At 40.3% G+C, this 121896-nt stretch overlaps 8 protein-coding genes across 15 annotated transcripts in view; 7 read left to right on the top strand and 1 right to left on the bottom strand.

The window, feature by feature from the left end:
• LOC102794391 (plasma membrane calcium-transporting ATPase 1-like) overlaps positions 1-15523 on the top strand; it is a 127446-nt gene extending 111923 nt beyond the window's left edge. For 2 of the 3 annotated variants that reach the window (XM_006782957.3, XM_006782959.3), the window contains 5 exons: positions 241-454; positions 592-803; positions 1566-1673; positions 2828-3010; positions 11608-15523. In XM_006782957.3, coding sequence (XP_006783020.1) covers positions 241-454; positions 592-803; positions 1566-1673; positions 2828-3010; positions 11608-11847 — 957 coding nt within the window. In that variant the 3' untranslated portion in view covers positions 11848-15523. Of the gene's footprint in view, positions 1-240; positions 455-591; positions 804-1565; positions 1674-2827; positions 3011-7302; positions 7514-11607 lie in introns of all 3 variants that reach the window. The other variant, XM_006782958.3, reaches the window with a different exon arrangement.
• Positions 15524-34562: 19039 nt separating this feature from the next.
• Positions 34563-37843, top strand: pth4 (parathyroid hormone 4). 2 transcript variants are annotated; one of them, XM_006782956.2, is made up of 3 exons: positions 34563-34597; positions 37089-37177; positions 37477-37843. In XM_006782956.2, the coding sequence occupies exons 2-3, from the start codon at positions 37092-37094 to the stop codon at positions 37736-37738; spliced, it is 348 nt and encodes a 115-aa protein (XP_006783019.2). In that variant the 5' UTR covers positions 34563-34597; positions 37089-37091; the 3' UTR covers positions 37739-37843. The 2 variants fall into 2 exon arrangements, with proteins under 2 accessions (XP_006783019.2, XP_087697469.1); XM_087841343.1 differs by lacking the exon at positions 34563-34597 and having other exon boundaries at positions 37056-37177.
• Positions 37844-43111: 5268 nt separating this feature from the next.
• Positions 43112-62256, top strand: cept1b (choline/ethanolamine phosphotransferase 1b). The gene is made up of 10 exons (XM_006782955.3): positions 43112-43316; positions 46948-47240; positions 49658-49832; positions 51456-51603; positions 51683-51824; positions 55319-55403; positions 55719-55850; positions 56451-56609; positions 58217-58342; positions 59879-62256. The coding sequence occupies exons 2-10, from the start codon at positions 47050-47052 to the stop codon at positions 59999-60001; spliced, it is 1281 nt and encodes a 426-aa protein (XP_006783018.1). The 5' UTR covers positions 43112-43316; positions 46948-47049; the 3' UTR covers positions 60002-62256.
• A 4613-nt stretch (positions 62257-66869) lies between these two features.
• Positions 66870-74260, top strand: dram2b (DNA-damage regulated autophagy modulator 2b). The gene is made up of 8 exons (XM_006782954.3): positions 66870-67056; positions 69684-69858; positions 69981-70048; positions 70159-70301; positions 70397-70574; positions 71256-71338; positions 71589-71681; positions 71989-74260. Exons 2-8 carry the CDS (start codon positions 69728-69730, stop codon positions 72121-72123), a joined length of 831 nt encoding a protein of 276 aa, XP_006783017.1. The 5' UTR covers positions 66870-67056; positions 69684-69727; the 3' UTR covers positions 72124-74260.
• A 3073-nt stretch (positions 74261-77333) lies between these two features.
• c5h6orf89 (chromosome 5 C6orf89 homolog) lies at positions 77334-84708 on the bottom strand. Its single transcript, XM_006782953.3, has 8 exons — positions 84536-84708; positions 82364-82630; positions 81914-82079; positions 81240-81388; positions 80596-80747; positions 79983-80118; positions 79580-79703; positions 77334-79306 (listed from the first exon to the last, which is right to left on the bottom strand). Exons 2-8 carry the CDS (start codon positions 82550-82552, stop codon positions 79224-79226), a joined length of 999 nt encoding a protein of 332 aa, XP_006783016.1. The 5' UTR covers positions 82553-82630; positions 84536-84708; the 3' UTR covers positions 77334-79223.
• Positions 84709-85687: 979 nt separating this feature from the next.
• nfs1 (NFS1 cysteine desulfurase) lies at positions 85688-95230 on the top strand. The gene is made up of 13 exons (XM_006782952.2): positions 85688-86049; positions 87645-87715; positions 87830-87946; positions 89315-89398; positions 90103-90255; positions 90438-90531; positions 90700-90834; positions 91266-91423; positions 91509-91614; positions 91935-92016; positions 92467-92550; positions 92789-92878; positions 93001-95230. Exons 1-13 carry the CDS (start codon positions 85944-85946, stop codon positions 93062-93064), a joined length of 1344 nt encoding a protein of 447 aa, XP_006783015.2. The 5' UTR covers positions 85688-85943; the 3' UTR covers positions 93065-95230.
• A 960-nt stretch (positions 95231-96190) lies between these two features.
• Positions 96191-105952, top strand: rbm12 (RNA binding motif protein 12). 3 transcript variants are annotated; one of them, XM_006782946.3, is made up of 3 exons: positions 96205-96302; positions 99827-99893; positions 102175-105952. In XM_006782946.3, the coding sequence occupies exon 3, from the start codon at positions 102203-102205 to the stop codon at positions 104903-104905; it is 2703 nt and encodes a 900-aa protein (XP_006783009.2). In that variant the 5' UTR covers positions 96205-96302; positions 99827-99893; positions 102175-102202; the 3' UTR covers positions 104906-105952. The 3 variants fall into 3 exon arrangements, with proteins under 3 accessions (XP_006783008.2, XP_006783009.2, XP_006783011.2); XM_006782945.3 differs by lacking the exon at positions 99827-99893 and having other exon boundaries at positions 96191-96302; XM_006782948.3 differs by lacking the exons at positions 96205-96302; positions 99827-99893 and adding an exon at positions 101275-102054.
• Positions 96202-120795, top strand: cpne1 (copine I). Of its 3 annotated transcripts, none has more exons than XM_006782949.3 (16): positions 96202-96302; positions 114263-114391; positions 114483-114662; positions 115801-115875; positions 115961-116032; positions 116421-116504; positions 116730-116819; positions 116904-117002; positions 117085-117171; positions 117631-117690; positions 117904-118037; positions 118216-118270; positions 118449-118503; positions 118940-119073; positions 119161-119397; positions 120065-120795. In XM_006782949.3, exons 2-16 carry the CDS (start codon positions 114263-114265, stop codon positions 120179-120181), a joined length of 1608 nt encoding a protein of 535 aa, XP_006783012.2. In that variant the 5' UTR covers positions 96202-96302; the 3' UTR covers positions 120182-120795. The 3 variants fall into 3 exon arrangements, with proteins under 3 accessions (XP_006783012.2, XP_006783014.2, XP_006783013.2); XM_006782951.3 differs by lacking the exon at positions 96202-96302 and adding an exon at positions 112777-112905; XM_006782950.3 differs by lacking the exon at positions 96202-96302 and adding an exon at positions 112815-113082.
• The last annotated feature ends 1101 nt before the right edge of the window (positions 120796-121896 follow it).

Raw genomic sequence — 121896 nt, forward strand, 5'->3', positions numbered from 1 at the left:
AACGTGGGAATTTCAAAGCTGTAGTTTGCTGGTCTGCAAGACGTCCACAAACAGACCCAACCAGGAGCACAAACTGGAAGTAGACATGGTGCAATTGCAGAAAAACATTTTAAAGATCATAAAGATTTTTTTTTTGTATGTTTCCCTGTTGTTTGGTTGCTGAATCATATTTGTGTTCCGTTATATCCCTGATGTTATATTCTCTTCTCGTAAATTAAACTCCTACTCCTTCTCCAAAAGGACTCTCCCCTGAAAGCTGTCCAGATGCTCTGGGTCAACCTCATCATGGACACTCTGGCATCTCTCGCTCTTGCCACGGAGCCGCCCACTGAGTCTCTGCTGCTACGTAAACCCTACGGTCGGGACAAGCCCCTCATCTCCAGGACCATGATGAAGAACATACTTGGCCATGCTGTGTACCAGCTCGTCATCATCTTTACCCTGCTCTTCGCTGGTGAGTCTGACTCCATCCAAGTTGGGTGTAAACCTGGTTCTGCAGTAATGCATTGATACTAAGACGCTGATGTTTGTTAATCATTGTCGAAACAGTTGAGATACATTTTTGGGGTATTTTCCTTCATCTTTTATCAGGTGAGAACTTTTTCGACATCGACAGTGGGCGAAACACTCCCTTGCACTCCCCACCGTCAGAGCACTACACCATCGTGTTCAACGTGTTCGTCATGATGCAGCTCTTCAACGAAATCAATGCCAGGAAGATCCACGGAGAGAGGAACGTGTTCGAAGGTGTCTACAGGAACCCTATCTTCTGCAGCGTTGTACTGGGGACCTTCGCTCTGCAGGTAACACCTTCAACATCCTTTAGTGCTACCAAGGTTTTCCTGTTATGTTACTGCTGAGTCTGGATGGATTCATGGTCTCAGTAGCTGCAGCTGCATTTTTGCTGCATATAGTTTGGTTAAAAGAGTTTAGCTGAAAACCTGATGGGTTTTTTTCACTGAATTAGAAATGGTAAGAAGACATCAGCACATCAGGTTAAGACCTTAACAGTAGGACTGGTGGTACGATGAATCACACACATCCAAAATGTTGACCAAAAACAGGTGGAAGATCACGAGATGAGCAGTTGCCTGTGCTGTGTGGGGGACAAAGTGTCAAAAGGTTGACAATAGAAAGGTGGTGGTCATGTTGATTCTGTAGTTAGCTGGCTAATGATTACGGTAAATGACAGAGAAGGTATTGGCAACTTATTTAACACTGCACCTCGGTATTATTTAAAAAGTAGTGCCCAAATGGCGAAAAACCTTAGTAGTTAATAATAAGTTGTGTTGTTTCTGTCTCTTTTGGGTGCCAGTGGTCAGTGCAGGTGTCACTGATTCTCCCACCTGTAACACTGGAACTTGGAGTTTCCCCAGTTATCCTGTCATCTCATTTATTTGCCTTAACATTAGCATTGGACTAATGTATGAGTAAAAGTATTACCAATCTCACACTATAGAATAGTCTAACATAACTTTGTTAAACCACCAGATCTGCCGACTAAAAGTTTACTATTATTGCTCCGTTCACACGGCTGACATGCCGCTTGCTTGTTTCCTTCCCAGATCGTCATTGTTCAGTTCGGAGGAAAGCCGTTCTCCTGCACAGCTCTGACCATCGACCAGTGGCTGTGGTGCGTTTTCATCGGCGTGGGAGAGCTGCTGTGGGGACAGGTGAGACAAAAACCTCAAGTGCACAAACAGCTGAGCAGAACAAACACCAGCCCGAGCTGTGAGAATAAGCAGCGTGTACCCAGGAGCTGATGAAGAGGTGGATATGTGAGGTTTATGGCAGAAAACCGTTGCCTGTCACACTCGCGCTGCTGCGGTGTTGCCATCACGACCATCGCCATGGTAATGAGCTCAGCACATGAAAGCTATGCGACTCCTGTTTACGAGGGCCGAGGGAAAACAAACCCGGCGTGTCAGCGCCTCTGTGGACGCGCACGAACACGCCATCACACGCATGATCCTGTTAGCATGCAAACACACAGAAAAACTGTTCAGTCATAGCTAGTCTGCTGGGTTCAGGTGGAGGGCAGAGAGACAGACATATGCTGACAGAAACAGACTCATCTGAAGTCTGTGATTTATTTAAGAGGTAAAAACACCTTTTGTTTCTAACGGAGAGAGAGAGGAGGGTGACGGAGATGTAAAAAGCTGATGTGCAGCTCCAGCAGGATGCTGGGTGTCTCTCCACTCTCTTTTAACAACCATGAACAGATAGTTCACCAGCAATAGGAAAATAATGATTGCATAACCAAGTTACAAGATAATGGTGCTTCATTAGTTTTTGTATATTATGTTTTAAAATTGAGGTCAAATCAAGCTTCAGTGCTAACATTTTGCTTGTTAGTAAAAAAAAAAAAAAATGAAAGCGCTGATAAGTAATGAGTTCATTTGTTAGCTTTTTATCTTTTAAAATAAATTTGCCAAACTTTACCCAAAATACTTCCTACAACGTCTTAGTAACACCTTAGTCCTGTTGTCTCACATGTCTTGGTCCCAGATTGGGAAAGCACCCTGCACACCCTGCTTTTTGTCTATTTTCGAGTCATTATACACTACACATATTAACACGTGAATTATTAACTTGTGAGGACTTTAATCAGTCACACTCCAAAGGATCCTACATTTCCCATAATGCAGTTCTCATACATCTTTTAAACTCGTCCCGTAGCACAGGCTGTCTTTATATATTCATAAAACTTTTTATTAGTTTGACCATCGATGTGTTATCGGATATTGTCAGCTGTTTTCATCTGCTGATTTGCCGTAAACACCACCAGATCTGATCTGCTGACGATGGGTTTTTCTCTCAACCTCAGCTGATCTCGGCCATCCCCACACACCACTTGAAGTTCCTGAAGGAGGCCGGTCACGGTATCACAAAGGAGGAGATTCCCGAGGAGGAGCTGAACGAAGGCACGGATGAGATCGACCACGCCGAGATGGAGCTGAGGAGAGGCCAGATTCTCTGGTTCAGAGGTCTGAACCGCATCCAGACACAGGTATGCTCGCCTCGGCTCCTCGACATGTCTAACTTTATCACCTCCTGCAGTTTACTTCTGTTATCAGTTTCCCCCTTTGATGGCAACGGCTGAGGGCTTGTTTTGTTTTTGGTCTATTGTCTTATCTGAATTGTTGTTTGAGAGGCATTCTCTCATCAAGATGACAAAGAGAGACTTTAATAAAAAATATTTTTTCCAGCAGACACCTGAATGCATCACAATCGATGGAATCCAACAGCTGGGTCTGATTTACAATCAACAAATTCCTTACCAAAGTTTTTATTTCAGATCTCTCGAACATCATTTGTGTTTTTCAAGCAGAACATCACCTCAAGCATCGGCTTATCACCACTGATGACCAGCCAGACTCTGTTGCAAAACGACAAGTTCACTTTCATTCAACATAAAATGCTCTACACATTTTCTGCGCTCTCACAGTACAATACATCCTTTTTCTTATTGCCGTTCTCTTCTCGTTGCAAGAAAAGAAAAAATGACCTTTTTTAAGATACATGGAAATCTCCTTACCATCTCTTAGTGACATAGACAGTAAGTGGTAAACTGCATCAAACTGCTTTACGGTGAAATTAACAGCTGGAGGGTGTAAAAAAAATCTTTGAAGTCAAGCTGACCGCCGCTTAGGAGAAAAAATATATACAGAAAGCACAGTATCTACATTTAACGAGTGCGTGGAGCTGTGCTGCAAAGCCTGATTGGCTCTGCAAACTTTCCATGTGGAGCCTCTAAACTCTGTCAGCATCCATCTCAGATCAGACGCCAAATGAAGCCTGTAGAGTCTTTCTCATATGTATACTGTACAACATAGTGCAGTCAACCAGAACTCTCGATAAAAGTTTACTGTAGCTGTATCTCCGACTGCAGCTTCATGTCGGCACCTCTGTGACACACACTGTTAGATAAAACTGTGTGTCTGTGTGTGTGTGTGTGTGGAATTGAACTGAAGATTAAACACACACACTCAACTGCATGTTGTCCTGTCAATTTCACACTCTGCTGCAGAGCTTCGGCACAGAACCACTTTATTAAAAAACAGAAATTAAAGACGGCTACAGCGGCAGAAACCTTCCTGAGTACTTTAATTAGTCAGTAAATTAATCAGTCATGTCAGCAAGCGTGTCTCCATCCACCTGTTTCCATCCGGACTTTCAATTCCTGTGTAACCTGAGGGAAACCGCAAGAAATTAAAAAGTCACGCTTTTTGAAAAAGTTACTGATTAAATAATAACAAAACCAGATTTAGTGAGCAAATCTTTAGGAACAGTTCTGAAAGACCGCAAGGTTGACCCAAATACAGAATCACGGAGACAGACAGGCAGAAAGGGTAAAGAGAAAGTTAGTTAGAAAACCTGCAGCACAATTAGGCTGGTTAGCCCAAAAAAAAGCACTGAATCTAAAACATGGGGTGAATCTAAGGAAGACTGAGGAACAAGAGGAAGTTGAAAATGCAATAGCCTGGCAAAGACTGATTGAAATTCAGACAGCAAGGAAGAGAGAGGGGTTAAAAAGAAAGCAATAAGACGCAATCAAACCAATAACATGGGTCAGGGGGAAAAAAAGTCACAAAATAAACCACAAAGTAAACAAAAAGAGCGACCGAGAGCAAAAAAAGCACGAAGGACAAAGAAAAAACAAGAGTTAACACTCCTCTAATCAGAGGAAGAGATAAACCGGATTTTAAAACACGAATGCTATCATCTTTTTCTTCCATCAGAATTGGAGAGTAAGTGTTATTAGTGAATTATTATGTCAGTAAACTAACTTCATGCTACATTGCATTTGGATAGAAATCTAGCTGGTGTTCTTACTAGTGGCTGTTCTCGTACGCTGGAACTTGTCTGTGTTATCCTCCTCCTACAGGACAGCTCACTGAGCTTTAGCATGTCCACGGGCAGTTCCATTCAGTCTCTGTGGGCTTCATTAGCCTCCATGCTAACGCCCACTTACAGTAACAGCAGCCATCGCTCTGCTCCCACGCGCGCACACATGGAGTCAGCGAGGTCAGGTGTTTTCCTCTTACCAGTGGGCTTGCTTGTACTTACTGAGGCCAGAGGGTAACCAGGTCTGAAATAATAATAGCGAATTTTTTCTGGTTTGTCGTCTTGAGTTTCTCAGTTTGACCTCTGCAGAAACACTGACTCTCTGCTTCTTCACTCAATTCTGTAACTGACAGAAAATAAGACATTTTAAACCAGATCTCTTCCAAATAAAACACCAAAACAAATAAGTGTAGCTTCTTAATCCAGAGCTCTGGTGCTTCTCCATCATTTGTCCTTTTTATTATTGTGTTATACATTATACCTTGATTAAAACAGCAGGTGATGGCCAAAGTGTTCAACAGCTGTTCAGAAAAAAACTGGAAAGTAGACTATTAAACATCCAAAATACACTATCTATCACACAAACAGACTAAAACTGTAAGAATACAAATGAATTATTTAGTAAGTCGGTGGTTTCATATAGGAACTGTAGGAAAATCTGGTAATATCAAATTTAATAAATGATACTTCATTTAAAACGTGCCTGTTTTGCATGAAGCGAAAACAAAACCCTAACCATCGATGTGTTACCGGTGAGCTGGTAAATGTCTAGAGGTTAAAATGCTCATTCATCACATAATCTGATTGAAAGCTTCAGAGCGGGTACAAATGAACAGGCGAGGGCAAGTGTGATTTCAGGTGGAGCGGAAAACCCTGATCCACGTGTGCGGTTTACGATAATCTTCACCCGGTCCATGTAAATCGTGTCGTGAAAGGCGGATGTTTCTCCTCCACTTCTCTCTGTCTGCCATCGGATCTGCTGTACAGAACTCAGGATGCTCTCCTTTTTCCCTTTGTGGCTGTGTATCTGTAATATCAGTGTGTTGTCCTCTCGGGATGGGAGGATGGGAGGAAGCGGGGATGGAGAGGGAGGCGACGAAAGGCTGCAAGCTAATTAGGTTCTTATCTCTCCACGCTCCTCTTCCTGTCCTCTTCCTCTCTAATCCTGGTGGGCAGTGTTGTGCCGCTCAACGCCTCAACAGTCAGACACAGAGGGGGAATAATTGCTACATGCAGCACCTCGCTGCAGAAACTTTATCAGTCATTCCAAATGACACTTTTCTCTTTCTCCTGTCTCAGCTCTCTCTCTCTCTCAGAGTGCCGTAAGCCTGATTCAAAAGCTCTTTATTCACTGTTCCGTTTCTTTCTTCATCCCTTCGTTCTGTCAGAGGATTTTCACATTTTGACACTAACTAAATGACAGCTCTCAAACTTCTCCTTGCTGTTACAACTTCTCCTCTGTCCTGATCTCTTTCTCATCTTTGTTTCTCCTTCATATTCTACTGTGTCTACCTGCTAAAAGTGTCAGTAGCTCAGTTTTTCTGTATTGCAGCAGCACAGATAAGGACTGCAGAGGTTATCCAACTGGAAGATTTGATATTTTATTTTGCTTTTTCTTTAACAAATGTACTAAATATGCAAGAAATACCTCAATGGAAAATCAGAAAGTTTCTTACTGCCATAATGTCCATTTGTTTTCTTTCAGTAAAACTAACTGTTGAATTGAAATGCTGGATACAGTCTATTCAGCGTGGGGACAGTATGATACCCAGCTTCTGGCAGAGAAGCGTTCCATGATTCACAATTCAAAATCATCCATTATTTGAAACTTTGCAAAGTTTAAAATGATCATCCAGCATCGGTGTATACATACATGACAGAAAATAAAGAAAGGATCCACTTAATAAAATCCGTCTATTTCATCGGCACTGATCTTGATGAATGAAATGAAATATTAGTTGGTTTTGATCACATGATTTTTTACAGTTTTGATCTCTGTGGTTGGATGATTAATTCAAGTCAGTATGAGAGGGAAAGGCTCAGAATCTGTGCCAACTTTCATTGAAAACATAGCGTCACCCTTTTGTCAGGACAATTTTAAATCTTACCACTGAATGTGTGACATATTCAGACTGATACAGTCCCAGTCACGCTGTTAGCAGCAAAGCATGACATAGATGAGTCTCATCGTAGATTGATGCACAACATTTTATCAGCTAATGCCATTGCACTGTTTCCTGCCAGCTAACACTAAATGTAAACTACCCTGAAATTGAGTAATTTAATCAGATGTGCTTGTCTTCATCGCTGTACTTGCGCTACCTCTTCTTTACGTCCGAATGAATTAAAAGGTCAGACTGCACTGTCTCTAACCTCTGCAGAAGTCTGTTCCTCTGTGCTGTCTTCTTGCTCTCTCTGCTCTCTAACAGTGTGTTGTGACTGTCCTTCCTTCAGATGGATGTGGTCTATACCTTCCAGACGAGCCAGGCGGCGGTGCCCGGTGCCCTGCGCCGCCAGCCGTCCGTCGTCAGCCAGCACAATGACGCCACTGCTGCCAAAACTCTCTCTAGCCCCACCCACATAGGGCTTAGCTCCTCCTCCTCTCTCACCAACTCGGGTGGGGCTCTGCCCCCCGCTGCTGCTGCTTCCTCCTCCACTGCAGGCAGTGAGTCGGTGACTGGAGGCCAGCTAACAGCACGCTCCACCAGGCTGGACTCTGTCTTTTTTTTCCTCTGTTTGAACGTTGCATGACTTACCGACACTGAAGCCATTGCACTGCTGCTGTCGTAACCGGGTGTCTGCACGCCCTGAACTAATCTGGAATTTTTCATGTGAAGAGGGTGTCTAGGCTATTTATTAACTGGAAGTGGTGGATTTTGGAATAGCCCACTGCAGGGTAGCAGTAAAGATAATGCAATTATTGAACCTGTGCTCACTAAATAGAAACTTTTCTTTCTTTTCTACTTTCCTTCCTTCACAAGGAGCATAGCTTAGAAAGCTCTTCTAATCGCACTCGTGGCTAAGTTGTATTGTCTACCGCAGCTTTACAATAAAAGCCCCCCAAAGGTTTGGTGGAGAGCTTTAAATGTAAACCAGCAGCGAGGTGAAAAAGCTCCGTTTGCAATCGCTGCAATTAAAACCACAAATAAAGCTGTGATGCTGCTGCTGAAATCTATAAGTAAACAAGTTTGAAGATGTGAGTATAGTAAGAGCTGAACATCACAAGATATTAAAAAGCAGATTTGGAGAAAAAGTGAACATCTTTAAAGCTTGCTAATTGGCTTCATGTTAACCTGCTTCATTCGAACAGTGGTGCGAGTGAGAAACAAAGGTTTAAGATTCTTTTAGATGATTTGTTGCAGCATTCAGATGTTTCTTTCATTCAGTTCAGCATTTCTAGAACATTCAAACATTTTCAGCTCTATTGTACAGAAAAAATTACACTGAATGTGTTTTATTAAATCCTTTTAAAGTGTTCAGTACGTACATTACGGCTTTGAATAGACACCAGTGTGAACTGCAGTTTGACTGTAAAAGCCAGAGAAAAAAGTACTGAGAGAGCCTGCAGACAACCTGATCTGTTTCCATCTCTCTGCTTCCATGTGCTGTCCACTTCACCTTTCTGTGCTTTTATATTCATCTTTTTTTCTTGTTATTACTTACATCACTTCCATCCTGCATGAAGAATTAAACTCTCTCCATGCATCTATTAACCCATGATGAGACTTGGTGCCTGACAAGTCACTAAAGGCACGTGTGACCTACTAGAAGAGAAAGAGACGATGAATCGCTCTCATTTCCCCGTCCCATTTTCTTTGTTGCTTTTTCCCCTCTATTTCTCTGAGGCAACATCCTGGTCATCGAGATAATTTTATGGGTTAATCCTGTGTAGGGTTAAATCTGTCAGGCTGAGCAAGTCTCCCTCGTGGTTTAACAGCCAAGAGCTTTTTAACTTGTGAGCTTTGTGTATGCACGAGTGTTTGTGGTTGTTGCATGCATGCTCTAAGCTGCAGAGCTCAGCCTGCAGCTCTCTTGTGGTTCAGTAATAGAGAGCTTTGAACTGCAGGGTTATTAATTATAATGAAGAGTGTCTACTGGTGCGTATAAATCAGTGTGATCAGCTGCAGCCTCTGCGGATTCATCACACAGAAAACGACTTTAGGCCGAGAGAGGAGAGCAGGCCGAGGACAAAACGATTCTCACTCGGAACGTGATTAGAAATGCTTAACAGTGAGATTGTGTTTGTTATGTGTGTGGTGTTTACTGGGGTCGGGGATCGGCTGAAATATTTTGGTATTCCCGCTGACGCCATCATAGCTGAGTTGGTAAAACGTGCCCTCCAACCAGCAGTGACCCCAGAAAGTCAGTTTGCTGCAGGACAGTTAGTTTATGGTATTTATATCTTATTTGCATAGACGAGATCATGCATTGAGATTAAATCTTAGCCAGATTCAGATTAGACCTCCCAGTCACAAGCCTCCAGATTTCACTTTCCCAGGTAAGCGCTGAGAACTACAGATGGTGCAGCTTCTAACAATCAGGCCAAGAACTGGAGTGGCTACAAACTGCAGTCGGAGCCCGTTTTTTGACTCAAAGTAACCCTTTCATCCACTGGGGAAAACTTTTAACACGCAGGAACCGACTCGGGAGGATAAAATGTAATATTAATTGTTGGTTTTAGTGGCAAAAATGGGTTTATTACATTTTGTGGAATGCGAACACTGCTTTCACAGTTTAAAATGTGTACAAATCTTTACATCAAAAGAAAAATCATCCAATGAATCTCTTAGAAGAAAATGTTTGGGGTTTTTTAGGCCACTGTTGCTGTCACTGTTACATTGTGGGACATTCCTGTTAATTAAACCTTCTTTGTAGACAAAGAAGTTGAATCTGATCCTGGTTTTTCCACTTTGGGACTATAATCATGTGAGGCGATGTTGTATTGCCTGAACCTGAACCCCCCCCCCCCCCCCCCCCCCCCCCATTGTCTTTACTGGACATATTTATTAATTAGCCATTGATTGGAAACATATTTTTGGTTTGTGATTTCAGGCAGCCCAGTGCAGGGAAGCGCTGTGATTGGTTCATGCCGGCATGTTGTCAGGCAACATGTTCTGTTGGCTGAGCACATAATTTCAGTGTCACCGAGATTGCGAATGAAGAAAATTCAAATAATTCAATTAGTTTTGTAAACTAAGGTTTACAAAATACCCATTGGCTTTAAAAATAATACAAATTTACTGAAACGGAAATTTTAATCAGCTATTTAAGCACCATACAAATAAAGACGCTTCTGTGTTCATGATTATGCCTTTTTTCCCCTGCAGTATAATTTTTATTTAACAAAACTTGTCATCTAAAACTGGGCAGCAGAATAAGAATTTTGTTTAAACAAATAGCTCCACAGATGCATTTCATACTGTGCTTTTTTAAGGTTCAGTTTAGGAATTCATTCTCAGAGACTGATCTCTTACAAATCTAACGAAAGACTTGTCCTTACGAGCATGTGTTTTTAAGTCATTTTGGGTGATCTCTCATCAGGTATGAGATCACGAAGGCTGGGTGAATCAAAACCATTCACACCCTTTACTGTATTATGTAGTATGAGTGCGTTTGTCCTGGTGTTAGCCCCTGCTTTCCAGAGAGAGAAAATCTGAAAACAAATATGTTTGTAGTCTGTATTACGTTTCAGGTAATCCTATTACTCTTTCAGTGTGACACAATGTGACGATTCCCCAATGTACAAAAAGAATTATTAGTAAATATTTTCTAGTTTGGTAAAAAAAAAAAAAAGAAAGAAAAGAAAGGGGGACAAAAACAGAGCTCAGCCCCAATCCATCCACTCTGGAAAGAACTACAACATCCACTGTGTGTCAGGCCTCATCACCCAGCGCCAGCATCCGTCCTCATTAATACTGCAGTGGCTGAATGGGAGCGCATACAGCTTCGACATCTGGAGCTAGACGAGTGGGGGAGCGGGTTGATAACATGCAGCGTCTTCTGTCAGGAAGTTTTGATGACTGAGTGCCAGCTCAGGGATAAACGAACACATCAGATAATTTTAGTTAACATTGCTAACTGTGAGATCTGCGCTGGTTTAAATGGGGTTTTCGAACGTTAGTGAAGTGACGGTTACAGTGGCGGTTTTGTTAAGGTTAAGTCGGCCGTGATGGCTAAAAGTTAGCTAGGCATGAGTTCGTGTGTAGAAAGATAAAACATGTGATGATGCATTCTTTCGTCGATGTGCTCATACATTAAGAACCCAGTTTAACCGTAACTAAGGTGTCCACAGACTTTTGGACACATCTTATCAATGTTTAACTGTCAGATATTAAAAAGCAGAATTATAGGAAGCATCAATCGAACTCTCCCTGCAGACGTGTGTGTTTGTGTGCACGTGTGCGTACTGTGGTGATTGTGATTCAGTGCTTCTCCACATGTGACTCCCTGATGATGCTTTTGTTTTTGTTGTGTTTTTTTTTGATGCACTTCCTGCTATGAGCTGCCTCCAGCATTGACCTTTTTTGACCTTTTTGCGTTGATGTTTTGTGGATATTTTCAGCTTTCCAACCGTGTTCTCATTCAGCTGTTCCACTCGTTGTGGGTTTTTGTTTTTTTTTTCATTTCCATGCCCAGATTCAGACGCACGACCGCCACGTGTCCCATCAGCCCCTGCTGCCAGTTTTGTTTTTGTTTGTGTAGAAATGGCTGCCCACCTACGAGACCTCCTCTGACGTTCGTTTCCTCTCTTTGTTTCAGATTAAGGTGGTGAATGCGTTCCGTAGCTCCCTGTACGCGGGGCTGGAGAGCCCAGAGTCCCGTAGCTCCATCCACAGCTTCATGGCCCATCCTGAGTTTGTGCCCCTGTCCGAGGAGGAGGAGGCTCGCATCCCCACCATTAAGGAGACTGGAGACGAAATCGACCCCCTCCCCACCTCCTCATCATTGATCCGGGGAGGAGAAGACTTGCCCACCACCTTCCCCCTCAACCTCGATTAATCCATCTGAGTTCCTCCTCTCTCCTCTTCATCAGCATCATCTGTCACCCCACCAACCGAACTGTCACACCGAGGAAGGGAGTCATGACTCATTCTGCACACACACATGCTTCACATCGTCTCCACCCCCCCTCGGTCATTCCTGCCACATTGTGTTTTTCATACTGACTGTGGCGTCGTTCTGCCTGTAAGTCTGATAGAGTCTCCACAGTGGAAGGCCTCTTCTAGTCCATTCAATTTTTTTTTTTTCTTCCTTTTTTTTTTTTTAACTTGACATTCTTTTTGAAAAGCTTTTAAACTTTATTGGATTCGATCCTTGCAGGACTCGCAGCAGCAGCATGTTGTGTTCTGTACTCGCTTCATTCCTGCGTTCTCAAACGGCACCGAACTTTTCAAAGAGTGCAGTGAATCAGATGTACATACGCTTCCGCTCTTCTACACAGCTATAAGCCGGGTTTGTTGATCAGAAGATTTTTAGGCAAATGCAAAAATGTAACCTTATTATTATTATTGTTGTTTTTTGTTTTGTTTAGTTTTTTTTTTTTTTTTTTTTTTTTAGACCTTGATCTTGATTTCTTTTTGAAACCTTCTAACGAATGTCAATCGATGGTTGATTCAGACTCCTGAGAATGTCTTGTGAGTGTGACACTACACCTTTCAAGGTTAAAATAATGTTTTTCCCTTTATCGTGTCTGTATGTGTTGCTTTTTTTTTTTTTTTTAGCTGCTGTGTTGCATGTGGAAGGACAGAATGTTTACTACCCAAAAATACTGAAGACGGCAGCGTCTGGAGGGGGCTCGCTTTCTGCTCAGTGGGGGTTCTGACCTCATCTCATCCAGTCAGGGTTCTGGTTCTCTCTGCCCCTCCCCCAGTTTGTCCCCTGTGAGGATAGGAAACGGGAGTGTGGTTCATGTTTTCCGTCTCTAGTAGGATGCATGTTTTTGTTTAGTTCGTGTTGAGTCGCATGATAACGTACAGTAGGAATGAATATTCGGGATTCTGTTTCAACTTTGTGCGTCTGCAGCAGCGTCTGTTCAGAGCTCCATGAGCTTCCTGTCTGTAGGACTGAACCTCCTGTTACCACGGCAGCCTCATCGATATTCTGGCAGGGGAAACCATCAGGGTGTTTAACACAATCGATACCCTGGCGTCCGCGTGTGTTTCACAGTAGGCGAGTGCAATAAAACTTTCGGTATCGAGGTAATGCGAAGTCACAAAGCCCTGAAATCCAATGTCTGTCTCGGTGTTGTCACAACACAGGTATCGCTGGTAAGATGAGGTCGCTACACACACGGAAAGCCCCGAGGGCCAACGACAACAAACAAAAGCTGCAGCCTGTTTTTTCCACTGCTCGACCCCCACCGTGTCGCTCGCTCGCCACGTGGCTGCGACCGGCCCACTCCAATCTCATGTCGGCAGCTGTGCACAGAGATGCTTTCAGCTAGGAGAGGTTGAATACAATCAAAATAGTAATACTTGGATAGAGACAGACTAAAACACATGCATTCTCATCTCTGGTCTTGTAATACTCGCCCCTGGACACCAAGCTTAAGTCGGTGCTCTTCCTCTGAGAGGAATCACGGTTGTCCTCTCGATACACCGGGCACAGGGACGTGACCCTTTCCTGACCAAATTTATGTCACTCCCAAGCAGATGTTTGCACACCGATAGGTGTGAAAACTGTAACACTCGTTTGTGTCTCCTCACTCTACACTCCGACAGGCTCGTATTAGACAAAACCCGCCCACCCTGGGTTCATCAGCAAGTTAAAATTGATCACAACTAACTTCCCTGCTGTGCAGATGTATAATTTGGGCTTCTTAGGGTATTTGCTTAAAGAGTAAACATTTCCTTCAGAGGATGAAGGAATATTAACCTTTTAGTTTGTGCAAGGAAAAGTTTAGGTAAAGCATTTCAGATCTTATTTAGTCTTCTACCCATTTCTTAAAGATCGTCTCTGTCAGAGGTCAGGTTGTACTCTTAGTGCTTCATGTCTGGATCCATGAATGTCAATCAATCAATCAATCAAGGCTTTATTCGCCACGTGCAGGTTGCCCTGCAGTGAAATGGGACTCTCCCCCCCCCCCCTCCGACCTTACACACACAACACAGACATCACATGGGGATACAGGTCGATACAGAATGTAGGCTTGCCACAAAGTTTAGTTTTGCTATCAGTGAATCTGAAGCATTTTAAGCCTACGGGCAGCTCACATCTGTTGGTGTCACTCACATTTTTGCAGTCTGACTGTGGCGCTGGTAAAAGAAGTGAGTTTAAACGCGTGTTAAACAGAAAACGACTGCACCGCTGACAAGTCTGTTTTTGGGGCAAAGACAGGAAGTAAATGGAGCTTTAAACAGCGTCTGGACCGTCTGCCTGTGTTTAAGACAAATCTTAGCTCCTTTCTCAGACTTTATAACTTTATAACATAAACTTAAATCAGCTGTCAGTGACATCACACAGCCAGGAGCGGAGAAGATGTTTGATCTTCACCATCAACATCATTGCTCTCTTCTCTGCTGTGTCTGATTGGCAGGCATCAGTGTGGCGGCCATGCTGAGGTTTACGGGAGACTGATGATGTCACCAGTCAGCCCATAGATTTAAATCCACTGTGTTCCCGCTGCCGCTTAGTACTTCCTGCTCGTCTGCAGATTACTGTCTTAAAAGAAGAAAGACTCATCCTCCAATCAGAAGCAGCGGTGCGTCTAATCCCCTCTTAGTCTGACTAGCAGCCATCAACCTATCTCTGAACTAGGACACGTTATTGAAGTAATGTGCTACTACTGCCATATTTCCAACTTTTGTCATGACTAGGTTTCCCCACTGATGAGCTTTTTCTATGTAACTCAGAGCCATATTTTATAGGTTGTCTGTATTGATTTTTTTTTTTTTTTAAATCTCATTGTTATCGAGGTTTGCTTTGGACTTTCTCACCCCTCACCCTTTCTAACCCCGTCCCAGCACACACCCTCTCTCCTCCCCTGGCCCTTTTACTTCAAACACGACCAAAAAAGAAACAAAAGAAGAAAAAAAAACAAGGAGAAAAATCTTCAGTCGTCACTGCCGAACCAAGTTAAAAGGACCTCTACAATGTTTACATGAAAAGCGAGTCGGTGGCAGTTCGTCTGCGCTTCTCTCATCCGACCACTTCCCTTTCACTCCCTTGTTTTCCTGAATCTTAGAGTTACTATTTAACTAAATGGGGAATCTTTCTTGCATGGTTTTCATATAAAATTCAATGTTTTGCTCATTTTTTACAATTCTTCTGTATTTTTATATTAAGTACTTTTTAATATTTTGGAGATATATGAATATATATGTATAGGCTGAAGAGTTTGGTGACAGTACCGTACATGAATGAGATGAACCTACCGTGGACTCTGTCTTTTTACAGCTCTCTAAATATTTCTGCCACGTGTGTCGTCTTGGTCACCTGACGTTAGGGCTCAGAAACCTGCAGTGACTTGTTTACTTCCTGTCGCCCAATCAATTGGAATCTGAACAGTCTAGTCCCATCAGCCCCCTTTTACATGAGTATAATCACTTTACCTGAGATGTTGTGACACACTACACGTCAAGTGATTTTTCGCAATTATCCAACTCCATTAGAGTTCAGAAAATGCATCAGCTAACTGTATCAAACATTAAATGGGAGTGTATAATTATTTATCCAACCTCTGGGTTTGTTTGTTTCTCTGCTTTGAAGCTACAGCGACTGATTTCTTTGAATGAGTGGATTGATGCTGTTTTCCAGCTTGCAGGTGTCGGAGCTGACGACTTTAAAGAGGATCAAAGCTGTGTCCCACGTCATGCTCCGCCTCCGTTTTGAAGGGGCAGTGGTCCGTGAAGGCACGCCCACCTTTGTCCAAATTGACTTCCCAACCCCTCTGCGAGAAAAACCTCCGAAAGTAAGCTCCATGTAGTCAGTACAGAGACGGACCAAAAGCAAGCTCTGACCTCCCAGACTCAAGGTCAAAGACTTTAAGCTTAATTTGAAGTCCTGCATTGAATCGCCACAAACCCCAGAGCGGCCATCTTTGCTTTTACTAGCTGAGCTGCTCACGTTGGACTCTGAACAACAGTTACTTTTACTTTAAAGCAGGAAGAAGGGAACTGAGCTGTAAAAATGAGAAAACGCCATGTACACTGGCAGAATACCAGCCATTGCATTAGCATTGTGATCGCACTAGATACAATCACAGCCTATTACATTTGGTTCAACAGAGGCATTAACAGAGTGCTAATCAATGGGTTTTACAGTGTATGCACAGCAAACACAGGCGACAGAGAAAGAATCGTGGGACAAGTCTAACTTCTTTATTGAAAATCTTATTCTGGGGCAAAGTTGAAAAATGACTTTTTACACTGTTTTTTTCAAAATAAATGCCCATGTAAGGGCTTGCAGGATAACGAGTTCTGTGAGTTGCTTCAAGAAAGACTTTGGTACCACCGAGTAGACCAATCCTGTGTCGTGCACAGGATGGAGTGTGGATTCAGTGCTGTACTCTAAGTCAAGCTTTAGGTAATCTTAGTGTTGCTGTAAGTCTTTGAGCCCTCGTCCAAAATTGTCACAAGGCGTGGTCTGGTTAGCTCTAAAATTTAGCGCTCTGCCCAAACCTGGTTAGACTGAATGTATTTGAGCCCACAGCGACTTGGCTTTGTGTTCAGGATTCGGTCACTGGTTAAACTGATAAAGGTGAGGCTTCACTTTGTAGAGTTAATATTTATTACAGCATCCAGGAACAGCAGGAGCTTTATGAATTTACTTGAGGCGTTAATGTGCATGGTTGCATATTGGGGGTAAAGGGGGACTTGTCTGTAAGAACCCTAAGAAGTTTCAATCCGGCCCTGGACCACAGTTTTTGTTTTTGTGGTCATGAAATTCAGATCTTGGAGGAGGCGGAGCCTGTGGAGGGACACAGCTGCAGCTGTGGAGGTCATCACCGTTTTATATGCGACTAACAGCTTTCAGAAACTGTTTCCGGGAAGAGAGAAGGAACTTAAGAGCGCTGGTGACATCACTTCCTCTTCCCGCCACGTGTCCGTTGGCTGTAAACGAGACACGCCCTCCAAACGATGACGTGTTTCCTCTTTGTTTTGTCTAACTGCTCAACACCTGCACTCCTCCTTAGAGTCAGTACAGTGTAAATATTGTCAAATAAGTGAATGAAGTGTACCTGCTGTCTGTGTCGGTGACAGGAAATGGGAGAGGGGGCAATCAGCCAATCATCACCCAGCAAAGCTTTAAGAATGTTCTGCCAAAGTCGTCTTTTTCTTCTGCACAACTTTGTCACCGCCTCCCCTTGCCTCGCTTCTCCTCCCTCCTGTCTGGATAAGAGTGCCCCCCACCCCCCACCCCACCCCGTGCTCTCGCCATCGCCTCACTGTGGCCGCGGTGGTCATGTGTTGGACTGCTTGGACTGGTTGCCCCTCACGTCTCATGCCAGCTGCACAAGCAGAGCCATGCAATCAGAGACTCTGCGGCGGCCTGTTTGTGCTACTGGTTTCAGCCACGTCGCAAACAAAAAAAACAGTCCGGACGAGACTCAGCAGACTGAAAATCCTCACCTGGATTTAGTTTTTCGAAAGTTCATTTCTGGACTAGATAAGATCTCATTTTGCCACAGATCTTCTTCTTTTTTTTCTTCCCTCATTAGGACTTCTGTATGGAGAAGGAACTCGCGTCTTATCCGGTCACTGTTGCATTTGGACTGCGTTGCTTCTTCTTCTTCAGAGCACTGCCTTTTTTCACAACAGGAAATCTTTAAAGAACCTTCACAACCACATCAAACGTTAACAAAGAAAAAAAAGGGGTTCAGTCGAACTGGAATATCACAGCTGGAAAAGTCATAACCATTTAACATATATATCTATATATTTATATAGTATATCTATGTATTTATATCTAATATATATTTGTATGTATATATGTATTAGATATAAATACAGAGATGTATAAGGTTTCTCAGTTGAACTTCATTGCAAAAAAGACTGAAAGTTTTTTTCTGTAATTACTATGATACACAGTAATAGGCGTTGGTGTTATTTTTGTATAAACATAATATCATCTATGTGGCATGCATGACATATATACAAAATTTGGTGGTTTAAAGCAATATGTCCAACCTGGTGCGATTGGTTTCCGTCGTGTTCTGTGTATCCTAAAATCACTCTGTACGGGGAAAAAAGATAAAAAAACAAAAAAACCAAACAAAAAAAAGAGAAACTGCATTTGGATAAAACTAACTGTTCAGTATATGTGTTCAATGTTCTGTGTTCTGCATGTTTTAGTATGGAATGAAACATCCCAAATGTTGACTTGTTTTCCAAATGAATCTCAGTTACGCGCCTCCCAACACATGCAGCATTACACACACACACGGGTATGTGCACTGTGAGGTGAAACACTGAGGAAATTAAAACTGTGCGAGTTCTGGTGGATGGATTGATGAAAGATGAAGGTTCTTTTTTTTTTTTCATCATCTCATTTAACACATCAGTCCACTCATCACGTCTCCTTATTCTCTTTCATATCACACAAACACTCACTTTTACAGACTCTCCTGAACTCATCACCCTCTTGTGTGCAGTAAGAGGAGGAGGAGGGAGGAAGGTGATGGCAATTAAACAGGCCTGAAACATTCAGCATGATGTGGTTCAGGTGGGCGTCCATTCATCCCACCGATCACATTCATCGATCCATTATCCTCCTGAATCTCTCTACAGGCTACGCTGGACAGAAAAATGAGGATAATGGAGTCATCATGTGATATGATTTAGGGATTTGAACTGGGTTTTTTTAGCTGTGAAATGTGGGCTCTACCTTGTTTCCCCATTTCCATTTAACCTCCATGTAATACAAAGAAAAACAGCCACGTTTCATATTTTAGTGTTAAACTCTCAAGCAGCACCTAATTGTGCCGAGCGGCGTGCAAAATGCCATAACGTTTCCTGTTTGAAGACACAAAATAAATCCTTTAGTCCTTCAGTTTCCACAAAAGAGAACGACATTTTACTTCAAGCCTACATTAATAAACAGCTGCAGCTTAGATACAAACAATTATGGACTCGATGTTTATTTATTTTGTTTTTATCAGGCTGTAGAATTTAGCATCACAGTGGAAAGGACTGCGTTAAAGTGCATGAAGCATGAAATCTGACAGCAGGCTCGCTGACAGGATTAAAGCAACACTGAGGTCATGAACACAATTCAGCCCCAGCGCAAGCAAAGATAAAACGTTTGTCTCTAATTATTTTGATCCTTATTAAGTCTGCAACTCTGTTATCAGCGTTCTGTTTCTCAACATCATCGAGTAAACTTGAAACTTGAAATTAATGCCTAAAAGTAGTGAAAAGTTCCAAACTGCATTTCTTCCTTTCTTGTAAAGCACTGTTTATGTGTCCAAGTTGTAATACTTTAGTTGAATTAATATGAATCAAAACAATGTTAAAAAGTGCTTTACAAAAAACATGTGATGCGACGAGATTAAACAAAGATAAAAATCCCAAAATTCAACCATGCTCTATCATCACAGCTGACCAGTGTTGGTTATCTGGTCGGCTGCTTTGGTCCAGACTAGAATATCGGAGTAACCGTTGGACGCTATGTCAGAACTGAAATCTCTGCACAAATATTCGTGACTCTCGGACAGGGAATCTTCTCCCTCTGGGATAAAGGAACACCGTGATAGATGAGGGAGCCTGGCTGGCTTCAAAAATCCTTCACACTGACTTTCCCTTCAGTGCTAACACGAGGGTGACATTTTAGTGAAATATCTGGACACTTTATTGGACGGACAGACATGGAGTTTTGCACAAAACATTTGGTGTCCCCCTTTGAATGAGGTGTAACAGCTTTGGTGGTCCTTTAGCTTTCCATCGGCTGAAACGCAGAGGTCGTGACCTCTGTGTCTTCGGTCCTGTCTGCTAGACTCTGAGCCGCAGCGGTGGTTTGTTGTTTGAGCCAAAATAAAACGTCCTGTGCTTCCCTGAGTGAGTGTGTTCGTGTGGATGTATTGGCTCGACAAAGGTGTGTTTCCTCAGTGCGTGTGTGTGTCACCTTCCCTGTTGTTCACTCCCATCCTGTCCGTTCCTGTCAGACACCCTCCTCCTGTTTGCTTCAATCTATGCAACAGAATCCTTCAGTTCGCCTCCAGTGGTTCATCCGGTTTCTCTCCCTCGCGCTCTCACTCTGTCCGCTTGTCTCCGTCTTTATCTGCTTTTTGTGTTCCAGTTCTTTGTACAGACAGAACCACGACACCACCTGTACACTGATATATGTCTGTGTGTGTGTGTGTGTGTGTGTGCGCGCGCATGTGTGTGTTTGTGTACAGCAGCTGTGTGCACACAGATGCACATACACACGCGCACACGTTTTCTTTACTCTTTTGTAAAATATGAACATGTGGAATGCCTTGGTCTTAGTGTCATGTCGTTTGAACTTAAGCTGAACAAAAGATGATAATCAAGCAACTGAGTACAAGTTGTTACATAAAGATATATATATATAATATATAAATATATATATATATAAATATATACAAATCTATACACATAAAATAAAGCCATTGAAATTTGAAATAAAGCTGTGTCAACTTGTGATTTGATTTGATTTTTTTTTTTGTCAGATTTTGAATGTCAGGTTTTTTAAAAATAAAACTAGACCTGAACCTGCTGGGGGGATGAAAACCAGACTGTTTTGTAAGAGCTGTTATTTACAGATGTCCCCTTAATGCATCACACGAAGGCGATCATAAAAAGCACCGCAGGGGTCATAAAACCTGAGTGAGTTTGCATCTTTCCACATCTGGTTGCCTTCTCTTAACCTCAGTGGCTTTTAGATAAACTACTACTCACTACTGTATACAGTGTTTATCATTTCACATCGCTGCCTGCATGAAAGTATCTAGAAATTAGAGGTTTACATGAGGTCATCGTTGAAGCAAAAGCATTTGTGCATTTATCTCTGAGTGCGCATGTGTGTGTATTTCAGTGTGTGCGCAGATTTATGTGCTTTTGCGACCATAACAGTCTCAAAGGTTTAGACCATCAGAGTTGCGTTTGTAAAAGCTGGAACTGTTTGGCTGGCCTGCCCATTCAAAGGCCTATTTGAAGGCAACACTTGGTTTTAGAGATAACGGTTGGGCTAGGTTGGAGTAATGGTGCATTCACAGACTCGGGGGTATTTGTCAATCCTGGGAGAAGATAGAAAAAGGAATCTCAATATATAAAACAAAAATGAATAAAAGCAGTCAAAGTGATGTGTTAAATTAGAATTAAATATTAGAAATACTACATGGATAGTACAGAAAAGTAAAATTAGTCCAGGTATCACAAGAAGGAGTTATAAAGTTTGATGGCCGCAGGTAGGAATGACTTCCTGTGGCCTTGAATTCATCTTTTGCTGAACAAAGTCTACGGAAATCGACCTGACTTCATTCATGTTTAAACCTTGGAGAAAAATTTGGGTCACAAAACTCTTTTAGCAGAGACTCTCCCAAAGACTGGATTCACCTGATGCCACAGACAGTGACTGACTCTTTATGTCCAAAATAATCCAAGGTCCACAGAGAAGCGTTGTTGCCAAGATTAAGCAGTATTAATTTTTTGCAATAAGTGCAAACATTACCAAACTAAAATAAAAATAAGGATTTCAAAGACTAACTAAGGATTGTGTGAGGTAAGGAGCAGTGTCTGTAGAGGTCTTGATCTTGTGAGGTCAAAGACTGTGTCTTCCTGCTCCAGCAAATAGTGATGGGATTTCTGGCTCTTTTTAGAGAACCGGCTCTTCGGCTCGACTCACTAAAAAGAGCCGAGTCTTTTGGCTCCAATCCGGCTCTTTGGGTTGTTTTGTTGCTTTAATTAATTTATTATTAACAATAATATAAAATTATACACAAAAGGAATTACTAATGTAAAAAAAAGTGGTTTTATTTATATATGTTTATATATAAATATTTAGAGTGGCCCTAGAGCCAAGGCACGTACAAACTCCAAAACACATTTCTAACGTTAACTGAACTTCCAAAACAGAGCTACCTAGATCACTTAAATTACACAACTGAAAACATATGTGTATTGTTTGTGTATTTATAAACAAGCACTCATATATATTCAAATAATTAAAAAAAAAAAAAAAGTTCATTTACCTGTAACTACCACACACCAAATCCGGTCGTTGGTACTTGCTGGCTTGTGTAGCCTCTAGGTAACAAAAGCTCAACACTGCGCCCTAGCATGCTGGAGCACTTCTGTTGTGTTTTGTACGTGTTTTGAAGTTTGTACGTGCTTTGTCTCTAGGGGCCACCATAAATATGCTTTTATTTATTCACTCCACAGTGGAGTACACAGTCTGGGGCGCTACACATATAATACAAAAACCAACTAGTCACAGTTCAACTTTTAACTTTTTAAATTTTCATCTTTTTCCTTTTAAATAAATTTAAAGTGAAACAACACAAAACACTGCAAACCACAACACAATTAAATAGAAATTAAAATATGAAAACAAAAAGAAGATGCATATTCTCTGTCATATGGGCCCGCATGAATAAACTTTCTGAATCCTTTATCATCTGCAACTGAAAATAGTGGTGGATGATTACTATACCTTTCTAATGTGACGTTGTTGTCCCTGGCTCTTTCTCTGTCTCTCCCTCCTGCTCTGTTCCTGTGCTACTGCGAGTGTAACTACCGCCCCTCCCCCCTCTGCCCAGCGCAAAGCACAAGGCTCGCATGCTAAGTGAAGCGGGAAAAAAGTGCGAGGGAGAGAAAAGAAAAACAAAGCCCCACGGCTCGCGATAAGGAGCCGGCTCGCGTCGTTCACTTCAAAGACCCGGCTCTAAGAGCCATTTCGTTTGCGACCGACACATCACTACCAGCCACAGCCTCCAGGTAGCATCACTTAACTTTATCTCCTTTTCCAGCCACTAGGTGGGGCACATGTAATCATTTTTGGCACCTACTGTGTGATTAATCTTTTATGTAGACAAAGAAAGAAAATAAAAGCTGGGAGAAGAGTGAGGAAAAACAAGTCAGGGTGGACTCTTCCACCAGTTTGGAGTTAGGGGCAAATGTTCACAGATTTTCAGTGAAGCTTCACTTCACTTCGGTCTGAATGCATAATAATAGTTTGACAGTTAGGTGTTGGTCAAACCCAGGCTAGGAATGGATTATTGATTCTCAAAGATGGCTAAATCAACATGTGTATATTTGCTCCTGGCCAGTAACACAGAGTGGAGCAGGGAGCAGTCACTGCAGGGGAAACACCAAGCTTATCCTAGCTGCCACAGGGCGAGTGGCGGGGTACAGCCTGGACAGGTCACCCATCTGTTGCCGGGCTCCTTTTCTTTTTTTTCTTTTTTTTTTTTCTTTTCTTTTTTTTTTTTTTCCTTTCCTTTTTGCCTGTCCCGTTTGGCTCTTTTGCCATCAGAATTATTGTCTAAAGGCGAAGAAAGATGCCCAACGGATTTTCTTTACCAAATTGACCATCCCAGCTTTGCCGTAATGGTCCATTTGATTCACCTTTTATTCTTTATTTTATTTTCACTTGCTGAATACGGGACAGACTTGACTGGGGGAAAGAAAAGGGAGAAAGAAAGAGGGAAAGAAAAATAGTTGAGAAGAGGGACGGGGGAGAAGGGCAAAAAACAAAAACCAACAGAATAAGCAGAAAAAAAAAAATACATATATCGATCACCTGGATCACCTGTTGAGAAAGAAAAAAGAAAACAAGCAGAAGAAAACGAGAGTAATACAATAAACAACATCACAATGATATATGGGAATATGACAGTAAATACTAAATATTAAACATTATTGTGCAGCACGTAAGATCGACAGCACAGTGTGCATTGAGGTAGGAGCCAAAAAGGGTGTAGTTTTTGTGTGTGATCACCCGTGTGTACACCTGTGAGCATGGACGCGCTTGTTTTCTTAAAAGGTTCCTTCATGTAATGATCTGCTAGAGGGTGTGGGGGGCCACTGCCCCGTCCTCCAGGGCATGAAGCAGGTATGGAGGAGATCAAAACTCCAGACATCCAGAGGCCCCCAGAACACAAGAGACCAAGGAAGACCAACAGAGGGGCAGCCGTGCCACTGTCCCAGATAGAGCTGAGGAGAGTCCCAGATGAGGGGTCACCCAGCAGCCACGGAGCAGATGCCAGGGGGGGTTGCAGCGACGTGCCCGTGAGCTCCGCCGGCAGCCAGCTGTGCCTGAGTGACCGAGCCCCAGGCCGAGAGGCCGGGGGCACCCCACCTCCGAAGTGGCCCAAGCGAGCCCCAGGCTCCAGGCCCCGATAAGCAGCCGCCAAGGAGCTGCCGGGCTCCTTTTCAATAAAATTATCAAACAGCTGATTGGCACTTGATAGTGCCTTGCACATAGACATTTATAGATGCAGCTTCCTAACCAAATCAGCTGATGATTTTGAGGCTTAGAAAAACAAACAAACAAAAAAAACCAATAGTAACGTCATGGTAACAGTGCGATTTGTCTTTAAGAGAATTCATAGTTGTTGACCAATGCAGGTACATTAGACTCTGTTATACACCGTGTATTAGCTGCTCGTGCTTTTCATAAACGTTAAAAAGGTGTTGCATTTAAAGTGTTTTGATGTAGTGCTTTTCATTATGCAGGTGTATATCCTTGCTTCTTCCATTTGGCTCTGTTCTTTGAGACCTGAGTGATTCAAGGACCGAGAGACAAAAATGCCAAGAGAAAGATCTTGTGCACATTGCCCGAGGCCGTGCCAGTTGCATGTGACACTTGAATGTTATTGGCAGGACTTCCACTTACAGTTAGATTACTCTGTAGATTTTAAATCAAGCAATCAAGATGTGATTGAGGTGCAGACCATCAGCTTTAATTTGAGGGTTTTAATAAAAGTATTGCATAGACTGTTTTTTGTTTTTTTTATAAACAAAACAGTATAAACTGTATAAACCTGTTTATACGGCTGGGGAAACCTGCAGTCAGCTGAGACTGAAGAAGTCACTTGGATGAGTGACGAAACGTTTCTCCCACTGAAAACTCTACGTCCAGATGAACAGAATCAACCTTTTGGGATTTACTTACCTGAATGATTGAGCATGCATCAAGACAGTAAGAAGGACAGAATCAAGATGTTTGCTCATGTTGTGACTGTAATGAACGCTGCCGCCTCTATGGGGCGTTACTGAGCAGTCCTAATGTATTTTACTGTATGTTACTCAGCAGATGAATTTAGTGTTGCAGTGTCTTAAACCTGCTGTTTGGTGGTTCATGAGCAACACTCAGCTGCTCAGTACAACACTGCCCCCATGTGGATACAGGTTGCTTTACAGTTGAGGATATCATCCCAAACGATGGGGCACAGCCACTGCATGTTGAAATTTTGGTTGTTATGTTTTTTTGGTTTGTTTTTTAGGGAGAAATAAATAAACAGTTTACTGTTGCTATCAGCACCAATCATTATTTAACTAAAAATTACATCTTTTTTTATTATTAATAATTTTTCTGAGGTGGTGTGTTGCAAAAAGTTTGAGAAAAGCTGGTGTGGGTGTGTTATGGCCCACGGTAATTCTCCATCTTTCTTCCATGTGGCCCATAATTGATCCATTTATATTTCCTGGTGCCTTTTCCTGAACAACTACACCAAGGATCTCCTCTGCTGCTTAAAGAGCCTGCAGGCTGTGAGTGAAGGTAGCTGTGATTTGATGGGACGAGCTCACTGCTGTGTGCGTCTGAGCCAGAAACACTTAAAAATGACCCTTTTAAGGTCCTTTGCTTGGGCGTATTGTTTTTTCCTTCTGTCTGTTCTAGAAGTGAAAACTTATCTTCACCGTCAGGATGCGATTGACATGCAGACTTTTAGCTTTAACTGACGGCTTTAACAAAAGTATTGCATTAACGTTTTAGGAGTTACACTCTTGTTTATACATATAGTCTCACATTTTCAGACAAATATACAATTTTACAACCCCGCTTCCAAAAACGCTGGGACGCTCTGTAAACTGTAAAAACAAAATGCAACCCCTTTTTTATTTACAACTGAACAAAGAAAACACATCACATTTTTAAAATGAGAAAGTGTACAGTAAAGCTAAACCCCACTATGCAGATTAGCATTATCTTGTCAAAACATGCAAGAACTTCCCTGGAAACGCTGTCGTCTGGGAACTGTGTATAAACACAGTTCCTTTATCAGGTATCTGTAGTAGCTTAAACATTCAGCCCAGACTGAAATACAGCACAACTAAAACTAAAGAGGACAGGAGATTTATAGAAGCACCTCGAGGCGAGGAGTGCTCTACTGAAGGAAATCTGGTTTGCTGAGTCAGACACTTCCTTTAAGTTGTCTTAAAACTTTCACAGGAAAGTGTTCCTGATTTTACTCATGCTTGAACTTCTCTGTCTCTATTTCTTTTAAGAATCTGTAACTTTTATTGTGCTTCACTGGTATTTATAGACATTGTGGTTCACGACAGAATTTTACACATTTCTGTAGATTCCTCTTTTATTTTGAAAGGATAACTTTCTGTGTTTGTTTGTTTTTACTTTGTCTTTTACTGTTTTTTTTTACTCTCATCGGTTTCTCCTGTTCTCACTCTGCTACCTGTTCTTTTTTTCTGCCTTGGTGGATTCATTGTTTTTGGGTTTGTTTGTTATTTTTCCTGTTTAATATTTTTCTGCAGCCTTGACTCATCTTAGTAATTAAATTAAAACTGCTGCAAACCTTTGATTCATGCGAGAATCAAAGACAGATAATTTGGTAAACCACTGTTAGTGCGTAACAGCCAAGCAACTGGTATGATCCCCAGGTCATGGTTTTTGTTGTATGAGCTCTATCTCATATATCCATCATAGCGACTGTGAGACCAGCAGATATCAGAATACTTTATTTATCCCAAAAGAATTTATGTAATCAGTTATCTGTACAACTGATTACCAGAAAATTACCAATTTCAGTAATGTGTTGGAGAGTGAGACATCTTAAAAGTGGCTCATTGGTACAAAACAGACACAGGAACTGTTATGTATGAACCAAGAGTATTGTGTGCTATGCAAGCCATCGCCAGTAGGGGGGCACCACGCCCAGTTATGGTGTGTGTTACTTCTGTGTTTTCCAATAAAGAAGAAGTCAACTTGTAAGCAACGATTGTGTGTACAGTGTGACTATATGAGCTCCAATAGTGTACTGACACTACAGTGGGAATATAACATAAATTGGCGACGAGGATGGGATGTCTGGAAGACTTGGCCGTCTACTGAGCGTGAACTGACTGCGTGGCTGAGTCTGGACGAAAAACGGACGATCGCGTGGTGAATTAGCATCGGAGCTAGCTGCTAGCTGCTTTTTCTCCGACGAGTCAGAAACGACAGCGTTGACTGTGGACAGCGGATACATCATGGCTGGAATGATTGGGCAGATGGACCCCTTTGATGATGCTGGTGAGCAATGGGCGACGTATATTGAACGTTTTGAGCATTACATCCTTGCTAATGACATTCAGCCTGAGAAACGGGTCCCGGTGCTGCTGAGTGTGATGGGTCCCAAAACGTACGGTCTGCTGCGTAATCTAGTGGCTCCAAGCAAGCCTGGGACAATGCAGTATGACAATATTGTGGGTGTTTTGCAAGCTCATTTTGCTCCCAAACCGCTGGTAATAGCTGAAAGGTTCCGGTTCCACAAGAGGAATCAGGGGGAAGAAGAAACGGTCGCACAGTATGTGGCGGTGCTGAAAAGACTATCAGAACATTGCGAGTTTGGTGCGTATCTGGAAGATGCTCTACGCGACAGATTTGTGTGTGGATTAAAGTGTGAAACGGTGCAGAAGCGTCTTTTGACTGAAAAGGATCTCACGTTTCGCAAAGCAGTTGATTATGCTGTGTCGGCAGAGACAGCAACACGGGAAGTGCAGCAGTTGAGTGGTTCCCTTAAAGTGAATGCGGTGCTGTCACAAAAAGGTGATAAATGCCGCCGCTGCGGAAAAATTAATCATACTGATGATGACTGCTGGTACAAAGACCGTGACTGTCACCAGTGTGGAAGGAAGGGCCACACGAAACACATGTGTAAAGGTAGAGCCAGAAGCAGCCAACATTGGAACAGGAAAGAGAAAGAGGGGAAACCTGAGCCGAAAGGCAATGTAGTTAAAAACAGAGCAAAGGACAAAAAGAGGAGAATTCATCATGTTGCTGCAGAGGAGAACGAAAGTGAAGGAACCAGACTCGACACTGATAGTGAGTTGGAGCTGTATTCTTTGTCTCAAAAAGAGAAATATTCACGTATCTCCCTAATGCCTGTAGTTAACGGGAAGAAAATGGAGATGGAGCTGGATACAGGGGCTGCTGTGTCTTTGATCCCATGGGAACAGTACAAAAGTATGCTGAGTCAGTTGCCGCTGCAACCCACTGACATCATGTTGAAAACATACACTGGGGAGCCACTGGCACCAGAAGGGGTCATCAAGGTGCAAGTTGAACTGAATAAGCAGCGTGCAATTCTACCCTTGTATGTGGTAAAGGTGGATGCTCCACCACTGTTTGGTAGGGAGTGGCTGAGAGTGATCAAACTGAACTGGAAAGACTTAAAGATGGTCCATGCCAGAGAGCAAAGCGGAAATGACAATCTGGAGGCTGTGTTAAAGAAACACTCAGCCGTTTTCTCTAAGGAGCTGGGCACAATGAAAGGAATTAAAGCCAGATTGACTCTTAGGTCTGATAGTGTCCCCAAATTCTGTCCACCACGTAACATGCCTTATGCTCTCCGCCCTCGGGTGGAGGCAGAACTGAAACGCCTGACTGAGCTTGGGGTGATCACACCAGTGGAGCATAGTGATTGGGCTACGCCCGTGGTCCCTGTCAACAAGAAGGATGGCTCAGTGAGACTCTGTGGTGATTTCAAGGTCACTCTTAATTCGCAGCTCTGTGTGGATAAGTACCCACTTCCACGCATTGAGGACCTGTTTGCTTCTCTAGCAGGAGGTCAGCATTTCAGTAAGCTAGACTTAGCAAATGCCTACCTACAGATGGAGGTAGATGAGGAGTCTAAGAAGCTGCTGACTATTTCAACACAAAAAGGGCTGTTTCGTTTCAATCGCTTGCCTTTTGGAGTGGCGTCTTCACCTGCATTGTTTCAGAAGGCCATGGATCAAGTGCTTCTCGGCCTACCATACACCCATTGTTATCTGGATGACATCCTCGTCAGTGGTCCAGATAAACAGACACACCTGAGAACCCTTAAGGCAGTTATGGGCAGGCTGGAGGACTATGGCCTGCGTCTCAAACAGGAGAAGTGCCAGTTTTTCCAAGAATCAGTGGAATACCTGGGCCACATAATTGATGCGGCAGGGTTACACAAATCACCAGAAAAGGTGCGTGCCGTTATGGAAGCTCCAGCACCAGCTGATGTCAGCCAGTTACGTTCTTTTCTGGGAATGCTCAACTATTATGGACGTTTCATACCTGATTTAGCTACGGTCCTGAAGCCGCTGAATGAACTACTCAGTAAAGAGAAGAAATGGCAGTGGACATCAGCCTGTGAGTCAGCTTTCCAAAAAGCTAAAGAACGTCTGGCCTCACCAAAAATACTCACCCACTACAATCCTGAACTGCCTCTCCGTTTGGCATGTGACGCTTCACCATATGGCGTTGGAGCCGTGCTCTCACATGTCATGCCTGAGGGCCAAGAACGGCCAATTGCTTATGCTTCACGAACCCTCAGCAAAGCAGAACGAAACTATGCTCAGATCGAGAGGGAGGCTTTGGCAATTGTTTTTGGAGTGCGCAAGTTTCACCAGTATCTCCATGGCAACAAGTTCACCTTGCTCACTGATCATCGCCCACTGACCTCTATTCTGAGTCCAGTAAAAGGTACACCATCTATGGCAGCTGCGCGAATGCAGCGTTGGGCGCTCCTTCTGTCAGCACATAATTACACCTTACTGTATCGGAAGGGGGCACATCACGCCAATGCTGACGGTCTGTCACGTTTACCTCTGCCCCTCGCACAGAAAGAGAAACAGGGAGCGGTTGAAGTATTCTACGCATCTCAACTGGACACATTACCAGTCAGTGTCGCCGAGATCAGACGTGACACTTTGTCTGATGTCACTTTGTCTCGAGTCCTAGAAATGGTAACAACTGGACGTTTTCCAGCAACAAAGGACACAGACCAAGAGCTGTCACCCTATCTGAGGCGCAGACATGAACTCACGATACAGCAGGGATGCCTCATGTGGGGCGTGAGGGTGGTTGTGCCACCTAAGCTGCGCTCTCATGTCCTGAAAGAGCTCCACACTGCACATCCAGGGATGGTGAGGATGAAGAGCTTAGCTCGCAGCTATGTTTGGTGGCCTGGCATTGATTCTCAAATTGAGCTTCAAGCTAAAGCCTGCCACTCTTGTCAGCGTGTGCAAAAAGAGCCTGAGTTAGCACCTTTGCACCCCTGGCTGTGGCCTTCCTGTCCGTGGGAACGGATCCATGTGGATTTTGCGGGTCCATTTGAAAGTCACATGTACCTGGTGGTGGTAGATGCACATTCCAAGTGGCCTGAAGTGCATATTATGGATAGCACCACAGCTGGTAAAACCATACAAGTGTTGCGGGGTCTCTTTAGTCGCCATGGCATTCCCCATGTCCTGGTGAGTGATAACGGACCACAGTTCTGTTCGGAGGAATTCAGGGTGTTCCTGAAAGCTAATGGAGTTAAACACATCCGCTCCGCGCCGTACCATCCTGCCACTAATGGTTTGGCTGAGCGTTTTGTGCAGACATTCAAGCATGCACTGAAAGCGTCCAGGGGTACAGCACCTGTGCAACAACGCCTTGACACGTTCCTCTTGACATATCGCAACACTCCCCATGCAACAACTAGAGAAACGCCAGCTATATTGTTCATTGGACGCAAGCTACGCTCTCGACTGGATTTTTTGAAGCCCAGTGTGGCTGGAGCAGTGCGTCGGTCGCAAGATGCGCAACAACGATGCCGACAGCAACACTCCAGGGACAGACAGTTCACTGTTGGCGAGCCTGTCCTGGTGCGTGATTATAGGAAGGGAGAGGACAAGTGGAGGCACGGTGTCGTACTGGAGAAGACTGGGCCAGTGTCATACAAGGTGAATGTGGGAGACCAAGGAGTGTGGAAACGTCATGTGGATCAAATGCTGACACGGCCGGAGTCAGTATCTCAGCAGGTCACAGTGGATCCTCCGACAAGTTCTCAGATGTCACCAGCCCAGAGTGATATTGACGCCATGCGTCACCCTTGTACATCCCTGCAGGAAGAGACTGTTGAACAAGTTCTGGGCACCACTTTACCTCCAGAAACACCCCAATCCCTTAAACCACCACCGTCTGACTGTACACAGGCTACAGAGTCTGTAAAACGTTACCCAGTGCGAGTCACTAAGCCACCCGCTCGTTATCGTGATGGGTGAGCGTACTAATTAGTTCTGTGAGAATGTTGGGTTCAGCGACATTATTCTCAACTAAAAAGAAATTCATACAGAAAGCAACATTAGTTCCAGTTTTCATGAATGTTGTAATTAAAGAAAAAAAAAAGGGGGTACTACTTTGGTTATGGGAAATGTTTCTGCGGGTGGTGCCACGGTCGCATAGCTTAGTGGGGAGGAGATGTTATGTATGAACCAAGAGTATTGTGTGCTATGCAAGCCATCGCCAGTAGGGGGGCACCACGCCCAGTTATGGTGTGTGTTACTTCTGTGTTTTCCAATAAAGAAGAAGTCAACTTGTAAGCAACGATTGTGTGTACAGTGTGACTATATGAGCTCCAATAGTGTACTGACACTACAGTGGGAATATAACAGGAACGGCAGAGCAGACCTTGTGCAAATTAAACACACCCAATAGACACTACAAAACTGTAGTGTCTTAATTCCAGGTTAATACTTCAGGGCAGTAGATGCAGTGGGAGTAGGAATGGGAATTGATAAGAATTCCAAATCCAATACTGACATCAGTTATGATTGCGATTCTCTTAGATTCTCATTAGCTGCACTTTGAGTTACCCCCATCTCTTAGCAGCCAGTGTTGGTAAGGTTACTTTTAAAATGTATTCCATTACAGAATACATGCCCCAAAATGTATTCTGTAACGTATTCCGTTACGTTACTCAATGAGAGTAACGTATTCCGAATACTTTGGATTACTTAATATATTATCATGCTGTTTACAACTACATGAATGTACTATTGCTGTGATTTATTACTGTTACTGAAGGTCCGCGGCTCCGAACCGTAGTAAAGGGACCTCTGGCTAATACGGTGAGTTCTGTGTCTGCTCGTAGCCGAAAACTAGCTTTACTTTGTTGTCTGGGTCAACTTTGCTAGCGAGAGACAGAGAGAGGCGTTGAAAGGCTGCTCCAACAGAACTTATTGTTTTTGGAGGAACACACGAACACGGTGTAGAGTCGAGTCTTAATATCTTACTTACAACTGGGCTCGTCAGGCACTCTTCTTGGCTGCAGTGGTTATTATTATATTTACATGCTTCCAGCTCCCGTTTTTGCTCGATAACAGCTCGTACTTTTCCTTTTTCTCCCTCCCTCGCTCACAGACACATAACGGATGGCAGTCCATTCTCCCTGCAGCACGGACTACACTGCCTATGATGCTACATTCTTTAGAGCTATACCTGTAGCATTCTGCCTATTAGCTTAGCACAACAACAACAAAAGGCCTCTCTCACCCAGGAAACACGCAGAGAGAGAGCGTCACCCTGTAACCATGGCAACCGTAACGCTGCCACCTGGAACAACAGAACGTAGCTGTCAAACAATATGAAACAGGGAAGTACCGCCGTGTAATCCATTTATTTCAACAAAGTAACTGTATTCTAAATACCACCTTTTTAAACGGTAACTGTAACGGAATACAGTTACTCATATTTTGTATTTTAAATACGTACATGTATTCCGTTACTCCCCAACACTGTTAGCAGCACATCAAAGACATTCATGTAAATTAATTACAAGCTTTGTGTTCAAATGTTTGTGCAAGTTGGAGGTAGTTCCCTTCATTGTTGTGATCAGTGTTGGGGGTCGTTATAACACATGTTACACAGAATGCCTGAAATGCCCTTTCATATAATTAGCATTTAACAATATTAACCTATGGGCAACTGTCCCACACACCAACACAAGTCTCTGTGAGGACACACCACATGATCTTTGTCTTAGTATTTTAGGTATCAACACAAGGCAAAGATGAAAACCAGCACAGTGACTTAAAAACATTAACTGCAGTGATTCTCCTGTAGAAACATGAACAGGTAGAAACAGAGGCTGCACCCTGACTGCTAATCTCTGCTGTTGTTACTGTTGAAGTTCAGGGTCTGGCTGCTGCGACGGGGTCAACATTCACAGCATCACTCCGGGTTTCTGGCTAGCTTAGCATTAGCATGCTGTCTCTGCAGGTGCTAATGAAGAGTTGTGTTAGCAGTATAATGCAGCTGTTTCTGTTCTAGATGCAGTTTTTACTTTACCAATGTGCTCTCGTCCTTATCTGTTGTACAAACATCTATTTACTGGATGCTATGTAGAATAGATACACTGCATATATCCTGGAAAGATCACTATCACATAGCCACTGGCTTAAATTCAAAATCACCAATTAACCTGCGTGCATGCCTTTTTAAGGAAGCCCAAGTACCCAAAGAGAACCTGCACAGACACGCCACACAGGCCTCGGCTGGCCAGTGGATTCAAACCCAGGCAACAGTGCTAATCCACTGTGGCGCACAAAAGGGAAAGTTTAACAATGAGTCTTCTATATAAAACAGAATTTGAGTATTGGGTTTGGACGTGAGTCGTGTAAACACTCACGTCCTGCTGTGAGAAATTAACCTCCATTGGGCTGATTCGTTTCTTGTCTCTTGGTTTCTTTCACCCTCACGACTCCTCCCTTGCTGTCCGTCTCTGAGTTTCTTCACACTGCCATCAATTACTCCTTAATGACCTAAATCACTTCTTCTCGCTCCCATCTCTCCACCCACGAGCCTCCGATGGCAGCCCACATTTCTCGCTGAGGGAAACTCGCCCTGCGAGATGTTGTCACGACGACTGCATTTCTAATGGTGACTGCGGCGCCACCACAGCAACCAGTGACTCCAGGTTGTTTGGGTTCATTAGTGACGGTGGTCATAATGTGGAGAAGAGCTCCAGGCGACAAACATCTTAACTGCAGACAGATCATTTAGCAAAGTTTAGAGCTGAACTGGCAGACGGTTTGCTGACGCTCGCGTCATTCACGCTGGCTCATTCCTCTCCGTGTCTTCACCCTCAACATCAATACAACCATTCAGCCCCATTTCTTCCCCCCTTTGTTAGTCAGCATGAGTCTGCAAGAGGAACCAGAGGGGATTAGACCAGAAAATAGAAAAATGATAATCCCTCAATTGAATTTCATCCTCCTTTTGAAAACACCTGCTTATGTAAAGAGCATGTATAAGTGTGTAAACCTCCTCCACTGTCACACTGGGGATCAAATTATTAACATGAATAAGCCCCAAAAAATGCTTCATGTTTTGCTCACTCTTCAGACACAAAGATCACATGTCAGAGATGATGGTGTTGACGTTTGTTTCAGGAGCAAATCAAACCATTTTTAATTAAGAGAGTGGGAGGTCTGAGTAAAGTGTGTGTCCGTGTGTGTGTGTGACAGAGAGGGCTTTATAAAAGGTCTCGAGGTTGAATCTGAAGTCAGTTTAGTGTCTAATTGTCCGAAGTACTGCAGTCGCAAACACGGGAAATGTAAGTACCTCTTTAAGAGTCGGATTACTTTAAAGAAGCTTTTAGTTTATTTTTTTTTCATATGATAGTTTTGTAGTTTTTAATTTGATTCATTTTTTTGTACATAAATGTTGCTATTATTTATTTTTTCTGTGTCAGTCAAGCAGTTAAAAGTAAATTGAACTTTATAAAATTGAAATTGATATGAAATCCAGATTCATTTAAAGAAAACTGAAGCATTTTCTTGTTGTGGACAGACCGACCCAACGGGGACAAAACAGACAATATCAGAAACGTTTGCATGCTCGTTTTACGTGTTTTTTCTTTTTTGTGTGTTGAGGCCCAGATGGAGTAGGATCCATCAGCTTGATTTGTCTTTGACTTTGGGAGATCATTAGCTCATCAAGACTTACCCATCACACCTTTCTCTGCATACAAAAGTTTGTAGTTTGCTTCGAGGCAGAAAACAGCAGCTGTGTTTATTCTGGATTCTGATGCTGGGGGAAAAAAACGAATGGCTGCAGAGGAATCAGATGTGTGGAGAACTCTTTGTTGTTTGTAGGTTTACAGAATTATCTCTTTGTGAGGTAGTGGAAGATAATTTGGTTGCATCCACTAATGAAACCAAAAATATCCTCCAACACTTAGAATCAGATTCATCCAGATTGTCCACATCATCAAACATTAAAACACAATCAAAACCTTCATAAATGATGCTTTGTGTTCATATTCTACAAGCACATTTATTTCTGGTATTTTTCAGGCTGATTACTGTGCTTTTATATTTACAGAAATGAAAGAAAAGCAGATGTAAATAGCATATTCTGTAAATATAAGTTGTTCTTCTTAGCAGACACCTAAAGTAGTATCTTATATTTTCTGTATTGTTATATTTCAGTGACTTGCATAACTCAGTGGTTGCAGCCCGTTCTCACTGCCGAGGCGTAACATGCCGACGTTTTGTCACGTCCCGGGGAGTTCCTGAGGAACGCGAAAGGAGACCTTCGGCGTTCTTATGGTACGCGGCGGGTTATGGCCGAAATCCAGTGCAATGATGCTCCCGCGGTAATAGACGTTCCAGCCCTAAACCTAACCTTATCCCTATCCCTAACCATAACCTTTTTCGTGAGCTTAACCAGGACTTTAATGATGTTAATTAGCCGGTTTCTAAGTGATTTGAAGAAAAAGAGCAAACATGTGTAGATTGAGTCCATACGGTTCTCATTTTTCCTCATTTTTCCGAGGTCGTCATTTAGGAACGTGGTGGGTAGCCGAAAACGTAATATGTTGACGATTTGTCACCTAGCGTAAAATGTTACGCTTTGGGAGTGAGAACGTGTTGTTGCAATGGGTTAAAGGTCTGTTGGCAGCTATCTAAATAGGCCAAGGTGTGCGTTACAGGTTATTATTTAGCAGTTTATTTGAAGACAAGTTTTTAAACTCTAATCAGAAAATATGATAAGCTTAAATGGGAGGTTTATTCTTATGCAAAAGTCTTTGCATGTTCCCATGTTCTCTTTTCATTCAGAAGAACTTGTTAACTTTAATTTTAGCTGCATTTCTGCCTGCTGATTATCTTTGAGTTTCAGTAGGGATGCATCCACAGATCAGCACGTCTCTTATTGAGTGCCACTTTTCTCATGAGACTCATAGGCTCCTGATTTGAGAGCCAATCAAAAGCTTGGACATTGTCTCAGTATGTGGATCGTGGGGATTGGGGATAAAATTGTGGCGCAGTCGCTGAATAGACTCGGGCACCTAATCATAGCCACAAGAAAAACGCACTCACTCGCTCACACGTACACCGCTGAACTAAACATTTCCACAGCTTACCTGACACACAAGCATGAGAACACAAATGTCAGATGCAGTCTGACATTTATGTGATGTCATAATGCATCACTCCATATAGTGCAGCTAACCGCTGCGAGTGGGCATTGTGCTCCTGCGCGCTCTGTGCAGGCCTAAAACACACAGAGTATTTCCAGCAGCGCTAAAGTGTCTGAGGTGCTCTGTTTCCTGCTGTGTGCTGCATGTCAGAGGAGACCACTGTGGAAAATGCCCCTAAACGATTCTCCTGCAGTTCATGTGTGAAAACGACTCATCTCTGCTGAAGAAAATTTCATTTTCCTCAGTTTGTTGAGCTTGTGCTCCTTTTTCCTGGGAACTGGTGGATGATTTTAATCCATAAAAAAGAAAAATGTTTCCAATAAATAAAGTAAAGTAAATGGGCTGGTTCTTATAGCACTTTTCAACTCTACCTAAGCTCTCAAAGTGCTTTATGTAGCATGTCTCATTCACCCATCCACACACACATATATACAAGCAGTGTTTTCTATGTCTGGATGGGTTTTTTTAATCTAACGTTCCCATAGATGAACCCATCAAAAGCAACTCAGGGTTCAGTATCACCAACCTTCAGCAATAGCTGATGTGCATTCAGAACGTTTGTTTTTTACCTTTTGTATGAGAGGTTTTAATGTGTTTTGTCTTTGCTGCTGTTTTCATGCAGAAGATGCAGACGTCCCACAGGCCTGTGCAGTGGCTCGCTTTCATGCTTCTTGTCATTGTTACAACAGTCCAGAGCCAACAAAGCGACAGGTGGGCTCACTGTTCCCACTTTATTTCAGAGTTTATGAATAATAACTATTACTTATTTATTACGCATTTTCTGTTTTTGGTGTCACTTTGAATCTAAAACAGTTTTCACTCATTTAAAATGTATTCATGTGCTGAGAAATGAATGGACCCTGTTTGCTGTGCTGCGTTTGCGGCTCTGATTTTGTTTCCATAAATGAATCCGTGTGTTGGATAGAACATGTCATTGATGGTTGCTGCATGAACTTTGAGACTGTGCGCTGACTAGCAGCTGCTTCCTGCTGTCTGTTTTCTTTCTGCAGTCGCCGAGCTGTGACCGAACACCAGCTGATGCACGACCGCGGCCGAACCATCCAGAGTCTCAAGAGACTCTACTGGCTGTCCAGTGCAATTGAGGGTCTCCACACAGCACAGACCCACTCTGCTACTTTCAGCCCCACAAAGGTCTTAAACCTGGCTCTGAATCCAGAGCTGATCCCTGATGATGGAAACCCCCAGAATGCCAAAGTCAGGAGCCTCCTGAGAGACTTCCTTAATCTGTACCTGTCAAACGGAGACGACTAACAATGCACAGAAGCAAAACATGAAGCTGAACATATATAAAAAAATTATTGTATCAATTGTTTGAATAATAAAATGCACAAAAAGCACAACTACAAAATCATCCCGAGTGCCTAAAGCACCCACAGCTGCAGATGTGTCTTAAGTGTTTAAAAGCAGCTGTAAGTTTAAGTTTAGTTAATAGAGCTGCATGAAAGTGTATCAGTGGGTATAGTGGTAAGGTTTCAATGTATGACTGCATACGTCTATATGACTGCATAGGCTTTAAAAAATATTTATTGGGGGTTTTTGATGTTGTTGTTTTTTAATCATGACTGAATATCACACGTTAAGGCAAACACACCAAATTATCTAGAAAACAAATATAAAACTTGTGGGTTATTGCAGACTTTTTTCAATATCCAGCTTTAGTTTTAGGACCAGCATATTCATGTGTTTGAAAGCCACCATTTAGACAATTTCATAACTGCAGATGATGCCTGGAAAACCCAAAGTCACAACAGACCTAACTGTGACAGATAAAAGATACATGATTTAGTCTGTTATATATTTATTCATGGAAAAATAAGCTTTTTTTGTTCAGATATTTTTTAAAAAGTCATACTTATACTAAAATGGACAGTTTAATTTGTGACATTCTTTTTTTGACCATTTTCCTACAGCTGGTTACCTGGTTAAGTTGAATAGGCTTACTTTTTGTAAACGAAATGCTGTAAACTTTAGTTTTCAAATTTGGGAAAAAATGATCACCTGGTAACAGCAAGCATAAATATTTAAAAGACTGTATGCAGATTTTTCCTGTATAAATTCTTTGAATTATAAACACATCACCCCCGATATATAAAAGCTATAATACGTCACCCAGCTCTGCTACATATTTTAGCTCTCATTCTTGTCCATCAAATGCAAATATCCAAATTTTTGATTTGCCAGAAAGATGGCGAAAGTACGAAGCCCAGAAAAAGGTGTAGGACGGAGACACTTTGAGAACCCGCACAAAAGCATGTAGCAGTTTTAAAGAACCTGATCTGGATGAGAACCAAAATTTATTGGGTTCTTTTAAATAGTTTTTATGTGATTTTGCTGGCAGAGAAGCAGCATGGGATTTTTCCCAAATACATTTGGGAGAAAACAACGCTCCTACTTAAATAGAGTAAATTGGTTAATTTGTTTTTCTAAAATACCCTCTTCAATGTCCACTTTATAACATAAAAATAGCATTTTAATTATGTTATCTTCTTTTAATGTTAAAAAGTCCTTGAAGCATTAGACTGAACATATTTGCATACCTGCAGCTATGCCTTTCCCACACCTCAGTAGTGCTTTTTTTTTTTTTTATCATTAACTGAAATGTTTTCAGGTTGGTCTCTTTTGTCCTTTATTGTGCTGCTTTTAGCAAATTTGCCTGATGCACAACAGCGTTGTTGATATTTTGGAGGTGTCCGTTGCTCTGCATCCTTCAGCTGCCCATAGCATCCCTCTCTGCACAGTTTTTGCAGGGAGTCTAACCTGAACTTAACACGCATCGTAGCACTGTCTGCTATGATATGTTCTGAAAAGAGAACCCGAGAAAGTAAATGCAGAGGTAACAGCAAGCTTTAAGTCGAACAGAGTAACAGAAAAATTAAAAAAACTAAGCTGAACACATATTGAGACAGCAGCATCGCACAGGAACGCAGCCAGTCTGACAAACGCAAAGGCAAAACTATTGAAAACCACACAGAGGGACGCAGACTACAAGGAGACCACAGAGATTTAAGAGGTGCCCCTGAATGTAAGCATCTCCATCCAACGATTACAAAAAGTCCTATTGCCCAATGAGTATTATACAGTAACCAAGACCCAGACAAAGATGTGTTGCCTAACAAAACAACCATGTTATATGTACAGTAGAAAAGGCAATACAGAGTTGTGTTCAATTACAGCAGCATGGTCTGATTTAACTCCTATACTGAAAGCTGACTGAGGATTTTGACTTTCAGCCTTTTCAGTGAATTCATGTTACAAAGTGAATGATTACAGACACAAAAAAGCCTGCAATACAGGAAGGAATGAGGGGCTTTAAGCTGCAGTTGCTACATTCAAGAAGACTGATGCAACTGTGTAAGAGGGAGAGGAAAGGAGGGAAATGATGACACCTTTAGATCTTATTGCAAATATTTGGAATCATTTGCATTTGGCTTTGTGCAACTTTTATGCAGCTGTCAGCATGTTGGAAAATGCGGATGGTCATTGTGCTTTTCTTGGCTGTGTTAGACCAGTGCTTTGTGTAAAATTAAACCAGTGCGTTGTTGGTTCAGTAGTGAAAATGCAAAACTGTGTTAAGTTTAACATGTCATATAGTGCAGCTTGAATTTACCCAGAGTCTCAGTAACATTGATCAGTGTATAAAGAAATGTGCAAGTATGTATGCAACACTAATCTGAATGCCTGCAATTTTACCTTGTGAATATTTCTATTAAACTAAGTGGTGCACAGTTGTACACATGGTGTCAGCTTACTGCTTAAAGTTGACTCATTTTGCTTTGTCTCATCAATCAGTGTCGCAGACTTTACCTGAATCTGAGCAGAGAGCACAGAGTCCATCCTGTTCATCCTGCTAACCTGGTTCAGGTTTTTCCTGGTACCAGGAGACCAGGGACTGTGCATTGTTTCAGGGCTGTGCAGTTAGTGTTAGATGTTATCTGGTCAAGTCTAATCTGTCTTTCTTGTTCCTGAGTATAACCTGTTGTTTGCACCTTGTCACAAACCCTCTGTATTTCTGTCTCTAATCTCATGATTAGAGACTTTTACAATGATAAAGGAACCTCCTCACGAGTGTTCTTGACTCGGTTACAGGTGTGAAGGGTTTTTCTTAACCCAGGAAAGAGTTTTGGAATCATCCACTTTAGGTGTCTTCTGTGGTCTCTGAGGCCTTTTGCATCCAACGCCTCTTTGTGCCTCATATTGACAGCTCAATTAACTCCAGATATCTGTTAAATTTGTCATGGAATAATAAGGGGATGTGTAATTTGCCTCTGAGAACGGGGGCGTATGTTTCAAAATTTGGTTTGCCTCTATTACCCCAGTCCTTGCTGACCTGCATTTGCTCCCTGTCAAATACCAAATTGAGTTAAAAATTCTGTTGCTTACCTTTAAAATCATAAACAATACTGCACCGTGCTACCTCATTGAACTCCTTAGTGCCTATATCCCTAGGAGAGCCCTAAGATCATCGGGACAATTCCTCTTAGTGCAGCCTAGATCCTGGCTAAAGACCAGAGGGGACTGTGCTTTTGCCCTAGCAGCCCCGAGCCTCTGGAACAATCTTCCTGCTGCAATTCGCGCCTCTGATTCCATCTATTCATTTAAATCTCAGGTAAAAACTTACCTGTTTGACCGAGCGTTTTCAGTTAGTTAGAGCACATCTCCCGTATTTTACCCTGATGTTATTTATCTTCTACTAATGTTCCCCTGTATAAATACCCCCACCTTATATTTATGAATACCCAGTAATTTTATCTCCTAAACTATGCTCTAATGTTTTATTTCTTATTTTGTCTGTACTTTTGCACTCTGTTATAGCCTTTTATCTTATATCTTATGTTTTAATCTTGTTGTGAAGCACTTTGGTGTACCTTCGGTTTTAAGTGTGCTATATAAATAAAGTTGTATTGTATTGTATTGTAATTCTTTCTAACATCTTTATGGTTAGATTTAAAATCCACTGTTATTGTGTACAGAAGCAAAATTAAGAAAATTGTGTCACATGTTCCATCCATTCTAATCAAATCTAATCAGCTGCAGTTTTGTTCCAATAACCATTGAAATTAAGATAAATTTACATAATTCTTCAAAATACCTACTATAAATACCCAAGGGCATTTCAAGATGGCTGTTGAGTAGCAGCACTTGCGCTGGGACGTTGGGTCAGTGAAGCCTGTGTAATCTCTGTGAGACAAAGGTTCATGTGATAAACTGTGCTGATGTTCCAGATGTGGTCAGCGCTGGCTTTCAGCACAGACACTCCAGTTACCTGTTGCTCAGATCTGTTCTTTACGAGGGAGAGACACTCATTTGCTATAAAGAGAGAGACAGGTGTGCAGCTTGTTGAGCTGAGCCTTGATGCAGCTCCAACAAGTGCTTTAGCACAGGCGTATAAGAGAAGTATAAGTAGGATTTCTTTGAATAGTGAATCATGTAAAGCTACTCTGGAGTCGAAAAATGAAATGAGCTGAAATAAACTTTTGATAAGCCTGGACTTTTATTGCTACAGAACTGAGGAGAAAAGTTTGAGTCTGGATTTGAAAATCTGCACTTAGCCACCCTGGCGACCTTGGACTGGAGGTTGAGAAGAAATGAGAAGAGCTCTGTGGCCAAATGCTGTATCCTCAAAGGAGTTTAGTTACTGAATCCAGGGACAGTTAAGAGCCCAGCGTGAAGGGTGTGCTGGTGTATGTTGAGTAATAGGGCTGGAAATGTCAGGGGAAAGATAATCCGATTAGGACCTTGAAGGTCAGGAGGAAGATTCTGAAATCAGGTCTGGCTTATATTGCAAAGACACCCGGACAGAAGAATTATGATCGAACTTTTTGGATAACAACTGCTGCACTTTGAACTTCCTGAAGACCACTTGTTGCTGTCAATCAGTTCTGGGTGTAATAAAGTCAGGTGCAAGGTTTGCAGCATCTGAAGTGGATGAGAGAAACTAAATCTGGGCTGTGTTATCTAAACAAAGAAGAAATGACAGATAGATAATATTATTTTTGAGGTAAAATCTCAAAACTTCTCTTGAGGCAAAATACAAAAGGTTTTCTGTGTTTTTAAATGCAATTTTTTTGGTTGTGAGGATAAAAAAAACTGTTTTGTTTCTTTTTCATTATCAGATAATGATTGATTTATTGCAACTTGGGTATGAGAAGCCTTTAAATCCATGTTAAAAAAGCTTCTAACCTTAAACTGTCAATACTTAGCTACTAAAAGACATTCTTTGTAGCACTGACCCAAAGTCCTTGTCAAAGCAAGTCTCACCACTGTCAGTAAGTCCATTTAAAAAAAAATAAATCTTCAAATTTCAAATTACTTGAAAGCCAACTCAAGTCAAAACTTTGCGATATTCAAAATTTAGAGATGACAATTCAATTTTTACTCGTATCTGCCTGGCAGAAACAATCTTCTTTATAAGGAAATAGGAGCCTTTGGTGGAGTGTTTTTATGCAGTGGTTTTGTTAGTCTGACCACCTTGACATCAGATCTGGGCTGTATGTAGCCAACGAACTAAACGAACTTGAAACCCCTACACTAGAGGGCGTTTGAGCGGGCTGTGTGCCTGTGAGATGTATTCAGGGCAAAATTTACCCACTACGAAAGGAAACTTCGCGAGATTTCTGTGATGGCTAACGATAACTAGCCTGCTGTGTCAAACCACAGTGACACCGGTCGTGGTGATCCACCTTACAGATGCAGACGCTTGTTTTGATACTCCAAGTCATAGAGGGGAAATCACAAAGCTAACCGAGGACAGAAAGGTGCTGTCTGTCGACTTGAAGCACTCCCACCTGGCCCTTCGACTGTCCGCGACTCTCGTCCTTTAATCGCTCAGGTCAGTCGGCATTACGTTCAGCATCCTGCCAGCAGTCTGGGTTAGCTAGCTAGGCTAGCCGCAGTCACCACGGGAGGTCCATGAGTTTCCGTCTGATCTGGGCAATATGCTGAGTATGCACCGGTGCCTTTAGCAAAATAAGTATGAAAAAGAGTCAATAAACTTGCTGCAAGTGTGTAAATTTATATTGCCACCCTGACATGAGTGTTCCGTAACCGTTCGCTGCGCTAACGTTGCAGATAGTCCAGCTAATGCACACGCTAACTGATGGGGACTGGGCTAACAGCAAGTGTGCTAGGTTTCAAGAAGCAGGTTGTTTGGTGCCCTCCGAGCTTTGTCAGCAGCTCAAGTGACAGTCACAAGAAGTAGTTTAGAAACGTAGACGAGCTTAATGACCGGCAGCGTCAACCGCTGGCGAATTAACCCCTGTCAGTGTCAGTAATGTCTCAATAAATATTGCGTTATTGATTTAATCTTTCTTCATTTTTGCTCTGGATCCTGTCATCAGCAATACATGGGCCTTCTGTTACTACAGAAATTTAGATGTGCCCTGTTGTCCCAGTTACGAGTCTTAACTTGCCTTTAATCTCAGAATATTATGGGGAGCGTAATTAAGCTGATTACTCACATCCACCTATGATTGTAACTGGGTGGCTCTTTGCAGGAGTGTCTTTTCAAACTCAATACAGAGAGTCATGTTCCGGATGACGTCGTCATGTGGATGTCTTGTCAGTGTGCATTTTCTATATATATCTGTATAAGACCCCAAGATACTTAAACTGCTTCACTGGGGGCAGCAGTTCATCCCTGACCTGGAGTGGGAACTCCACTCTTTCCTGGTGGGTGAGAACAAGCTCCAGCTGAAAGAATGATACAAGTGATACAAGTGGTGGGAATGAGATTTCTCCAAAGGGTGGCTGGGTGAGAAGTTCGGTCATTTGGGAGGGACTCAAAGAAGAGCCATTACTCTTACACATCGAAATGAGGAAGCTAAGGTGTTCTGGGCATGTCCTACTGGGATAACACCTTGGTGTTCAGGCCCAGTAAAGCCTAGCAATGTCTTGTTGTGTGAGACTGAGGTCTAGGTTTCTTTGCTTAGGCTGCAGCCTCTATGACCTAACTCCTAACAAGTGGTGATGGATGGATGGGCTTATACATTAGAGTAGGGGAGGAACAACTCTCCAAATCCATGCTTTAGGTCGTTCCTAGGGTTTTTAAAAAAAAAAAAAAAAAACTCAGACAGATTATCGTAGTTATGGGCTCATCTATCTGCTCCTGCAAAAACACAAGGAAACTTACAACTAGAGCAGGGCGATATGACCAAAAATATTTATCACGATATACATTTGAAAATTTGTGATAACAATATAACTGACGATATAATTGACACTAGACAAAATACTTTACAACTCCACAACTTTATTAGTGCAAAAAATCCCATCAATGTGTTTTCACTTAAACAAGCAGCTGTTTTTTGTGTGCATTAAAGTTATATATAAATGTAACAGTGCAAATTCCTTGCTGACAGTTTAACCAAAAGGCATTTCCAGTGGAAATTGGCCGACATATCCTCAGCATAACCATGTATAATATCCACAAAACTTAAAAGGAGGTTATACACACACAATACGGTAATATTATGTTGAAGCACAGTACGTATCACTCCGCGAGGCGCCTGCCTAATGCCGTAATGCTGCGACAATCCATCAAGCGGTGCGGGTTCGTAGCTTAGCACAGTCGTACTAAAACATTTGACAGATTTTCGAGCGCCGTGTACGACATAAAATCGTTTTGAGGTCAGTAAACACAACCAGAATTCATACATAAGGCACACGGGATTATAAGGGGCACTGTCGATTTTCAGAAAAATCAAAGGATTGATTTTAAGTGTGTTGTATTTTCCAAACAACACGGTAATAACGACGGCTCGCTAGCATGTTCTACCAAAAATAGTGCTTTGTTGTGTATCTGACGGACGAAAGCTAAACCAGTTTCACACCACTGAAGTTGCAGCATTTTTACAAACCAATTCTGGTTCATCCGTTTCATTTAACCAACCACTTTTGCTCTTCTCATTCTGCGTCGCTGCCATGTGCGTATGTAAACTTAAGCACTGCGTGTGCGCGTTTAACCCATATTCTATGCAATATTTCATTTTCCTATCGCTGCCCAAAATTACGCCGGTATTACTGTGAACGGTATGATATAGCCCAGCCCTACTTACAACTATGGCATCTATTACATATAAGCTTATATAAGTTTTTTTTTTTTCATGTAAAAGCACTGCTTGTACTGTACAGCAAAAAATATAAATCTTAAGGAGTCTAAACAAAGCCACATTTAAAAGTGTGTTTTTTCGCTAAACCAACAACTCGCAGGCAGTTTTAAATTCAATGGGCGCAGAGATGCCTGACATGCTGTTGAGGCATGTCTGCTGTTCTTAGTTAATTTTTATAATATCCTGAATATTTGCAAAAAGGAAAATTTTCTTTGTCTAGCACTGACAGAAGTGTTAAATAGTCTGTATGTACTTGGAAAATGTTGAATCCATAATTGTGCACCTTTTTCCTTCACATGTGATGTAACAGCGTGCAGTTAACTTCCCTGTAAGTCCAGTCTGGTTATGTTAGTGCTGCTGCTGCTGCTCCACCACATCAGTTGCCTAAAACCTGCAGTCTTGCTGTGAACTTGTGCTATCAGCATTAGCATTCAGGGCCTGCATCACAGAGACTTAGTCAGAGTTTCGTCTCTATTGATCTGCTAATGGCTCTTTTCTCCATATTGAAACTGTCAGTTAATGTTGATTGTACATCGATATAATTGATCAGCTGATTAACCCAAACATCTGCTGTCACATTTTAAACTTTACCCCTGTATTTTTAAAACAATAATACATGAGCCTATTTGGCTTTGTAGTAATTAACCCTCCTTTATTATACTGATGCATTTCCACTTTACTTGTTGCCTTAGCACTGGTTAAACATGGCATCAGACTTGCATTCTTTAACCAGTCTTGAGCATGTCTATGTGGGTGTTACAGGAGCTGCAGATATCTGCATTGCACTTTCACTTTCAAGAGTATTGCATCCACATTTCCATAGTGCAACAGGGCTATAGAGGTATTTGGGAGGTTGGTTTTTTAGGCTTTTGACAGCTCACTTTGCAGGAGCCTTTGTCTGACTTTATGCTAAAACTAGGGCATAGTAAGTGTTTCATTTACCTAAAATAGGTGAATGTTCACTAAAATTATTCAAGCAGGAAAAAAAAAACTATGCCATCAATAACAGTTGCAGTTGGTCATGCACTATTCCCATGTGGCTCTTGGTATTAGTGAAGTGAATTCGTTTTTTTAATTTTAGTTAAAAAAAAATAAAGTATATTATTTTTTAAATTTTAGCTGTTTTCAAGTTTTAGCTTTTCCAATTGAAGGATTTGTTAGAGAAAGTTCTTAAGCACCAGATTTAACATTGATGTATAACAAGTAGCCTAGAAGAATAATTATAAAATAATAATAATTTTTAGTTGTAGCCTCTGAAATTGTTTTTTGGGATTTTAGGAGCTGCATTCTTTTTTTCTTTTTACTGAGATATTTCCACAGGGCAGTTTTGTGATGTTGGGTTTTTCTTCTTAGGCATCATCCGGCCTCACTGTGGATCTTTAGCCCCTCGGGCAGGGCAGTGGCAGTGGCAGAGGTAGAGCCATCAGGGACCAGACCAGCAGGAAGCAGGGCTTCATGAGCGCCACGGGGCAGCAGCAAGGGGGGGGTCTGCGTACTCGCCGAGGCCTTAGCCGGGACAAAGACCCCGGGCACGGCATGGGCATGGAGGCAACCTGCTGGCTGTCCCCTGGAGTCCTGCGCAGGCTGATTGAGTTGCCCTCACCCCCCCTGTCTCGACACCAACTCAAGAGACTGGAGGAGCACAGGTAATGCAGGTTTCTGCTGTGTACGCTGAACTCAGGAAAACAAAGTGTTAGTAAGTGGAGTGAAAAGACAGTGAAATGTGGGAAATCTATTTTATGTCAGATGTGTACTGTTGCATTACTGGATGCTTGTATAAAAAACGAGCAAAGATTTCAAATAATGAGGTGAGCGTTTCTACAGTAATCCCTGTGAGCTAAAAACACATGCTCAGTTTTTTGTGCTACTCTTGGCTGTGTATGATTTCAAAGAGAGGGTGTAGTCATAATATGATCATCTCTTGCGCACAAGTGTTCAAATCTTTTTGTGAGGGGCATCCAGTCAGAAGAGGGCTGACACTGAGTCACGAGATGCTCCTCTACACTAAATTTAAAAAAAGTGTGGCAGCGTTTTTTAACTTCACATTTATTTAATTGGTTTATTTGATTAAAATAAAATGAAAGTTCAAGGAAATCTAAATTTCTTCTTTTTCAAACCGTAATAAAACTGTCATTTTTCCAAAGTCCAGGAATAATTGTGTTAAATAATCATCTCATTTATCTCAGACAGTATCATTTTTGGCCCTATAATAGGTTGCCTTTTAACAGTCTGAAGAGAATGGAGCTGAGTCCTCAGCCCTTGTCTACAATATCAGTTTCCAGTTCATATTTATAGCTAGCATAGTGACTCAAATTGTAATAATTTTCTGTAGAGACTTTAGCTTCAGGTCTGTGTTTGTGGTCTCCACAGCATGAAACACGACTTGCCTGCACCAAATGTTCTCACAGACTTGTTTCAACGTGAAAAAAAAATGAAATGATTCCCACAGCCTCTCAGACACAATACCTCCTAAATTAAACCCGATTTCTCCAGGAAAATTTGTGACTTAAGCTTATATTTGTCAAGATTTGTGCTAGCGCTCTCTATTATTGAAATATGTAATTCAAAAATAGTGTTACATTAATGGATAACAGATGTACGTAGTTATGATTGGTTTAGGAAAGAAACTGCTGGTATGTCAGGATTGACGAGCTATGTTACTGTTAACAGATCAGGCCTGTAGCAGCTTGTGCTGAGTTTTTGTTTTCCTTCCCTTCTTCGTGTTTCCCTCTCAGACTCACCGGTCGGGTTGAGTCACACCTCGAGTTGAGGCAAAAACCTTATTATCACTTTCAGTTTAATTTAAGGTCAAATAATACATCAGAAGTGAAAAAATAGTCTTCCCAGTTAAACAGGAAGTCATTTCAAAATTTAAAAAAAAAGTTCAACAAAAGTACTTGTTTGAATTTAAGAACTTAATCCAAATAAGTTAACAACATTGTTTGAGTTTAACCACAAAGTTCTGGTGAACTGTTATTTTGAAGCCATTAGTCTTGTCTGAGACTAATGAGCTAGCAAAACCGACATCTTCATTATCATCTTTAGTGTTTCCATCAGGGTGTTACAAGCCCGATGGGGTGAAATTGATCCCCTCTTGGGCCTAAGCAGCTGGGATTTTATTTATTTTTAAGATGTTAAATTAGGCTGTTAAGATAAATTGGCTAATGATACTGTTAACTGGATTTACACATATAATAGCAGTCTTAAAGAAGCAGCCACAGTGTGTTATCTAAAATGTGTAGGAGGTGAAACAGTGCTGGAATTTCTTGCAGTGACGTGATTAAGAACATTAAAAATCCGTCCAAATGGAGTTTAAGGTAATGTTTCTATTATTAAATCTGAAAACATCTTAAACATTTTAACATTTAAAGGACTGGCTGCCAGCCACCTCTGAATTCAGAGGACTTATGGTTATTGGTTTAAAGTTTTTAATGATGCTATTTGGTGTCTATGGTATTTATCTATGAAGGGTTTTTGTTATGTTTGTCTTGAAAGGTACTATAGAAATGAAATTGTACTTTTAAGTCTTTTTAGAATGTATTTAGTTATAATTTAGAGCACAAGCTGAGAAAAGTAGGTGAACCCTTCAGTTTATAACTCACAGAACCTCCTTTAGCAGCACCAAACTTGAAGTATTCCCACAAGCTGCTAATGAGACTTAAACAAGCACGAAGAGGAACAAATCTACCATCTTTTAACCGTCCGAGACTAATGTAAAACTATAACAAATATTCATGTATTTGACGAAACACCTATGTACTAAAGCAAAATGTTTTAGATCAACCATAAGCCGTATAATGTAGCGTCCCATTTGTCTGGATGAGATTTTTGTGTTTTGTTCTCGTGCTGATTGGAGCATTAACCTTCATTGAGTACTTTGATGATAACTCTTCATTGCAGCTCACAAACTCAAGAAACTCTAGCTGTAACTCTGTTTCTACAGCTTGGTGAGATATATTTAAACACAGTTAATAATTGTCAAGCCCTCGTAAAAGTCGGTAAACATTCATATCTGTCGCTCCTCTGTATCTCAACTGCCGTCACCTGTTGCCCATCCCTGCAGGTACAGCAGTGCTGGACGCTCCCTGCTGGAGCCTCTAATGCAGCGCTACTGGGAATGGCTGGTAGGACGTGTTCCTTCCTGGATTGCACCCAATCTCATCACCATCATTGGCCTGGCCACCAACGTCTTCACCACCCTCGTGCTCGTCTACTACTGCCCAACTGCCACTGAGCAGGTTAGCCGATAATCTTAAAGAGGATGAGGTCCATAGCTACAGTGCTACTGTTATTGTTATTTTCTGTCAGTGTTTTATATTAAAACATAACCAGATATGAAAGTGGTAAGATTAGGTCATCGGAGCTGCTGGAAGGCTTTTAATGTGAAACATCAGAAGAGCTTGGAGAAAGAAAAGTGTAATAAGAAAATCATCAGTTAACTCATGATTGAAAGCAGTGTTGGTAAAGATGCTTTTAGATTGGTATATAAAAGAAAAACATTGTCCGTGTGTTTCTGCACATTTAAGCCTCAGTGTTGCTTTTTTTGGAGGCAGAAATGATGTTAATTGAACACAGGATGGAGAGAACTTTCAAAAAAAACAAAAGAAAAATAATATAAATGTGCTTATTAATTCTAGAAAGTTGGACATGTTAACATGGGAATCTATGGGGTTGATGAAGTTTGAGGGTCAGCCTCAAGTGGCCATTAGAGGGACTGCAGTCTTTTTTGTTGGTGTTAACTTCGCTGTTCAGATGCTGAGGTTGCTGCTTGGTCAAGATTTCATGTTTATTTGTGGAAGTTATAAATTGTTATCAATATCCTTATTAAACAGGGTAATAAGTATTAAATGCATGTTTGAATAAAGTCACTTTGAGCTGTCTTAATTTGTTGACAAAGGGTCCCCATGAATGAATCAAATCATAAAGACATGTCACTTGCTCTGGCTTATATCCACGTAGACAGCTTTGTGATGATCTTTTAGTCTTTGTAATGCTAACCCATCGGACTGTAACTGTATTTAATTTCCACTGAAAACATCCTGGTTGGTCTGGAGAGTCCACATACCTGAATACCAGTGATTTTCCTTTGGAACTACCTTCAACCTCCAACAAAAACTGTTGACTTTCATATGTGAGCTCTTAGGACTCAAATATATGAGAGCTTCTGTAATTACTGCAGCTACCGTATATATTGTTTTTTTTAAATCTGGTGATATTTATTTGGGTGACAGAGGGGAGTAAAAAGGCAACTGACGTTCTTGCAGCCAACACTGACATGTTGCTGCTGTTTCTGTCATCTGTGGGCGTTTCAGCTACATTGAAATATCAAATCTCACAATGAGAGGAAGAAAGTGAGATTATTTTTGTCTGCTGCGACATTAGAAACTGCACAGGTGCTTTTGTTTCTCCAGTTTCCTTAGAGTTTAATAAATTATTCTGATTTGAGTGCGTTTGTCTGTAAAGACTTGAATGAGAAAGACAACTACAAGCCTAAAGGCAAAAAAAAATTTAATGACTCATCAGATGATCTCCGTTCATTTCCACTCACTTAATTAATCTACATCATTCATTCATCATTGTATGTGAACAAGGCCTCACACTGAAGCCTTTACTTCATAGTAGGAACTAAACTCCCCACCCAGTTCCTCTTTCACCAGCACCACAGTACTCGTTATGAAAGGTGTTAGCACAACCCTCTCTGTGTTTATGTATGTTAATGAGGTGAAAGAAACCATCATGTTCATGCTGCCCAATCCTCCACCAGCCACGGCATGTAAAATTTGCCTTAGACTGCACCTGTTCGTGAGCAACACCATAGAGTGACCTCTTCTTCATGTGATTATTTGTGTTTTTTGCTCCAGGCTCCTCTCTGGGCATACCTGTTGTGTGCGGTGGGTCTGTTTATCTACCAGTCATTGGACGCCATCGACGGGAAGCAGGCCAGACGCACTAACAGCAGCTCTCCGCTGGGTGAGCTGTTTGACCACGGCTGTGACTCCCTCTCCACCGGTCAGTTTACATCCTGTTTGATTCTGTGTTTCAGAAAATCTGAAGCTCAGTGAACAATCTGTGTGTTTTTTCTCTGCAGTGTTTGTGGTGTTGGGAACCAGTATAGCAGCGCAGCTGGGCACCAACCCAGACTGGATGTTCTTCTGCTGCTTTGCCGGGATGTTTATGTTCTACTGTGCACACTGGCAAACATATGTGTCAGGAACGCTGCGCTTTGGGATGTGAGTCAATAAAAACTGCGTACTTTCCTTTTCTTCTTTAGAGAACAGTTTGCAGCCATTTTTCTTATCTGTCAACACACGTAGTCGTCTCAAGACCAGTCTGTTTCATTTCTGATTTCACAGCAGTTCTTACTGAAGCCTCACTGTGCTAAGTTTGTTAAAGAATTTATTAATATCTCATCACCGCACACCATTAGTACCTGTTGCTTTGAAGACCTTTGTCTCTATCTGTGGTGTAAAGTAAGACAATGACAGATTTCTTCTGATCTCCAAAGTGAGCAGTTGTGCGTGGGTTGTGTCTCAGTAAACTAACTTTTTATTTGTACGCCTCAGCCGTAAAAGGCTGATGGGGTATTATTGTCCACCCATCGTGCGGGTGGGTGCCGTGGACACCTAAATTTGTGAATGTGATAACTCGAGAGCAAGGCGATGCCGGGGCTTTAAATTGATATCGTAGGTGCACCTACTAAAAATCTTGGATAAGTTCAAATTTCAGTGACCTCGACCTTAAGGTCAAGTTTTCTGAAAATCCTGCGAGTACGATAACTTGAGAACAAGGTGATGAAGGATTTTGAAATTGATACCATCGGTTTATCTACAGGGAGGCTAAGTACTGTTTATTTATTGGGGGGGGGGTTAAATATGCAACCACTTTACAATATGCAATCACAGCCTCACTGCTGTTCATGAAATACATTTTTAGTCTATCGATTCTTACTTCTGGGTGCAAATGTTCCTTTTCTGTTTTGTTTTTTATTTTGTTTTTTCATTTTACATTTTTTGTCAGTCTCATTTCTTCTGTCATGTCTATCTACATAGAATTGCTCTATGTAGGATTTAAAGGATTAATAAATGTCCACATCTGGAGGCTGGAGTAGTTGGCCCCTGCTCATATCAGAGGCCAAAGTTCAGACAGATTACCTCAAAACATTTGTGCTGTTTTAATGGTGTTCTTAATTATTAAAAAAAAATACTCTGCTAGGTTTAGGCAATACTTCCTGACAGGACAACTCATGGCCATGAACTCGATTTACTTGAGTTTCTGTAACTATTCCATGTTTTGCCATGAAGCCAGGCCAATTTTACACAGTTATGCAAAATTTTAAACTGAAAGCAACAAAGGCTGCTGAAGTTAGCACAGCTAACATTAGCACAGCTTTGTGTATTCTGGCATTTTATATGCGTAATATTACGCATAACTCAAATGGCCACACAATTCATAGGATTTCATTATCAAAGGATGTTGTTAGGTACTTAAACACACACAACAGCTGTAGAGACTGTTTAATTCAATCTGTTAGGTTTCAGATGTTTTTCTGGCTGTTAAACTAGTCTGAGTTTTTTATTATTAGTAGTAAATTGCTCAGTTTGTCAACCAATAATCTCTGATTTTTATTACAAATGAGGGTGACATAAAATTTTATGGTGACTGACTTAAGAATTGAAAAGCCTGAAAAGTTCTAGTTGTTTACTTGACCTTTATGTGCGCTCTCACTCTTATTGAACACTTTCTGTATAAATATAAACACTGATTTTTCTTTGAACACAAATATTAGATTTACGTGATTGATTTTTAAAGCCAACATCTTCATATTAGGCAGAATGGACTATTAGTATAGAAAGAATGTCGTCATTTTGAATCACCTCCTGACTTTACCTACTGAAACCTGTGAGGTAGTCATAAACAGGTTTTTCAGGAATTCAGTCCAAAGCTTTGAAAAAGTTAAAAGGTGCAGCAAGTTAATTAGACCTGAGGTTTAGTCTTGTCATTAGACCACAGCATTTACGTGTTCGGATGACCCGCAGTAAATGTGTGTTCTGTGTGTAGATTTGATATAACAGAGGTGCAGCTCTGTCTAGCAGGATTACAGATGCTCACAGCCACTGTGGGTCCCTGCCTGTGGAGCGTGATGGTAAACTTTCTGGCTGCTGCCTGCATGGCTCACTGTTGTCCGCTTCCACAGTGAACTCTGACCTGCATGGAGTCACATGGTCAGATCAGCTCGTACTCATTTCTGCTTGAAGGTGCGGTCAGTAAAATATGGCTCTGAGTAGCATCAGCTGAAGCAATTGGGCAGCTAGCTTTCATCTGTCAAATATAACATTTATAGGATTTTAGTTTCAAACTTTTGTTAAGAAGGACTTTATGCGTTTACATTTTTATAAACTAAATATTTTGATTAGAGGCCATAACAGAGCCTCCACCTGGTTTTACAGAGTGGCTGTACACGTTCTCTGTTGTACCTCTCTCTTCATGTCAACCGTAACATATGGGCAATGAACCAAAACTTTAAAACTTGGACTTATCACTCTCTTATCAATCTCCGTTCTCACTGATTTTCAGCCAATGACTTGTGTAATTAGGCATATGTCAGTCTGAGAATGGCTTGACAGCCACCTTTCCACTGAGACTATTTTTGATGAAGCAGTATAAGAGTGTATTAACTGAAGGGGCCAGATGCATCTCTCTTTAATGGTTTTTTTTTCGCTTCTTAAGAACATGACTTTCAGATCCTGTCTGTCTGCTCTACACAGGTTTTTTTTGTTGTTGTTGTTTTTTTAGTCCTCCCACATCGTCTTTTGTACTCCAGTTTAGTTTCCTCAAAATCTTTAAAGACACACTGCACACCAAGCTGACAGATGCCAATTTATTCAGCTAACAGCTCTTTGGGTATAAACATAACATGCTTTTTGCAACAGGCTGCTAGTCACAAAGTCTCTGTTATGTGTAGACAAAACATTGGTTTAGCTCTTGAGTTGGGTGCCTTTATCCTGTAATGATTCAAAGGTCAGTCTTTAGTAGCTTAAAAAAACAAATAAAAGAAAGTCCTGGAAATGGTCAGGTGGAAGGACTTGACTGAAAATGAATGGAAAAAGCAGCCAATGTCAAAAGGAAAAACTTTGAAAGACCCTCAGAAAACATGTAGAATTACTGCTCAACATCGCTTACAAAGAAATTAAGTCTAGCTTCTTGGAAGGAAAGCATGAACAAATGAGCGGTGGCTTCAGACTTTCGCACAGTGCTGTATATCCCAAGACAGACTGTCAGCTTTGGAGCCAATAATAAATGAAAACATGTTATCAGATGGTTTTCATAATCAAAATATTAGACAAACTTCAGCTGTCACCACGATCACAGCAAGAAGCAGATAAGGAGGAAACGAGCAGCAGAGAAACTGCAGCCTTGCTCGGGTATTGTCTACATGCATCAAACCTGATGTCCTAGTGACGTTTACTAGACCCATGTCACAGTTTGCCCTGCAGTAAACTTGCTCAAGTCAAAGAGATCAGGGGAGTGACTCACTCTGCTAACAAAACTCGTCCTTTTGTTGACCGAGCCAGTGAAATATTACTGATCGCACCTTTTAACCTCCAAATCAAACGTGTTGAGCAGAAGAACGGGCTCCGTGTCCGGCAGCGTGTTGTGGATGACTGTGTGCTGTTATACGTCACTAATCCTCACCGTAAACTCTCTGCTTTCTCCTCCCACTCAGCATTGATGTGACTGAGGTGCAAATCTTCATTATAATCGTGTATTTGCTGGCCGCCGTGGGAGGATCTGCTTTTTGGCAGTCACTGGTAATTCTGATTGATCTTAATCTGAAGAAATTGGAACCAATGACAATGAGACTGTAATGTCATGACGTTTAACTTGATCATTTTACAGTAATGCTGCTCTAACAGTCATGTTTAAACTGTTTTACTGTAATTGTTATAAGTAAGTGCCTTTTAGTAGTCTCTAACATTAGTCATGGTGGTTTAAATGAGGGTGGTGTAGTGACTGTGCTCTCAAAGTACAAAAATGCAAATTGTCTGTCTGATCAGGATTTGTTTTGATGACTTTGTGTTGCATAAAAACATCTAAGATTTCCATGTCAATGTCTCGAATTCCAGATTCCGATCCTAAATATCCAGATGAAAATGATTCCTGCCATCTGCACTTTGTTAGGAGCCATCTTCTCCTGCACCAATTATTTCAGAGTTATTTTCACAGGAGGTGTGGGCAAAAATGGATCCACAATAGCAGTAAGCCCTCAGTGTCCTGTCCTGGTTTGTAATGCCTCTTTTTGACTGATGCGCTGCACAGCTCTGCCCTGGTGCCTTATGAGAACCGCCCAGTGTTTTGACCAGCTTGACAGCCTATTTTTACATAGCAGATGATGGGGTAATTTACACACGGGGGGAACTTGATCTGCAGGCTGTGTCTTATGTAGCAGAGTACGTACAGCTGAAACCTATGTTAATGGATATCTGTAGAAAAATATGTAATGTAAACATGAGATTTTAGCAAAACAACATTACAAATAACAGACAAACAGTACACAAATGGCCCACCGGTTTTGTGGTGCAGTGCTTTGGTCAGCATTTTGGCAATAGTGATATGAGGGATAAGCAAGGGTTTACATTTTCTGTATGATCAGTTAAGTGTATATGTGTAATGCATTAGAAGCCTTTTAGCTGTTCTTCTGGTGCAGAAGTATTCTGGTGAATAAAGTTTCATTTCCGTTCAGAATAAAAGCATTGTTAGGCTAGCTTTAGTTTGTGTTACAGTTTTTTGTACCTGAGCAGCTCCTCTGTCGATTTCCACTGATATTAATTGTCTTTTTCTCCTCCCTTGTCTTGCAGGGAACCAGTGTCCTCTCTCCAGTCTTACATATTGGTTCAGTCATAATTTTGGCGATGATGATATACAAAAAGTCTGCTGTCCAGCTCTTTGAAAATCATCCATGTCTTTATATCCTGGCATTTGGCTTTGTCTCGGCCAAAATCACCAATAAATTAGTTGTAAGTCAAACATACTTTTTTTTTTCTCTCTTTATAATCATCATTAGGTTATATTTACTGAATTATGGTTGCGCGTTGTGTTTTTCACGGTTGTTATTCCTGATATCCTGCATAAAGATAGTCTGGAGAGGATGAACGATGCTCAGTGTTCAAGAAAGGTTTTAACATTTTGCAAGTTTTACTTGTGAGCATCAAAGGTGTGATTAGCCTAGCTTAGCATAAATACTGAAAGTAGGATAAAACTGTTTGAATAGTTCCATCAACAAACCAAAAAAAGCTTATATTTTTCACTTTGTAAACCTCATGCTATCAGTGTAAGCTGTGAATAGACATGAGGTAGCTAACGTGTTTATTTAATCATTTCAGCTTTACTTCAGCTTATCAATGAAATAATAATCATTGGGAAAGGATTCCTGAAAAAGCATAGATGCTGACAAACTTAGCTATTTTTCCTAAGCCAGCTGAGAGACATGATCTCTCCAGGCTATCCTGGCTCTGCCCTGGCATCTCTTCTCTGTTCAACATGTCGAAACACCACACGTAACTCCTTTTGGTGTTGAGGATTAGTGGCTCTACTCTGAGCCTTTCCCAAATAACCAAACTCCTTTATCTCTGAGGGCCCAGACAATGAGGAAGCTAATTTCCACCACTTGTTTTAGTGTGTAATTCTTTCCGTCACTACCCACAGCTCATAGCCGTACGTAAGGACAAAGACTGCCAACCAGTAAAACTGCTTCCAGGTTTTTGGTACAGCATCCAAAACACTGCAGACACTGCAAGAGGATAAAAACAGGATTGTTTGTTTCTCTAATTTACACTGTTGGCTTTTCAGCCGCTTTCCATCAACAATCACGAAACACGGTTGAAACTTAACATTAAAACTCAACATTTGACTCTCAGTTTAATTTATTGCTTTGATTTAGTTGCAGGTCATTTTAAAGCTGAGCTATTGGAGCAGACAAGGTAGCGTTTGATGTAGCTCAGTGCAAAAACATTTAACAGCATAGTTGCTTGGTTACTGACATTGTTGCCAACAGCAGCAAAAGGGACTCAGATCCAGGCAGGGGGCTTTGGAGTGAACTTTGCATGTTGTCTCCTCGTTCTCACCCAGGTTTTCTACTGGACCTTGAGTTTCTGCTGGCATTAAAAAACATGTTTGTTAGTGCTCTTCATAACAAAAAGTTATAAATACAGGTTTCAAAATAGCATTAAGATTCACAAATGCCACAAATAATTATTCTAAAACCTGTTATTGTAAAAAATAAATAAATCTTTTTTTTGGTGGGGGGGGGATTCAAGAGTCTAAACATCCCCAGGAAGAGACTTCTGAACTGCTCATGTTTAAAACTGTCTTCCTTTCCTGCTCAAAGTGGAGAGATTCTGCCTCTCATCTGCTAAAATTAGGACAGAGATGGGGTGGGAAAACTCCCCAATAATTTAAGATGCATTCAAGATTCATTAGGCGGGCCACCACATCAAACTGTAGCAGAGGAAGTTTGATGCAATTTATGTAGAAAACTGAAACTTCAAACAACTCCAGTGCCTTGCAGAGATGACTGTTTTATTGAAACTGTGTGTGTATGTTTGTGTGTGATCTTTGTGTACAGGTAGCACATATGACAAAAAGTGAGATGCATCTCCACGATTTAGCCTTCCTGGGACCAGGACTACTGTTCCTGGATCAGTATTTCAATAGTTTTATTGATGAGTACCTGGTGCTCTGGATTGCACTGGTAAGTACGCACGATGCCAAGTTTGGATAAATGTGGTCATGACATTTTTACTTTGAAAAGCTGGAAAATCACAGAGGTAACTAATAATATGAGTGATGGATGTGTTCCATTTAGCTGGGTCATGTCCAGGCTTTGGCAGGTCTAGAATTCAGTGTTTATATCTTTGTGTTTTTCCTACTCTGATAGTCACAGTATCACCTTCAGTCAGTTATTGTTGCTGTTTAATCCATAGTCGTTACACCTTCTTACTGATGGTGTCTGTGCTGTATGGAAGCCCACTGTTGCCTGTAAAGGTACGAAGCAATAAGTGAAGTTGGTGTTCAGTGCGAAAACCCTGCTTCAGTCTGCACCACCAGGCAGTGTCAAGACTGTTATAAATGAACAATGATGTTATTTCTAAATTAGCCCAAACATTTATGCTTGTTAACAAAGACAAACCACATCACGTAATGAATTGCTGGCATACTTCAAATACAAATCATCCCTAGAAACAAAACACAAGTCCGTAAAATTAAATATATCTAAATTTGCAGTTTAAAATAAGCCAATTTTGTCCTTCAAGACAAAAAAACAAGTAGAAACAGATTTGTATCCAGTGGACCCAAGCAGATATTTTTTATATATTTATAATTTTGGTTGCATTTGTTATTGCAGCACTGTAAAAAAATAAAATAAAAAAGTGGTAATATTGGGCTAATAAGGTGAAAACAAGAAGGTCATAAAACATAAATGCTAAGTTATTACCAATTAAATGCTTGAGTAAAAGCCAACTAATCGTCTTGTATCAACAGTGGTTTTAGCTGCGTAATGTTACACTGAAGTTTATGTGATTTTGTAATAAGGTGTCAGAAACTGGGGGGATAATGTGGAAACATGCATGATTTTGAGAAAACCAGTTAGTAATCAGTATCGTCTTTAAAATCTTTTAGAATAAAATGGAAACATCTGTCCATTTAATTTTCTTGTATGCTGGCTTAAAAGTGGTATTAATTCATAATGATGACAAAGTATTGATTGGTGTTTTAACATATTAGGAGACTATTACTGTGTTATAATGCTGGAATTAGTCCTGCCATATGTCCCCAGCATTCGTCACAACACACAGTATGCATGGCCAGTATACCAGTATCAGTATTATACCACTGTTACTTGTTGGTTTTGCTTCATAGCCATACATTTGCTTCCACATTACATAACTGACAGTGTAATATTACTCAGCTAAACCCAGTGCTGATACAAGATATTACTTAATTATTTACATATTATGTGGTAAATAAGTTTTAATAACTTGCAGGTTCTGAATTATCTTCTTGTTTTCTCCTTATGACAACACTGCTGCTGAGCTATCATAAAAAGTGCTGCCATGATTTATCAAAGGGTCGTACGGGCGCATGCTGGAATATCTTAAACGTGGCTTAATTGGCCAGCCCATATATCAGTATCTAGTTTTCATTTTCTTGGCATCAGTGGGTTTCTGCAGTGTGTTAAGCTCCTGTTTTTCTGCTTTTAAAGACCTTGTTTCTTTCTCTCCCGCAGATCCTTTCCTTGTTTGACTTGGTGCGTTACTGTGTCAGTGTTTGCAACCAGATTGCCTGCCATCTTCACATTTTTGTTTTCAAAATCAAGCCTTGTTCAGTCCTCGGTTCAGCTCCTCACTGAGGACACGCCGGCCATTACTGACTCTGCACCCTTCCTGTTAGCTGCACTCACCTTTTCTTCCCTCTGTTTTCCACGTAGAGACGCAAGGGGGGGTGACGTGGTGTAAACTGTGTGCTTCTGCCAACTGAATGTCAGGACAAATAATATATATTAAGATACTGGAATATTACTGTCATTGTCTGTTTTTCACCAGTGCAGAATTACATTTATACCAGTTTCATTTTCTGCTCCAGTACTAAGAAATCTTCTGACAAACTTACGGTTGCAAAGAGCAGATATTCAGGAGAGTACAGGTGCTACTCAGTATGCTCAACGACAGAAACTTACAGCGTGTTTTAACTGTTCACGTGCAAGAAAATGTATAGGAACCGAATCGTTCTCTTTGCTTTTCATGATTATAATTTTTGTAACTTTACCTTTTTGCTATTGTAAATACCAAACTGTTACAGTGTCTGTGCTTTCTTTTAAGTTAAAAATCCTTCTTTGACACATTTATTTAACCTTCCTTCATGTGTATGATTTTTAAAGACACTCCATCCCCTACACAAAAACAGTGCAGCTGTTTTACATCAGCAAAATGTGGTTTTGGAGGAAACCTGATGCCAATGTTACTTCCTCTTTCTTTCTTTTTTTTCTGTTTAAAGCAAATCAGAACGTCCTTTTTGTACAAGCCTGCAAATTATTTCACTTTCTTGGTTAAATTTGCACTTTGATTTAGGTTCAGGTGAGATTTTGGTTTGTTTGTTAAGCTCTTTGCTAATATAGTCATCATGAAGTTGGTACTTTTGTTACAGGGTATAGGCTTTCTTTTATTTATATTGTAAACGTAAAGGGGGCTGTGGGCGATGGCAAAAGGTCGTTTAGTGTGCTGTAGTGAAAGGTCCGTCAGCTCCTTTTGACCTCGTGTACGAATGAACTCTCAAGTTTCTCATTTTTTAGTTGATGAGAGCAAAGATCAAAACATCTACAGGTGGAGTGAAGCAGTAGACTTATTTCATCCAACTCTGTTACTGATCTCTGCTTTATTTATTGGTGTTTTTTGTTTATTCATTTTGTTTTTAAGTGTCAAATTCCACAATGATAAGAAAAATAATCCGCCTGCTTCTTTGTTTTTGTTTATTTTTCTGAAACATTTTATCCTGTGTACTTTTCGCAAAAAAATCAGGTTGAAATGGTGCATTTGGGGGGAGTGGTATTGTTTTGAAAAACAGATTAACATGCATTTTGTGCTCTATATTAGATGCATTCCCTGCAGCATGTCAAAATAAAACTGCACTCCATGTGTGTTCCAGTAGTGCGATGGTTTAGCTCATTTTTAATGATTTATCTGGCTTTGAGACATAGACTATGCTTGTTAGTAGGTCGGTTAAATTTCCCTTTCACTGTATTTGTCAAAGAACAGTTTTGAATAACAGAAAATGTGAAAATGAAACATACACATGAAAAATGGTCCCTCGTGTGTTGCAGCTACTTTACTGAATCACTGCTGTGTGTTCAGCGTTACCATCCGCCTGCACAGTACATCACGTTTCCTCCAAAACACACGCCTGCCTCAGCAGAACAGGTGCACATGTGAGTGTGCGGGAGGTGAGGTCACCTGATGATGTCACGGTTTTTAAGGTGGTGACTGATTGAGTCAGATCAAACTTAATAAAAATGTGTTGATTTGAAATGTGGCTGCTGGTCGCTCTGCCTCCACATCGTCGTCGTCGTCTGATGCTGTTACATCTCACACCGAGTGTGTTTATCGCTGCTGCTGCTGGAGAGGACCTGTAGTGACGGCCTGTATTCACGTGGAGCTCATGTTTGTCCTTAACAGCAGGGGTTAGCTTCTTGCTTTTACATTTTGTGCCTGTTTTATTTACTTTCTGTTGAATACTTCCATCTGCAGATACTGTGCTTTGCCTCTGCGCCGTGTTTGAAATGACCCACAATGCCAAATGTTGACTGAATTGAGAGGCTCTCAGTGTACATTGTCCTCCAAGCTGCGTCATTGTCTCAGCTGGATGAGTTCTTGTGCAGGGCAGTGGTGGTGGTGTTATCTGGATGAAAAGAGACTGATGGCCATTGATTCATGTAAACAAAGCCTTCTACACACAAGTGTTAAAGGACCACTTCACCCAAAATCACACAAACCATTGTCCACTAATGCCTTAAGATGAAATATTATGGCTCAGTGTATTGTGTTTTTATATCATGCAAATAAAGTCATTTTGAGTAAAGAGGTTTAATGAAAATAAAGGTTAAAAGAAAAACACTGGAGTGAGGGTAGAGTGCTTAAAGGTTTTGTGTATAATGTGATGGAAAATGGGAAAGTTGTAACACATATTTAGAGTCTTGACAGCTCATATAATGTATATTTTAAGTTGTTATTCCCTTTTTGTCAGAAAATGTGAATATTATAATTAGACTAAATGGGAAATTAATGTAGAAGAAAAGCTTTAATATACTGAGACTAAAACTACAATAAATACTGAAAAGCAACACTGCTGGCAAAAGGAAAGAATCGACTATAAAGGTGCTGAAAGAAGAAAATTTAAAGTACTCTGAGAATAAAATTATATTCAGTGGATGTTTTCTAAAAAATACATTGAAAGTTTCTGCTGCGTAAAAAATGCTGGGCAATAAAAATAGTTTGGTGTGGTAGAAAATAGGTAAAATAGCTATGAGTAGGTAAACTGCTTTAAGATATTTCTGGATTTAATCACTTTATAATGAAATGCCAAAGTAAAATTTAAAACGTAATGTAAAAACAAAAAAAATTAAGTTTAAGTTTATTCATAATTGTGAAGAGTAAAATCATTTAACAATATCAGGATCTAGCTTCAGTTTTGGGGCAAAGTAAAAACTAAGTTGATAAACAGAGAAAACCTTAATTTCTCTAATATTTCTGTTTTGCTTTGAAGGCATAAAGAAAAATTTAAATCTCAGAAAATTCTGAGGTGGTTTTGCGGTTTGGATGAAGTGCGTCTTGAAGAACACTGATGAGTCCATTCTTTGTTGATTTGTTTTTAACAGATTTTGTAGTTGTAAATTCTGCACGTTGTGCAATAAAGAACAGTACTGACTCAATGTCACATTTATTTTATTAGTAATATTCATTTTTATCCTTCTAAATTCTGCAGTTGGTGTCTGATCGTTGATGTAGGAGATGATGAGCTAATACGCATGTGTAGTATTCTGCTGTATAGTTTTGTACTGTAACTAGAGACTCCGAGAGATTCAGCATCAACACATATATAGCTCCTGATGTGAGGTCACATCTCTCATTGTTACCAGTAAAGGTTTGCCTTAAACCCGTTTGTTTTCTATTGTTTTGTACAGAGACCAGCGTGTTGTCAATGTGTGCGTTGGTTATGTTGGTCAGACTGCCAAGCTCAGGTATCTCATCAGTGTGCACAACACTGTGTTCTCTTAAGATGGTAAACAAAGTCACCTGACAATCTCTCCTTCACCTGCCATTGCGAATAAATTTCATACTCCAGCCTGGAACCAGGTTTGTACTTGTGTTTTTTTACTGTGAACATCAAAGTGATGGATTCACCTGCCTGCTTCTGTACCTTTCTGTCTTCCATGGAAAAGACTGGTGATGCACAGAGCGCCTTGAGTTTTAAACAGTGATGTAAGAACAAGATGATAAATGTCAAAGGAGTGCTTTAATATTTATTGTCTCCATAATGCATGTTTGCAGAATTACTCAATAAGTTAGGGACAGATCCGAAGAAATACGTAATGAAAGTTGAGGTCTTTAGAGGCCCAGCGTCAAAGGAACTGTCTTTGGAACAGATCCAGGAATTTTTGGAAGAATTTACCAGCTTTACTATTGTGAGGTAGGATCTTTTGTGTCGTATCTTTGCAAATGCATATCAAAATGAAATGAGAAAAACTGGGAGATCTTGATGTTGACGGTCTTGATGTTCTCAAGAAAATATAACAAACTTATCTAGATCTTTCTATCCTCCTCATATATATTGGCGTGCACTATGGAAATTAAAAGAAATACCTGCTTGACCCCTAAAGTGACAATGTTCCTTTTGTATACGTGTCAAACTCGAGGCCTGGGGGTTCCAGCTATCCTGGGTCTGCCCTGGGGCTTCCTTCTGGTGGAATATGCCCGAAGCAACTCATGCAGGAGACGCACGGGAAGCATCCTTGCAAGACAGCCGAATTACCTCAAGTAGCTGGAATTAGAATTTTCTTCATAATTTTTTCTTTCATGTTTTTGTTTTAAATGTTTAAAGAAATCATCATCATCTGCCGAAACAGTTACCTGGGGTAATTACTTCAGTTTCTCGGCTGCTTTGATCTGGATCTACCTCAGCAGCCACAGGGTGACCCTTGACATGTTGCCAGTCTATCAGGTCCAGCCAAAAGAGAGAACTCCTTACTCTCTTGTCCACACCTATGGCTGATCTAGAATCTACAGTTAAGATAAAAAGTATGTGTTTGGACTGTGGTAGAGCATGCAAACTACATAAAAGGGACTCATTGACCAGGAAGTCTGAACCCAGAACCTTGTTGCAGTAAGGTGACCATGCAAACTGCTGCACCGCCCTGATCTAATACAGGATTTCCTTGTTTCTTCTACAGCTACACAAACACCTTCTGGTGAAACACTGTCACCCAGTGGTGATATTAGTTCCTTTAAACGCCACACTTGCACAGTTTTTCATGCTACTAGAAAGCTTCCCAAAGCAGCTTGACAGCCCCTCCTTGGATTTAGTTTGTCTCAGTATCCTCTGTCTTTTCATGTAACTCCAGACTGAATGTAATATGCGAAGATCAGAGCTCAGTGGGATCCACCATCTGCTAAAGCTCCTTCTCCTCTTGTTGCTGAGTCGGGCAGTATGTTTGGGCTTTCTGTTGTGCTGCAGCAGGATTTAGGATCAGATGCTTCCCTGGAGGTTCTGCTTGATAGATCAACATCTAAAGTCTCTTAAGCCACAGAATTATGTGTCTGCTATGCAAACATGTACATAAATGACATAAATGAGATTAAATGCTGATTTTAAAATTCCTATTTTTAATTCTCTGACTCCACTGGAGTAGATTTACATGGCAACTCAAAATCCATCTTATCTTGCTATAAAACTTTTCTCCCTTTAAACATTCAAAGCCTAAGTGATCATAAGTGAAAACCCAAATTACAGCCTTTTAGATAAAATCCAAAAGAAATTCTTTGGTTAATACTTTTTGATCAGTGATTATTAGAATGATTGTTTTACCCTGACTGAAATAAAAAATTTAAAAACCAGACTTGCACATTCTGAGAGCACAGAATTAAGATTAGTTGGAAAACTAGAAACAACACACAGCAAAATAAAGAAAAAATAATAAAAAGTCTGAGAGTTCAAATAAACCCTCACACAGATTTTATATGGGAACCACTATTGCAGGGTAAAGTAACACTAAGTAGACACAGTAACAGAGTAACAAGCTAACACTGAGGCTGTTATGACCTAACTCTTACTGTGTCAGCTTCACAGAACTGCACATAGCTATTTTAAAACTAATATCAGTAGACCATAGATCCTACATTAACACCATCTGAATTAGAATGCACAAAAGTTAGTGCACCTGTTCCACCATCCAGGTGTTGTTTTTCCCACCATGAGTTTGACATTGAACTTAGCAAGGAACAGAGCTTCTGTGCACAAAATACTGTTCTGAACATGAGGTGTCCAAGGACTGTTGGTTGTACCATACAGCCATCTGGCACAACATAGAAAAATTAGTCTGGACCCTGTAAGACATTTGAACATCAAAGGGCTTCAAAGCACTTCAAGTCATGATGTGTAACAGCTGAAACCTGACTCTCTGATATCAAAAGCAGATCTCATCTCTCAGAAATATGTTATAGATATTATTGAAAACTGGCATCTCATTGGCAAAGTCTGTTTGAACAAAGCTAAAATTTATTTTATCTTACATGTCAGACTGAATAACTCTAAAAACAAATTACAATACCTTTAACAGGTAAGGACTCCCACTGATAAATGGATTTATGTGTAATTTCACTTTAGGTTCTTTTTCTATGATGCAAAAATATTTTACTTTACATCCCAGAAACTCTCCTGATGAATAACTATAAACGTCAGCACTCCAGCTCTTCTTCAGAGAACCTGCAGCCTTATAAACGACCAACACTAACTAAGACAGCTGCTCCATTACTTCCTCAAGTTTGCCATAGTGTATGAATCAACACTTTTTTATTTGGCACGGAGTTGTTATAACATTTGATGCCCTCATGCAGACCTCCAATTTATCTGGACTTGAGACCAGCAATAGGAGTACACCAGCTGGTGACCTCCTAAGGTAGGTTGTCCATGGGCTACAAAAACTGACTTGAATGAGAAATAAATGGGAATATTTACGCTGTCACACCAACTATCTGCATGTCATCCTTCGCTACATATATGAGTCTCTCTCTCCACATGTCCTGTCTATCTTGGTCACTCCAAGTGAAAATCTTAACAGCTTCACCTCTGCCACCTCCTGTCTTTATATCAGTGCCACTGTCACCAAACCACACATCACAGTAGGTCTCACCAACATGCTGTAAACCTTTCCTTTTGTGCTTTATGCTGTCCTTGAAATTTGTTTCCACACACTCTTTTTTTTTTTTTTTTTACCTCTCTTCACACTGTCCATTGCTTTGGAAAATGAAATAAAATCAATAAAGAAAAATAAAATCAAATAACATCACATAGATATTTAATGCATTTAATATTTTAGCTGTTCATGTACTTATTTATGTTTGAGTTTATGAGTTTTGAGTGTATGTCCTTAATGCCTACAAGCTCGCCTGCGAGTCAAAATTCAGGAGGTAAAGTAATATTTGTCACTTCTGACAGGCGCATGCGCAGTTTTCAGTAAGGAAATCGAACGTTGTAGGCGCTTTAAAAAGTTTATATTATAAATGAGAGTCGGTTCCTTTTTCCGGCGATTACGGTGATTACCGGAGGTCTGAGAAGCTGCTTCGAGGTGTGAAACGAGTGACTGGAGCAGTTTTGTGCGCGCTGGGGGGGTTATGGTCGCAGGACGACTCGAGTAACGTGAGTGTCATTATGTTGAAGTAGAGAAAAACTGACTTTCTCTTCTTGCGATTGTTGGTTCCTCGCTGTGGCAGCTGTCTGCTTCAAGATATAAAACTTTAAAGTAAAGATGTCCTATTCAGCAAGTTCATGAGTGAAGGCTACTTAACGAAGCTAACTTTAGCTGGCTAACTAGTTGCTATAAATTTTATGATTTTAGCCATGCTTTAGCCATGTTTTGTAGACGTCTCTGTCAGTATTTGTTGGCTTTATGTTTCCAGTTTAGCTCCATGCTTTGTTTTGGTCCTTCTGTCTGTAGGTGGTTCTTTATTTTCACGTGTAACTAAATACGTGCGTTCATTTGCAGCTTAATGTGTTGTCAAACGCCTTAAATTGTCTATTTTTACAGTGCACTTTGGTATTGAAACGTCTCCCCTGTGAGATATTTTCACTTTGTTTCGCTTCCTCAGTGAGAACAAGGGAATTTCCTGCACTCATGTTTGTACCCTAACACATTTTTGTCTCTCACGAGTCATGCAGTAACTCACATGGGCTCACCTGGATATTTTCTTTTTTAAAAATTCCATCCTGGTGTATTGGTTATTTTTTGTTAAACGAAAGTCTGGTGCTATATCAAAACACATTTTGCATATTCTAAGCTAGCTCCCAGTAAAAATTAGCATTTTTTTGTGCATCTCATCATTATTGCTAAGAGGTTGTGTGAAATAATAACAAAGATCTTATATTATAGTCTTTGTACACTTCTGCATTCCCTCTTTCTCACCTGGTAGCTGTGATTTCACTCATCTACCTGCCCTTCAGTGAAAATGGCATGTTACACAAAAATGGGCAAAAACAGTATAAACTATTACCTGTTATTATTCAAGGGTTTTTACTGAAACTTACTTCTTCAAAAGTACGTTTTTAGAAAATAAGTAGCAGAATTTTACTGCAGAATAATCCAAAATACAATCCAACTAAATTATATATGTATATATTTAATAAAATTATTATAATAATTATTGATTTGGGGTTTTGGTGAGGATGCACCTTTAAATCTGTATTTTTTTTTAGTTATATCTAGTAAACTACATTTAATAAAAATGCTGGTCATTGTCTCGATATGTGGGATGGGAGGACTGAGGATAAAAATCGTGTCCATGTCAAGTAGTTATTTGGGTCACACTATTACGAACATGAAAGTGTTGTTCTTTAAACTTTACAGGTAAAAAAAATGACACGATGGCTCTGGGCCACTAAAAAAAGTATGCTGGGCATGTTGAACAACCAGCTGCTGGGATATTTTGGTTAATGCTGGTGTATGTGTTTAATTTACTGAGTGCTTCTCCTTCTAAAATTGTAATCTAGTTTTGTTATTTCTTAGACATTAAAAGCCATATAATTGACTTTGGCTCTTTTTGTGTGGGGAAGTGTTATGTTAAACAGTGCTTTTATATCAATATAAATATGTTGTTAACTGATTAAGGTTCAGATTAATTTCTTTTAAACATTTCAGAAAGACACAGCTGATGATATTTTGTTTTCTTTAAACAAACGAATAATATCCAGTTTAGACAAAGTAAAGGATGCATTCGAAAAATATTGTATTAATGTTTATTTTCTGTATTAGAAGTACCAAAATTACATTTACTTCCCTGTGAATGTGCATATATACATTTCCTTACTGAATACAAAATGTCTCCTCCATAAGTGAAAGGATTCACTTCAGGTTTATTTTAATCATCCTGGTTTACATCTTCATTGGACCAGAACAGGTTTCCAAACCAGTTGTGTCGTAACAATCTGTCTCATGAGTTCTTGAACATTTTTTTTACTTCCCCCTTTCAACAGAAGGGTTATGACTCAGTCACAAACATGATAAAAGCATTTTTTTTTCAGATCACTTAAATCATCATTTCAAATAGGAGAATGTAACCCCACTTAAACTCTTTCACATGCAAAAACAAACAAAATGATTAAAAACATTCGTCACTGGGTGTGTGTACATCTTCACAGTTCCCTCTGCATGTGAAAGCATTACTCAGTATCTGGACATATCAGTGTAAAAATACTGTAGAGTTGGGCTGTTTTAACAAGATATTCACCCTCTTTGGACTCTTAACAAATTAAAGTTTCATATTTAAAGTTAATGATGTTGTTATGAGATCAAGTCAGGCTGAAATCCAAGCAGAATGGCTGTTTGACCATCAATATAATAGGATATATGATAGTTTAAATATTGAAACTGCACGTTTAATGGCTGTTACATTAAGTAACACATAAAACATCCAGAGTGCCAATACTTGCTCTTGTTTCTGATTATTTGCTGGAGAAAATTTCAAAAAGTGCTTTTTGGGTAAACTTTAACAGGCCGTGCCATTGTGTGTGACAGGTGGCTGGTCAAAGAATGTTAGAGCATATGAAAGGTCTTGTTTTTACTCACATTTCCGAGCTGCAAGTCTTCCTGTGTTTCACAGTATAAATGTTCAATTTTACGTTGAGTGGTAAATGTGCTAAAGTAATGGTGCACAACTCCCCAGCTGATTCGCAGATCAGGTGGAAACTGACTTAGAAATTAAATGCATGAAATTATTAAAAAAAAAGATGGAGCGCTCTCATAATAAGGATGATGCTGATGTTTTGGACAGGGCACAGTGAATCAGCATCAGTGCACACATCCAGTGAGGGCGCCATGTGGTGGTTCCAGCAGGGCATGTGCTTCCTCCCTGCCGCTCTGGTCGTCTGGACGGCGGCGTCCTTCATCTTCCCTTACATCACGGCGGTGGTGCTGAGACACGTGGATCCTTTTGTGCCGTACATCAGGTCTGAACAAACACAGAAGAAATTTAAATATTTTTGATGTTAAATAATAATTTATTCAACCTTTTGATCTGTTTAAGAAACAAACCAGACTTTTATAAACCAGCATTTGTTTGGTGTTACAGTGACACAGGAACGATGGCACCAGAGAGGTGTGTGTTTGGCATCATGATGGACGTGTCAGCCTTTTTAGGTAACACACACACACACACGGCTCTATTCTGTAAAAATGGTGTAAACACACAGTCATAACAGTAAAAGTGCTCAAACACATAGTGTAGCTGATGGTTACTGTGCTTGCAGGTATGGCCACGATGTACGTGCGTTACAAACAGGTGGAGGCTCTGTTGGATGTGGACGATCTCAAACTCCTCAGATTGAACTGCATCGGGCTCTGGGTGGGCTGGACCAGCTCCTTCGGGATGTGCGTGGTGGCTAACTTCCAGGTGCGTGCTGCTGCTGGTCTGGAATCATTTTCTACCTGCTCAGGTTCTGGCGCATCGATCGTGTTATCAGTGTATCTCTGTGTCTGTCTGAGCAGAAGACCACCCTTTTCTACATGCACCTCGTGGGGGCGATTCTCACCTTTGGGTTCGGGGCTCTTTACATCCTGCTTCAGTCGGTGCTCTCCTACTGCATGCAGCCCCACATCCACAGCAGGACCATCTACCTGCTGCGCCTCTGCATCGGATTCTGGACCCTGGGCAGCATCATCAGCAGTATCCTTCGACCCGCTGACCCTGTGTAGTCGTCATTTTTGCTTTAACCTAAAACAAGCAGGAAACCCAGGGCCTGAGAATGAAGCCAACAGAAGCAGTGCCTCTTGTTCCTCAGCCAACACGCCCAAGTTGGCTGTTTCTTTGGCAAGTGTGCTTATAAAACACTCCAGAATTAGTCAGTTGAGCCATTGCACTGTTTTCATGCCTTTTCAAGCCTCTTTAAAAGTTTATGTTCCATAAAATTCAGTCAGTTACTTGGCAGTAATGTCAACTAACTGATTAATGCGTGTTGCACAAGTGCAGTTCATCATGCTAACACGTGCTAGATGATAATTTAGCAATAACCACTCTCTAGGTCACTTCTGGCTTCAACCAACATTACAATTAAACTCTTTGTATAAGCAAGTTTTTTAAAAGCAAAAAACCCCACATTATACACAAAAATAATAAAAGCATATGCATGAATAGCTGCAAATGCATAAATACAACCCTTTAAAATGTTCTGGTGAAGCATTTAAATCCAGTTTTCCCTGTGAAAATATCACCAGGCAATCAGTCGAAGGGTAAATACCGAGGATGCAAAACGTGCAGTCCATAATCGGCAGCTGCATCTGTCTTTTAGTCTGTTTGTTATATCCGATGTCCTGATGACTCTGAAAACAGTCCTCAACAGCCTATCAGTGTTTATATCTTCAGTCATCATGTACACCAGTCTGATAGGTGTCGACGTACCTCGCAAACTTCACTGGACTCCTGGAGAGACGGTCAGTAGTCTTCTGAGTATGTTAGAAGGTTGAAAGTCATCAAAGTATTTTTTTAGTAGTTCTCAAGTCAAGAAAAATATGTTTTATTGTATTAGTTCTTCAGTTTTTAAGGTTTTGTCAGCACCAACAGCCACAGAAGATCTTTGATTTTAGCCAGCAGCTCTGAGCAGATGAACTGCTCCCACTGGGACACAAATACTCTTCATTTAGTATTACTGCAGCATTCAAGCTTGTCCTCTTTTTCCTTCAGGGTTACACGGCTCACATTATCAGCACAATCTCTGAATGGTTTCTGGCCTTCTCCTTCATCAGCTTCTTCCTCACCTACATCAGAGATTTTCAGGTACTCTTTGTTTCACTCACAGCAGCTGCAGATTTACTCGTAACATAACACAATAATGATCTTGGCCTTGCTCCGGGGGCTTAAAAAGGAAAGTCATTTAAGTGGAATCCTTTTTTTCCCCCTCCCCCTTTGACTCAGCTAATAAGTTTCTGTACAGAACAAATTAGCCCGTGTTGCTTCAGTCTAACTGAAATACCACAAATGATGCCACTGAAGAGTAAAAAAAAAGAAGAACGCATTCCTTTTATGTCTGCATTTACAAAGACCCGCTTCCTAATCTTTTCTTCTTTCCTTCTTCGTAATAAAGAAAATAAATCTGCGAGCAGAGGTTGATTTGCAGAGCAGTCACCTGTACGACTGGACTCACGGGCACAACCCTGCATCACATCACAACAGTCGTGCACCCTCTGAAGTGTCTCCACTGCTGGCGGGAACAACATGATGAGCAACAGGGCTTCCTGCACCAATTTCTTTCTTTTTTTCCCCTTTATATTTTAATTTATATTTAAAGGCATTTTATAAAAGGTTTCTGACAGCTGTAGTGGTTCATAAAGAGTCAGTGCGCACATACAGTGTCTCCTCCTAACATGTAGTCAGACATTAACGTTCGGCTGTTATATGCCAATATTTCTTTCTCTACCTCTATAATGTGGAAGTGAATTTATTTGAGTCTTAATAATCCACAGCAGGCAGATGTCATAGTAAATATATCACCGAGTCCTGGCAGCATTTATGGTCCCTCCACACCTTTTTTTCTGTAGCAAGATGAGCAGGAAACCAGAGAGATTAAACGAGTGTTAATGTGGTTTTATTTTTTACCATTTTTAAAAGTCTTTTTTTAGCTTTATTTGAGTTTTTGCTATTTTTTTTAATATAATATGTGCGGTATCTGTAGAAGTTCAGATCAGTACATTCAGTAAACTTGCATGAAAGCTGCCTCAAGCTGGTTGTGTTGACACCAATTCAGTTAGTTAGGGTTGCCATTTGTATTGTTCCAGCTTTTCACTCCTTAAAACAATTAATTTAATCTGAATTTGGTGAATAACCTTCTTTGAAATCAATAATTACAAATCCAAAGACACATGTTTGACTGGTGGTCCTACTCGCAAAGAGATTATCTTTGTGAACAACAAGGTTACTAATACAGATATAAAGGACATATCTTTAGTTTTAGTCTTTGTTAGTTTGGTCGGATTTGTCAACAAGATGTCTGATGAGGTTTTGGTGCTTTTGTTACTGAGACCTGGATGTCTACATGACTGAGACTCACCTGCCTTTACAGTCTTTTGTTTTTATCTAGTCTGATTTTCTTAAATCTGTCTGGTGACTAAAACTTACACATTGAAATTGATAAAAAAAAATTAAAGTGACATGAGAAAACCTGCTCTGGAAGCTAACCAAAGAAACAAACTTAAAGTAAAAATTAAAATTAACTAAAAAACAAAAAATTACTCTTGCAAACCACACATTTGAAAACCATCAGACAAACAGAAAAAACACTGAGAATCATGCAGATTGTGAGGCTTTCTTGAGAGAATCCTCCAAATATGTGGGAAAACCAGAGTGCTGGCAGGTATCCCATCACCTTCCTTGTATAGGGTTTGGTGGAGAAAGAAATGAAATCAAACTAAATAAAAACCTGTCTGACTGAAGAGAGAAAACTAAGAGGAGAGATTTGTTTGTTTTTTTTATTATATGACCGATCAATATGAAGCTTTTGCACTTTTCTGTCAAACTATGTAACCGCTTTGCACTTTTTATCATTGCTCTTTCAAAAAAAAAAAGAAAGATATTCATGTTCATTTATGAATCATTGCTGCTGTTCCTTCAGCAGTCTCTGGAGTCATCAGATGGAAAACTACTGTTTAAATCTAAGTCAGTCTGTTTGTATTTGAGTTGAGCTGCCGCCTTGTTCAGTTCAGCAAACATTAACTGAAATAAGATTACTTTTCTCCTGGGTGGGGTTTCATTCAGTCGTGTTTGGCTGGTGTCAATAAAAAAATAACAATGCGGTTATGTTATCAGAAGCTAACCTGTAGTGTGCCACTGAAATGATTTTGATCACTGAAAGTGTAAAAACATTCCTAAAGAAAGACTTTTATAACTTGGTTTCTAAATAGTAAAATTTTAAAATAATTTTATCCTTTACATTCTTAATTCATTGTATCTGTTTTGGCATATGTTGTTTCCTGGTTACTTTAAAGGTGCGCTGTTCAGGTCTTGTTGAGGAAAAAAGGTTTACTGTCGGTGTGACACTCTGAAGCACTGAATTTATTATTTTACTATCTTTAAAAAATATATTTTTGTGTCTCCTGGCACACTACAGATGGCACTTCCTTGCTGTCAGTTAACATGTGATATGTTCTCATATCATATCATATCTACAAATATATAATCAAACAAATATATAATCTGAGAATGAGCTTCTAACTTTAAACCCTTGTTTCCCCTCTGTACTGTGGCATCTGATGTGCATTTTTATACAAAAACTAATAAAGGTGCACTTGTGTTTCAGTATTTTACATAAACTTCAGTTCTGTCTATACAAATATTTTGATATAAATAAATATGTAAATATACTGCTGTTTTCTAGTCTTTTTTTAGTGTTTTATTAAGAGAAAGACTGGGCATGTAAGTAATCCTAAATTCAAATCTGAGGGGTTTAACTTCTCATGGTGAAAAAAAAAAGCTTTTTAAAAGCTTTCACCACCAGGGGGCAGCATTTCCAGTGTTTTGAGGCTGTGCCACCAAAGTACAGCCCAGCCCTACTTCATCTGGAGTTATAATCTCTTCAACACAGTAGTAGATGCTTTAATCATAAAGTCTTAGCATTTGTTTCTTTACACTGCTTATAGCTTTAAGAGCATTTAAATTATTTTTAAACACAGGATTTTACAAAAACATGACTTAAAGTAATTTTAATTTGAAAATGTATATATATTAATTAGGGGTGCAACATACTCTGAACATACAGTGCTTTTGGTTCCATATGCATATGTATCGAACAATACAAAATTTTTAATTTATTTTGTCAATTTTTCTTCTGACGATCCTGTCTGTGTTGAGAGCTCAGTGGATCCAGTGTTGCCAACTCCTCAGTAAGGAAAATCGCTATTGGCTGTCCTAAAAGTCGCTAGAAGTCGCTAAATGACGTCATCGCCTAATTTGCATAATTGGTCATGCTAATATAATTGTAACCTACGCTGCTGGAGAGAGAAATAACATCGTGGACGAGACATAAAGTGAGGAAAAAAACGTCCTAAATGCATTTAGAATTTATTTAAAACTACTAATTAAATTTCTTTTAGCAATTATTGTTTTTTGTAATGTCACAATTCCAACCCTGCTCCTTTACCCGGGCTTGGACCGGCAAAAGTGACCCGAAATAGGCACTCTGGTGGAGTTACTTTGTGTGTGTGTGTTTATAAGTAGTTTTAAACCTGATCCACAAAACAGCATAAGAGTAAAAGAAGAACTGACTGCGTTACAGCACCCGCTGCTTGTTGAGAGTAAAATCGATATGCGCTTTCACGTCTTTTTTTTAGCGACTTTTTTTAGTAAAAAGTCGCTAGGGGGTCTGAAAACTCGCTAAATATAGCGACAAAGTCGCTAAGTTGGCAACACTGAGTGGATCTGGTTCGACTACTCCGCCTAGGCTGCACTGTCGAGCGCAGATCCACTGAGTGCAGCGCAAGCTAGCAAGACAGAAGCTAAGCTCGTTGCAACATGGCAAATTGAACCTCCCCCACCCTCATTCAGATCTGGCCTTTGGAACTATTTTGGTCTTCATGTGAAGTATGACCCTGAAGGTAAGCGTGTCATGGACAAAAGTAAAACAGTATGTCGGATGTGCCACGCAATGCGTTAGCGCAGTTTGCCTGTCGATGCCGTCCAGCCCCACGCACGGGGCGATCCGCGGTAACTCGTTAACGGAGATTTGCCGCGTTTAATTCACGCTGACAGCACTAGTGGGAACACAACGAATATGACTGCACATTTACGCAGAGATCATCCTAGTGCAAAGACAAGTGGAAGCAGACAAAAACAACAAGCACTCATGCTACAAACTTTACCTGAGTCATTTAGACAGCCGTTAGCACATGATTCTCCTTATGGGGACCTGATATGTTTAATATGCTGCTGAGAGTATACCCCAGAAGAAGCGTATAGTATAGCTTTTATTTTGGAAAGAGCCATTTCTCTGTAATAAACTCTTTTCCAAAGATGAGTGATTTCTCAATCAGATAGATTTATTATTTTATCCCTTTGTTGTTTCAGCAACATTAAATTTAAAAACTGTACATTTGAGTTAAAATATATATTTATAATTTTAATAAATGACAAATTAAAAAAGCATGAACATTTTTTTGTATCAAAAAAATATCGAACCGTAACACCAAAGTATCGAACTGAACCGTGAATTTTGTGTATGGTTGCACCCCTAATATTAATACTGCGCAGATGCAGGGGAAGGATTATTTACTCTTGTGGGGCAAAACGTTTAATCAGAGATTTCCAGATAGACAAAGCTGCTTCTTCCAGCTCCAGCTGATGATTCTAACCTGCAAAGAGTTTAACACATGCTGTGACTTGGAAGTAACATAATATTGAAACAATGACCGATCCACACTTACCAAACCACAAAGCCTCTGTTGATGTTCTGTACCTCCTCTGGGTCTGAGGTCAGATTATATCACTGATGGCTGGATAAATATTTTAAGAACTTGTGTGGTCAGTATTGTGAATCACTGACTTCAAATGTACATTTTGTACACGCAAACTATTGGAGACACCAAAACAGTAAACGTCAGAAAGCGAGATTTACTACAGCACTGCTCTTTGCATTAGTTAGCTATAAACTGCACAGCTAATGTAAGTCTACTTCTCCTGTAAGGTCCTTCAAAGGTACCACAATGTTGTAAAACGGGCCAAATCTGAATTAAATAATGGATTTAAAGCAGGATTACTTGGATATATGTAAAATACAAAATATTTAAATTAGACCTATTAATCATACTCATTTTTACTTTCTTTCAGATATATTCAGAGGTTATGTACTAGTATCTCTGGGTTAAGGTTTTCAGACTTATTTAACTTTTCCTCTCCTACTGTTAATTTGTCAGTCTAATTCTAAAACCTTTTAAAGTTTTTTGTTTTTTTAAACTAGATTTAGGCCATTGGTCTGGAAATACATGTATTCATTTGCATTGGGATGACATCACCACAGTGATGTCATCTCCTAATATGGGAATTTAAGGCCCAGAAGCCCCACCCATCTGCTGTTCTGTTTTGGAGGGGCAGCCAATCAGAAGACAGTTGGTTCAGATGGATAGGATTCAAAATAGAGGCTGAACTGATCCTGCTAGTACAACAATGAGGATTATATTTAACTGTGAATCATCCGAGCTACTCTAGTGCAATCCAAGAATGACTTTTGGAGATGACAATGAGCATACCAGATCACCTGTAATTATTCTATTTTGTCTGCCACCCTGAACTGGATAAGCAGAAGAAAATGGGTGGATGGGCTTTTGTCTGCAAGACTTTTTTTTGTTTGTTTAATTTTCTTCACAATACCTACAATTCCCCATAAAGTTCAGACTCAACTTTTTAACTTTTAAACAAAGTGTCCACACAGATGGAAGCATATAATACACGATAAGTTTTAATTTCCTCATAAAAGTGTTACATCTCTATGCAAAGCAAACATTTCAAAAGATGCAGCCCCTGACTTAGCTTCAGCTGCTTTGCTGGAAATGTAAAACTCTTAAACAAGTCGAGGGAGTTCATCTTTAAAATGCAGAAACTTTGGCAAACTTACTTGACATTATTCAGACTTTTAAACCCTGATAAGCACAAAATATATCCTCCGCTCTTGCTCTGTCTGTGCTAACGATCCCATGTAATAATCAAAAATATAATATTACAACACTTTATTATTAAAATTAATGGTTCGATTTCTATACAGCCATAACAATAAATAGCGACAATGAAATTAGAGAAGCAGCTTTTGTCTGCCTTAGTGTTGCAAACTGGATGTTAAAGGGCCAGTTCACCCATATATTCTCTCACAGGTCTAAAACTTGTGTTGAGACAGAGATGGCTCATAATCAGGTTAAAAACACTTTTGTAAAATGCTAAAATGTGACCAAAAAAAGAAAGTTTAAAAACTTTTTCAAGAGAGTTTGAAAAGAACGAGAGAATCGCAGTGTTAGGTTTACATTTGGCAAAAAAATGAGCCAAAATAGAGAGATTCCTATATATCCACATGTCATTTTCATTTCTTCTACTCTGAGATCTCTATGATGTCAGTAAGAAGGGGTAACTCTAATATTCTCTTACTGACTTACTGATACTAGAACATAATGGGTCCACTTTGAAAAAATTACCCAAAATACAGAAAAACTAAAAGCAGTTCAAATGACAGACTGTTTTAGGTACTACGATATGCAACTGAGAATATCATAGTTTTAAATTTTTGGGTGAACTTTCCCTTTAACATAATCAAAAGAACCAAATAAAGGGCAGAAGCTGCAGGTGCGTCACAACAGATGGCAATTGTTTTCTTTAGTTTGTGGGTTTGCTCCTGCACTGAGCAGCTCGATGAGTTTTTCCTCTCGGCACCATCTGAGTTTGTTAGCGGCTGGAAGTTCTGATCATAGTCCGGCTCTTTTACCACATCCACATGAATCCAAATGACACCAAAGTTCCTTTAAAGTTCCCAGAAAGTGCAAAAACTTAAGCAGGTGTTAGAGGGAGAAGAAGAAGAAAGGGAGCTGTGGGGCATCCCCTGCATTGCTACTGCTTCTACTTTGATTACTCCCAGTTTCATTTTAGATTAATTGATTAATCAGATTAAAAAGCCACAAGGTTTAGGTTAATCCAGCCTGGGGTCAGCTGCACACGGCCAATATGCAAAGCACTAATTTTGTATCTCATCGTTCTTCCGTTGTACATGGTGCTTGGGTTGTCTCTGGCTGACAAATCAGCTGTGACTAAATATCTGAAACCACAAGTCTCTTAAGGGGACTCCATTTAAAAGTCATTTTTCATAAATTTGACCCTCATCACTGTGAAGAGTCACACATGAAGACATTTTTCTGGCTTTGACACAAAATATAACTTTGTTTTCTCCAACCAACAAGGACAACAGCAGATATTTTAAAATCACTGAACGAGTCGGAGGTGTTGCCGGTGATTCAGAGACCTGGGACCGGGCACTAAAGAGAAACAAAGATTTCTGTTGTTTGTTTGTTTTTTAAATCTAGATATCTGTGTGGAGCTATGGCACAAGATTACGTTCAGCTGGTAAACTAAATGAGTCACTTTTCAGTCCTCAAACCTCCATGTGTGCAGTTGTTCCAGCTCTCTGAGGATGATGGGAGGATTACCAGAAAGAAGGGGTACCAGGAAAAAGTAATAATAATAAAAGGTTGGGACTTTGTAAGGCATCAGTGGGCGGAGCTGGAGCAAGGCAGATGATCTCCATGTCACGCCTCAGTCCTGAACTCCGCCCTTCTTCTCTTGGCGCCTCCTGAAGTTTTAAAATGTCGACCCGCCACAGATGATGTTCTGGCCTCGACCCGGAAAGAGCTCCATCTGCCAGTACCGGGGGTCAGCGTACACTGTGCAGGTCAAAGGTCATAGGGGACAACAAATCATCAATAGGTGCTCAGTGCGGCTTCAGCAGCCACACAAAACATTAACTGCTTTGATTTTAATTTGTCAGATTAAACATTATTAATTTATTAATGTTTAATTTGACAAATTAATCATTAATGAATTAATAAACTATATAAAGTCCTAACAACAAAAACTATATTTTAACTTTCTTTTTTAAAAGAAAATATCTGTATGTGTGTCCATGTGTAAAAATGTGCAGGTGCAGCAGGTGTTACCCATGTCTCCCGGCGTCAGCCACAGGTTGAAGGAGCTGCAGTGTTTCTGGCAGCGCTGAACGGGCAGAACTCGAACAGTTGGCAGCCCCTCGCCCACCACCAGCCAGCCCAACACCCTGACACCCTGAAACCCAAACGGCAGCTTACAACAAAGAAAGCTGAAAGGTGTGTTTTTGTAGTTAAATATTATCGAGGACAAAACATCACTGAGGCGCTACAATCACAACTGCACAACCTCAACACACTTCAGCTGGTTTAACTTAATACTAACAATAATAATAATCCATCATTTTTCTTTATTTTTACCGTTTTTACCGTTTACTCTCTGCATCCATAACGATAATTAGCGTGGTGTTTGTTCTGTGATTGGAATATGAACAAATATGAACACAGTTGGACTCACCTTGCTCTGAGAGTTTGTGCTGTGGGTGACCAGGCAGCGCTGCAGGATGGTCCCAGCGCTGTCCAGCAGGGGGCAGAGCTCAGCCTTCGGGAAGAGCCACCTCAGCACCTTCTCCCTGGTCCCAGAGCTGAACCGCCTACAGGGACAGAAGTAATATGCACAACTACAACCACACATAGACTGTATCCAGATATAATTAATGGTCACAGTGATGTCAGCTATTGGTTTTTAACGTCCAGTTTTAGGGTCATAGGGTCAGCGATCTGACAATTACAAGGCTGGCTCGCTCTAAAACATACTCTAGCATAGGGTGGACTTAACTTCCTCTTTTGAATGTAATTGAGACCACAATTTACGAAGGTCAAAGATCACAGGGGTAGTACAAAGATTTGTCTAAAAGTGTAGTAAGTAGACTTTTTACAGGTAGATGTGTTGCACCCAGCATTTTATTTATTACACAGTATGCGTCCGCATGTAGATGTTTTAGTGGCACAACAATCTGATTCACACTAGCACTGATTCAGACCTCTTCAAGTATTAAATTAGTAAGTATTTTCCAGTGGTTTGGGTTAGTACTTAGCAAATGGAGCACTACTTTAAAAATGCTAAGTACCAGAGCAACGTGAAGTTGGCAGGTCCCTGAGGGAGGCCGAGATTGTGGTTGTGCAGACCGTCCTCCTCTTCCAGCAGAATGGACATGGAGCCCGAATGAGCCAGGTAGAGCTCCTCGAGCTGCTGCCGCTGGACGCTGAGGGACTCCCCGCCCTAGAGAGAGCAGCATGGACAAATGGAAATAAAGATGAACAAACTGTTTTGTTTTGTTTTTTATTCAAACTGAAGATTAACTGTCAACTGTTTACAGGGCATGTGATTTTACAGGTCTGCTGTTGACTTTTTCCTAGTGTGACAAGTGTCTTACACACATTCTTTATCTCTTGAGATGTGTTTGAGCGGCTCCCACAATATGCATGTGCCATTTGTTCAGCACAGTAGATGCAGTTATCATGATGATCTTAAGTTTTTCAAGTGTTTGTAGTAATAAATAAATAAATTCTTTGGAAAGAAAAATGCTCACGTGCACATTTCAGAAAGACAGAGGCTACACTAATAACAGAGCCAAAAATTAAACAAGTTAAATCCTTTAAATGGCACCACTGGCACACACGGTGGTGTTTACAGACATTTTAAACAGGTTCTCTATTAGGAGTATGACACAAGGCTCTTTAGATGGCCACCGTGACAGCGTTGACCTCTGACCTTCAGCAGGACAAGCTGAGGCCCTCGTCGCAGAGTGACAGTCCCTCTGAGGCTCTCAGGGACTTCCAACACTGAGGAAATCTCCGCACAGCCTGAGCAGTTGACAAGATTTTGCCTGAGAGCGCCGGCGCTCCACCACTCATGGAAACCTGCAGCACACAAATAAACACTTAAGAAATGCATACTTACAGTCTGGTCTGAAACAAACAAACAAGCAAGCTTTGGGCTCTAAGGATAGCTTCATTCTTGACAGAGCTGTTAGTGCTGTGCTACTGGAAAGTGAATTTCCCAGAGGAACCCACCCCAGGGGTTAATAAAGTTTCGTCTAATCTAATCTAACTGCATGGGTTGATTTTTTTTTTCTCCTAAATAAGTCACCTGTTTGGATTTCTTTTAAAGACCTACAGTCTGACGGATGAGTGTTTCTCCTTTTTGGTTTCAGTTTTTTCTCAAATGGAGAACAAGTTTACGGAACAGTCATGTTTGCTGCTGCACACAAACGTCAAATTTAATCTAAACTGAAACGTCAAATATCTTCTGGATTGGCACATCCCAACTACAGCTCTCTGCTGAAATGAATCGTGCAATCCTAGGACTTTCTCGTTAGTAGGAAACGTTGGATTTTGTTTGTGTACGCATGTTTGCGACAGAACAAAAACTGAAACAATTCACACCTTGCAGGTTGTACTTCTTGGCGATGGGTAGGGAGAGCAGGCGGACGTGGCTGAGAGGGGACGACCAGTTATAGCAGCCCAGATTGACCAGTCCCAGCTGGGGAGCATTCTGGGGGTAGGTGAAAGCCAGCACCACCACCAGCAAGAAGCCAACAGCCACCACAAACTGAAGAGACAACACAAAGACTTTGCAACTCAGACAAATGTCTCCTTTATCAGGTCAGCACATGAATAACCGTCTGTGAAGCGTAAACCTATTTTAGAGCAACAAAAAGAGCTGAGTCTTCTACAAAGTAAACTTATTGGATTTTCACACTTTAAATCTATCTTAAAACAGTCTTTCAAACTAATTACCAACACTACTGAACTAAAATTAAAACTAAGCCTCTCTATGTGTCAAAGGTCTTCAGTATTAATCTGTTTCAGCAATGTAGTAATCTATATGTGGACCTTGATGGTGGCTCTCAGGATGGGAAACTGTGGGGGCTCTCTTCTGGGCTCGTTGGTCTCCAGGACCTGCTTGATGAACCTCTCGATCTCCCTCTCCGACATCCCGTAGCGGTAACCCGACTGACGGAGGATGTCGATGCTCTCGGACAGTTTATCATAAATACACGGCTCGCTCATCGTTGTCCCCATGATGGCGGCAGTGGCGACAGCTTTTTAGTCAAACGTGTCGATTTTCAGTTGCTAAAGGCTCTTGGAGCATGGCGTCACCTGTGAAATAAACCAAGGGGTCAGCTGACATGTCACAGCTTTCAGCACTAGCAAGTTACCATCACTGAAGGTGCAGATGATGTGGAAATACTTCTATGTTTAATCTGAATGCGGCTGAAGGTTGCCCTCTTGGCTACTCACACGAACATGTTTGTTCTTCCAGACACTGTCACAAACCTTTCAAATGAATTTCTGGCTTTCATAACTAAAACATATTTTACAATATCATCCTTACTATCATCTTGATTTGTGAGATTAATACGGTGGATTTATTATCGTCATGCACAGTTGCAAAAATTATTTGACTTATTAGATCAGCTCTGCATGACTCTCAAAAGGTCCAGTACAAGTCTCATCTTGTACTTTACAAAAACTACTATAGAGCATCATTTATTAATAAACTTAAATAAAATGGGGGTGCACCTTCTTTCACATAAAAATGCATACACTGACCAAGCCACAGCTTTTATTGATTTTTAAGAAGCTCGGTTGAGATCATCTGTGTGCCAAATTCTCTTGTGTCAGTTCTACACGGACTTTGGCATCAGTTACAGATAACTTTGCAAAACAGCCCTGTTTTGATAACATGAGGTTAGTGGCAACATTTACATTTGCAGCACTCCAAAAATGCCCGTTAAGAATGTTGCATGTATAATTTTTGAACTTCTTTTTCCTGACAGCAAGAATTAAAAACCCCACAGTGACAAGTACTTCTTTTACCATTCATTTCAAATGAAGGGTATATGATCTCTAAAGTCCTGTTCACAGACTTTAGAGATTTCGAACATTTAAATAGATTCTCTTCACTATTTACTTGTGTATTTGTTTGTTTGTTTATTGCTATCTGATCATAATAAAACAAGTGGTTCTTTCCAAAAGAAAGGGTGCTTGCATACGATGCACCCCACATACATAAAACAAGGTTTAACCATCCAGAAAGTAACATTACAACAGAAAATATTACCAGATAGCCACAGTGTCAAAGCTGGAATCTGAGACTTGCAACCAAAACGTCCAAAGAAACAAAACAAAAAACATTAAAAAGGTTTTGAAGTATCTTAGGCAAAGTCCAGGCTTAAGATGTTTTGGTATGACCTTAAAAAGGCTTTTTGTGCTTGAAAATCCAGAATTAAAACAATTTTGTCAATAAGGGTGGGCGACGGACGGTGATGTGAAACACTCATTGACAGTCATCACAAATGACTGCAAAGACTGCAGCTCTTGCTGCCAATAGTGGCAGAAACAATCAGGGCAAATACTTTTTCACAAAGGGTCAGGCGGGTTTCTGTAGCTTTTTCAGTTTATAAATTAAACCATCATTTAAAAACTGTATGTTTTATTGACTTGGGTTTCATTTGCTTAATATTAACATTTATTTAACAAATTTAAAAATAAAGTAAAACACATACACACATCAAAAAGGAAAAAAAGTGGACCCACGCAGACTGTCCAGTGTAGGTAAACTGATAAATATTTCTCACTTATTTATGTTCCATAATAATATCTATACGAAAATAAAACGACAAGCTACTATTACATATTCAGTTTCAGTGCGAACGTAATATCAGACGGAGACTCGGGAGTTAAATCCCCACAGTGTTTAGTTCTGCTTTTCACTCGTTGTAAATAACAAGCATTGACGCTCATGTTGGTGTCTAACGTTCAGGAAACTAGTTTTCTCTCCTTTTTTTATCTTTAATAACTACGATCAGTGCAGCTGCTACGGCCAGAAAACGCATGTAAATGTTAAATATAACACTACCTAATTTATTCGTTAATTTGACATAGCATAAACCCATCATATTATTTGATACGAATAAAAACAAAACCCCAAAGCAGCAGCATACTGACAGGTTAGCTCGTCTCTGCGAGCTTTCACATTACGAGCAGAAACCTCAAACTGACCTCAAAGCGAGATCCACCGCTCAAAAAGTTTAATTTTCCATCCCCGGTGTTTTTAAAAATAATATATAAATAGGGTTTTTAAAAGTGACCTAGCTAGGTAGCTAATGAGCTACATTCGGCTTCTCTTCCGCTTCTACCTTTTCTTCTTCTTTATTGGGTGAACGTCAAAAAAGCGCCACCAGCTGGTATGGAGTTTGGGTCTGGATTTAAATATTGCATTATCCATCCATTCTCTTCGGGGTCGCTGGAGTCTATCCCAGCTGTCTTAGGGCAATTTTGGAATCGCCAATTAACCCGCCCCCAACGTTTTCGGACTGTGGGAAGAAGCCAGAGAGAACCAACGCAAACAGGGGAGAAGAGTAAAAACTCCTGATGGTGGAAGTGAACTCAGGACCTTCTATGCTGTGAGGAAACAGTGCGAACCACTTAACTCCTGAAATATACGCAAATAATTATACAGTACAACACTTTCACACAAAAATTTTACTGAAGCAAAAATAGATTATTTAAAAGTAGTGTATTCATAAGATGATGAAACATACTGAAACCACTTTGCACAAACTCGTTGCTTTATAGCCAACCAAAAAGCAGAAGCGGTACCAAAACACAGAAAATTAACGAATAAGAGTGGTGAACGTTTACAGGAACTCCCGCCTCCTATTTCCGTTTCTTGTGCAACCATGAAACGGCATCGACATCGAGCTGCGTCAAGCTATCAAAGTAACCGAGTGAAGACGCTGCAAAGAGGCGGAAGTTAAAATAATGGGATTTTTTTAAAAATGTATTGCACAATTTGTTTTGGCTGCAGAAGTCCCAAATTTTTGTGATAAAGAACATATTCCATTATCTTACTTAAATTAATTAACAGAAACCTGAAGTTTGTACCCTGTAAAATCTAAGACATTTTTACTGCTGACCCTAGTCCAATTCTGATATTTTTTTTACATTGTTACTTGCATTTATTTATCTGTTGCTTTTTCTCTCCCCTTGACAATCAGAGGACAAAAACCGCTATCAATCCGACTGATAAAAATCCAAATATATGTGCATATTATTTACTTTTTTAGAAAATAATCTACTTTATATGAAGCAATGCTTATCATTGCGATGGTTGTGAAAAGCTTTTAATTTGAACGTCTCACACGGAAGTGTTCGGTGTTACGTATTCATCTTGACATTTGTGTTTATACCTGGACGTAACAGACAGGCGGCAATATCCCCGAACTTCACTCAAATTTAACCTTTTGTTTAAGTAGTGATATTTTGTTATTTATATTTTCTTGCGGAGGAACCAGTGGGTTAAGCTGGTCTGTGTCAAGTTTTCTGTTTTGCTGGTGTTCAGCACGACCAGCGTGCTGTTTTTGACGGAGGTCAGCGGCTTTCCAGTTGAAGCCAGTCCACTGACAAGATGCTTGCCTCGGGTAGGACCGTGTCCTCCCGGCTGCTGAGGCCAACCTCGTGGCTTCCTCTCCGGCTGAGCTCCGAGCGGACGGCTGCTAGCTCCCCGCAGAAAGGTAACAACAGCCCGGAGCAAAATGGGTAGCTTATTCCCCCAAGACCAACTAGCACGAAGCTAATCCCAAAGTGACGCAGTTTAGTAAGGAGGCAGGAAACTTCACAGCATCTGTCAACTGTCAGGTTAACTGACGATTTTAAAATCCATGTGAGGTCAGGAAAACCTAAAAAATACTAAATTAAAACACTAATAAACGGAAAGTTCACGAGCACTAACTGACTGGCACAAGATGAAGCAATCTTGTTAAATAACTGTTTTAAAAAGATTTTATGTTCTGATATTCTCTGTGTCACTCTCCATTTTTATAATGTTAAAATCATGCACATTACTCTTGACTTCATTGCCAGATTGAGAACATTTTTAGGGCCCGAGCACTGAGAGTGCGAAGGCCCTATTGTATCTGCTCCGTTTATTATTATTATTATTATTATTATTATTGTTATTGTTATTGTTATTATTATTATTATTATTAGGCCCGAGCACTGAGAGTGCGAAGGCCCTATTGTATCTGCTCCGTTTATTATTATTGTTATTATTATTATTATTATTATTATTATTATTATTAGGGCCCGAGCACTGAGAGTGCGAAGGCCCTATTGTATCTGCTCTGTTTCTTCTTCTTCTTATTTTTCATTGAAATGAATTGCCTTTTTGAGGGCTTTAACATGCTCAAAAACTCATGAAATTTTGCACACATGTCAGGTTTGGTGAAACATTTCGTATTTTAATGGTTTTACATATGAGCACTGGGAAATGGCTCTAGAGCGCCATCTGTGCTTTGTTAAATGCAGCCCTACGAACACATCGTTTGAGCTACATGTATGAAATCTGGCACACATGTGTACCATGCCGAGACGAACAAAAAAGTCAGTGGGCCCATTGACGCAAACCCAATAGAAAGTCCGCAATTTAGAAGTGAAGGTGACATTTTGGCTCTAATTTTGCCATTTCCATGCCTCGAACTTTTTCGAACTCCTCCTTAGGATTTGGTCATATATTTGGTCAGTGTCAACTACACACCCGGGGCATGTTAAATTACGGAGCTTTTGACTTTTCGTGATACGGTGAGGCCGTGGCACCATGGCGAATTTCGATGACTCGCCATGAAAATCTTATTGCCTCTCATTCTGTCATACATTGTCCGATCTGGACCAAAGAGCACACATATGATCAGGCTCCAGCCCTTAACATATTTCAACTGCCACATTTGACATCAGGGAGAGCGCCACCTAGTGGGAACAGGAAATGTCATGTTTTACACTTTGTTGTATTGATTTTCACAGGTTGAGTTTCCTTGTTAAGTGGAAAAATCACATTGACGTAATGAACAGCTTGTGACTTTAGTGATTTATGAACTTCTAAATAAACATTTAAACATTAAACATTTTTTTTTAGTGTTTAGTTAATCCATTTTTCAATTTACTGCCAGTTATCTAGGTCAAGGTGAATAAAAAAATAATTCAAGGCCATATTGTCTTAACAGTTTTCCCTTTGAGGTCACAATTTAAATGCTGTTATTTTTACATTAATAAATTTAACCTGGTCTTAAAAATGGCTTTAAATGTCTTAAATATACTGTAATTTATGCTGCAGAGTTGATCAAGAAACATGAACAGGATGAGCCTCGCCCCCTCTACATGGACTTCCAGGCAACCACTCCCATGGTAACTGTTACTAAGCACTTTGTCACTTTTACAGGCTTTTACAGCTGATGTCAGAGAGAGTTGGACATAAAGCTGGTTGTACTTAGAGTTTCATATGTTTGTGTGTGTCTTTAGGATCCCCGGGTGCTGGATGCCATGTTGCCGTACCAGGTGAATTACTACGGTAACCCTCACTCCAGAACGCATGCCTACGGCTGGGAGAGTGAATCCGCTATGGAGACCGCTAGGAAGGTAGAGAGCTGCTCCATCTTTAGAAAAGTGGGCTGTGCTTATTTACACTTTCTTTGCAGGTAGTAAAAGGACAGTAAGATCTAGTCCTTTTACTGAAAAAATCTAGTCCATGTATCACTTTGGCTTGCTCAGTTGTAGCTGTGGTATGCAAAGAGATGCAGGCCTCATACAAGCTAGTGAGCAGACCAAAGTCGAGCGCTGGTGCTGACTGTTTGAATTCAGCATCAGCACTCCGACATTAATATTTGTAACCTACAACATGTGCATGTTTCACCGAGAGTCACTGACTGATGTTGCTATATGTCTAAGGCTACGTTCACACTGCAGGTCTTAATGCTCAATTCCGATTTTTTTGATCAAATCCGATTTTTTTTTGTCTGGTTGTTCACACTACAAATAAAATGTGACAGCAAACGCTCTCTAGTGTGAACGCTCAAAGCGGCCCGCATGCGCAAAAGAAGATGTCACACACAACGCGCTCTGTTTAGACCCAGAGCAAACAGTATTGTTTGACTGATGGCCCTTAATATAAAGACTTCGGACTTTACGTTTCCCAATTTTTGCTTTAAGTTATTTTGTTATTTACATAACAATGTAGATAACCTAATAATTATCCTTATTGCTGTTAGAGAGGAGCGGTGCTTCAAAGGATAGTTGCAGATTTCTGCCAGAATCTGCAGATTATACAGTACAAATAAAATGTTCACGTTTCTCCAACGTTGTCTTCCCAACAGTTTCACTGACATCTACACGGGATGGCCAAGAAACGTTCGCGATGTCTTCTTGGGCGCTTATCCAGCGCTGATAATTGGCGTCTGTCTTGTGTCAGTGACGTAAAAGGCAGATATAATGCGACATGACCGTTCAAACAGCAGTCGCTTTCTAAAACATTGGATATGTATCGGATTCAGTACCACATACGAAAGTGACCCAGATCGGATTTGAAAATATCGGATTTGTGCCGTTCACACTGTCATACCATGATCGGATATGGGTCGCATAGGGTCAAAGAAATCAGATTTGATGCGCTTTCGCCTGCAGTGTGAACGTAGCCCATGTATGTATATATTTATGCTTATGTATATATGCACACACACACACTGAACAGGTATTATGTCCACTGACAGGTGAAGTTTATCTCTTCATCATGGCAGCTGTTAGTGAATGGAATATATTAGGGAACAAGTGAGCATTTTGTCCTCAAAGTTTATGTGTTAAAAGCAGGAAAAATGGCCACGCCAAATTGTGATGGCCACTGGGGCGGAGTTAGAGCATCACCAGAACACATGTTCAAAATTAGAAACACAAATTAGAAACATGTGAATCTGTTTGGTGTTTTTTTTTTTCCCTTTCTTTCTCTCTGAGCAGCAGGTGGCTGATCTGATTGGAGCCGATCCCAGAGAGATCGTTTTCACCAGCGGAGCCACAGAGTCCAACAACATGGCTATCAAGGTCCTACTCTCTTGACCTTAATCACTTTCTCTCACACAAACACACAGGTTTTGTTTTGGTGAAAACTGATCAAAAATATAAAATGCAGACAACAGATTAAAACTACAACTCTTACAAAATAAGAACACTTTAAAAAACAAAGTGATAAACTACATGAGAAATAAAAAACACATAAAACAGTAAGAGCAAATTCAGAATGTGAACTGATTAATAAAACTCCTTAAAACAAAACTGTCATTAACAAAACTCTTTGTATTGTTTGGATGCTTCTTCTGAATCAAACTATACAATATTGAAATGCAAAAACTTGTGATAAAAATGGAATTTGTCAACCACGTTGAGAACATTTAATTAAAAGAAATTTTCTGTGCACACGAGGCAAATAAGTCAACTGACAGGAAGAAGTAGCATCTGTTTTCACTGTTTCACTGAAACAAACTACTTCACTTCAGTCCACTTGGATTGCCTTACCAAAGACACCATGTGTAGCAAAGAACAAGTAATAACAGCAAGAATAGAGGAAGCAAATTAAAGTCACGCTGCTGTCGATTCTGATTTACTGGAATTATAAATGAGGTCATTGAATTAATGCTAAAAAGAAACGAGCAGTAGCCACAAACTGGATTCACAACTCGAGAAAGTGCTAGAATCAGAGAAAATCTTAAAACTTTTTCCCCTTTAACCCAGTGTGTTCTCTCCTGTAGGGTGTAGCCCGGTTCTACAAGGCCAAAAAACGTCATGTGATCACCACTCAGACCGAGCATAAGTGCGTCCTAGACTCGTGTCGGATTCTGGAGTCCGAAGGGTTCGATGTTACTTACCTACCGGTCCAGAACAACGGCCTGCTGGACCTAGAGGTAAACATGCAGCGACAAAAAGAGAGATCACGCAGACAACAACCAGAATATTGTCTGTGTGAACATATTAAAAACTGGCAGCTATCTTTACAATACCTTTGGGCAGGGAAGCCTGTATTTATTATTTTACCTCCATTTGTAGCATTACAGAATTCATGAGTTATGTTTGTTTGTGTGTTCAGTTGTTGGAGGCCTCCATCCGTACTGACACCTCTTTGGTGTCAGTGATGACCGTGAACAACGAGATCGGAGTCAAGCAGCCCATCAAGGAGATTGGTAAGCATAGCAAATCAAACACACGAAATGCTCACAATCACGTACTCATAATATCCGCATCTAAATCGTTTTGTCAGTTTTACTGAATAAATCAGACTATTCGCTTTATGCGGAGCCCAACCGAGAGCTCTGATCAGATTAATGAGCTTGAACTCTTTCTATCTACAGGTCAGATTTGTCGCTCAAAAGGAGTCTTCTTCCACACTGATGCTGCTCAGGCCGTTGGGAAGATTCCCATCAGCATCTCTGACTGGAAGATCGATCTGATGTCCATCAGTGGTCACAAGATTTACGGACCCAAAGGTCAGCTTTAGTAGCAGTACCAGTAGGTGGCATAACTCTAAACCGATCAATAGGCAGGTGAGATAGTTTGTTGAGCTCATTTGTCAGTGCCCATTTCCATTTTTATATAAATTGTATAAAACTATAAATGGCTAAATTTTTGCACAGAAATATGTGTTTTGGTTTTAAAAATTAAACAAAATACACGCAGGTGAAATATGAAGCAGGAAAGATGGCAAAAATGTATGTGTGAATGTATGTATGTATGTATATAGTATGTATGTATAAGCGTGTAGGTTGTTTATATGAAGATTTTTTTTCTTTTTTTAAATCAGCAGAGTTTCCCTGTTAATTTTTTCAATCAGCTGTCAAAGTCGGAGTTTGATTATCTTTGAAAAGATACACGTAAAATGGTGTAAAAGCAAAAATACTTACTACGTGTGTGTGTCCAGGTGTGGGTGCGTTGTACGTGCGTCGCAGGCCAAGGGTGCGTTTGGAGCCAATACAGAACGGTGGCGGGCAGGAGAGGGGCCTGCGCTCTGGCACTGTCCCCACCCCACTGGCTGTTGGACTGGGAGCTGCCTGTAGCATCGCCCAGGAGGAGATGGAGGTAAAATAACCAAAGTCAAACATCCAAAAAACCTTCCCAGACGATGCTACATTTCAGGGGGATTAGTGTATGTTTGTTTGTTTAGTATGATCATCAGCGGGTGTCCATGCTGGCTAATCGTCTGGTCCAGAAGGTCATGTCTGAGATTCCTGATGTCATCATGAATGGAGATCCAGAACAGCGTTACCCTGGTAAACATATTTATGTTTGTTCAGCAGTCTATATGAGGACATTTATTAGCGTAAGACATTTCTTAACTTTAGCCTATACCTAATTCTAATCTGAACCTCAAAACCAACTCTTAAACTGTAAAGTGTTAAAGTGCTCCTTGTAACTAAACTGGTTTTATAATACGCTAATAAATTCCATGTAGAAATGAAACTCAGTGCTGCTGCTGCAGGCTAGAGTTTAAACCAAAATTGATTTACAAGTCAGTGAAGATTTTTGAAGTGTTTTTGTTGGAAGTTGGACTAACACCTTTGATTGTGTTTGTGTGTCTGGGTGTTTTCAGGCTGTATCAACCTTTCTTTTGCCTACGTGGAGGGCGAGAGTCTGCTGATGGCACTGAAGGATGTTGCTCTGTCATCAGGGAGGTCAGATACAAACTTTTTTTCACGCACATATGTCCAACTTTTGAGTGTAACTTTACCCACTGCATCAAAAAGTTAGAAAATCGGCATGGTTTTGAGAGGATGGAAGTGTTGACCGATTTGTGTACTATTTATGAATCAAGTGTCCTGCCACCTGTGTGGTCATGGTAGGATTCTTACATTAGCTTCTCTTTGTTGGCTGCTTTTTAAATCTGGAATTGAAATTAAATCATTCTCCTATCACACAAAGTCCTGAATGCCTTGAGCACCTCCACTGCCCACTTTTCGTTCCCTATCTTCTGCTCAAGTTCACAGAAACACTTTTAACATAAATGTCAGTTTCAACACCAGCATTGAGAGTACAGTTACATGCTTAATGTACAGTTCAAAAGCCTTGTATTAATGTGCATAAAGTCTCTAAAGATGACTGAATATTTGTGTCTGTGTGTGCAGTGCATGTACTTCAGCGTCTTTGGAGCCATCATACGTCCTCAGAGCTATTGGAGCAGATGAAGATCTGGCTCACTCTTCCATCAGGTAACAATACCTCCTGTAACCTGGATTATGATAAAAACTGCAACTCCCCAGAAGTTTAATAAGGATCTTCCTTGTGCTTCCTAACTCTTTTCTTCACATTGATCAGACTTAGCAATCAAAGTGATTAAATCCACAGAAAACAAAGCTGTTTATAAACTTGGATAACCAGGGAATGGTTACAGACAGCCTTTCATGCTCTCTAGTTTCAGGTTTAAATGTCTGTTTGTGTCTGTGGCAGGTTTGGTATTGGCAGGTTCACCACTGAAGAAGAGGTTGACTACACAGCAGAGAAATGCATCGAGCAGGTCCACAGACTCAGAGAGATGAGGTAAAGTCAGCTCTCAGACACTATCGCGCAGACGCTGATTTTACTTTACATTCATAAAATTGATACAAAATTTTGAACGATAACCTTGTTTTCTCTAACCTGCCTCTCTTTCTGTCTGTCAGTCCTCTGTGGGAGATGAGTCAGGAAGGCATCGACCTGAAGAGCATCAACTGGACGCAGCATTAAGCTTCTTCCACTTCTTGCCCACTTCGACATGATAGTTCCCAAAAGACTGAGGGAACAGACCAGCTTTTTCTTCCTGTAAACAAACACGCACAAACTCCCTGTCGTCTGTCTGTAGCTGTAGCTCTGTCTCTGTAAAAGCTCCTCCAGTTGCTCTCTCAGGAGATGTTGCTCAGACAGTTGACCAACGCACAGCAATCTCTTCTTTTTCTTCTGTTGCCCAGACGTTTGTTTCTTTATCTCAGTTGGAACATTTACAGAGGCTGTGATACGCTCTGAGATCTAACATCACATTCATGAGAAGTTCATCCTCTTTGGTTGTCTCAAACTAAATATGGTATTGATTGTGCGACATGTCCATCAGTGGCCGATTTGGGGCTTTGATCAACAAAGACTGCCCGCAAACAAAAAATTGAGACAGACATCCAGGACCATGTTTTCACAGCAGGGCTACTCAAAAAAAAACAGTTATTCAGAATATAATAGTAAAGGATAAACCAGTCGGCACATGTCATATTTTTTAATAAAGGTTAGGGGAAAACAAATTTGTGGGCACACACACAAACCAAAACAATTGGTTGTAAAGTAAAAAAGGAAAAAAACCCTCTCTCTATGACTAAGAAGAAACCCTTTTATACTTGCTCATATGTCTCTATCCTTATTATTTTTTTCTAAAAACATTGCAGCACTGTAATCAACTATGCATCCATCGCACAATTTGATATGCATCATTATCTGTGACCAAGATTTGTCTAAAACTGGTCTTGCACAGTGTGACAGACATGCAGTAAATCGCACAGAGGCGCTTTTAATCTGATTCTTTAGGTGATTTGACTTCACCTAATCTAACATCTTGATGACTGGTGTCATGAAGCTGGTTAACAGACAGCTTAGTTTACACTTGTTTTACTAATGCACTCATGAGCGTGTCTGTGGGAAATGGAAGTTACACACAGTACCGTCCAAATCATGAAGTGGTCAATGTGGCAGGCAGGTTGAAATGCAACATTGTTTTTTTTATGACACTGCAATTAGTAGAAGCTTTGTAGGCCCACACATTGTAGCTGTGTACTGTCATCTGTCAAATATATCTCAGTAATGTAGTGTAAAAGACTTCAAACTGGGGTGAAACTTAATATTGAAAACCTGAGAAGTCTTTTAAGCAGTCAGTATGCCGGGGCTAATGGCAAGTGTGTTTCCATAGCCCTTTCATTCTTTGACTTCCAGTAATCACCCTCTCTGCAGAGCCAAAGAGCTCCACAGGAAGACCTGATCAGACATTCACACAACTAGAACAAAATAATTTATAATTTACTGAGTCAAGCAGTAGTTCAAACATCCATTGGTGTTATATCCAGCGGATCTTATATCCAGCGATCCAACTGACCAATTGATGACAAGTTTTGATATTATCTTGAGAATGAACCTGCTGTGGAGAAGCACGAGTGTGACCAACACAGTTACTGTTTACTCTTGCTAAATGTGACCGAGCTTTGTGATACCATCACACTCACATTAAACCCAAAGATAGCCACATAAATTAGGAAAAAATAAAACACGGGCAACAATCTAAGTGATAAAAGAATCGGAACAAAGCTGTGTTGCTTCAGCAAAGCTGGAAAGAGCAACTGAAGGCAGCAGGATGTGATGATTCACCCAGTATTTATTTGAGTCAGACTTTTTCACTAGAGATTCACAGGCTTATCTCTCCAGCTCTGTTCATAGGTTATAAACTGCCCTCTCTGTCTCATGCTCTTGTCTTATCATCCCACATCAGCGTTTATTATTCATTCAGTGGTAGCATGTTGGCGTATGATCCGCAGTTCTCAGTGAAATATCCAACGAGACATTGTTAGCAGCAGCGGTTTCATTGTTCTGTTTGTCAGGAACACTCTACAAGTCTGCAGCCCTGATTTTTAAAGTCAGACTTCTGTCACACGTGTCCGTGGCTTATGACAGGAAATACAAGATGATTGTGAAAATCTAAACAAAAATAAACAATTGGTTAAGACTACACTATCTGGGGGAGGGGGATTCTTGTATTGTGTTCTTGGATGTATCTGGAGCCTCTTTTTGATATATTTACTCGTCTCCTGCATCTACTGTCTTCGACTGTTACATGTCATTGCACATTAGTATCCAATAAAATTGCTGCTTCTGGTTATGCCATCAACTTTTGATGTATTTTATTTGTGTTTATTGTTTTTTCAACTCAGATTCTCAAAACAGTTTTGATGATGTCTGAATGCGTTTTTCACATTGCTCCACGGGTTGCAGAGAGTTCAACCTGAGGTAGTTTGACCATTCCATTATAAGATAAAAAAGATGGATCTTCTTTTCCCTGGAGATCAGAAATGGTCTTTTTTATAGCAGATAAAATTTCAGTTAAACACCACGAATGTCTGTGACTGTAAAACTCCAAATCTGTCTGTCCACAGACTCTTATGCAATCAGGAGTTTAGCAACCAAACATGGCACAGTTACATCTTAGGCCCCTGTATGTATGTATAATCTGTGCAAAAGTCTTGCACCACTCATGTCTTCCCATTTTGCTTCCAGTAAACACAGAAATATACCATCTGGAAAGCTTTGGACTGGCAACAGCTTAGTTTTTCAGCATGACACTGATCCCAAACACACTGCCTGTGCCGTAATGGCATACCTGAATAGAAAAACAAAATGGAATACTATCAGTCATGGACTGGCCTCAGAGCCCAGATCTCAACGTTATTTAAGCAGTGTGTGATCATCTTCATTGAGAATGAAACACAAGACAGACAACATTCAAAGAAGAGCTTTGAAATTCTAAAAAAGCTTTCCTAAGAGGCTGAAAAATAAAGATTGTCTTACCAAATAATAACTTTCACATTTGCTAGAACTGTACAACCCCTGTTTTTACCCAACAAAAAATGTATATAATAATATAGTAATTGTATAGTATATTATAAAATATTCGTAATTTTATAATCTACAAAAACAACTTAAGTTGTCAAGAAGAGTGATTAATGGTGCAGTGGAATAGATAAGGAAAGGTCTGCTAAACTACTTAATTCCTCCAGTCGACAGGTGGCGATGTCGCTCAATCAGGATTTCCCCAGCTGCGTGTTCTCGCGTCATCACGCCTGTCATCGCGGTGTTTGCGCCGACATTTCGTGCAGTCGTAGCAGCAGCTTGCAGAAGGGAGAAGAAAAGACCCGCGTTCATGAGTTAAACCTCAGTGTGTTTGTTGACAAATTTCTCGGTAAGAACACATCCGCGGCTGCTCGCTAAAAGACGAAATCACAGCGGGAGCCGATGAAAGCACGCAGCCTGCTCGTTGTTCCGCTGCACTTCACACACAGACACGCATACATACAAAGCAACCACCCCAGTCAGCTAGGTCGCTAATGAGCATTAGCCTGCTAGGAAGCTAAGCTGTATAATATACATTCACTCTTATCTGCTGAAAATTTGATAGTTAGCTACGACTGTATAAACTCCACGTAGACTATGAATGCTTGTTAAGCGTAATGACTGTTAGCATAAGAAAAAGTGTAAGCAGGCTTTGTGTAAAACGGTGTTTTAACCGTAGCTGGAAGCAGATATATACATTTTTCTATTTTTCACTGAGCGTCAGTTCGTGTTCTTGTCGTGTATTTATTGAGTGGAGTGATGGGCATGGAGGAAGGTTCTGAACGATTTTTGCTACGATACAACGCCGTCCGTCACTGCCCAGTAGAAACCAGTAAACCCCGGCTTTGGGTAATAACGTTAAGCGTTGAGCCGCGATGTTGTCAGAGAGGATGTTGTTCGATATGAGGCTGAGTAGTCATGGAGACCATGTGGGGACGTTTCTTATAGCTGTTAACTGATGTGTGGTCTTGGTTTATGAACATCAGCCCTTTTCAGATATGAAATATGCAATCCCAGCTCTCCCCTGTGATCATCATGATTTAATTCAGTCATGATAGAACCGAGAGAGAGCTTCTAAAATATGTAGTATACAGTATACATGCCGTTACTCTGTAGCATTAATATCATGATTTAATATATGCAACATAGGCCAATGCTACATATTTCTGTATAGCCTGAATTTATGACGATGATGCGCCTGTTGTTTTTATGTAATTCCTACAGGTAAGTGCATAGTCAAGATTTAGGTTGTCAACATAAAGAACAGCTTAAAGTGTAAGACTGACTCTAAAGTTATGTCTTTTTCACACTCATTACTAGGGATGCACCAATGTTTTTGTTTATTTGCATTGTTTTTATAATTTTTAAATTATAGAAATAAGTATTTTTTTAGAAGTATTTATTAGAAAACATATGTAAACGCATTGGAATGGTTTGATTCTCTTTCCATTATAATGAATTGTGGACAGTTGTGACAGCACTGTTTCACATTTTCTTTAATCAATGTGACACCACAGCAACTGGTAAATCATCTTATTTGGAAATAGGTCAACAACAGGGATGAAAACTTCAGTCAGAAATAACATTCAATAAGGAAAACTACTTAAGTCTCAGATGTCTGCAGGGAGTTTTGCTTTGCTAACTTTACCTGAAAAAGTTTGCACCGGATTTTTTTCCCACTCCAAGTTGTAGTAGCTAACATTTTTACTTAAGTGTCTCACACTGGGAAGAGACACAAACATGGTTTTGGTCCCCAGCCTGGATAAAAGGGAGAGTTTTATCAGGATGGGTATTCGGTGTAAATGTCTGCCAAATTATCTGCTGTGATGCCTTCTTGGGAAATAAGTGAGGAGCAGAGTTGCGTGTTAAAATATAACAGACAATTGTAATAACAAGGAATTTTATTTTATTTTTTATAAATAATGTATAATTTGTGACGTTTTGAATATATGACAATCATGACTAATCCTCACACAGCAGTATGTAATATTAATGAGTCAATTTGGCCAAATTTATTGGTGCATCCCTTCGTATGGCCTTTCATGTACACTATTAATCAAACATGAGACTTGTATATCAGTGCTTCTAAACATTCACATCAAAGGTACATGTCTGAAAGGGGCTTTAGTTGAGTTTGTGAATGACTCCCCAGTTGGTCTGTTGGATGCTGAACACAGCAAACAGGAATATTTATCACAGTTTTTCCATTATTAGTGGTTTCTAATTTTGTTCTGTTGGCTCACAGTGTGCATTGCGCAGGCCAGTGGAGCTCTGTACTAGTATAGCCAGAGATTTTTCTTTATCAGACATTTCTGAAAAAGGAGGCTTCAGGTGTGCTCTGGGCTTCATCCCAGAGGCAGTCTCATTGTCCCATCTGAGACTTGATCTACATGCTGAATGTTGTGAATGGAGAGTTCCTCATTCTTGTTCTTTGGTAGATTATGTCTTTGTTATGGTCTTACTTTCTTCATCTTCAGTTCCACTCTTTGATTGATGGATTTGACAGCCAGTTATGCGTTCCAGCTTTGAACCAACAAATTAAGACAGTGTGTTTTTCCTTTTGATTCTGAAGTTTCTTTCTTGAAAATCAGTTTCTGGTTTTCTTTGTGTGATTTATCAGCTTCACTGTGTCTCTGTTGTGTTAATACAAGCTGAATGTTTAAACTTGCTTCTGGTTACTCGATTCTTTGACAGTATTTGTTTGTTGCTGTTTCCTCTTCTGCTGTGTTTTATCCTCTTGCTGCTGTTGATGTTGGTAGTGGATGTCTTGAATGAAATTGTTTAAAATCTAGTTCAAAAAAGCAGTGGGTACACTGCTGACGCTGATAATGCTAATGTTAATGTCCAGACTGATTTTGGTGGGTGTGTTGAGTTGTGGGTAGCATCCTGGCAAACAAACATGTTCCTCTGCAACTCATTGCTTTGTACTTTCTCCTCTGCTCAGCTGCTGTCTTTGGTGCTGTGCTGGTAATTAGTTGCTGATATTACTTTGGTTTACTTAAAGCTAATGTTGCTCCGGTTGATATGATGCTAATGTTGCTCTGGTTGACGTGATGCTTATTTTGCTCTGGTTTACATATATCTAAATTTGCTTTTGACAAAATGTTGAAAATGTTGCTTTAATCGATAAGTTACTGTTGTTACTTCTGTAATAGTTGTCCCAATGATTTGTGTTAATTGCTGACGATGTGTTGCATATTTGCTGGTTTGGTTTGTTCCGCTTCTTGTGCTCTTTTAAAGCCAGATGCTGAAGTGCTGTCTGCTGGATTTGGTCAACACTGTGATATTGCCTTCGACTTGTTTGCCAGATCGGTTGGTTTTTTGGGTTGTTGCTTTGACGTTTGGTGGGCATTGCTGACTTTTTCAGATATTGTTATTATCTATTTGTTGATAATTACATTTTTTTGTAGCTGAAGTCATCATGTTGTTGGTTTACGAAGCCTAAATGTTTTAGTTTAGTGTGATATGTTGTGGGCACCGCTAGTCTTACTCGTGATGAGGTTGAACTTTGGCCTGGAGTTCTTCTTTGCTTCTGGCAGTAGTTTTTCTTTTTGCTGTCTCATTATGATGATCTGTTGTTGGAAAAGATTTCCAGTTTTAGTGTCCATGGAGCTTATAGAACAATTTTCGTGTGCTTTTCCGTGATAAGACCAGCTTTTAGTTGTAGGGCTAAACTCTTCCACCACATACTACTTGTGCGATATTCAGCATTTTTTTTAACTGAGTGAGTGCAAATACTTGAAACTGATAAAGCACATCCTGTCAAAATCTTCTTGAAAATGGCTCAACGTACCATTCTTTTCTGTGAAAGGCTGAATTCATTGATGATGTTTTTAAAAACAGGAATGCTTGTTTCTTTGACCTTTTCACCAGGTTTCAGTATCCTGCAGAAAACTTCTGTCTGTTACAGTGAAACTATACACACAGCTTAGTTGCATTGGTGAGTTGGAAGTTGCATGAGATTTATAAAGGATTACTGTTGCACGAATGATTCCACAGTTGAATAAACAAGCAATATCGCTGTACTGCATGATAGACAACTTACCACTGCAAAGACTGAAGGCCTTTATAAACCTTAGACGAACTGGGTTGAATGACACTTCATCATCTGTTTTATCTTAAACAAAAATTAAAACATTTAAAAAGTCCCTCTTTGGAAATGGGCTACACTGGGTTTCCGCCATAACTTAGGTACATTTAGTAAGGCCACTAAGGCCAGAAAAAGGAGGAGGAAGAATTAACATGGCACTATTCAACCAAAGTAATGAATATTAGGTACACATGAAGATCAAGTACAATAGGCTACACCAGCAGGAGGGCAGTAGGGGGGGATATAGCCTCAACATTATATCACAATATTTAAATCATGATATAGACAAAAAAAATGCTGAATGTTTTATTGTGCTTCTTTGGAGGCTGTTAAAGAAACTCCCATTTCAGAAAGGTTGGGTAGGGTTCATAAAACCATAGTATTGATATTGGATAATGACTTTTTTATGTCACTTAAAATGTTATATCAGTATTGTCATGGACAATATGATATGGCACAGACCTACAGTGCACTGAATCACAGTTAATCTTGTACATATACAGTGATGGATGATCTTTGCCTGCTATAATTAGCGAATGTAATTGGGCAGATATTAGCAGAAAAATAAAGGTGAAATGGTATTAAACATTTTGCTGCTTCAGTCCATTTTATTTTAGTATGTTTGTTTTATTTGTTTTAAAAGTGTTCGCACCAAACGTGAAAAAAAAAAAAGTCTCACCTTGCGCCAGTACACTTGCTGAGTAGTTTTATGGAATCCACAAATGTTTGGCCATAATGGCCAGTAGGAGAAAAATCACTGCAGTGCTGCCATCATTTCTAAATTTTCACAAGAACATCTTCAAATTTGCTCACTTTTCTCCAAGCTTTTTAGTTTTTTACCTGTTTGACCATACAGCTCCTTCAATCCACTAACACCAGCATTAAACTGGTCCTCACTTTCTAAATGTTGGTGATGTCAGAAGACGCTAGTCTCTGGGAGAATAGAGAGAAAGATGAATACACGTGAATTTGCCTTAATTTCCATTACCCGCATGAACTTGCATAGACTTTTGTCAAAACCTTGCTTCACATTTGGTGTGAATGCTACACTTTTAAAAAAAAAAATTGTTGAAAAATGTTTAATAACAGAAGGCGTACAAGATACGGTAGCTAGTGTTTAACTAACAGTCATAATTTTAGCTCACAATTAAATAAAAAATAAATAAACAAGACCTGAAAATGCAACCATCTTAATGCTTGATACTCAAACACTGGCGGAAACCCTGGACTTCAGATGCTTTTATGTAATCTAGTATTGAAAGTAAAACAAGTTGTGTTAAATTTTATTTCTTGGTTGAGCTGAACTGTTTTGCTGAAACTTCTTTAAAAGTTTTCTTTTTGTGCACACAATTCACATTGAAGGTATGTTGATACCTGAAAATGCTTGTTGAATGAAACAAAAGCTGTGCTACTTGTCTTTACAAACCAGATAAGCTTTACTGAGGATTAGAATTTGACCTGGCCAGGTGCATGCATGGTTTAGAAGGACAACAAGATATCACAGATGACAAATGAGTCTCATTTTTGGCATGTAAAAAATATTTCAGAATTTTTAAATGTTATATATTTGCAATTCATGACAATTTAGGAGAGAATATACCACATATCATCACAGCGTCAACTTTATCTGGATTGTTTTTCCCCCTGTCTTTAAGCCTGCCTGAAATTCTTGCTGTTCTTTAAGCACAATTTCTTTGTTCTTGCTATGCACTGTTTTTAACACTTGTCAGTTATTCAATACTAAAGCTATGTTTAAAGCCTAAGATTGTTTTGTGGTCTAGCAAAATATGTTGGGCAGGATTGCTTAATTATCAAAATGAAAGTTTAGCTAACCTATTAAGTGGTTCAGAGAGACTGTTTTAGTTTAGCTTTTTTTTTGACAGTTTTGTGCAAATTTTTAAAATTCTTACCTCTATTCCCCAAACCCCTTCCAAAAAACCTTTGGTTTCCAGATGGCAAGACAAAAAGGAGTGCAAGATTGAGAACTTGTTATTATGAAGCGCTTAAAATTGTAAGCACTGCTGGCTATGCAAAAGAGACTCCTATCCAAGTTTACTAGAAAAAAAATCTGGAAACGATTGGTCACCCTCTCTCTGCTCTTCATCTGATGGTAGTGTTGCTTTCTCCCCAGGTTTTAGGGCTGTTGTTTAGCAGTCAGTATGGCAGTAGTCATCAGACTGCAGGGTCTGCCCATAGTGGCTGGCACCATGGACATCAGGCACTTCTTCTCTGGCCTCACCATTCCTGATGGGGGAGTGCACATCGTGGGGGGTGAACATGGTGAGGCTTTCATCGTCTTCGCCACAGATGAGGACGCACGGCTGGGCATGATGCGAACAGGTGGGTCCATTAAGGGCTCCAAAGTGTCGCTGTTGCTTAGCAGCAAGACAGAAATGCAGAATATGATTGAACTCAGTCGCCGGAGATTTGAGGCTGGGGCAGGGGCTGTGGAGATTGCTGCACCTACAGCAGGAAATGCCAGTCGTCAAGCAAGTGCTGCCCCTATACCCACAGTACAGTCTGGGGCAGGGGGGAGAAGCGCTAGCCATGGAAATCAGGGTTTTGGTAACACCCCGACTGCAGTGACGGCAGCAAGCTCATCTCAGGAGCCACCAAATAACAAAGCTGCAACCAGCTTGGCCAGCGTGGTGCCCAGCTTCCCCAACAGCTACAGTTCTGCTCCCACAATCACCACAGCACTGGCATCTCTTAATGCAGGACCCCCACCCATCCCTCCACTTCCCAGCATGCCTTCCATGCCTCCTATGCCCACACTCCCTACTATACCAGTTCCTCCTCCAGTCTCCTCCCTTCCTCCTGTTCCTACTGTTTCGCCACTGTCCCAAGGACCCCCAGTGCCTCCTATGTCACACCTTCCGCACATGTCCTCTCTACCTCCCTTCAACCCTTCCCTACCTCCCCCAGCTGGACTAGGCTCAGGCCTTCCTCTTGGGACACCCAACCATATGTTGTTTAACCCTCTTTCTCCTCTGGCTTCACTTGGCCTTCAAGCCCACATGAAGGCGGCTGCTGCCGTAGCCACTGGGGGAGGAGCTGCCAATCCTGATGAGTTGTTTGTTCTGCTGCAAAACCTCCCATTTTCATGCTCAGAGGTAGAAGTCAGGGAATTTTTTCGGGGTCTGGGGGTTGATGCTGTTCGCCTGATGAGGGATGGACAGGGGCGGCCAACTGGTAGAGCTATGGTCAAGTTCTTCTCACCCCAGGACAGCTTTGAAGCAGTGAAGCGTGGAGGTGGCATGATGGGCCAAAGATTCATTGAGATCACCCCAGGCTCTGAGCGTCAGTGGGCCAGCCTCAATGATGGGTTGGCAGGCCATGCTCCTCACAACAGCAGCAAATCAAATAGCAGTAATGAGTCACAAGATCTGCAGCACCGCCGTGGTAATGTAGAGGCAGGAGCCAGAGATCAACGAGCAAGGTCACGATCTCCCCACCGACAGGAGTTCTGTGTGTACCTAAAGGGCCTTCCTTATGAGGCAGACAAAAAACAGATTAAGGAGTTCTTTAAGAATTTGGACATTGTAGAAGACAGTATCTACATTGCCTATGGCCCCAATGGACGAGCCACAGGAGAGGGATTTCTTGAATTCAAATCGGAACAGGACTACAAGGGAGCTCTAGGTGCTCACATGCAGTATATGGGCAGCCGCTTTATTCAGGTTCACCCAATCAGCCGTAAGGGAATGCTAGAAAAGATTGATGCCATCCGCAAGCGTGAAGCAGCACAGGGTGATGGCAAGAACCAGGATGGCTTAAAAACGCCCAGAAATTGCGCCCACATTACCAACATACCTTACAACATCTCCAAGAAGGATGTTCGAGCGTTTCTGGAAGGTGTGGGTATCTATGAGGACACCCTGAAGGTCCTGACAGATAGCCATGGCAACGGTTTAGGACAAGCCATCTTCCAACTGCGAACTGAGGAAGATGCTCGCAAAGCTGAAAGGCTGCACCGTCAAAAGCTCAATGGACGGGATGCCTTTGTCCATCTTGTGACCTTTGATCAGATGAAAGAAATTGAAAGAAATCCTCCACCCCAAAATAAGAGGGGCCAACGCAACCAGAACCAGCAGAACCAAAACCACCACCAACAAGCCCAAACAAATCCCCAGCAACCCCAAATCAATCCATTTGCTGGGATTAGTGGTGAGGAGTTTAACTTTCTCAGAAACACGATGGGGAACCTCAACAGCCCCCCATTTGTGACTCCATTTTCAGCTCCAGGAAATGGGCTAGCAGGCCCTCCTCCTCTCCCACCACTGGCTGCGGGATTGGGAGATGTTAATTTGGGCGTGGCTCCCCCACTAGTTGCAGGCCTTCCTGGAGCGCCAATCTTGGAGCCACCTGGCTTTCGTAGTGGAGCTGCAGGTGGGGGTCCATTCAGCCAGGATGGGCTGAGAGGCTTGGTACCCTTTGACAATGCCAACAGAAAAGGAGGTGTGGGAGGACAGAACCGAGGGGGAGGGGCCAACAACAACCAGGGGCGTCCAGGTGGTGGAGCGGTGAGTGCACAGCCAGTGTTCACTCCAGGGGCAGAGGGTCTCCGCAACCAGCCAGCCCCCGCAGGATCCAATAATCCTAGCAGTCAGCGTGGCGCTGCTGGCCCAACAATTGTAAAGCTGCAGAACATGCCATTCACTGTGACAGTGGATGAAATCATGGATTTCTTTTACGGTTACCAGGTGCTGCCTGGCTCAGTCTGCTTACAGTTTAATGAGAAAGGCCTGCCAACTGGAGAGGCCATGGTGGCCTTTCAGAGCCACGAGGAGGCCACTGCTGCAGTTATGGACCTCAATGATCGACCTATTGGAGCACGCAAGGTTAAGATAAGCCTTGGTTAAAGCCCCTACACTGACTGTAGTTAAAATTACCTGGATTAACCATCAAGTTGAAACAAAGCCAGCCTAAACCATACCAGATTTTGGACACAGTTCAGACCTTGCCCTGTGCTGTGACTGTCCCTTTGTGTAGATATTGGCAGGTAAGCCAGATCCCCTGCAGTTTGTGCAGTAGAAAACTATGACTTTGCTCTTTTCTGCAGCTCCTCCACTGACTTTGATAGCACAGTATCATGATTAATATTGCTGTGATTGTAATGATGATGATGCTTATGATGATGATGGGAGGATTTTGGTCCTTTTGTTTTCAAGCTGTTAATGACATCACAGCTTATTTCCAAATCATGTCAACTCATGATGCAGCGAACACACTCAACTGTTTTAGGTTTTTCTGTGTGTCTTTTTTGTTTTTTTGCTATGCTAATATTGCTGTATATGCTTAAATATGCTGCGCTGCTGTGGTTCGATATTAACATGCTCTGTTGCTGTAATTCTCCACATTCCTTGTTGCTGTGGTGAAATCATGATTTTAAAAAAAGCTATGTTGCAATGATCAAATGTTGCTTTGGTGAAATGTTGACATGCCCCTTTGCTGTGGAAAACGTATTACTGACTTGAAGTTTTGTGGCCATTGTAAAAGAAAGACACTTGCTATAGTAAATGTTGTCTCAAATCTGTGTTGCAACAGTCCTCTGTTGATACGTGGAGTGTGTGGGATGGACAGATTGCTGACTTCAGTTTTATTTTGTAAAAAGGGGCTGCTGAACTTCTTTAATTTTTCACATTTCTTATCATCTCGCTGTGTTTGAACAATGCCACCCTTTTTCCACAGCACTTGCTCAGTAGATGTTTGGATTGTAGAGCGCTAAGATGAAGTCTGTAGTGTTTTTAGTTTGGTAGCTTTTTGTTGTTTCATAATTGTTTTGGATATTTTCTTCTTTAAGCTTATGTTTGTTTCTCTCTATTGTCAGTGTGAAAAACTTGTATGAACGTATAACCCTATATGATGTGGAGTCCTCTTTACTTTAGCTAATAAAAGGATGTTCCTCACCTGCGATGAGCTCTTTCTGACTGCTCTTCACTGTCTGATGATGGAATATGACTGATTATGAGTTATTTTTGTAGAAGCGGAATGGAAGACTCGTTTGGACTTGTTTCCAATACAGGTGACCTTTAATATCGACATCTTCAACTCAATATGAATAGGCGTTATTATGGGAAAGAACTTGAACCTATATAGTTATCAGTTTTCTTTTACAAAGTAGAGAGATTTTTGTGTTTGGGGGGAGGAGGTGTACATGCAATGGTTTTATTTTCTCTGGAGTTGGAAGACAATGTAGAAAACACAATTAAGGCACAATTAAAAAGGCTGACGTGAAAGTTTTGCTGTTTGAAACAGTCAGAATAAGATGAATCAGTTGAAATGCTTTAGTTTAAACATTTTTTAACCATCAGTTGCACACAGAGGTTTGACTATACTGTCACAGTAAGTCTCTTTCTGTGGTTAACACTAGACTTTTAACAAACAAAAGATCATAGCAACAAAAAAAGGACATCAAGAATTCCTGAAACAAAATAAAACAAAAAAGGTGCTCTTTTGTGCTTATAACTATAAAAGTTGTAAAATAAAACATTTGATGACCTCAAATTACAGAAACAAAAGTCTAGATAGTGAGTATAAAACGACTGACCAAGAACAGTCGCAGGTCTCACAGCTACCTTTTACGGTAATAGTTTTATGGCATGTTTTGCGAATTACAGCATTGTGTTTAGCTAGTGAGTCTCATTCCCTTGCTCATCTGAAACTCCCGCTGTCACCATGTTTTTCCCAGTCTGGTAATATACCCCCTACCCCTCTGGCCAGGTAGGTTGGCTGCGGGGGGAATTACATGCAGACAGCTTAATATTGCCATGGTAATTTATACTAGATGGTTATGTTAAGGCCATTTTAACTATTGTATGTGGAAAAAGTCATCATACATAGTATAGTATATTTGATATATCGCTCAACCCTACATGAAACTACTATAACAGCAAAGACCCAATAACTGAGTTAAGTACACAATGGATTTTTTCCAGTCCCTAGAATACTTGGTTGAAAACTATTTTTAACCACTTTTGCTGTGATGCTAAAAGGGAAGCTGACTCCCAAGAAAATTTTCATTGGCGTTTTTAAATAATTGTTTAGCAACAAACCTCTGGAGCACTGTCTAGCATGTTACAGGTGAATTGTGCTACAGTTACTACTACTACAGTTTCAGCTGGGTTTTTTTTTTTTTTTGTTTGTCAGGAATTTAGTTAAATGCTTTCTTAGTGGAATTGTTTATGAAGAGCCTATGCATTCTTGCACAGTTATAGAACTAAAGCACATTGTGTGTACATTGTAGCTGCAGAAAATAGCTGTAGCTTTTTGTGAAAATTTAGGCTTCCCTTAGAAATATGATGGGACATGAAGGTAGAACTTCACTAACCCTTTGTGCCTCAGCAGTAATCATGTTGTCTAATTCTCCACACAAAATAGAGCTCATAATTAAATTCATCCTGAAAACAAGAATTAAATAATAGCTGACAGGGTAAAACAAACACTAGTCATATATGAACAAGAGGTTTATGATATTCTATGACAGCCTTTGTTGTTCACTGAACTCTTCTCTGAGCAAATTCAAACCAATTTGTGGAAGATCATTTATCCCAAATTACAGGACAGTTTTCAACCAAATCATCAAAGTTTTGATTTGTCACCTCGGCTGCTCTCATTTTTGTTGATGTGCTTTATTTATTTTTTATTTGCTGCAAACTTAAAATAAAGCCTTTGGATGTAATATCAACTCTGTTGTACTGAGTAGAGGTAGTGGAGAGCATCAGTGGAGGTAGTTTTGTCTGAAGAGGAGTCGTCTGCTATCTGGATATGGTTAACCTCCAAGCAGGTACAACGACGTTCAACAATATGTGCATGCATTGCTGAACTTTGTGAAACTGTGGGAGATAAGCAGGCTGTAATAAAGAGAACTGAAGCACTGTCTTTAAAAAATGGTTGCTGAGAAAGATGACTGTGTCTTTGTTGTGAAGCTGGTGTGTGGAGTGAAGAGAAAATGCAGTGCAAATTAAAGAGAAAAAAAATCCTGACAATTGGTCTGCAAAGGATGCATGTCTGTGCAGTACCTGTGTTTTGGTGGGTGAGTGTGAGGCGGGTAAAAATTATCCCAGCGTGACTGCTACTGAGCTGTCAATCATTCAGCTGCTTTCCACCCTCCTGATAAATAGACATCCAGAAGGCAGATCTTGCAGGTGAGTGAAATTTAAAGCACATGAGGAATTTCACATAGTTTATCAACAATAGCCTGAAAAGTGCTGGTGCTGCCTGTAGAGCACCAATATCATTAATCCTAGATTAGTTTTCAAGGCCATAATTGTTCAATGATTCAAAAAATGGAGCGGGTGGCAGGCCTACAGCCTTGAATCACTAGATTGTCTAAATTGCCCAATGTTTGGAAGGCGATACATATTTATGAGCGATGGTAGCCATTAGATGGCTCCTAGCCTGTATAAACTCCTTGCAAGGTAGTAGAGGGGGGGGGTTTTTTGTAGCCTGTAAATGGTAGTCTGAAGGCGAGTTAAACCTATGGATGTCAAGCTGTAGATAACTTGTGGTAGATTGAGCTCTTTTAAGATTTTATAGGCACAGGCTCAGGGAGTGGCAGCCATCTGCAAACCTGACCCTGGTTCTGCTGAAGGTTTCTTCCTGTTAAAATAGTTTTTCTTCTCTCTCTTGGCAAGGGCTTGCTCATAGCAGGAGTTTTCTTTGTATTATTGTAGGGTCTTTACAATATAAAACTCCTTGAGGAAACATCTGTTGTGATATCAATAAATTTACACTTACATAAATAAAACGCTATATGACTAAAACTGAACTAAATCAAAGGTAAATGCTGACAGTTAAGTGGTGAATAGTAGTTTGTGGATGGTAGCCTATGTAGCATTTCATTTGTAGATGGCAACTAGTACAAGGTAGCATGTGGATAGGAAGTAATTTTTGGTGGATGGTAGCCTATATATGGTAACCTTTTGATCATAAGAGCACTGGAAGGTAGCTGGTAGCATTTAGACTTTAAGTTATAGGAAGTGTATGGTATGTAATAGCTTTCTAAAAGGGTGCCTATAGAAGGTAAAGCATGCCTAGTAATGGCCTGTGGATAGAAGTCTATATAGTACTTACTACGTAACGGACGAAGAATAGAACATGATTTCAGGTAAATGGTAGCGTTTTGGCAAGCTTTTGGTAAGCTGTTGATGATTATATAGGGTTGATGGTGCCCTCTAGATTATATTGTTTTGGATAGTAGTAGCCTGTGGATGGAACAACGGCTTACAAATGGTAGCCAATATAGTGACTTATGGATAGAAAGTGGTTGTTGTTGTTACATGGCTGAAAATGGTTAAGTTTTGATGGCTTTTTAAGGTAGATGCCGTTCTATAGAATATGCTATGTTAATGGTAGATAGAGGAATGTGTATAATAACATAGTGTCTGATTTTTGGTACAGTACAAATGTAGATGGTTGCCTGTGGACAGAAAGTAAGTGCTGGTTGACAATATTCTGTAGAAGGTAGATAGTATTCTGTCAAAGGTAGTCTGTGGTTAGTAAGGGATTGTTGGTAGCCAATAGATTACAGGTGTCCAACTCCAGGGCCGGTGCAGGTTTTAAATGTGTCCTTGATCCATCACAGCTGATTTAAATGGCTAAATTACCTCCCTAACATGTCTTGAAGTGCTTCAGAAGCCTGGTAATGAACTTATCATTTCAATCAGGTGTGTTGAAACAGGGTGACATCAAAAACCTGCAGGACACTGGCACTCGAGGCCTGGAGTTCAACACCCTTGCAATAGATGGTGCAGAAGGTGGGCTATGTAAACTGTGGTTGGTTGTAAAAGGTAAAGGGTATTGCTGATGCCAGAGGCTTCTGGCCAGTAACCAACACATGATAGATGTGGATTGAATGTGACTGTTAGATGATGGTGCTCTGCAGATAGTATTGTCTAGATGGCAAATAGTGCTCTGTGAATGGTATCCTATTAGTAACAGTTAACTGTTGGAGGCCTATAGATGGTGCAGAAGGTAAATGTATGCGTTGGAATGCAAATTGAGCCACGGCAATATATAGATGGTCATGTATAGACATTACAGAATATTTTACCTGTTGTTCATAGTTAGCAACTGGTAGATGGGTTTTTATATGCAATTTATATAATATATAGCGGTATTAGATGGCAGAGATTGGAAGACTGGCATTTTCTGATAAAGTTGCTGCCTATTTAGCATTATTTTGGTAATGATTTGAAAATCAGCTGAAAATAAATGACTAGTAACACTAAACCAAATATACAATAGTTTTACAACATAAAATAATTTAAAAAATGTAAACACATGCAGCTAAATAAATGGAAAAATTCACAAAATAATTGGAGATAGGTAGGGAACCTTACCTAGTGGTGTTGGATGAACAAATAAGTAATTTAAAAAATATATATATATTAGAATTAAGTAGAAAACGATATACTATCTTCTTTATCATTGAATGAGAAGTAGTGTATAAAGAATGGGGAGGAGTCCACTTGTGGAAATGGAGGAAATTGTGCGAAAGATTATTGACTGGACTGATCACTTATTATTTTGTTCTTTTTAAGGCATATGAAACACTTACATATGCCTACAAAGTTTGAGCATCTACTTAATGCCACTTCTAGATCCCTTGCTGCTTCAACTTTAATAATAATAATGTTTAAATATTAGTATTTGTTAATTAGTAAGTCTTTCATCATATGGATTTTTCCAGAAATGCAAATTAATGACCCACATATGAACAAAACAAAGAAACAACATTTTTATTTTATAGAATCATGCAGTGAGTCTGACAATATAATAAATGTACATGAAGCTAAATTAACACCTAAGTACACTAAGGTATGTTAAAACTGATATCTATCTATATCTAGATAGATAGACAGATAGATAGATATGAAGGAAAAGGGGTAATCTGAGCCCTGTGGGTTCTTGCAGATGCTGTTTTTTCTCAACTTTTTTGGTCTTGCATGAGGTCATGATAAACTTAGCAAGTGCATATGCTTTTCCAACTTAATCAGACAGTTGGCGTGAGTTTCAGGTTTATTTATTTTTGATGAGCATAACAAAAAAATTAGGGCTAAAGAAGAATACTATATTGTTTAGCTTAAGGTTCCTGTTACATTATTATAGCATGGATTGGGTGCAAACTTATTCCAGCTCTTTTTTGAAGCTGCATCTTACTCAAACCATGGAGTATGCTACTTTCAACATATTTCTTCACAATTAAGTCCCAAAGATTTTTAGTTATTTTTATTTTTAAGAGAAGGGTGTGAGCAGTTTTCAGGGAAAGTGATCCTTACAGAATGAGAATCACTGAAGCAGGAGCTCTGTTTGTTTATGCATGTGAGATCTGCACGGTAAATAAAACAACAATACTCTCCCCTACCCTCTCTCCCTCGGTACTGCATTTATCTGTTTGTGCTTTTCCTGATGTGTTTCTGTGTTGCTTTTCAGACTGCACTGTGGTTCTACTGCGAAGGATGAATAAAATGAAACCATATTGTTCTCTGTGGGGAGGGTGACTCATGCTGTGTGCAGTTTGTTCTGTTTCCTCTCTGCTCTGACTGTTGTTCAGCCTGTTTGGTCTCTTCTTCTGATCACCGCAGTACATCTGCTTCATCATTCATTCATTTAACTGCAGCTGCAATAGCACTTCCGGCCCAAGTATGTGATCTTCAATATAAAACTAAAACGTTTAAGTCTTAAAGCACATGATCTTTTCCCCCTCAAACATAAAGTCAGATGAAGAAAAAAAACAAAAACAATAGCACCCTTTCCCAACACACATTATCTTTCTTATAGCTTCGTTACAAAAGAGCAATGGCAATTCAACTTTGGAGGACATAAAAATGAGGTTGAAAGCTTGAAATAGATATTAATAAAAGAGTTTTCTATTAGGTCAGTTTTGAAGTGAAATTTGATTATAGCACTCTGTATCAGAAAGGGAAAAATAAATCTTAAATTGGAAATGCATACATAAATCTCCAAATATTGCTACATCTCTATAGTATAATATTACCACCCTCGTAAACATGCTGGACTTTAGCAAAAACAATACACATATTAGGATGCATTGTTCAGCCATAACTTAAACTAAAATTAAGTGAACTGAATATTATCTCTGATGGGATGCAGTCATGATCATTTATAAATTACTTGTACGATTTATAATCCTCAAGGATTATGAATTTTGTGTGTAACACGTCTGTTAAACATTTTTGCATTATTGCACTGGGATATGCTTTAATCATTACCATATCTTTAAGTCTTGTTGTGCTTGTGTTTGGAAGTAAAGCCTTAATTATGCAAGATCTCGGGGACTCTGGACGTTTTTCTCTCTGCCCTGTCATCCTTGTGTTTGGGGTTATCAGCTTTGGTTTGTTATTGGTGCAGTAATCTTTGCAATAGTTTCCCCGTTTGCTGCAGCAGCTTAATTTCGAGGCGGGTGTAATAATAATATCTTCAGGCTATGCTAAGGTTTAAAGGCGGTGGTATGATTTATTTTCTGTCGTTCTTGTCTCTGTACCAACATTACTACTAATATAATTATTAATTACTCAACAATGTGCATTATACCTGGTCGGCTGTAGTGTGATTGGAAAGTTAAACGAGTGGGAGGATTGATTGCGTTTGGCGTTATTGAGCTTTTATTGTGAAGGAGTCTACAGGACATGTGAAAGGTAGTAACGTCACCATACTCTTGTTCGGGATCAGAGGGCGTTACTGACAGTTGTTTTGGCCAATCAGGAGTCGAGTACGCAACCGCATGTTCAATCAGAGAATAGTTAGCCTGGCCACCACCCTCCGTGACATCGAAGGCTTTCGAGCAACGACAAACGGAGTTATTTTCGTCTCAGTTACTCAAGGCTTGTATTGTGTGGTGTGTATTTTACTAGAAATCCTGATAAACTGGTCAGATAACGTTTAGTGAGCGCTTTAGTGTGTTTAACAGAAAAAACAAGGTGTAGTTTCCGTTCGCGGGTTGTGGGAGTGGCTGTACACCGCCCTTGGTTTTTATTCCTGTTTGAAGGGGATACAATATAACGGATCCAATAAGGTGATTTTTAGCTTGATGGAATAATTCTCTAAATGTGTGTTTGTGCGAGAGTGTGTGAACTTTGTGTGTTGGAGAATTGTGCTGGTTTAACTGGTTTTACAGGTCAAGTCAAATCTCCATTCAATCTCATACTGATGTTGCCTTTAATGGACTGCTACTCCTTAAGTTCGTGCGGGTGGTGCCTTTACCTGCTTCTGCTCCTTTTGTTGATTTAGTTTGTAATGAAAACGGCACATCAGGTGGCAGATGGTGAGAATATGTCACATGAGTTGTTATAGAAAAGCCTGACTGACTTTATGGCTGCTGATAAAGAGGATACCGCCACATTTCCTCTGTTTATTGAGTGTCTGAGACCGGTGGCCTCTTTTGAATGTGGAAAAGATAAATGAATACAGTCATCAGAGATATGCTGATTTACATTTGGGCTGTTTTATGACTCTGTGGTGCAGAAAGTTGCAGAACACAAAACTAAGATCTTGCCAAACTTCAGTTAAATTCTGCAGCTGTTTGTGGTTAAAGAGTGATTGCATTTGTGGTGTTTTTGAGCTGCTGTTTCATTTGGGGACATCTTAGGGAACTCGGCTGAAAGTTTCCGGTTTGAGTGGCATACCAATAAAGAGGTTTTGGCTTGCTATCAAAAGGAAACTTATCAGCAATATAAAATAATTTGTTTTTATTTTTAATCAATATGATTAAAGTATATATTAATGTATAATGAGTTGACCAAAAGTGGCACAACACTTAGGTTATATAAGGTAACCGACTCACTTCCTGGACCAGGTGGTTGCTTGCAAAGACCCAGTATGGTTAAAAAAAAATCTTGTTACCAACGCCTGTTTTTGAGCAGATGTTTTAACTAATGTACAGGAGCAGGAGATGAGAAGAGTATAATAGTGATTAGATGTTGTGTTTATATTGATCTGTAGCGGCTGAGTTGTTGTGGCCACTTTGGGTAACCTGAGGCTTTGTGTTTCTAGTGATTCAGTGCTTATGGATAAGCATTGGTGTTATTTGCAGTTGTTTTTTTCTGATACAGGGTACTATAACTGCTGTAAAGACACACATATCTACTCTTGAATGACTATTTTAACATTACAGCTGTCACCGTAAGCTATGCTGATATTGAACTCTTAAGTTCTGAAATATGCTGATTTTAATTTCTTTTCTGCTCCTCCTTCAGATGGCAGACTGTGTCAGCAAGGTGGAGCTGAGTGTCTCCTGTGCTAACCTGCTGGATAAAGATGTGGGGTCAAAGTCTGATCCTCTGTGTGTCCTGCTGGAGAGCACTGGAGGAGATAAGTGGGCTGAGGTAATATGACAGTCGTGCTTCAGAACAGAGCTTTGTTTGGCTTCAGACTTCATTCTAATGTGAGAATCCTGTTGGTGTTTCTCTGCGTCAGTTGGGCCGCACTGAGCGTCTGAAGAACAACTCCAGCCCGTCCTTCAGTCAGCGTGTCCGACTGGATTATCACTTCGAGAAAGTTCAGAACCTGAAGCTGGGTGTCTACGACATCGACAACTCCAGCTCTGACCTTGGTGATGATGACTACCTGGGAGGGGTGGAGATCACACTTGGCCAGGTACACACCGAATGTGATCAGCTATTACTTTCAAAGAAATACCAGATTTATTAGAATCTATTTTTCAGTAGACTAAGGTTCAGCTCTTCAAAATGCAGTCAAGCTTTTTATATATGTATGTGTGTGTGTGTGTATATATATATATATATATATATATATATATATATATATATATATATATATATATATATATATATATATATATATATATATATATACATACATACATACATACATACATACATACATACATACATACATACATACATACATATATAAACGTATATACATACGTGTGTGTGTGTGTGTATATGTATATACACACACACAAAAATAAGAGAAAGGCACACATTAGAGTACAAGTTGCAAAGTGCTTGGGAGTAGTGCAAAAGAGGGGGTCACTCAGATTAGTGAGGTGGGTGGGCAAGGGTGGGGTACTTTTTATAAAGTTTATACATTTTTCATAAATGTATGTGACATCAATCATATCACAAAACTTTTACTATAAAGTTACTGAAATAAGTAGATGTACTTTCTTTATTGAAAGTGGAATTGTAACTCATTAACTTTCATTAAAACTTTTGTTGGCAACGTGTCAGGAACTAGCTGAAATGCAGAATATGATCAAGAAATAAACAATTTGAGATGCAGGAAATGTTTCATGGTTTTTAATTATTGTGCAAAGTTGTTGCAAATAAATTTTCTTTTAACTAACATAATGTTTCACGATCAGCTGTTCCAGTCTTACAATGTGTAGATTATTCAATGCAGATTATTCTGCAGTTTTCCAATGTAATGCTGGCTCCCTCTAGTGGTGTCATTGAATCATTACGAGCTATGCTGTCTGTGCTGCAGCTGATTGGCTGTTTTTAATTCTGAAATGGCGTTTTGTTTTTTTTTTTAAACTTACAGATTCAGGTTGAGTCTACTGGTTTGAGGCATGCAAGCTGATATAAGATTATAATCTGATATCCATTAAAATGTTCAAGAACACATTATTTTTGTTAGACAAGAAACTAAAAAGTTCCTCTGAGGTCAACATTGCCCTCTGCTGGACAAACTGTGTTATGCAAATTCAGGTTTGGGAGCTGGCTGTCAATGATTAAGCTGCAAACATTACCTTCTCTGTGTGTTTCAGATAGTTTCCAGCAAAACTGTGACCAGACCTCTGCAGCTGAAGAAAGGCAAACCTGCTGGGAAGGGAACCATCACTGTATGTAGAGTATCGCTGTACTGAGAATAAAACAAGATTATGATGACTGACTTTAACATAAGTGTGTGTGTTTCTGTGTGTGTAGATCACAGCAGAGGAGATAAAGGACAACAGAGCCATTGAGTTGGAGTGGGAGGCTAAAAACCTTGACAAGAAGGTATCTTCTACTTCCTACTTCCTATTTAATTCTTAATTATTACTCACTGAGGTTTGATCTCATGAACAGCTGCTCTGGATGGCTGATGGTGTTTCTTGATACTCCCCATCGGTCTTATTTTTCCTCACCTTTGTGCTTAAAAACATAATTTAAGTGTATTTTTTAGCTTTTTAATTTTGAGGTTTTCTTAGACTCTCACCTCAAGCAGAATTATTTTTATTACAAAGAGTTTGGTAATGTGTACTGAATTTTCCTTTTATATATCTGAGCCACTGATGACATGCAGCTATATCAGAGTATGTGTGTTGCTTTCTAATCTACCCTCACAGCTTAGTAAAATGCATCACCAATAAATGAGATTGCAGCATGCTGTTCTCCGTTTGTTTAGGATACGTTTGGGAAGTCTGATCCATTCCTGGAGTTTTTCAGACAGGGAGATGATGGAAAATGGCAGCTGGTCCACAGGACAGAGGTAAACACACATGCACACACCTTATTTCATGTGAGAGATGGCTGTTAATTGCTACGATCCTTCTCAAACTCTTTCTTGTTGCTGAAATACAAAATATCCTCAATTTAAACATCTAACACTCTTAGCTTATCACGTGGAAAAACTACAAAAGCACATACAGAAAAATTATGGTGAAGATGACCGAGATGAGGACGGTTTCTGTGTATTTGTGTTTTCTGTTTGTAGGTTGTGAAGAACAATCTGAATCCAACCTGGAAGAAGTTCACCATCCCTCTGCAGACTTTCTGCTACAGCGACCTTGAAAGACCTCTGAAGGTTCCACCAATTAGAATCCACCTCAGTTCATGACAGCCAATCAAATGTGTAACTGTTCCATTAAATCCTGTCCTTCCTTTGCAGGTGGATTGTTCTGATTACGACAGTGATGGATCTCATGATCTGATTGGTTCTTTCACCACTAAAGTCTCCGATATGCAGAAAACAGCACACGGCTCACCGGTGAGTCCACCGATGATAAGACACGTGACGTATTTTAGTTTGCTGCTGAGAGGTTATTGAGCTGTGCTGTGTTGTTTTCCAGGTTCAATTTGACTGCATCCATCCTGAGAAACAGAAGAAGAAGAAGAGCTACAAGAACTCTGGAGTTGTCTCTGTCAAGAGCTGCAAGGTAAAGACTACATGACACACGGTTCTCTTCAAGGGGTTTACTTTTTTTAAATTTTCAACTTTAAAGGAATTCCCATTTAAATAAAGTTAAAATCTCACTTTTTTTAATGGGGACCTGCCCAAGAAAGTACACATTACATGGTTATTAACATTATAAAATCAAGTAAATCAAAAACATATATCAGATAAAAATAAACAAATGAGAAAACGATGTGCATAAAGTTCAGCTTAGGGATACTAATTCTACTCTTCTTCTACAGTTACTGTGTAAACCACTATCAGACTGAACAGATTCCTCCTCTCTTGAACTGAAGTTTCTATTCATTGAGTTTTCTTGAACTGTTCACTGCTAATCAGAGCTCTGTTAGCTTGGCTTGTTGGTGACTATTGCAGTGACGGAAATGAATCTTTAGTAAAGATGCATGTATCGAAACATGTTTGATTCTTTGTTTGTGTGCAGCTGATCACTCAGTACACCTTCCTGGACTATGTGATGGGTGGCTGCCAGATCAACTTCACCGTATGTCAACGCCAGCTCACATGCACACATTTTAAGTGGTGTAATTTATCTAAGCAAGCTCAGTAACTCAAAGATAAATAAAATATTTTGTTTATAGGGTGGCTTATCTTTGTCATTTGACTTTTCAGCTACTGATCACAACTTATCAATCAACTTGAGCAGTTGAAAAAGAAGTTAATAAACTAACGCAGTAATTTTATGTGAACATTTTAGGTTGGGATTGACTTCACTGGCTCTAATGGTGATCCTCGCTCACCCAACTCTCTGCACTATATGAGTGCAGATGGGCTGAACCAGTACCTGTCTGCTCTGTGGTCTGTGGGCCAGGTGGTCCAGGACTATGACACGTCAGTACTCATTCACTACACCCAAACAACTTCACATCTCCAACCTGAGCCTTAAACTCTAAACTCTGCAGCCTTCTAAGCTCTTGTTCTGCTCTCCTGACTGCACTCTAACCTCTGGTGAAATGAAAATGTTTCTGATCTTTATGTCTAACTGTCATTATTTTGTTTCCTCTTTCAGCGATAAACTCTTCCCAGCGTTCGGTTTTGGAGCCAAATTACCTCCAGACTTCCAGGTCAGCTCTCTAACCGACCAATCACAAAGCCTGTTTCTTTAGTTTCTATTTGTTTCTGAAGTGAGAGATCATTAATTCCCTGAGGTGTAAAAATTATTTTGTAATTTTCTGATTTGATTTCGTTGATCTAAATCAGTTACGTCCGGTTTACTAAACCGTTCTACTGTTGATCCTACAGGCGGCACACCACGAATTCGCCCTCAACTTCAACCCAACTAACCCGTACTGCCAAGGTACACACACATTTACTGTACCTCAAAAGTGATATGATTTACTAGACTATTCCATTTAAAAAAACAGGTGAGGGAAGAATTAATTTAAATTTTATTTAAGATAGTTTACCTGTTATTTGACAAAAAAAAGACTGTACCCTGTACCCTTAGTCATGAGTTTTAACATCTTATTATGTATCAATAAAGATGTGATTTGATGAGGATTAGAATGGGTTTATGGGTTTTTCCAAAGGTAGCTGCATAGGAAGAGATCTCTCTCACTAACGTCTGATGCACACACAGTCATGTTGTTCTGAAGCAGACCTGAAAAATGACAGAAACTGCTCAGTTCAAAAAAGAGAAACATGGTTACCCTTAGTAGGCATCCAAGGAGGGAAGAGTTAACAGATTTTCTTTTTTAAGTTTGGTTTTTCTGCTTTGCTGCTGCCACTCTTAGGCATTCAGGGGATTGTTGAAGCCTACAGGATGGTTTTGCCTCAGATCAGGCTCTCTGGACCAACAAACTTCTCCCCCATCATCAACCACGTTGCCTCCATTGCTGCCGGTGCCGCACAGGCTAATGCTGCCGCTGTGAGTGTACTCATAACAACTAAAGCTTAAGACAATTAACCTGAAATACACAGTCTAACTTGGACATGTATCTTCTTGTCTCTGCAGCAATACTTTGTCCTGTTGATCCTCACTGATGGCGAGATCACTGACTTTGACCAGACGAGGGACGCCATCGTTCGGGCATCAAGACTCCCCATGTCAATCATTATTGTGGGGGTAGGACCAGCTGACTTTAAGGCCATGGAGCTTCTGGACGGAGATGACGGTGTGCTTAGGTCAACAGTTGGAGAATCAGTCGCCAGAGACATTGTCCAGTTCGTGCCGTACAGACAGTTTGCAGATGTAAGTGTGATGCATAAGAAGACTAAAAGAAAGTTCAGGCTCAGTTACAAAGAACTCATTCCTGTGGCCTATCATTTTAATTTTTTAATTCTTTAGTTATAAATTTAATATTATTCCAACTTAAAAAAAAGCTATTATGCTGAAAACCTGAAAGATAAACAGAAACATTACTTCTCATGCTGACACGGCACAAAGCAGATTTTTAGATGCTTTAAACTAAAACAGTGCAGTCACTGTGCCTAAATAGGCAAATATAGACAGAATTAAAGTGGATTCTTGCTTGAATTTAATGAAATGCAAGGACATTATTTTTTTTACATCTTCCTCCAGAATGACAACTTTTCTCATCCAGTTTTGTTTTATTCTGAAGTCTGACCCCTCCCTCCAACTACCCTGCTGGATTTACCTGTGTACTTTTCTAGATGAAGGGATATTTCTTTCATAGAAATGATAAGTCTCTACATTCCATTCATGCAACCACTCTCCTCAGAGAGGGCACAAAACAAAAATGCATCAACAACAGAAAATAATTTCTTAATTTAAAACCTGTTCAGGTCTAAAATAATATACTCTAAATGTTAACCTGTCTCTGGGGGTGAAGTCATTTCTGTGCATGGACTCTGTGGTGTTGGAGGAAATCATTAACAACGTCTCTCTCTTTTTCCAGGCTCCTCAGGCTGCTCTGGCTCAGTCTGTGCTCGCTGAGGTTCCCAATCAGCTGGTCTCTTATTTTAAAACGAGAGGGCTGGAACCACCAAAATCTCAGGCTGCTGCTAAATCCTAAACCTAAAAATCCTAAACATTCCACATGCCCTAAAGCCCACCCTCACATTCCCCAAAACTACTCTCCAAAACCGAAGGCCCACCCTCATGTCATTCCAACCCACCGCTAGACCACATATCCCCACTCGGCCTTCAGCCACAAAGCTGACCACTCTTCAAGGACCACGCTGATGTGTTAGCCAATTGCAGAACAGCACTCAGCTGTTAGCCAATCAGAATGCCACAGGAAAACATCCCAGTTTTGTTTACTCCATTTAAGAATGTCTTTGTTTCCAGATCTTCGTCTTCTATAGGTGGAATGATAATCTTAGAATAGAAATGGCAGATTTTTTATTCCTTCTGCTGCTTCCACAGTATCTATGCAGATCACATGTGTTTGTTAGCATGTGTTTGAATAACAAAGAGCCACACACACCCACACACACAGGGGAAAGGTGTCTTGTTTTTGTTCCACATGTATTCTAACAGAAGAAGAAAGTTACTGACAGAGGAGATGTGATCTCTAAAATCTGTACAGATGTCTGGGTTTTCTCATTCGTTTAAGTTTTATCACAGCAGCCCCTAGTGGACATGAGTGGCACTGCAGCTCCTGGTTCCTCAGCTCTGTGTGTGTGTGTGTGTGTGTGTTGCTCTGATTAGCTTTTTTTTTAATGTGCCAATACCTTGCACTTTGCTGGAAGATTATATTACAAATGATATATAGCTTTACACCTACCGCCTTACTATAGACTTTAATGCTGCCTTATAGTGTAGCCTTAGTTGAGCTTCTTTCTTGCTACTTGAGCCTGGATGTTTCAGTATAGCTCTCTTGTGCTGCTGGTTGTTAATGCTGCCATTTTGGCTCCCAGAGCTCCATTTTGCACATTATGTCAGTAATGTTTGCAGGTTACTAGTAAATCTGAACGTCTGCAATTCAACTGCAATCAATTGATTGAAATAGTCGAGGTTGGACGTTAAAGAAAATATAATGTGTGCTTTATAACAAAGCAATTAGTATCAAACATAATGTACAAAGTGAAGTCAAACAAAGTTTAGAACAATGACAGTAAAGTGCCTTTTTGAATAAACCTGAAAACTTTTCACACTTGAATGATTCCTGGGAGCCAAAATGGCCACCAGTGACATCACTGCTCTATTTAGATCCTATGCAAATAAGATGTTTTTGAAGTTGGGAAAAAAATTGTTTCCAAAACAAACATGAACACTTTAAAACATGAATTTGTATTCAAGCTTGAACTCCATATCACAGCAACATGTCCAGGCGTTGTGAAGGATTAATGCCAAGGAAAACATGAGATGAAGAAGTAAGCAATTAATAATCAGACTAAGCTTTTATGTAACTGAAACGCAGTGAAGTCGTAAAACAGCAAGCATTGTGGACACTTTAAGAAGCCTCGAGATAAACATGGCTCCTACAACCTGGGATGCTGGGATTTAAAACGTGTCAAAATATATGTTTACAGCATAGTCACATTTAATTTTGTTATAAAATACTGTTACCACAGCTTCAGCTGTAAAGACTAATAAACAATTATTAGATGTGCCTTTTTTTGTTTTTTTAAAAGATTAGCTAGAGAAAATTGTCTTGACCTCCAAACTCATGGGGTAGCAAGATTGAGCTTTTTTACTCACTTATGTCACATCATCACTTTTGCACAAGGTGTTGATTTAAAAAAAAAAAAAAAAAAAAAAAAAAGAAGAAGAAAAGTGACAGGT

The sequence above is a fragment of the Neolamprologus brichardi genome, chromosome 5, assembly GCF_056152115.1.
Source record: "Neolamprologus brichardi isolate AB-2024 chromosome 5, ASM5615211v1, whole genome shotgun sequence".
Lineage (NCBI taxonomy): Eukaryota > Metazoa > Chordata > Actinopteri > Cichliformes > Cichlidae > Neolamprologus > Neolamprologus brichardi.

Excerpts from the sequence above, each read along its gene's own strand:
- pth4 (XM_087841343.1), top strand. The coding sequence starts at position 37,056 with ATGTGTTTTGTCTTTGCTGCTGTTTTCATGCAGAAGATGCAGACGTCC. Across the intron at positions 37,178-37,476 it reads CAGAGCCAACAAAGCGACAG|TCGCCGAGCTGTGACCGAAC; the intron begins GTGGGCTCACTG and ends TTCTTTCTGCAG.
- cept1b (XM_006782955.3), top strand. The coding sequence starts at position 47,050 with ATGAGCGCCACGGGGCAGCAGCAAGGGGGGGGTCTGCGTACTCGCCGA. Across the intron at positions 51,825-55,318 it reads GGAACGCTGCGCTTTGGGAT|CATTGATGTGACTGAGGTGC; the intron begins GTGAGTCAATAA and ends CCTCCCACTCAG. Across the intron at positions 58,343-59,878 it reads TGGTGCTCTGGATTGCACTG|ATCCTTTCCTTGTTTGACTT; the intron begins GTAAGTACGCAC and ends TCTCTCCCGCAG.
- dram2b (XM_006782954.3), top strand. The coding sequence starts at position 69,728 with ATGTGGTGGTTCCAGCAGGGCATGTGCTTCCTCCCTGCCGCTCTGGTC. Across the intron at positions 70,575-71,255 it reads CCTGGGCAGCATCATCAGCA|TGTTTATATCTTCAGTCATC; the intron begins GTATCCTTCGAC and ends ACAGCCTATCAG. Across the intron at positions 71,339-71,588 it reads ACTGGACTCCTGGAGAGACG|GGTTACACGGCTCACATTAT; the intron begins GTCAGTAGTCTT and ends TTTTTCCTTCAG.
- c5h6orf89 (XM_006782953.3), bottom strand. The coding sequence starts at position 82,552 with ATGGGGACAACGATGAGCGAGCCGTGTATTTATGATAAACTGTCCGAG. Across the intron at positions 82,080-82,363 it reads TCCTGAGAGCCACCATCAAG|TTTGTGGTGGCTGTTGGCTT; the intron begins GTCCACATATAG and ends TTGTCTCTTCAG. Across the intron at positions 79,307-79,579 it reads GCTGACGCCGGGAGACATGG|TGTACGCTGACCCCCGGTAC; the intron begins GTAACACCTGCT and ends TGACCTGCACAG.
- nfs1 (XM_006782952.2), top strand. The coding sequence starts at position 85,944 with ATGCTTGCCTCGGGTAGGACCGTGTCCTCCCGGCTGCTGAGGCCAACC. Across the intron at positions 90,532-90,699 it reads GCAGCCCATCAAGGAGATTG|GTCAGATTTGTCGCTCAAAA; the intron begins GTAAGCATAGCA and ends TTCTATCTACAG. Across the intron at positions 92,017-92,466 it reads GTTGCTCTGTCATCAGGGAG|TGCATGTACTTCAGCGTCTT; the intron begins GTCAGATACAAA and ends CTGTGTGTGCAG.
- rbm12 (XM_006782945.3), top strand. The coding sequence starts at position 102,203 with ATGGCAGTAGTCATCAGACTGCAGGGTCTGCCCATAGTGGCTGGCACC.
- cpne1 (XM_006782951.3), top strand. The coding sequence starts at position 112,792 with ATGTTCAATCAGAGAATAGTTAGCCTGGCCACCACCCTCCGTGACATC. Across the intron at positions 116,033-116,420 it reads CTAAAAACCTTGACAAGAAG|GATACGTTTGGGAAGTCTGA; the intron begins GTATCTTCTACT and ends CCGTTTGTTTAG. Across the intron at positions 118,038-118,215 it reads GTGGTCCAGGACTATGACAC|CGATAAACTCTTCCCAGCGT; the intron begins GTCAGTACTCAT and ends TTCCTCTTTCAG.